Source organism: Mytilus californianus, unplaced genomic scaffold (assembly GCF_021869535.1).
Source record: "Mytilus californianus isolate M0D057914Y unplaced genomic scaffold, xbMytCali1.0.p SCAF_9, whole genome shotgun sequence".
Classification (NCBI taxonomy): domain Eukaryota; kingdom Metazoa; phylum Mollusca; class Bivalvia; order Mytilida; family Mytilidae; genus Mytilus; species Mytilus californianus.
Genome location: NW_026262745.1, coordinates 72671422 through 72794541, shown reverse-complemented (window position 1 = coordinate 72794541; position 123120 = coordinate 72671422). Strand labels below are relative to the sequence as shown.

Here is a 123120-nt window from a genome sequence, read left to right as displayed (position 1 = left end):
AGGTAAAGGTTCTCTCTGTATCATGCATATTTTTCTTTTGTTCCTTGTAATATCCTTGCATTACAACAAAGAAAGTTCTAAAATTTTTGACAATTAAATGTCGATTTATGACAACGAGATGTTTATTCAAAGTTAACGTTTTATGTTGAAAATAAAGCTAAATGATTCGCAGCTACATTAAAGACGCAATTTTGTAAAAATGACGAAAAAGGGGGGTAGAAAGAAAATTGTCCATTCTGGCTTTACTGTGAATATTCCATGGTCGTACATGGGCAATAATTAAAAGGTCGTCCCATTTCTCATCATTTAACATAAGAATATGACCCCGTGACCCTACCTCTGTCACGTGACGTGCCGTTTTCGTGAGTTAAAACTGCCGTTTGTATTTGGCTCGAGCACAACCTTTTACGCTTCACCATTCTCTGTCAAATTTTAACAGTAAGTTAACCAACTACCAAGGTTACTTAAAAGTGCTGGGGGTTAGAATAGTTTTTTTGAATTGTTTATTTGGAATGAATTTTACATCTCTGATGGTCAAATTCCGTGATTTTGTCAACTTTGCTTACTTCGTACGACTCTCAGAGATAAAACTGGAGAAACCTCCAGCAAGTTTTAAGCTCGTATTTAAATGCAAAAAATAATTTTCTTCAGTTGATGGCTCTTGTTTTATATAAAAGGTTGTGCTAGGCCAAAATATAAAAAAAATTACGAAAATCCTGTTGTCAGCGATATTTTAAATCGCAACAAAGATTGCGATTTAGAACCGGTACCGGGGAAAGCGCGGGTTGTTTCCGCTTGTAGCGAGAGATACAATAATTCTTGTTTTTAACATAAAAGCCGGTGTTTTAACATTTATAAGATTATTTTTAACTTTGCGTGAGTGAATATCAGTACTTCCAGATATATACGATGTGTCCCCTTGAATTTGCATGGACCTTTACTACAATAAAGAGTGTTAGTGTTGTGAAAAGTCCAGTAGAGCTACCTTTTTTGTAGTTGGACGAAGTTACAGTATTTAAATCGATTCATGTCAATTATCTTATATGTGCATGACACTTAAATAACGGAAAGTAAAATTATAGAATATATTTATTATTGCAGAACTTTAAAACTCTCAGTCTATATGCCATGATGTTAAATACTTCAGTGTGATCAAGTGTGTCAATATGTAACTTTTCATTGCAAATGTCTTATAATCTTTAAACTTCACTCAAAAATTATGTTTACAAGTGTTAAGTGATAGGTCCTAAAAAAGGCTAACTGAGTTTCAAGTCTAAAGAGAACATGTAAATAATCACTAAATTGAACCTAGAAAATAAACTGACATGGGACCAGTTTTTATCCTGTGATAATACATCTCCAAACAATGAAAATTAAAAAAATATCCCAATGTTTTTCAATGCGTAAAATGCAGCAGTGCCAGTTTAGCAATTACAAAATCTCAAAAATTTCAGCAGTGATTTTCCTTCACCAAATATTTACAATCCCATTTTTACCAGTAATCAGTGATATGCAAGAATATTAAAAGAAACATCAATTTCTGAATTTTCAGTAATTCTATTTGTCAAATTGTTACAGCAAAAAATCAATATCTTAATTTTACAGAATGATTTTAGCCCACATCAAATTTGTATGTTTGCATAAAATTATTCTCGTCTAAAGTTCTGATCGCATTCCAAATATTCAACAATTTATTTATAAAATAATATATAACTACAAATTTATCGCCCCAAATTTATGACAAAGCATGAATTAAACCCTCTTCAAACATGTTCTAAATCATTGTTTATTTTTAATATCAAATAATCAATCATGCTTGATACTGATGTATACTCAGCTTAGTATCATTGTGAGTAAAACCTAGTGAATAGGATAATGCACTACTGTATACTTTGAAAAGTGTTTCAGGAAGTCTTTATCATGTTTATGTGCATGATGTTTTTCATTTTATTTTCTTAATTGAGTTCTGTTTTTACATGTTAATTGAAACATAAATGTTTGGTTTAGGTGATCAATGATATATTTTTTCTTAGTTTTGAAATAAAAGATAACCCGTTCTTCTGCAAAAAATATTGCATTTTTTCAATGAAATCAAGCAAGCATGGTCCTATAATTTTGTGTTTCAGCGATAAGTTAAGATATGAGCTAAGAAGTATCTCAATAATAAAAGAACTTTATAATTTACATGTAAAAAATTATCATACAAATGAATAATTCCACCTGCTATTTCTTATTTTATTCTGCATATTATCTTTTGAACATTTTCCACTATTCAAACAGCCATGACAGCATTTAAATAATAACATGAAGTCAACAATGAACATTAACAGTTATCTTAAAATATAAACATTTCAAACTTAATGTCTAGCTGATGCTTTTTCTGTTCTTTACAGTTTTTTTTAATGCATTTAGAGACTAAGGATACATCATGAACCCTTATATTTTAGTAATATATTGTAACTTTGTATTCAATCACTGTTCATGATGTGTCATTGACATCAAAGGGTGTCCTGAAAAAATTATTTCCCTTGCACAACTTCTTTAATTTTAGATCCCAAAAATTGCACATTCTATCTACACTGGTCTGTTATTAAGGAATGATTTTCTGAGTATTATCAGTTAAATTGTCTTATTTAACTACAATGTACAATTTAAGGCTCAACAGTACCAGTTATTTTTGTTGTTGGGATCCTGTACGAGTTAAATATAAGGAGATTGTGGTATGATAGGCTATTTCTTGATTCATGCCCTTCACCGGAAATCAATTACACATGCACTTATGACTTCATTTACCATAAAGAAGGCGAGCATGTACCCCTGCACTATTAAAAGTCTGAAGCAATTTCAGGATCATCATTCTGCAGGGTAGTTTAGAAATAATCAATGTTCTGTAAGTACGTATCTCAGTTCCCTATACGGCTGAAGGGAGTTGACAATTTAATTAGATTTTTATTTCCCAAATATTTTGTGAAGTATAGCATAAATGTTTTTCACCCGTTTGCGCAACATGTGTTTGAAGTGACAATGCCTATATTTTTTGTCAGGTGGTGATTGAAGTCACATGACGGATACAACTAACTAACTAACAACTGTATCTTTGGACCGGCATATTGCCAGTGAGAGAACTAACCCCAGGCTTAAAATGAAGTGGTAATAAGCAATTATAGGACTTCATACAGTCTTAAACAAGTAAAACTGTGAACTACTGCTCACTGATGATACCCCCGCCGAAATATTTAGGTAAACAGGAAGTTGTTGAGTGATGAATCTGAAAACGCATCCCACAGTGTAACTTACTTATATAAACCCTGAAACCAAATTTCAGAAATCCTTGTCAAGTTGTTCCTGAGAAAAATGTGACGAAAATTTTCAACTTGGCTATCATGTGTAAAATAATACAAGTGTTCGGTAAACAGGAAGTTGTTGGGTGATGAATCTGAAAACGCATCACACGATGTAACTTACTTATATAAACCCTGAAACCAAATTTCAGAAATCCTTGTCAAGTAGTTCTTGAGAAAAATGCGACGAAAATATTCATGGGACGGACGGATGGACTGACGGAAGGACAGACAGAGGTAAAACAGTATTACCCCCCCCCCCTTTTTTTAAAGCGGGAGTATAATAAGTGTTGACAGTATAAGTAAAACAGTCAATTCCAGATAGTAATGCTTATAAGTACATGCTTATACATCAGCAACCTCCAGTGGAGCTGTTCATTTCGGTTTCATTTTTTTCTTTTCATGAAAACTTCATTTACTTTCTGCCATGTTCTTAATGCCGAGATATTTTGACCTACCCAGCAACTGTGAAGTGCTACAATTTTAATGAACATAACACATAAACAGTTACCAGCCAGGTAATGCCATGCGTTACTGCTGCCTGATTTTCTACGAAGCTATATAAAAATATGAATATCCTATTCATGTTGAATTAAAATGCAAGTTTACATCAATAAAGGCCATTATGTTCCAAAATAAATTACATAATGAATATATACCACAAAAGTGGACAAACTATAATATCTTGCTTAAATAATTAGTACCTTTTAATATGTTGGTAGTCACCCAGATCCGCCTTAAAATATATAATGTACATGCATACACATGTTACATTATATGTTATTCAGGTCTCAGTCAGGGTATATGATGTAATGTTCACAGCTTAGAGTTTATATCCCCTGAGCCGAAGGTGAAGGGGATATAATATAAGCCTTAAGCCGGGAATGTCACAGTATATACCCTGTATGAGACCTGAATTACATATATATTTAATACGGATTACCCGTCTTAATGTTTTTTTTTCCTGTGCAGGTATTTGTTAAACATTCATAATGCAGCATGTATATTCATTACATGTTTATTGTTTTCTTAATATTTTGAGTAATTAATTTAAATGCACCTTTTTAACTTGAAATATTTTTTTCCGCCAAGAAAATGTTTTCAATAAAGTTTTTAGATTTCATGTTTTGTATTTGAATGTGTGTGTGGCTTCTTTTTATATAACACATACATTATAAAACCCAACCTAATATGTTCCGCATATGTGAAGGATTTTATAATTTACTTTTATACCTTAACATAATTTTATCGTGTACATGTATGTAATTATTTATAATACCACTTTAAAACATTAAATTTTAGTAATTGAAGTGTAAATTACGTGATTTTGTATTGTATTAAAATGTATAATTGACGGATGCACATCATTATTTTCCCTCTGTGAGCCTCTAACATTCTTTAGTGTTCTGTTTAGCTTTTGACTACGTCACATAGTAACAAGTGATATTGTGACTTTTTGAGGTTCTAATTGGGGATAAAAACGCCGTACAGATGTATATACCACGGCAGTTTCCTGAATATATACTGACATCTCTGTGTTGTTATCCAATCACATAACCGACACATTTGTAATCCATAATATACATGTATGTATAAAACTGAAAGCTGATGTGTCCACATCATGCACGTAGTTATGTTAATTAAGCTTACATATGAATTTTAACATATATATTTCTCGTGTGCCTTCCTTTCTGGTATGCAACTTCTGGTCAGTGGACGTAGTAAAAATGTAAACAGTTATACTTAAAGCACTGGAGCTCTTATTCAAATAGTGACACCATGACATGGATATCAGAAATATGTCCATCTATCTTAGATGACAGAAATGTTAAAGTATATATATAAGAATTATTCAAATTCAAATAGTTACAAGTATGAAAAGCAAATATGTCCATAGGGTATAAATGTTATTTAAGGTGACTACAGATCTAGAGGGTTCAGGAATCTATCAGCATGTATCTCAAATATCAATATTATTATTCGAACTATGGTGCCTGTGTAACATATTTAACAAACATGACAAAGCGGACTACAGTGTTTACAAATTTGTTGTAGGAAAGTGTAATTTCATTTAGGAAAAATGACATGTATCTCAAATATTATTCTTATTACTTGGACTACGGTACACTGGTGCAACATTTTGACTAAGCTGACCATGTAGTGTTTACAAATCTGTTGTAGTAAAAAGTCCAAGTAAAAATTACATGCAACTCAAATATCATTATCATTCAAGGCTACGGTACAGGTTTAACATGTTTACAAATCTATCAAGGAAAGCGTCCAAGTAAAAAATACATGTATCTCAAATATTATTATTACTTGGTCACTATGGTATAGGGTGATAACTAAGCTGATCACGTAGTGTTTATAAATCTGTTGACGAAAAGTAGTAAAGTTAAAAATACATGTATCTGAAATAGATCATTAATATTCAGGGCAACGTACAGGTTTAACATGTTAACTAAACTGATCATGGAGTGTTACAAATTTGTTGTAGGAAAGTGCCATGATAAAAATACATGTACCTCAAATATTGTGATTTTAATATTTGGACTATGCCTGTAGTTACGTAGGAAGGTATCAGGTCCGTTCGCCATGATTACATGTTCGCTTTGGGCTTAGGTCTGTTCTCACTACTTTTATCAACAAATGTTAATATCAAGGGTATTAAAGTTTTATAAACTTATTCAGGTATTTATTTGATACAAAATCTCGAAATACATGAAAACACATGGAAATATTAAAACGTTGATGACTTTCTTATATCATTAATTATTCATATTAACAATTCTCACTGATTGTTGTACATGTAATAATGGTCTTTAATGGATTAATGATAAAAACAACATTCAATTTTGATAAAGTAGTCAGCTTGGAATTAATAAGTAAAAACAATAATGTACCAATTGTAAAACATGAAAAGTATTTATAAGTTCATTTACTTATTATGATTAACGAGACTGCATAAATTAACATGATTAAGAGACTAGAATTATAAAAGTTGTTAACAAATATCAATAAAGATAAATGCATTGTATTCTGGCATTCTACTATACAAATGAAAGGAAAATTATTATTTGGTTGCAGCAATACAAAAATTTTCGGCGATTTTTCAACAAACTTTAACATACTCTGTTCAAGTAATAAACATTATGCAAATAAACAACACTAAAAAAAAATAGAGATCAAGTCGAATGGACCCTGGACGAACAGGAATCAGGGCGACCAGACCCGGATTCGCCTTTGGTACAGGTGCGTGTGTTATCTGATTTTGTGAGAAGCCTTTGTGCTTTTGCATAACTTTGATCATAATATAAATATGAATGGCAGAATAGGCTTGGCCACACATGCAGCATGATGGTTTGCATATCTGAACCAAATCTGATTTGAATATATCACTTTCTCTGCATGAAGCCATTGAAGGGGGATAATTTCCTCATCTTGCAAATAATGTGTCCCCCCCCCCCCCTTTGTGAGCTTTTTCTTCATTTGACGATTTGTAAAGAAAATGCGACACAACTACAACATTTCATCGACTCAAATGAAAAAATAATAGCATACCTATATGCAAATAACTTTTTCTTAACCGAAAGAATGCATAAATGAGAATAATAGATGTCTGAGACTGGCGGTGGCACAATATCACCAGGTGGAGGCCTGAGTTTGGCAGTTAACTCCATTTAAACGTACCATGTAGATTTCTTGTGATGTTGTGAGGTTAATTCTTACTAAATATCTAACTAAAATAACAACAATTCCACATTTCTGTCCATATTTCCTCATTTGTCGTCACATTACTTCAAATTCTGAAATACACTGGTTATCGTTCTGAATCTTCAATTTTGTTAAGATTAACACAGGCACCATTTGATGTCTTGTTTGGTTTATGTTTTCGAACAATTTCCATTATATTTACTGTCAGACAAAATAAACGCAAGGAGAAGATATTATGTCAAATGAAGTAAATGTAAATAAAAAAATGTTTTTTGGGGTTAATTTAATGTATACAAATTTTACTTACATCTAGTTTTCTGTTTAAACTTCGACACGTGATATGTAACCAGAAAGAAAACAAATACAGTTGGTTATAAAAGTTTTTCTAAAACAAGCGAAATAAAACAGCTTGATCTCAAATAGAGACGAAGAATACCAAAGGGACATTCAAACTCATAAGTCGAAAATAAACGGACAATATTATGGAAAAAAAAAAAACAAACAAAAAACGACAAACAACGATACTCAAGACACAACAAAGAAAATCAAAGACTGAGCAACACGAACCCTACTAAAATTGAATCGCTGTTCAAAAGTCATAAGTCGATTAAGAGAAACAAATTCAGGAAACGAACTAAAACAAGGAAAACACATCAACAAAAACACCAAACTGCAACAAAAACAAACGCCAACATACATAAAACCGGTACGGATGCAACACAAAGTGTTAAAGATCGTATGCTGCCTTTTAATATCATAAATGCCTTCATCCAAGTTATTTGGTCATTTTTAGTTAGTTACATATAGAGATCCGTTTTCAGTCACTCAATATCTTATGCTTTTAATATTGAGATGTGAAGGTATCGGTATCATGCACTGAGGAGCGGCAGATATGTCATGATTAACATGTTATACCTATTGTACTACAAGGGTCGCAGTGCCAAAGAAGGACAAGAAAACCACCGTTATCATCAAAATTGGTAAAATCAACAGTACAGCTGTAGTCGTACGCACAGTCATGGATATCTGTTTATATCACCACGGTAGGTAGGTTTACTTGTAAATTCATTATATAAAAGGACCGTTCCCCTTTTGTATTCGTTTCCTGTTATTCATAAAAAAAAAAACCTTCAAATTTTCTAGAATGTGGACAGTATTGTTGGGTCAACCAGGTAAAGATGATTTGCATTTTCACTTTTTATCTAATTATTTCGACATTTTGCAAAATCTAATGTCAGAACCAGAAACTTGATATTAACAATATATAAATAGAACACATTAAAGGTACAATGGTTATGATTTGGAATACAATAAAGAAAAATGTCCTCTACATTACTGGCGCTCTTATCAACTCGGTCGGAACTTGAAGATTATTGTCACGAAAAAACCTAATCTGTGCGTTGCGCCTCTGTAAGGTGCACCACAAAACGGTGTATTTTGGGATTTGCTATATACACAGGTCATAATCACACCTGAGCTTCGTTATTGTACAAAGACTAAAACATTATATTCAATCATTGACCAATACATATATCTACAAGTAGTTTCCGGTTGTAGAACGAAAACCAGGACGAATTCAAACTGAAATATTTTTAAAAGCTATGAAAACTGTGCACCTTTATATAATTTATACCTACCATATGATCAGCATGACTTTATCAAATGACGATACGAATATCAAAAATCCTGGCTGAGAATAAAGCATAGTTACTTTAATTCAGTCGCAGGTGTTATAACGAAAATGATGTAACAACATATCCGTAAACATGTGCAATTCTGAATTGAGTTTAAATTGGTATTGGTTTCATTTAATTATCATCACAGAAAAAACAGCTAATATTCTTTTTAATATTACAAAATATCGATCAGTACACATCCAACATCCAATGGATTTGGCGAAATGATGTCATTAACAGACAAAAAAAACATGAACTTGAACAATGCCAAATTTAGATATCAGCGAATCATAGATCAATGAATGTGCATATGTTTATAACAATAATATTTAGATAAGTTGTAATTTACTGATACCCAAATCGTTATTTATACCTATAAAATTATAATTCATGTCTATGAGTCTAACCGGAACGTATCTTATTTTCGGTCCGAGGTAAAACAAGATATCCGTAAACATGTTCAATTCCTTTTGAAATGATTTTTATACGATATTGGCTTCATATAAGTATCATCACAGAAATTACAGCTTTTACATCTGAATTATAAAATCAACATTATGACATTCGTATTTTTTTTTAAATCTAGCCATCGTTTACTGTGGATTAAAAAAATACTAGCAATAAAAGGATAAACATAAAGAACTAAAACATATGGATTGATTAATGACGTGAACCAAAGATTTTTTAGATAACTGACCTGGTGAACGTAATATCAGCTGTCTATATGTTTATATATTTTGATAAAGAAAATAATGCATTCCAATTTCGCATAGAACTTACAATGTGTTTTATCTGTATACATGTACATTGTAGACGTCAGAAAATATTTACCTGTTAAACTTAAATTCGTCTTGATCATGTCACTATAAAGTACATTCGTTTGGTAATATCAGGACTCCTTTACTTAGAAGACTATTATGAAAATTATGAAAATAATGTATTCACGTTGTTCATGATGTCTGTAAAAGGCCGTTTTATATTCCAAGTGTGTATACCTTTTATATTATATTCATTTGAAGAACTGTTCGTCTTCAGAGTTCACTTAAACATATCAACTTCGATCAAATTATTTGGATGGACTTCCTGTATGATTACTGTACTAAATTTTCACAAGAGACATCCGATATTTGGACACCAAATTATTGCGTACATAATCATGGCATTATTTAACATATTTGCCTTAAGATGGTTAGCATGTATCTATAATCAGAGAAGTTTACTTAATATATTTGCAAATATTGTAGTTTATGTATTATGGACTGAGTTTTGGAATTGTTTCGATAACTCATTGAGAAATGTTATCGTTGACCTTAGACGAAAGTGGATAAAAATATACAAAATGTTTCTTCAATCGTTTCTTTGGCTTATTATTTTTTCTGTGTTAGGATATTGCATTCGTGATGTTTATAATCCTCTTAAACATTCAACCTTCAGGAGTTTACTTTTTAATTATGTTAATGTACATGATGCCAATATACCAAGGCCAAAGTTTGTTGTTGATTTTAACCAAACAAAGAGTGATGATGAGAGGTTTAATATTCGATATGACACTGATGGGATTCAAAGCTTATTTCAAAATAGCGAGAAATTACCAATATGTAAACGTTTATTTAAACGATACATCGGTGAAGATGTGAAAATTGAATGCGAATTGCCTAAGGTATTTGATAAAATTGTAAATTATAAAACAAAATGGACACACAATGGCAAAGAATTGGCAAATTCACACAAAAGGAAAATATTTTCAAATCACGAAACTTACATCATTGAAACTCTAAGCATTTTTCTAATCGACAAAGACGATTTTGGAAAATACAAGCTTTGGGTCTCTGGTATTCCCCCTGACAACAATGGACGAGAATACAACAAAATCAATTACATGGTAGCATTAATGCTTTTGTCCCAAATAACCGATAATACAAGATATATCAACGTTCCTGTTGGAAATGGATTATTGTTATTTACCCATATACATTGTTTTTTTGAAACCGAGGTATTAGATTTGGAGTATAAAATCGATAGCACACTCATAGGTTCATTGGATAAAAATTCTGAAAGATTGTTTAGTGGATGCAGTCTATTTTCCTTCTTGTTTTTACAAACAGCAATATCACTTTTAGAGCGAAATTACGATATTAACAAGCCTGTTGTAGTAAAGAGGTCAGATGAAGTAATAAGCGTCAGTGCTGTTCTTTGCACTACTGAACTATCTTTTGGCAAACATTCAATTTATATTACAAGGGAATTCTATAATGAAACAACGAAAACGAAACAAAATTTCACAACGCCATTACGACCCACTTTCACTGTCCTACCAGATGAATCATATAATATTTATAATAAAAGCTACGAACAATACAACGAATTTGAAGACGTTAAAAAGTCCGATATTCTAGATGAGGCTAAAATTTTGTTATTTAGACAAATGTTAGAAATAACACTGTTAGTCTTGATTGCATTTACCCTTTTAAGAATTTGTAAATATGTAATTTGTCAATTTGACAAGCACGTGATTTTAAGAATTAGTAAGTATATTATTTTCCTAGCAGACTTTGAAGCAGAAAGTTCGAGCGATGCGTGTCTTGGCAATATTGCAAATGAAAACGCTTACGTCTTTTATTATGAATATGATGTTTTGATATTATCAACCGAAAACGACAATAGGTTTATCACTGAAAATTTAAATATCACCGGTCTTGAAGACAGGGGCTACACGGTATGCTTTCCTGAACGTGATTTTAATGCTGGTATTTCTAGGTTTCAGCTTTTTTCAAAAGCTATCCAAAACAGTCACACTATAATAGTAGTTTGTTCTAAAGACTTTTTGGAAGATTGTATTTTGAATAATATAGTTTTTGGTGATTTTATTATGTCAAAATCTGCAGACGACAAAATTGATAACAAAAATATACTTCTTATCAAAAAGGATGAGTGTAATATTTCAACAGTATTAAAGAGAAAATATGATTTCTTAGATACTGTAGAAATATTCTCAAGAAACAGTTGCATCAGAAAGCAAGTATGCGCCTGGGTGGAAACTAGAGTCTATCGACATAAATCTAGTATAAAACATTGGATTCTGTCTATATTTATTATATTCATGCAGTGTATAATAATTATGAATGCGATAGCATGTTTACGTCTAAAAAATGTTGCAAATCTCTCTGAATCGCCACTGCTTTTAGCCTTTATATCGTACGCGTCCTATTCTAACTTCGTCGGTATTTGTTTTTCAACATCCACCATTATATGGTATGTACGGCAAATAGGATTGATACATGTTGAAAGGCAACGTCTCAAACATAAAATGTTGGCACTGAAGCAATTAAATTGTAATAAAAAGTATTGTTAACAATCAATGTACTGTTGAAAAGTACTCGCAAAACGTTTTCATAGCCTAAATGGAATATGTGAATGTACTGTATTAAGCTAAAAGTATACTTGTAATTATATGTAATATGATGGTCGTTAACAAATAAAGATAAACACAGATATTTACATTATAACATTGCGTGCTGCCTTTATTTGAAATTTATTTCATCTACTACGCTTTTGAAATATGCTTTGTAGCGTATTCATTTGAAAATTAATGCGTATGTGTGTATAATACATCTTTAAAACAAATCATAGTTTAGTTCAATCATACCTAGATTAATATTTCAATAAATTGATCCGTTATCTTTAGTGGGAATCTAGAAACCTAAGTTAACATTTGTCTTGCACCGCTCTCAAGTTAATACGCTCAGTATACGTTGTGATTGTATGAAATTGTATTGCAATTGAATTTTTCCATCGGTTAGAAAGTCCGGCATTGATTTCAGATCTTCAATATTCTCCGATAAATTTGTTTCTACAATTTATCTAAATTTTTGCTGATACAGAAATTGATATATTATTAAACAACACGTCTGCTGTTCACTATTTTATGTTTCACTGTAAACTCTAAGGCTCCTTTTGGTTGTTAGAAGATGCATTATTTGCCCTGCTGACAACATGTATGCATTGGGCAAACATTGCAAAAAGACTACTTTGTAATATTTTAACATTCACTTATCAAGTTTTTGAACTGTTACCATGGTCATAATATGTGTCAGTTATTTTGTTGTATCATGATTTAAATGTCATATATAATGTAAAGCGTGTTATATATAATATATGTACATTTATTGAATCCGTCAAAGATTTTGCAAATATCTTTGTTAGATTATGTCATGTTTGTGTTGACTCCACTATGTATAGCTAGCTATAACAATGGAATATTACATTTTTTTTCGACTGGAATAAATGTACAAATTGACACTGTTTTTCTATTATATTTTATACCAAACAATAATCCATATCTCTTATAACACTTGTCATTATATTCCCGCTATACTATATATACAAATAACGCAAAGAATATCATTTAAGAAATTTGTTATTGACATGTTAACAAAAACATGATCACAGCAAAATCAAAAGGTCTTTCCACGAAGAGGTGAAAGGCCTATCTAGATTACTTAACATACAAAGTGTGATTGCCAGAAAACCGTTTTCCAAAAAAAATTACTTGTAATTTGTTTATCAGAAAAGTTTTTTTATCTGCATAGCGTAAGATATTTAAATCTTTCTGGGACCACCCTCTTGGAAAACGTTTTCTTGGTTTAACTATCTTCTGACGTAATCAAAATTGTTCATAATCATCGTATTTACTATCATCAAATTTAGAACTTTTCTAAGCTTAACAAGTTTCTCCGCAACATCTCCCCCACCCCTTTTCTCCCTCAATAAAAATTGTTGTCGTCTATTTATTTTGAACTACATTATTGAAAAACAAAGACACAGACACGTGTTTCTGACGTACAGAAACAGGATTGAAATTCGTGTCATTAAATATATAAAAATATCTAGAGTACCACTTGAAATTGCCAGAAAAATAATAACCAGTATGCTAGATACACATAAATTATTACCATAAACTTTGTATTAAACCATTGCCTGTAATATGTGTACCTGAAAATGTATTATCTAATAAGGGTTATACTTTTGGAATTTGTATTGTACTCCCTCCCAATTTAACTTCACGATTCCCTGTACAGTCATTACTCTGATTTTTAAACCCGCCATTCTTAATACAAAACAGTTTACATTTTAAATTTTGGAGTCATATGATATTTTAGTTTTAGACAAAAAGAACAAGATGTGGTATCACCAAAGACCAAAAGTTGTTTTTTTATAATCTGAAGCTTAGATCATTTAGTATGTTTTTACATTATTAATGATAAAACGGCAAAGCCCTTTTCATCTGATGTTTGCAGTTTTTCTTATGTTTTCTACATTGTGTGTGTGTCCGTCCAAAGCCATTAGCCTGTAATTCAGTGATTGTCGTTTGTGGTTGTATATTGTATATGTGTTCGTTATACTGTGCATAAAACAGGCCGTTATTTTTTCACTCATCTGAAATATTTCATCCACGAAATGTATGATATAGTCTGAAGGTGTCTTTTCTATTATAACACACATTTTCAACATCATTGATCGTAAATATTTGCCTTTTTTACTTACAAATAAAGAGCACAGAACAATGGCGTAGGTTCACAGAACCCAAATATATCAGCAGCACAAGGCAATTTTGTCTTATTAATCTGCTTTACACTTGCATGTAAAATACCTCGAGAGGTAAGTATAAAGTATAAGTGAATATTTTCTGAACGGAAACTTTGTTTTATGCCGTTCTGATACAATGTAAAATACACCAGCACTGAATCATTACCCATTGGCACCAATCAGGTCCAAATTACTAAATTACAGAACATTTTCTCGCAGGACAACCAGAACGTTTGATATCTATCAAGTTATAGGTTGGAGATTGTAAAGCCCAAAATTTAACATATTTTCTATAAGTGTATATACCTATATAGATTTGTCTTTTCAAAACAATATGTCTTTCTTTTGACGAAACAACCCCGGTCGATTTCATGTTTCAATGAAATGTACTTTAAGGCATAAAATAAAGACATATTCAAGGTCATTATTTACCTTAATTACAAGGCAAACTTGCAGTTTGTTAAGACATTTAAATGTTACAGTAATTCATTTGAGAATAAGTCTTGTTGACGATTTCAATTTTCCTGTTCAACTTTAATTTTTTTTTAAAAACTTGACATGATAAATGGAAAACAATTCAAATGAGAAAACGATAATTATATATAAACAAATATGCATTTTAGCAACAAACGACAATCACTGATTTACAGGCTCCTGATTTCTGACAATGTGATGGGGTTAAATATATTTGCGGAAGGCAAAGCTTTCCCTTACCCGAGACAGTGGTGTAACAGCATAACATAAGTACACAGTACAAAAATCAATTTGAAAGGGCTAAACTCATCATATCGACACAAAGCACACAAAATCATCTAACAAAAAGACTTAAATTACATGTACCGATATGAGATTATTCGCAGTTACTGTTAAAACTTGTTCAAAGACAAATCAGCGACTTTCAGTAACTGAAAGCTGGTTCAAAGCCAATACCAAATAATAAAAAAGTTGGACATCAAGATTTACAATTTAGAAAAATGTTTGTTTTTTAATATGATGCGTCCGATGAGCTTTTCTGTATTTGTCTTCATCGGGAATTCTCTAACCCCAAAAAAAATTAAATTACAAAGGATGTATAAATATTTGAAAACGTGTACCTTACAGCTCTTTTCATAATGCTAGCAAGTTAACACTACAGAAGTCTAAAAGTCTGAAAAGACCAGTTTTTGTCTTCATTTGCATAAACTTTTACTCGACATTCTCCAAAAGTATGACTTGTGTCTTGATTTTTCTTGACAAATTCTCATTTATATTAAATTTGTATGAAATTTACTCGACATATTCTCGACATTCTGAATATGGTCTTAAAATTTCTTGACAAATTCTTGACATTTGAATACTGTCTTGAAATTTCTCGATATATTCTCGACATTCTTATTTTTTCTCAGTATGGCTTGACATATTCTGAACATTTTGAATCGTGTCTTAAATTTACTTGACAGTTCTGAGTTTTACAAATCATGTCCAATATTCATGATTTAACTTTAATCTTTATTTCTCTTTATATGATATACTGTTGTTTTAAGTTACACTTCTTTACAACAAAAATAAAAGTTGGGCATGTAAAATAATTGAAAATTTGGGTATATAAATATTTTTACAAATGCAAATATGGCTATGAAATCTAAAGTATAAAATAATTCAAATGTGGGTGTGTTGATATAAAACAATTTCAATGTGGGTTTTTAAATAATTACAAATTTTGATTCCTAAATCTTATAAATTAAATGATTCAAACCAATCATACTGTAGACATATTTCATTCTACATTCATAATATTCAATGTTGATATGGTAAATAATTATTATACCAAAATGTGGTTTATATAAATAGCAAACTATGATGATATACAAATCATTCATTTAACAGACGAAAAATTTGTGTAATGTCATCTGTTGGAATATATTAGTATTACAATGTACACATGGACAGGATGTTCCCCATAAAATTAAGGTATTCCACACCACAGAGTACACGCAACTGTCAAATAGAAGTTATTGCTTTACCTGTAATCAGCCATATAACTTATCAGTTGACCGACCATGCCACTACAATTTAAAAAGTTTGTTGATAGATGAAAATGAAAATCATCATTTTGATGAAAAAAAATTGAATTGAAATGGATTTTCTTCATCAAAATTATGAAGTTAATTATTTTAACATAAAAACAAATTGAATAATTCCCAAAGATTAAAAGAAAATTATTATCTACTCCAGGAATAATAAAAAAAATGTATTTATAATGGGTCCCATCAATGATTTCTATAGAAATCATCGGTCTTATGAAATGGTTCTCAAACAGACATGTATAATATAGATCTAAACATTTTTTTCTTTTCAGGAAGGAGTTATCACCAATATTTATTTTTGATAAAAAATTATAAAATTCAACACTCAAATTTGAATAAAAAATGTTTTTGGGTTGTTCTAAAAAATGAATAAGGTTTTTGAATCAAGATGGGAACAAATTCTTTGACCTAAAAGAAATCCCTCCCCCTCTTTTTTTAGCCACACAAACCCAAAAGATGAATTGTGGGGTCCAAAAGAGATACAAGACACCTATTTTAGAAAAGCAAATTTGACTGGCAGTTTTGCGAACGGCAAAAATCTAAATGCTGTTTGTCAATACCTTCGACTTATATTCCAAGTGAAAACAATTACTTAAATGTTTAATAAAAATAAATCAAAATTAAACTACATGGGGGATAATTCAGGGTATTCCAACTTAGTTGCACCAAAAGGGTATCTTACTATACCAAATTAATCCTTGATTCTTCAAAGTTTAGTTCAGCCATAATAAAAAGGAGTATATAACAGCAATAGAATATCATAAACAGTGCAGAATAAGTCTGTTCACATTTCAGGCGAAATTTATACTGTTAAGATAGTGTCAAGACATATTTAAGACTGTCAAGAATGTGTCGAGTCATATTCAGACATTATTTAGAATGTCAAGAACATGACGAGACATATTCAGACATTATTAAGAATGTCAAGAATATGTCAAGACAGATCGAGACACATTAAAGACAGTCAAGAATTGGTCGAGACGCATCCAGACTCTTATCAGATGATACAGGAAGTGTCGAGAAATTTTAAGACAATGTTCATACTGTCAAGACACTTGTCAAGAAAAATCAAGAACCTAATTAGACAAATTCATACTATGTCAAGAATTTTTAAAAATTATTCAGACAAATTAAGAATATCGAGTAAAACAAAAACTGGTCTTTTCAGACTTTTTGACTTTTGTAGTGTAAAGGTTTGTTTGGCTTGCTTGCTTTGTTTGTATAAATGTTTGCTCAAGCATTGTAATTAAGATTGACATCTGAAAACAATATAAAAAGGCGGATTTAAACTTGTATACATTATATTTAAATTTGATTGGACATTATCAAATAATCAAATTTACCTTACACATGTTTAACTCCGCCTACTTATATTGTTTGCAGATGTCAATCTTAATTACAATGATTGAGCAAACATTTATACAAACAAAGCAAGCAAGTCAACCAAACCTTTAAACTTGCTAGCATTACGAAAAGAGCTGTAAATAAAGAGCCAAATCCATCTTAGTTCAACTCTTCTGATGGAATTGGAATCCATGTTTCCTAATGATCTTTGAAATTTATCTCCGTAGAATTTAGGAAAAGTATACTATCAATCCTATAGATACCAATTCAATGAGTACTGATATGAGAATACCATCGGAGACTCCATTAACGACATATTGCTAAACAATAAAATACTTTTTTTTATAATTTAGTGCGTCCAAAGTTTGTGGAATAACTTTCATCAGGGAAGGTAGCACCCAAAAATCTAAAAGCCAAGGGTGTAAAAAATAAAACATGAAGATCTATAAAACTAAATGAAAACTTAAATCATTAGCCAAATCCACAAGAGGTCAGCTCTGTGTGATTTATTAAAACCTTACTTTCTTAATGATGTTGAATTTTTTTAGCGGAGAGTTGAGGAATGTAAAGCATGCAAGTACCGAAGCACTGTATAATGAGCTGATAATGTCGCATAAGGTTAAACAGTCCACCTGCAGCAGTATTGACTCAGTGCTACAAAAATTGAAATATCCTTTTAAAAAATGTGTTCCGATTAAGACGCTTTTTTTCCTTTTTTTTTTTCCTTCTTTTACCTTTAAAATGAACGCTAAAACCTAAAATATAACATACCTAGAAATAAGACGATGTCGTATGAGTGCCAATGAGACAACTTTCCATCCGAGTCACAATGTGTAAAAGTAAACAATTATAGGTCAAAGTACGGCCTTCCACATCGGAGCCTTGGCTCACACCGAACAACAAGCTATAAAGGGCCCGAAATGACTAATGTAAAACAATTCGAACAGGAAAACCAACGGTCTAATCTATATAAAACACGGGAAACGAGAAACACTTATGAACCACATCAACAAACGACAACCACTGAACAACAGGTTCCTGACTTAGGACAGGTGCAAACAAATGCAGCGGGTTTAAACGTTTTAAAAGGCGCCAGCCTTCACCCTAACCTGGAACAGTAGTGTAACATTACAACATAGAAAGTAACACTATAAGATATCAATTGAAACGGCTTAACTCAATCAAAAAGACATATTAACAAAAACAAGTAAACATAAACTGAACGAATAAAATCTATGACACAATATAAATACAATATAAATAAAAAAAAAGGGAGGAGATGTAAAACAATGTCAAAAAGACAACTGTAGCCTTGGACCAAATGGCGTTAAATAAAATAACGTACACAGGTAATTTAAATATAATAATTTTGTAGTTAGTACTGAAATATTTTTTACCAAATAAATAAATTTGTTGTTCATAGTACGAGAACAAAAGTGAAAATTTATCGTCATACTAAGTACTTATCAAAGGTGGTACATATAGTAGGATGTATTACTACTTGAAATGTGGGTGCTTTTTTCAAACAGATGTTGTCCAGTTATTAATTAATCCTCTTAATTAAAAATAAAAAACATGGTCATAATTGAACAATTATTACATGACCATTTTCAGAAATTCAACATCTCTTCTCGTACATTTTGCTGCTGAGTACTAGCAACCACGTGAATAACATATTGGTGAATCGAAAACACTTAAAAACTTAAAATTTCGATAATGCAATTCAAAATCATATTCATTGGTCAATAACAAATACTTTAAGATTTGCAACGGATTTGACGTCCATCACCAATCTTTGTATTGAGAAGAATAATACAATCACCAGTAGAAGTTTTGAAATTTATTAATACAAATATAAATGTTAAATGTGAAATATAGTATTTGATAATGAATACGTTGTAATTTATCAAAATAGAAGGAACTGATAAATTAATGTATGCTATAACGACTCGTTTAGAATGATTATGTAGCTTTTTTCGTATCTTTGTCTTCTTTTTTCTCGTCCACGTTATCTAATGATATCTTCACTTCTTCTTTTTTCTTTTTTTCTGCATCTGAAAAAAAGTTAGGTATCTAAGATAAAAAAATATTTCGGAAGTAAGTGTTTTGTGATAAAATTACTGAACGAAAAACTATTAATTCTAAATAGTTGTTAACATCATATTGCATTTTGAATAGACCTGTATTGGTCAATATCATTAACGGTACAAATTGTTCTGCACCAGATGCGCATTTCGACAATACATGTCTCGTCAGTGATGCTCAGCGAGGCAAAATATTTGAAAATCAAAAGCTTATTTATGAAATTTAGAGCTTTTTCAAAACCAAACTAGAGATTCTAAAGAGCCTCTGTCGCTCATCTTGGTCTATGTGCATATTCAACAAAGGACACTCTCCAACATTGTAGACGAGAATAGAATTTATGACAATAATCTGTTTTGTTGATCTTGTATTGCTGATCATTTAGTCTCTTTAGTTTTTCTCTATCTTCTTTACTTTTTACTCAAAACACAAAACAGGGTAAAAAAATCCTCATTTTTTTATCTTGCTGATCACTCTTGCAATTTAAAGTTTCTCTTTATCTATTATAGTTTTCAGGATAATAGGTAATAATGTCAAAAATGGTACAATTTGTCATTTGAGGGCAATAACTCCTATAAGAAGTTGTCTGACAGTTTTGACGTATAAGGACAATTGGTAAAGCTCAACATTCTGAACATGTTTGCTTCTGTCAGATTTTTTCTATTCATACATGTAACGGTTTTCAAAATTATAGACAAAACTTGCATTTTACCCTATGTTCTATTTTTAGCCATGGCGGCCATCTTGGTTGGCGGACAGGGTCACCGGACAATTTTTTTATAAACTAGATACCCCTATGATGATTGTGGCTAAGTTTGGTTAAATTTGGCCTAGTAGTTTCAGAGGAGAAGATTTTTGTAAAAGTTAAAAGACAATAGAAAATCGTCATTAAAGGGCAATAACTCCATTAAGGAGTTGTCGGACGATTTCCTTCATTCCGTCTTCATTGTAGATCTTGTCTTGCTGATTATTTTTTGCAAAATTAAGTTTCTATCTATCTTTTAAAATTTTGAAGATAAAAGCAAAAACGCAAAAAAAATGGTAAAAATCGTCATCAAAGGGCAATAACTCTAATAAGGAGTCGACTGATGATTTCGACCATGTTGATTTATTTGTATAACTTGACTTGCTGATCATTCTTGCATTTTAAAGTTTCTCTTTATCTGTTATAGTTTTCAGGATAGTAGGCAAAAATAAAAAAAGAAACGGTAAAATTTGTCATTTAAGGGCAATAACTCCTATAAGAAGTCGTCTGACAGTTTTGACGTATAGGACAATAGGTAGTGCTCATTATTTTGAACATTTTGCTTTAGTCAGATTTTCTCTATTCATAATGGTTCTCAAAATAATAGACAAAACATTTTACCCGATGTTCTATTTTTAGCCATCTTTTTTGGGAGGCAGGGTCACGTGACACAGTTTTTAAACTAGATACCCCAATGATGACTGTTACCAAGTTTGGTCAAATTTGGCCCAATAGTTTCAGAGAAGATTTTTGTAAAAGTTAACAGACGACGACGGACGACAGACGACGAACAACGGACGCCAAGTGATGAGAAAAGTTCACTTGGCCCATTAGGCCAAAATAATCCTTTATTTACTTTTATAAAATAAATTTCCGTCATAGGTGTCATATACAAATTGTACGGTAACTCACCTGTTTTCTTGTGTCTTAAAACTGAAAATAAAAAAAAAAGATTAAAAAATCAACAATCAGAAATACTTTAATTGCTGCAACTTTATTAACATGACAGTTCTGCATCAAACTAAAGTTTCTACTGAAACAGAACAATGCACATTTCTAACTCTTATAGGTTTCAAATTAAGACATTTTTTAATATTCTTGAGTAGAGTAATTGATTTATATGCATACAAATGTGTGTGTGTGTCAACCTTATATTGTTCTTTATAGTATGGTACATAGACTATAACTGTTTAGTGTCTTTAAATATCAGCTGTATGTGTACGAGGTTGAGAAACAGGTGTAATGCGAGCTTCAGCAAGCTATTACTCCTGTTTCGAGCCGAGTACAAATACAGCTGATATTTAAAGACACTAAACAGTTATTGTCTTTATCCTGCAGTTAGTATTGTATATTATTTTTGCTTTGAAAGAAAGAAAAACTCACATTTATTGCATTTAGTTTCGATTTAAACTCCTTTGAGGTCCACGCAGTAATATTAAAATCACACAATTAGCTGAAGACGGGTTCGCAGAAAAGAATCTCGAATGGTCAACAATACCACATCGCTCAAAGTAAATAATTATTTATTATAACATAACAACTAATTTCAACAGTCAAAATTAATTACAAAACGTCCGATTTAAAACAAAAGTGTATGCTTTGTCCTACGCTTCAGAATTTTGAACAGAACTTGACATTCACTGAACATGCTGAAATTGACATTGCTGCATGGTTGATTTTGTGTATTACACATGTACACATTCAAGTTTTGAACTTGATGATTGGCGCCGTAGAAAATGGAGTTAATCCTGCTGTTCGTGTTTTTTCTGTTAGCAGAAAATGGGTTTAATTCAGATTGCTCTAAAGAAATGCTTGAAAACAAACAGAACGTAAATTAATCTATGGTTCGCATAAGGTCAAGCAATACGTCTTTGGAATGCGACTGCAATACACATTCTGAGGTAACGCAGGCTCATACAACACTCGTCAACAGCAATACACAAACGTAGTCCGGCAGTGGGTGGAGCTTTAAAGCGATATCTGTATAGTATACAGATACAGCCTAGTGATATCTGTTGGACTGTAAACGTATAATAAGACACCCAATTGGAGGATAAAATTAAACATTTAAATTCCCTTTTGCTACTTGATATCAAGTGTGATTTTAACGGTACCTTTTAAATGGCGATTTGTATGTAAAACGATACAATTTCATGTGACTTATTTCATTTACCCTTTATATATTATAAAACAAAAAATTAACAAAAGTACTGCTCTAATCTCACAAAATGGTTTAACCTTTTCCTCTAAACAACCATTAAGTAATAACCTCCTTCCTCCCTGACAATTGGTTTTAAAAAAAGATCAAAGTGTATTCGGATGACTACATGTACTGTTCGATGCCAAGTCAGGAACCTCAATATTTGCAGTTGTGTTTGTTTTAATATCTTAAAAAGCGATGATGGCCGATTTTGGGAAGATTCTTCATATTTACATGTTTGACAAAATGTGTCATGTTTGAAAACATTTCAACACAATTTGTTTTAGTCACGAAAATTAACATAATGTTTTAAATATGTGTAGTGTACGTTCTATATCATAAGTATACTTGTCGTTTATACCCAGAGTAAAAATTGAAGAAATAAATAAGGAATGTGTCCATGGGACACAGATGCCCCCGCTTGTATATATACGGAAAATTCAACAATTTTTCAATTTACAAAGGGACATAACCTAAGAACGATGAAAGTGAAGCCACCCACATTCAAACTTGATCTGTGTTTGGTGGTGATATGCATTGTGTTTTAAGTTTCATAACATTTAGTTGAGGAAAACAGCAGTTAAAATGCGGAAACGGCAAATTTGCCTAATTTTCCATTTATAAAAGGACATAACTCGAGAACGGTGAAAGTGACTCCACCTAACTTCAAATTCAATCTGTGTTTGGTGGTAATATACAATGTGTATAAGTTTCATAACCTTGGGTTGAGGGAAACTTAAGTTAAGAACGGACACTAATTTGAGGACGTACGGACGGACAGACGTACAGACGGACAACGGTAAAAAAGAGTGCCCCCTCCGCTGCCATATTTTGTATAAATGTGTTACCGAACTAGCTCTATTAAATAAGCTTTACAAAATCTTATCAAGAAAAGCTGAGAGCATGTAAACTTTTATGAAAAGCTTCTACTTGTTGTACTAACATATTGGTGGTATTGGTGTAGGTTTCATTACAGTTCCACTAGTTGGATCTGAAAATATAACATATACACATTTACTGCCTGAACTTAAAAGAAAATAAAAATGTAAACTTATTACAAAGTAAATGGTCATTGTTTTTAACTTAAAATTCCGTCTTTTTAATTTTTCATAATCTCTGCATGGTGAACTAGTAATACTAAAATGACTAACGACAAACGAAACACACATGCCTATGCATTTAGATGGTTCATGGTTTATGCAAAACATGGTTATTGTGGTTTCTTGAAAACAATTAAATATATTTCCAATGAAAAACATTACGATCAGTAGTTTCCTCTTCAGAAATAATTCCATATTTTCGGAGAAAAAAAATCGTGTTTAAAGAATTCTGATTGCAAGCAGTATACCAAAATGGCTACACAATAGCTCAAAAAAATAATTGCAAGAACTCAAAAGTGAAAGTTGGTCTTCACAAGTCATTATGGTTGCCACTGAATAGTGTAAATTTATGATACGTGTTTAATGTTCACGATGTGCGTTTCTTAAATGTTCTATATCTCGTCGTATGAGTATCATAATGATGTAGCTTAAATTTTTCTACATGTTGGAAATTTGAATATTAACTTAAAATGCGGAATATCATCACTATTTGACTAAGTTATAGAAATTTATGTAGAAATCAAATTTGTTGACTTGAAACGAATCTCTTTGTTCACTTGAACTTTGAATAAACTCGCATCTTTAATAATTGACCCCCCCCCCCCCCCCCCCCCCCCCCCGCCCTTTATTTTAGATAAAACACTACAGTACAACAAGAACTATTTTTAGAAATTATAAACTATTCTAATATGACGTGCTTCTTTGGCTTTGTAAACAACACCGTGATAAAATTCTCGATATATCTATACTTAGCGCAGACTCAGAGATATACATAATAATGGATGTTACAATATACCTCCCTCGTAAATCCACATGTATTGGAACCTATTTGCAAACGCTATGCAGATTTTAATATTTTAAAAATTGCTATTGAAAAAAGACTACAGAACTTTTATTCTTATCCGGATGCATAACAAAAAGAATTAATGCACAAGAGCTCGGAGAAATCTACAAAATCAAAATATAATAAAATTCCGCGAAAGTCCATTAATGCTTTTGGCGCATTTAAGTCATTTCAAAACATGACGTCATACAAATGAAAATGCTAAAGCTAAAGGTTTTTCCGTTACCGTGAATCATCGAAATTCGTATAATATTACATTAAAATGGATTTTTGAGGTAGGTGTTGTTTTATTTTCTATTTTATTGCATTATTTGCACATTTACTGATTTCAGCAAGTCAACATGGCGACTCCTTAGTTACGAAATGTCAACTTTGGATTTGACGGTAGCTTACGAGAAAAACATGTAAATTAAAAATGGCAAATGTTGGGTTTGAGAATTAAGAGAAATTAAGCACATTTTTTCTAGCGGTTGTTTACGAAATATTTCATGCAAGCTACAGATTTATTAGAATGTTTTAGCTTTATCTAACAGGGAGTAAAATAGAACAGCCACACACACGGCATACCCACCCTCGCTTCAGTTTTTTAATGACCGTATTTGTCCTATAAGAATCGAAATAATTCATGAAAGCCATAGATTTGTTGGAAATTTACACATGGCCTCAGGCCATGTGTAAATTTCCAACAAATCTATGGCTTTCATGAATTATTTCTTAATTTTTCTATTGGAGATATACTATGGATTTGGGAATTCAGTGATATTCCTTTACTGTATGCTTGATTTGCTGAGAATAGTGTCTTTTTCATCATTTTACGATTCAAACAGTATAAGAAATCAAAAATTGCAAACAATTAAAAAACAGGTTATCAAAATGTTAAGATCTATTTTAACCTCCAGTTTGTGCATAGCTTTCCTTAGTGGCTGTTTTCTTCTTTCTTCTGTACAAGTATTGTACAAAGCATATTGCAAATCCACTGCATAGTAGTATTAAACCGATTAGTCCAAATATTAAACCTAATGCTAATGATACCCTGAAAAAAAGAGGAATTAAGTGTTTGAATGAAGAAGTCTTGCAAGGGGTACATCCCCCTTTTTTATCGGAAAAATATCCTTTTTGGTATAAATTCGTAAAAACCAAATTTGTTTTACCATAATGGACACGTTCTTTCCTCAAACCATTGATCCTTCTGTGAAACAGCAATCAAACCTATTTTGCTGTACTGCAGGAAATCAATTTAATGACTGATTTATTTATTACTGGTGTTTATCGCCACTTTCAGCACTCTTTACAATATCTTGCCAGTCAGTTTTTGTTGGCGCGGGAAGTCGGATCACGGAGAGAACCTCTGACCCTCGATATAAAGATACGAGATAAATGATCCCCGTCTTCATAAATATTTTCAATTTTTTAAAATATTCAATAAATTTCAAGGCTAACTTTTCAAGTATTATTATCTTACTATATTGTTCATTAAAAAAAAACAATTTTCTTTCTTAAAGTGTCACATTGTTTTTCATCCATGTAGCAAATAAATCTGGAAAATGAAGTCGATGAAATATACTTGTTGTCATAAATAAACAAAATACTAGACTAATATAGTATAATTAAACCAAACACCACTGTCCCAGGTTAGGGGGAAGGTTGGACGCTCACAAACATGTTTAACCCCGCCACATTCTTTATGTGCGTGTCCCAAGTCAGGAGCCTGTAGCTTAGTGGTTGTCGTTGGTTCATGTTTGTCATATTTGTTTTTCGTAAACTGTTCTGTTATTAATCTAATAGGCCGTTCGTTTTCTCAATTAAAATGTTTCATATTTTTCATGTCGGTGCCTTTTATAGCCGACCATACGGTATTGGTTTTTCTAATTGTTGAAGGCCGTACGGTTGGTTGCCTATAATTTCTCACATCCACTTCAATTGAACTTTGGTGGTCAGTTCTTTCATTGACAAATATGCCACATCTCCTTATTTTTATATTGGTACATCATTAAGATATTCGATCGATTTAATTTTAAACCCCCGAATTGACTCTTGTAATTTGTACTTGTTAACACAGCATCCGTTTCCACAACAGCCATGCTCACAGGACTGGGCGTAAGCATCGACGGGACAGTAGGATGCAGCATCAGCCCCTGGAATAACAAATATATTATAACAGATTAGCCCCTAGAATAACAAAAATATTATAATGTAAGAATTGATTCAAAATGGAAGCAGAATCGGTTCAACTCTTTTGTGATTTATATAATACAAAAACTAGAAATATATCAAATAAGATGAATCCATATACATAATACAATGTATCTGGTTCAAATTAAAATATACATATATAATTCTTATATGATTTGCATATTAGAGAACACGTTGATATGATTGGTTGAGAGGACTTCCGGTAGTTGTTCTTGACGTTGTTTATTTTTCGATAGACGACGTTGACCGAACTTCTTTTCGTAACCAATGTAAACAAGATGGCGGCGATAATGACACAATCCGGATCGACGTTAACACAATTTATTTTCAATTCGCGTAAATAGGTCTAAATAGTTAAATAAAATAATAAACACAAAACATTCGTTTGAATGATAATAAGAGTTTTTGTAGTTTATTTTTTATCAGATTGCAAATTTCATGGAGTACATATTTTTGCGTTAACCAACAAATATATTTATGCGCCAGGCCTATTCAATGACACAACTTTACAATTTACGTGTGATAGAGGTTATGAGTGTGGAAAAATAAATTCCTTGTCTCCAATTTTAAAGAATTATAAGGATTAAACGTCTTTTTAAAGGAATTTTTTGGTGTATAAACTGTACCAAGTCACTCACAAACATACTTTTTTATTTGTTTGTGAGTGAATTGGTCGAGTTTATACACCAATAAATTCCTTTAAAAAGGCGTTTAATCCTATAATATATCTACGATATAAAAATTTGATTGACACCTATAAGCACTGCCGCGGAACTGATGAACCAGATTCTATCAAATTTAAAGACGTATACACTGACTATCAGTTAATTTAATGCTTTTCAACAATCGACGTGTTTAAATTACTTTATAGAGAATTGTTGATATATCTCTTACGTAATGTTAGTATGTACTTGAGGGTCTGGTGGGTCTGACAGAATAGAGGACAATGGACCCGAAAAAATATTGAACCCAAATGGGCAAATAGAAAATATTGGAGTGCTACAATATAAAGAAAAGAGAATGATGGGTCATAAAAAAGAATTCTGAAACATTGCTTTTAACATTATTACAGAATTCAGGACCCCTCCCCAACCATACCCTCATACTTTACTTAATTTGTACTTTAAGACTGAAATTCCCTATTGTTTGTTGTCTGTTGGAAGAAAGACAACTTTTTGTATAAAGTATAACATAGGATCCTTAGTTATTTACTCCTAAGGTTTAATTATGGTATGTTATCATGTCGCTTGACGTGTGTGTTTATATTCATTTTTTTTCAAAATCTTCTTCCCCCTCCAGAAAATCGAGTCGTGGTCCCCTTAAATATGTATTCACATTTTCCCAACAACAGGGGGAAAATCGACGTATTAATTGTTTGTTAATTACGTAACCTCCAATGATACATTTTGTAAGCATGTTCAATAAACGAGGAAAGACTTTGCATAAAGTAAATGAAATGGCTTAACATCCAGTGACATACGAATGTGTATTTCTATAATATAACTGTAATGGAATTTTCATTTAAACGCGATATAAAAAAAGAACCCCATCAAAAAAGGGCTGTGCGGGAACCATTTTCTCCTTAAGATACACTGGAACGGGTCGCTATGAACGGAAGAGAACAAAACGGGGATCTGCTTTCCCTTCAACGATATTTGTAGGGACATGCGACCTATGAGTCTGTTTAAGAATTTGGTATTTCTAGAAATTTGAAAGTATTTGATAAAGAAATTTAACAATCGTGCCTCTTCGTTTATAGATCCCGCTATTCCTTAATGTAGCTTCTCCCTCAGCCCTTTATTTACTAGGAGTGTTGTTTCATGTTAGAGTTATGCATTAGCTAAAGCTTGGGCTAGGTAAGGGTTTGTTTAAATTTTTGTTTAAGTGTTAAAACTAGGACTCGTGTTAGGGTTAGTTATGGGTAAAGTTAGTTTTAGGGGAGGGGTAAAAATCCCAAATGGTTAGGGTCCCTAAAGTAAATAAGGCCCCTCATCCAGTCCCTTTCAAACCCAAAACAACCCAATACAATCAATTTCCCGAATCAATGTTTTGTTTATATGTTTTGTTTTTATTTTTTGTTAAGTTATGGGGAAGTAGTATTGTTCATTGATATTACATTTTGCTATATTTTTTTACTTCTTCGTTTTTTCTAGTACACTGAGTCGTAGCAAGAAAGTGAAATAACAACATCTGAGATCGTATTGAATGCACTGGTCTATGCCCATCCCATTCTTTGATTTTCGGGTGAAAAGTGGTCAACTGACCACACGCTTCCTGTTCATGCACGCCTCTATATATAAAAAAATATAACCAAAAGCAAAATTACCATTCGTGTGACAATGTACACTATACTTGTTCTGATAAGAAATGCAATAAAAGGCCTCGGCACAAAAAAAAAATGTGAAACAATTCAAACGACGTGCAACCACTGAATTACAGGCTCCTGACTTGGGACAGGCGCCTACAGACTGACGCGCGGTTAAACATGTTTGTTAGCGCTCAATCCTTCCTTAACCTGGGACAGTGGTGTACCAGCACAATATAAGAACAAACTGTAAAAATCAGTTGAAAAGTGTGTATTATTTCAAATTAGACAATTAAAAAGTTGTTAGAGCTTAAAGACTTAATGTCCTTGTTTAATTGTAAATTATGTTATGCATCTTTTGTTAATCCACTAACGGATATAAAAAGGGTGAGGGTAAACTCCGCCTGTCCAAAGTGAGGAACTTCGTCAGCGTTTGTCTTAACAAAAATGTATGTCATACGTGTACTAAATAACTGTTCACGATCTTTAAGTGTTTATAGACACCAGTTTAAAATATATGTACTGTTAATGTTGACCTCCTTTTATTCATATTGTTTATTGTACATGACGCGTACTAATCAGTTGTTCAGTACGACCAGTAACTACATTCTATGATATACATGTATCAACAATCTACAAAAAGGGGGCAGAAGGGAAAGGGGAAAGGTGGGGACCATGGGCCCGGGACCCCCTTATGGAGCTGTATAATTATATGGTTAATGCAAAGACAGATGTCCCACTCCAATCGTGGATTAGTTTGGGGAACCACTTTTTCAAAATCCGGGATCTGCATCTGGAAAAAGGTGAAAACGGGGAGGGGGTGGGGGTTTTCGTGAATGAACAAACGAAAGCTTCACGGCAGCGGTCAATGGCATTCAATATACATGTCATGCTTTTTTTCGGAAGTGATGCACATTTTAAGTCGTATATCTTGATTTTGGATGTTTGTCAATGCTACACAAGAGTACTAAGGTTTATTTAAATGTATAGTATATATACGTGTGTGGTACAAGCATCATTAGGATAATTGTAAAGGGACATAATTGTTTGTTGATGATTGAAGATGCCCTCCCCCTTTTTCTCTGAATATGTTGTTAAGGTAAACATATTGTATTTCGGACTTCCGGGTTCGTTTTTACTTACCTGTAATAAAAGAATTTATGAATATAAGTCCAATTCCAAAAATATTCGACAATAAATTTGAATAAAGTTCCATCTTCGAGTAAACAAGGTTAAATTTTTCTACATATTTGTTTGGCTAAAATATGTCAAAAATAAGTTTGTCATTTAAAATACATGCAATTATATAGATCGACCGTGTGTATACACTTTAACAATCAAAAATGTATTTAAAGTGCATAACATTTTTCCGATAATTGAACAAAAACACCATTCAATATCCTTAAAGTTTAAATACCTAGTTAATAGTGAGAATGAACAAAGTATATTTACACATGCACGCTTATTGCAAAAATGTACAATACTCTTGGTTCAATTCTATTCAGATTGTTGGCGATATTTAATAAAAAGAAAAATAATAAAATGTAATGAAACTAATCAGTACTACATGTACATGTACATAAAAGTTAGAAAAAAGGAAACACTTTTTTTGGAAACATTAATTTTGCTTATGACATGTATTTTTTTCTATAATTTTTATGAAAGGGGGAAGCAAAATATTGGAGTATTTTATTGGTGTTGCTGAAGTTTATTTAAAACATCAATGATATGCATCATTGTCATTTTGCTTAGTTTTTTTTTTTGTTACCTATTCTGACATCGGACTCGGACTTCTTTAAAACTGAGTTTTACTGTGAGTGTGTTTGTTTATTCTCATTGGCTAGAGGTACTGGGGAGGGTTGAGATCTCACAAAACACGTTAAACCCCGCCGCATTTTTGCGCCTGTCCCAAGTCTCTGGCCTTTGTTAGTTGTATGTATTTTTTAATTTTAGTTCATTTATATGTTTTGGAGTTTAGTGTGACGTCCATTTTCATTGAACTAGTACACATTTTTGTTAAGGGGCCAGCTGAAGCCCGTCTCCAAATGCGAGATTTTCTCGTTGTGTTGAAGACCCATTGGTGGCCTTTGCTCTTTGGTCGGTTGTTGTCTCTTTGACACATTCCCTATTTCCATTTTCAATCTTATACAAAAAAATATGGATTGCAACTCTAGTTATGACGCCGATTGATTGCAAGATCATTTGTATCTAACGTATGCAACGAGATAAGATTAATTGATTGCTGTTTTTCTTCACGTCCAGTGGCAAATATTTCTTGCATACGCATGACGAAACAAGATTAAAAGCACAAATTAATCCTTATGATGAAATTAGACTTGTATGCGTGTATTAGCTGTGATTTTTTTCTAAATAAGTACATAACTGCATTATCTGCAATTAGTTGTCGAGAAACAGTCTTGTAGTGTTGTCGTCAAAGTTGTAATTACAGTGTAAAAATATAAAAAAAATAAAGGTTTTGTTCTAACTTGTATTTTAATGAAAGAAAATGTTGTTCTGTTATGATGGTCGAAAATTGTGTATCAAAAAAAAAAAATAAAGCCAACCCCAACAACCTTCCACCCAACTCACTCCAAAAGATGACTTGTCGTTGCCGCGTTCAAAAATTATTTGTCTGAAATTTAGAAAAATTACCAAAATCGAGGCTTGTAGCGTACACGAATAATTTTGTGTTTTCCAAGAATATAAGGCATAAGTACATGTATTTTTATTTTTGAGTGATGCACAAAAAGTAACTATTTTTATAAATATACAATATTTTAAATTAATGATGTCAGTTGATTTTTCATGAAGTGAATTATCAATTGATTAATGGAAGGAAAAAAGAAAATCAGGAAATATCATCAACGTTATATTGAGTTTTTTTGTGTGTAAATCCAGTGTCAAATATTTCATGCAATTTCAAGGACGAGAACAAATTAGCAATTACTAAAAAAAAAGATATGTCTTGCAATAGCAGTCGTTTGGGTTGGGATGCCACTGAATAAGTAGAGACCGAAATTTAGCCTTGCAAAATATAAAAGACAGTACTGCGATGTAATTGCATATGCCGTTTAAGTGGTGACGCTGGACGTCAAACTCCCAATTGATGTCGACAACTCTTCAAAAACAGCCCTGTCATTTCTTTATTAAAATGCAATAGTCGTAAAAATATCCATATGAAATATCCCGGAAACGTCTATTGCGATTGTGAAATGTAAATGAAAGTCACTGTTCCTTGAGAACCGGCAAGTAGCATTTGAATGCGTTATGATACATTACTATTTTACCATTTTGTAAAATTTTTCTTTAGGAAACATATGATAAAAGTGACTATTTACTGAACTGTTCCCCTGGGGAAAGTTGTAATGAGGAACACATATAGTCAGTTGATTAGATGTGTATACGGATTCAATAAAATGACTCTTTACCTTCTGAGTTATTTTTTCTGCATTTTGTCTTTTAGCTTTATGTTCTAACGTTCATCTCTTCTTATCATTGGAATGAGTAGCTAAATACGTCTACGGTGTCATTTTTATACTTCTTGTATTGTAAAATATATTTCACATGATTATGGCCAGATGCGAAGTGACATGTAAATGCAACACAATATCTGTGTAACTATGCAGGCATTTAAATGATATCATCTTATCATTCAACACACAATTTGTTTAAAATGCATACTAATAAACAATCGCTATTTACAAACATGGATACCTTTAACATTGAATGCAATAATGTACATAAACGACGAGATTGATATTTGTAAAAATGAGTACACGTAATGGACTAAATTATCTTAAACTAGCCGTAATTCTTGGAATTTCTAGAGGTTAGTATACACCTATGGTCTGACATAATCTTTTAATTAAGTAACCTTGTCAAATAATTTCATAATTAACACATACTATAGTCATTATACAGATATTATGTCATTGTATTATTGTGTGGAGTTACATGTGCATGAAATGACATGCCATAATCGGGAAAATGATTTATAATAAATTATCAGAAAAGAAGAAATATGGTTCTAATTTACGAATCAATATCTGAATTACTACGATAGAACATTGAAGCAAGAGAGCAATATTTTTATTGCTGTTTTTCATCTCAAAGTCCATAGTGAGGCTTTTCAAACTATGGCAAGTAGTCGCACACCATTGTAAATGCAAAACAGTTCCTAGCACTTGCTTAAGATGAATTTTGTAATGAGGCAGATAGCATTTAAAACATACATAGTATATAATTCGGGGTAATAACGACAAATTATAATAAACATCAAGCTGCTAGCATGTTTCGCACTTTGTATTCCATGTGCCTTTAATAACTTGCCACACGGTATGAGTTTTACTCATTGTTGAAGACAATACGATGACTTGTAGCTGCATCTTTGTACTTTGATCTTTGGTTGAACGCTGTATTATTTGCAATCATACCATTTTTTTTATCTTTTTAATTAAAATTGAAAATGGAAATGCGGAATGCGTCAAAGAGACAACAACTCAAACAAAGAGCATAAAACAGCCCAAGGCTACCAATGGGTCTTCAACACAGCGATAAAATCCCGCACCGAGAGGCGGGTTTCAGCTGGCCCCTAAACAAAAATGTGTACTTGTTCAGTGAAAATGGACGTGGCACTAAAATCCGAAACATATGAATGAACTAAAAAAACATACACGACTAACAATGGCATGAGGCTCCTGGCATGGGACAGGCACAAAAATGCGGCGGGGTTAAACATGTTTTGTGAGATCTCAACCCTCCCCCTATACCTCTAGCCAATGTAGAATAAACAAACACACAGTAATACGCTCAGTAAATTTCAGTTAAAAAGAAGTCCGAGTCCGATGTCAGAATAGGTAACAGAAGAAAATAAGCAAAATGACAATGATACATAAATTAACAAAGGACTACTAGCAGTTACTGACATGCCAGTTCCAGACCTCAATTAAAATGATTGAAAGATTATGTCTTCATCATATGAAAATCAAGAACAATTCCTCCCATAGACACTATGAGCGAATCAATATTAATTCCAAAATATGCCATCTTCAATGACCTGACAACAGTATCGTTACTGTATCCCTTCCGAACAAGTCTGTTTAAAGGTTTGGTTAGCTTTTGAGGTGAATGACGACATGTTTGTGCTTTGTATAGAATATTACCATTAAAGATTGGAAGTGAGATACCTGAACGTATAAGATGTCTGCGTGTTGATTTATATTTACGAATGACGTCCTTGTACCGATGATAAAATTTAGTAAATATTTTGACTAGTTTGTGATATCGAAAACCCTGGTGTAATAATTTTTCAGTAATACAGAGATTTCTTTCGATAAAATCAAATACATTGTTACATACATGAGCGAATCGAACAAGTTGAGATATATAAACACCACAAGATGGTGTCAAGGGAACGTCACCATCTTAAAATGAATAAAAATTAACAATAGGACATGAAAAATCATCTCTTTTATCGTAAATTTTGGTATAAAGGTTCCCGTTAAAGATATAGATATCAAGATCCAGGAAAGGGCAGTGTTCTTAATTAGTATTAGCTTTATAGGATAAATCTCTTTAGTGTACATACTGACGTCGTCATTATTGAGAGCCAATATATCATCCAAATATCTAAAAGTGTTATTTAATTTTTGTTTCAGATGTTGTTTCGATGGGTCTTTGCTGATTTTAGTCATAAATTGTAACTCATAACAAAAGTAGTGCACAGTTAGTCCCCATTGGAATCCCGATAAGTTGACGATATACTTAATCTCCATAGCGAACAAAAATGTTATCTAGTAAAAATTCAAGTGCAGTTATCGTATCAAAGCAGGTCCAATTGACATAGTTCTTTTGTTTGTTGTTATACTAAAAAATGACCTAAAAGAGTTTGAACATATGTATTCGCATTCTGACTTTTGAAATGCCCATTTAATTAGATGTGTGATTTTTTTCTTAATAAGATTATGAGGCAAAGTGGTATATAGGGTAGAAAAATAAAAACTTTGAACAAATTCGAAATCACTAATAAAACATGCAATTTGTCAAGTACTTCCAACGAATTTTTGACACTCCAAAAGTAATCAATTCCACTATTTTCAAAGGCCTTATTTGAACAATTTATTACCAGGTTTTTGATTGTACCAAGTGTACTAGTAAGTAGAATAGACAGTTTAGTAGTGGAACAATGGCCTGAAGACGAAATAAATCTATATACTTGTAATGTGTTTTGTGCAGCTTCGGAAGCCAGTGCATAGTTGGGACATTCATTGTATTTTGTTCTGCTTTTAAAGAGGTAGTTAAAAGTTTATGTTTGTAACAGATGTCTTTTTCCGAAAATGGAGTCAGTTGGAATGTTGGTGAATTCGTGATTTCCTTTTGCAGAACCTCAATGTAAAATTTACGTCAAACAATAATGATATTATTGGCAGCCTTATCAGCCGGGACAAAAACAAATATCTTAGCGAGTTCTAACTGTATACATAATCATGATAATATACATGTATATAAAAGAAAAAGAAATCAATATCAACAGTTTGACTATAACATGACAAATCAAGATATCTGTCAGAGAAACTTGGTAGGAAATAATGAATGAACTGGTCAAATCATTCGGATAAATCTTACACCTACCTTATTGTTAACCTGTAGAAAATATAGTCTAGACCTTTTAACGAAGTCACGGTACCTACATTCCCGGATTTTCTCCTCATCCATGACATTGTTTCCATGTACAAACCATTCAATTCTATTAATTTCATCTATTTGATTACCTTGTCTGTGCATTAAATGTTGATTAACTGAATAATGCATATCATTCAGCGGCAAATATTACATAGATATTCAATTCAGGATGATCACCTGCAAACTGAGGTTATATAGCTGTACCCCTATTTTTGACATTTTTAGCTATTGTGTCTGTTTGTTTTGTCCACGCATCGTTGTCAATATAATGCAATTTGATGCGACTGTCATACAAGTGAGAGGTTTAGCTAGCTATAAAACCAGATTCAATCCATCAATTTCTACATAAGAAAATGCCTGTACCAAGTCAGGAATATGACAGTTGTTATCCATTCGTTCGATGTGTTTCAGCTTTTGATTTTGCCATTTGATTAGGGAATTTCCTTTTTGAATTTTCCTCGGAGTTCAGTATTTTTGTGATTTTACTTTTACCCATACCACCACGCTTGCTCAGAAAACTTCAGACCATTTCAATACATACATTTATCACCTTAATGGGACAAATTTGCGGACTCCGCGCCTATAAGTCTCATTCATGCATTGTACATGTGGGCTTAAACCAAAAATTTTGTTAGTTCCCGCCCAAGCACGTGGCGTCAATGTGTTAGAGCAAAGTAGTATATAATATTTGCCATGAATATGATATTGTTTTGAATGTGCAAGAAATGTTTACGGTTGGGTGTTAAAAATCCAAATATTATCATTTTATTTGAGGTCTTGAGCTGGCATGTCAGACAGAAACTGCTAGTAGGTCTTTGTTAATTTATGTTGTCTATATGATCATTGTTGTTTTACTTAGTGTCGCGATCGTCTGCTACTTATTCTAACTTCAAACTCTGACTTCTTTTAAACTGGGCTTTACTGTGCGTATTGCTGTGTTAATGTTTATTACACGTTAGTTTGGGGTATAAGGGAGGATTGAGATTTCGATTAACTAGTACTAAAAGATGCCCGAGAAATCGCGGTACAATTGGGCAAGTGTTGAAAAAAGAGTGTCAAGGGTGCCTGTGTTTACACATAAAAAGGGGGAAGGGGTCCGGACGTCGGGTGCCTGTGTTTACACATAAAAAGGGGGGAGGATTACTTCGAAACGTTCAATGCCCATTTCATTTTTGGACAGTTCTGCACCAGAGTAAAAAGGGTGAATGTCGCTTAATTTAGCCAAATGGTGCACTTACAATACAATACAGGATCCTTATGGGCTCTCGCTGTGTTGCATACCCATTGATGTCTGTGTTCTGCTGTTTGGTCGGGTTGTTGTCTCTTTGACACATTCCCCGTTTCTATTCTCTGTTCTATAGTCAATAAATCAATCATAGTTTTCATTTCAGAAGTGACTACTGCTGAATATTGCACACGGTTTTGCGAATATGGCTGTTGTGGAAACAGTTGCTGTCCAGACAAGTAAATGTACACGTATATAGATAGTTTCATATGTCATATAATAGCAATATCTTAACAGTCGAATATAAAATGAAAACACCATGGCAAAAAAACAGATGAAAAAATCGGTAGGTCACATTCGGGGAAAAAGAGTTCATAAGTTCATAGTAAGCAATATATAGCTTAAAAACTCGAATATACAAAATAAACCAACAACCAACAGCAATGTCAATTCTCCCCATTTTTATTGTGGCCCATCATTCTCTATCCTGTAAACCTCATCCAGACTCTCTTTATGATGCTTTATAAGTGTCCTTCCTCCTGGCAGAGCACACTTGAACGTTGGATTTAATATGATTCCGCTTTGAAGCCATGTTTTACAACTTTCTGACTCTTCTGTGTTTAATAAACACGTGGTAATGTTTATCTGTTTGAAAATTGTATTTCGATTGGATAAAATACCATTATTTGACATCAGGAATGTAAAGTGAGTGTCAGTATTATACATCCGGGTCTTCAGATATTTTCACAGCATTGCTTGTTATGCAAATCAAATAATTCTTTTCAAATTCATGCCGTGTATCCTTCTTTTTGTTACATGGTAATGTATGTCAATTTAGGAAAACACATGTAGTCCATATACTTTTATCTAATGATGGCTGTTGCTGAGATCTAAACCAACAGGTTTTTTTTTAAATGGAGTCTTTTCAATGTAGAATTTATAATATATCAATTTTATGAAAACAGATATATGTATATGTATGTGAAGTTAGCAGCCGGTTCGTTATTCGATATTCGATATTCAACATCCAACCGGCTGCTAGCAGTCGGTTCGATATTCAAATTAAGTTGAAAATCATAGAAAATTCAAATATTTGAAAACATTCAAAGCATGATTTTTAGAGTTAAGAGGAGTGAAGAGATACGTAGGAAATCGTTTAATGTCCCCTTAAGCTGTCGTAAATTCTTGTTGTCCTCGAATATGTACCCTTATGTAAGTTGCATATTTTTTTATGTAATATAGATTTCTATGAATAAAACGACATCAAAGATGTAATTTTATATAAAATATATAAAACAAAAACAAAAACAAAAACCGATCACTCTAGAAACATTTAAAAATATAAATAGAAATATTTAAGGAAAGCCCCCCAAAAAAAGAAATGTATAGCGAAAACCTACCGGAGACCGCTGAAATGACGATGAGACCCCTCCCCTGGTCTTTCAATGTTCATATAAATCGAGGAAATCATAGAATCTGTATATATAAAGATTGTATCAAAAGGATTTCCCATAATAATATCATCCTCAATATCTACGGAGGGCTTAGATTGTCACTTTTCAGCTAAAAATTGTCAAAATTTCAGGACAAAGGGCACAGGGCAATGGTGAGAGCTCCCTGATCTCTCAATCTGCCTAATATCAAGCAGACAGTTATTTAATAGGTAGATAAAAACGTGACTAAAATGAATGTGGGTAGACTTCTTGTCGTCTATGTTTACGGAGGGCCCAAAGTGCCAGTTTGATATTCAAAATATATAGCGAAAACCTACCGGAGACCGCTGAAATGACGATGAGACCCCCTGGTCTTTCAATGTTCATATAAATCGAGGAAATCATAGACTCTGTATATATAAAGGTTGTATCAAAAGGATTTCCCAGAATAATGTCGTCCTCGATATCTACGGAGGGCTTAGATTGTCACTTTTCAGCTAAAAATTGTCAAAATTTCAGGACAAAGGGCACAGGGCAATGGTGAAAGCTCCCTGATCTCTCAATCTGAAAAGTGACAATCTAAGCCCTCCGTAGATATCGAAGATGACATCATTCTGGGAAATGCTTCTGATAAAACCTTTATATATATACAGAGTCTTTGATTTAGTTGAATTTTATGGACATTGAAAGTCTTAGACCAGGGGGGTCTCACCCTCATTTAATCGGTCTCAGGTAGGTTTTCACTATATAATTTGAATATCAAACTGGCACTTTGGGCCCTCCGTAAATATGGAAGACAGGGAGTTTACCCAAATTCCTTTTAGTCACGTTTGTATCAACCTATTAACTAAATGTCTGCATAATATTAGAAAGATTGAGGGATCAGGGAGCTCTCACTATTGCCCTGTGCCCTTTGTCCTGAAATTTTAACAATTTTTAGCTGAAAAGTGACAATCTAAGCCCTCTGTAGATATCCGTATTTCTTTTTTTGGCTTTCCATAAATATTTCTATTTATATTTCTAAATTTTTCTAGAGTTATCGGTTTTTCATTTTGTTTTTAGAAATACCATATATAAAATTACATCTTTGAAGTCGTTTTATTGATAAAAATCTATTGTACATAAAGACAAATATGCAACTTACAAAAGGGTTTATTCGAGAATTTACGACAGCTTGAAGGAGTCGCTAAACGATTTCCTACGTAATTTATTAGTCCTCTTAACTATGAAAATCATACTATTAATGTTATCAAGTATTTTTTTTTTTTTTTATGATTTTCAACTAAATTTGAATACCGAACCGACTGTTAGCAGCCGGTTGGATATTGAATATCGAATATCGAATAACGAACCGGCTTCTAACTTCACATACATTATATGTAGATGTGTATAATGTATATGATATGCAGATCCGTGCGATTTTTTTTTTTTTTTTTTTTTTTTTTTTAAATTGTTAACATTAAAAATTAGAGAAAAATTGGAAGAGACCAAGTGGACATTCAAAACTAACAAGTTGAAGTAAAAATGACAACGACATGACAAAAAAAAAAGAAGAAACGACAAACAGACAAATTAAACAAGTCCGCAAAATGATTCATTGAACAATAGAGACTGACCAACCGCATCAAAAATTGAAAAGCTAAAATTTTAACTAAAAAATGAATATTTTTGGATTTTTTTTTCGTACATCTACGATAGTTTGGGCTGAAAAGAATGTAAACTTCTATACAAACAAAGTGTAGGACAAATGTAGTAAAAATGATAAATTTTGAATTGATTTAATAGAAGTGTATTTGAGAAGCCAGCTTTTTTCAAAAACCATTTTGATTAAAGGTGCCATTTGGGAAATTTGTAATCGTTTCTAAGGAACAACTCCGAGAAGTTACAAATTTAAATGTGATGGAAAATTTGAAAATGTGATTAGCGAACAGTCCCCCTTAGAGTCTGGATCAATTCTAATTCAACTGTTTACTCTTAAATTCGATAATTGTATTCCTTTAACATGGTTTTTTTTATCATTGTAGGCGTGCTATTGCTGTGGGGTCCATCTTTGGTGGACTAGCATTCATCTTCTTAATTGTTGTGTTATGTATAATTTGCATGGGGTATGTAAAAAAGAAGTCAAGGAAGGACAGAATGAAGATATCTCACGCGGAACAGGAGGCACAGACAATAAATACACTTAATGAAACAAGAACAATCAACATGGAGAGTAGTACCTGTACAGTAATTATCAATTTGAAAAATAGAAAGAAAGCCGTAGTAAAAGTGAATAGTGATAGAATGTCAATATTGACAGAAGAAGATGTTGATGTTCAAACGAAGGTATTGGGAGACAAACGTAAGTTTTATTATATTTGTAGCATTACCCGTCATATGTTTTTTTTTCCATGTTTCCTCCAAAAAATTTGAGTCTTTTTCATATTTAATTTTACTGTATACACATGATATTTCGACAATGAAACCTGCACCCATAAACAATTAAAAACAAATTAGGACCCCTTTTTGAAAATATAAAATTTGAATACCACGGTCAGTTCAAGGAACTATTAAGTTCAAATATAAACAAGCATATATGAGAGAAAAGACAGCTGGTTGCACGAACCAAAATTGAATTGAGACAAGAGCAAGTGGCGCGTGCAGAACATGAAAAACAGTAAAAATATACAGTGGCAAATATCTGACACATGTTAAATCAATGCCAGAGTATGTTGAGACAGGTAGACACTGTTGATTCAATCCATATCAGGCATGGGGTAATGCAAATTTGTAATTGTAATGCAATGCATTACATTTTTCCAAGTAATTGCATGTAATGTGTAATGCAGCAATTTAAGCATTACATGTAATTGTAATTTAATGCATTACTTTAGCAAAAAGTTGTGTAATTTCATGAATTACATTGCATTACATGGCATTACTTTTTTCACATACTATATATCTTTAACAGATTGTTGCAGAATTAACTAAAGCAGAATTTAAGATTTCTTTATTAAATAGGAACTTATCATTTGAATATTCATATTGATTTTCTATTTCTATTTATTTTTCATCCTTTACATAAATCACTAGAGGGAATTTGGAGATTAAGCCTTGCCCCAGGTAGAACTTGAAAAGAATTGGTTTAAATACTAGAATGACCAAATTACAATTCTAAATGAATAACACAACACTGTATATCAGATTCAGTTCTTTTTTTTTTATTTCATTTTATTTCATTTTATTTCATACAGTTTCCTGCATAAAAAGATATTTGAAAAATATTACTGTATCCCATTGTTGTCAAAAGATTAATGAATACCTTGTCATTATTAAATAAAAGATAATTGAACATTGTCATAAAACACTAATTAGTTTGTTTTTCAATCAATTTTTTCACCATTTTGACACTTACTCATACATTAATGCATTAAGCTCTATGTTTATTATATAATTAGGAAAGAAATTCTCAGTAAATATTTTGATTGAAATTAAAAAAAAAACAAATGCATATTTATAAAAATATAAAAGTAAAGTTAACATTAACATTTTGTTAAAATAAGTATTCAACTTCATCTCTGTAATTTCTTTTTAGAGAAAACACAGAGATGTATATATACCTTGAAACATAGAATGTGCATGAAGGATAAAACCTTCGAAACCCTTATGATGTTAAAATGTAAAAGTCGTATTGAATAGACTTTTAAATGTATACTTAAATTCAAAACATGGAACAGTTACTGCAGAATCTTTTGTGGCTTCATGTTGCTTTTCAAAATGTTTGATTTTTCTTTTCACTTGATAATAAAATTTACAAATTTAATGTGTAATTCAATGCATTACTTTGCAAAAGTCATGAATTGTAATTTAATGCATTACTTTGATAAATGCATGTAATTGTAATTGTAATTTAATGCATGGTTTTGTCAAAGTAATTGTAATATAATGCATTACATTGCAATGTAATTCGCCCCATGTCTGATCCATATACAGTGGAGATCACTTCTAACCCTCTCATTAAATCTGTCAGAATCTGTCAGGAGAACTGTTCTAGGACAGTATGTAGAACTGTCATCCCGAGTTCTAGCTAGAACAGTTCTAACCTAGAACTGATTTGGTCAGTTCTACCTTGAACTGATTTAGACAGTTCTACCTAGAACAGATCCTGACAGTTCTACCCTAGAGCAGTTTTAGACAGTTCTACCTAGAACTGACCAAATCTTTGGTCAGTTCTACGACTAGAACAGTTCTACGGATAGAACAGTTCTACGACTAGAAAAGTTCTACGATTAGAACTGATTTGGTCAGTTCTACGGCTAGAATTGATTTAGTCAGTTCTATCCATAGAACAGTTTTAAGAACTCTATGTCTTAAATATAAATAAGTCAAAAGAATATAATATATATTAAAAAATTGCAGTGACGTCATTTAGAATTGTTCTACAATCCTGACAGGTACGGTCAGTTCTACGGCTAGAACAGTTTTAGACAGTTCTGTTGACAACTCTACGGTTAGAACTGATTTAGTCAGTTCTGCTGACAGTTCTACGGTTAGAACTGATTTGGTCAGTTCTGCTGACAGTTCTTCGACTAGAACTGATTTGGTCAGTTCTACCTAGAACTGATTCTGACAGTTCTACTTAGAACAGTTCTAGGGTAGAACTGTTCTAGGTAGAACTGTTCTAGGACAGTTTGGAACAGTTCTATGACAGATTATTCTGACAGTTCTAATGAGAAGTTAGAAGTGATCACCACTGTACTTTTGAAGTATATACATTCACTACAGTACCTGTTTGTGAACTGTTATTATTATGCTACTCAAAGAAGGTTTTGCAACACTTCCATTGCGGTTAATGAGGACCAAATTTTGAAGTCTGATATCTTTGTTGAAATGCTGAGACTGATCTGAAATTAACAGCATTTCTGTTTTAAAAGATGACGAATTGATTACCGAATACAATAAAAAAAGTATTACAAAAGATAAGGGGGGGTGTTAAATAATGTGTCCCTCCCAATTGCTTTTTTATGTTTTGGTAAGGTAAATTATTCATATGAAATCAATAATGCCATCAGTTTCAGCACCTCGTCAATCGTTTGCATTGTTTGCATTTTTTTAAATAGACTACATGTATGTGCAAAAAATTGTTAGATTGTGACTTTCAATTTTGCCCCCTTCCTTCAAGTTTGCAAACAGTGTAGAAGAGGGGCAAACATACCAAAGGGACCTTCAAATTCATAAGTCAAAAATAAATGACAACGCCATGGCTTAAAAAGAAAAAAGACAAACAGACAAGCAACAGTACACAAAACACATAGAAAACCAAAGACTGAACAACACGAACCCCACCAAAAACTGGTGGTGATCTCAGGTTCTCCATAACGGTCAACCAACTCGTGATTGCGTCAGTAAAATTTACGAAGGGATGACTTCAGCTTCACCACTTGAAACTCTTGGTTTAATAGCTTCCTTGTGAGCAGCAACCCTCTATCAAGGAAATCATGATAGGAAATACAAGCCCTGGAATATGTCCAGAATTTGACCAACATAACTGTAGTACTTTTGAATACACAAATGATTGAAGATTTAAAAAGCACAAATTTGAAAGATAACTCGATATTTTGTTTTACTTTTAAATTATTTTCATTCAGAAGTTGTGTTGCTAACATTTTTGGAGTAGTAAATGGTATGACTTACATGAACATGTATAACTTTTGCGGCATTATTATGTTAATGCCAGATCTTTCATTGTGACTGTTTCCCTTTTTAAACTGGCTTTTTCTAGACTCGGGAAAGATTAAGATAAAATTGAGAATGGAAATGGGGAATGTGTCAAAAAGACAACAACCCGACCAAACAGCAGAAAACAGCCCAAGGCCACCAATGGGTCTTCAACACAGCGAGAAAATCCCGCACCCAAATAACATATAAAAGCTCTAAAATTTAAAAAAAAATACAATAACAAAGGCCAGAGGCTCCTGACGTAGGACAGGCGCAAGAATGCGGCAGGGTTAAACATGTTTTGTGAGATCTCAACCCTCCCCTCATACCTGTAGCCAATGTAGAGCTTACAGTATTGTATAGACGTCTGTCTATAATTGTTAAATCTCGTTTGTTTACCTCATAGAAAAGTTGTCTTTTTATTAATTTTGTGCCTTTGGATTTTCTTCTGATTGACTGCTTGTTTGTTGTCTGCTTTACGTTCAGTGGCAAACATTACATGCATGATCAGGACGATTTATCTCATCGACTTGACGTTCAGTGGCAAATATTACATGCATGATCAGGACGATTTATCTCATCGACTTGACGTAGGTGGAAAATATTACATGCATGTTCAGGACGATTTATCTAATCGACTTGACGTTCAGCGGCAAATAGTACATGCATGGTCAGGACGATTTTCTCATCATGATGACGTTCAGTGGCAAAAGTAACATGCATGATCAGAACGATTTATCGCGTCGACATGACGTTCAGTGATAAATACTACATGCATGATCAGGATGATTTATCTCATCGACTTGACGTAGGTGGACAATATTACATGAATAATCAGGACGATTTATCTCATCGACTTGACGTTCAGTGAGCAAATATTACATGCATGATCAAGAAGATTTGTCTCATTGACTTTACGTTCAGTGGCTAAAATTACATGCATGACCGAGACGATGTATCTCATCGACTTGACGTTCAGTGTCAAATATAGCATTCATGATCAAGACAATTTATCTCATGGACTTGACGTTCAGTTGCAAATATTACATGCATGATCAGGAAGATTTATCTCGTCGACTTGACGTTCAGTGGCAAATATTACATGCATCATCAGGACAATTTATCTCATCGACTTGACGTTCAGTTGCAAATATTACATGCATGATCAGGACGATTTATCTCATCGACTTGACGTTCAGTGGCAAATATTACATTCATGATCAGGACGATTTTTCTATATCAACAGAATAAGTCAATATCATAGGCTTGACAAGCATCACGTTATTAATCAACAGAGGACAGTTCACAATGGGAAAGTTAAAATCCTCACGTTTGTCATAAATATGAGTTTTGATTTGTCCAATTCTGCCAGTCTTGTTATGAATTAAAGTTATAGTAACTGTAGTTTACTAAGGTTAAATCTCATAAATAGATTAAGGATGTTCGCTCCACTGTTTGAAATTAACAAGCTTTTTAAAAGACTGTTATACATTGATAGTATATAAATAATGGAACTTAGAAAGCAGAAAAAATGAAAGGTTTGTGTTCTTGTTTTTGAGATATAAGCAATTGAAAATTTGGCGGGAAATGATTCTCTCTAGACTTTTCATACATTTAACATTGGCATCTTTTTTCTTTCAAAAACTATGAAAAATTTACAAAGATTTTTTGTGATTTCAAAAATGGCTTTTTAAACTATATGTAATAAAATGAGGAAAAGAAAATTTGGGGTTAGCGGGCAAAATTTTTATTGGCACCACATGGATAAAACTAGAGGATTCCGAATATCTGACATAATGTCAAAATTAAGAGTAGCGAACATCCTTAGGAAGACAAATCTAGGTGACAAAAAAAAACTTGGGGAAAAGGAGTGTAAAGGGGGTGTCCTCCTGTTATATGTGCAACTCCTCTTTCTCTCCTTATGGCCGATTCACACTCAGTCAAAATGTAACAATCGGATATTGGACACAGTCGTTAAAGTGAGAGATAAGACGACTATTCTGCTATTATGTAGTTGACCTGTTTTGCTTTTATATTTAACTGCAACGAGCCTCTGAAAGAATTCGTTTTAGGTGTAAACATGTGAATATTTAACAAATGATGAGTTTGTTTTTAAAAGTGCTCTTCACTTCTTATAGAAACATTGCAAGAGTGTAACGAAATGTTCGTGTGTGCATGTATTGTACACGAAATGTGCGTGTGTGCATGTATTGTAAACGTATAAACTATAAAGGAGGAGATGTGCTAAGCTTTTTTTTTGTAAAACATGAAGTGTTGTTTTTGCAGAAAACGATTGCGCGCACACACACCTTTATCCCCGTCACATTCTGTATGTGTCTGTCCCAATTCAGGAGCATGTTATTCATCATTGTTCATTGATTGTTGATGGTTGTAGTCTTATATAATTATTGTTTTTCGTTTATTATGTTGTCTTAAATGCGGCCGTTAGTTGTTTCACATTTGGTCATGTGACCTTTCATACCTTGTTAAACGGTGTTGGATTTTCCCATGGTTGAAGGCCGTACATTGACCTATAATTGCTTAAATCAATGTCATTCGGACTCTTTGGATAGTTGTCTCACTGACAATCATACCACGTCTCCTTAATATATAGAATAGGTAAATGCGAATGTTTAACCGTAACCTCTTTCAAATATTATGAATATTTACGGCGATTTAGCGATCGATAAGAACATTTTTTCTGAAGAAAAAAATCATTTTGACACAGATTAATCTTGATCAAATATTAATTGATATTCAATTCGCTCTTAATATGCGGGTTAAAAAGGGGGGATGCGAATTGAATATGTTTTTTTAACTAAGCGTGTAGAAAAAAACTTTTGATGATATCATACTGTAACTGCATGAGTTTACACACTTTTCTCTGTTCTGTAGTATACACCTGAACTTAAAAATGCAAACAATATCAAACTGTATTTAAACGAATTTCAACTTTCCGGGAAAATTAATATGAAATAATACTTGTAAAGGTAAATCCAGAAAAGCGCTTTGGACGCATGAAATTTGTAACGTGTTGTTTTCATTTTTTACAGCACTGGGTCGATACCTCTGTTGGTAGACCATCAGTCCCCGAGGGTGTCATCGATCAGCTCAGTAGTCGGTATTTCGGTACTGACATGATTTATAACAAACATTTTTAAAATTGTCTGTTAATAAATTTTGAAATTTTAAGAAGACAAAGTTGACAATAGATGGATTTGGCAATTTTTTAGGATTTTTTTGGTCATATAGCTCTTCAACTGTTTCGGTTCTTATACATCCTTGGTTTTCAGATATTCGGATTTGGGCGTTCCTGATGGAGGTAAACCCAGAAAGGTGCCTCGGACGCATGAAATTTATAACGTGTTGTTTTCATTCTTTGTAACGATACAATTGTTCCCACATATATTTATTAGTTATGCACATTAAGATATAAAAATGTATACAAATACCGAACAGCAATGTAAATATAAAAAGAGGAAACTGACAAAACAAAACCATTTTGCAACGCTCGTCTATATCATTCAGCGGAACTCATGGAATACAACTATCTTATTCTTGACTTGTTACAGATAATTCCGAAAAAAATGGTGGGTTGAACATGGTTTTACAGGTAGCTAAACCTGCCAATGTATGAAAGTTGACTAGGGCTACTTAATTCTTCGTTTTAATATATAAGTAGAACTTAATTTCACAAATTAAATATTAAATGATTGAGAAAAAATGAATAAACTAAATCTATAATTATTAATTTTCCAGCTTTGACACCACAACCATTACGTAAGTATACTTTCTCGAATTAGGTTGGTGTCGGGAAGGGGGAGAGTTATATTAAAGGTATTTAAAGCAACAGTTTCAGGTCCCAGACTTTATTCAATAAATATACTGGTTATAGTCATCAATTTCATTACGAGAATGATGAGGGTATTTTTAGACGCGTTTCTATACAAATGTGCTTATCTTTTTGGTTTCACATTTGCAGTGGGTTGCAAGTATGACTTGCGGTACTGTGTTTTACAATTGGTCGTAAATTTTTATCATTTAACCACTAAATAAATTGTTCCATCAAAAATAAAACGCCGCAACTCAATGAAAAATACATTTATTTTCACCTCTTCCAAAAACAGTAGAATGCTAAAATATATCATAAAAAAAGACAAGCTAGAAATAAAAATGTCTATATTTTCATTTCAAGAGAACTCCTTTTATGAAAAATTAATAATAAACCCCTTGGTATTTTAATGTATATACACACATATGTAGGTCTTTAAATTTAATTTACCCGATTGTTTATACTTTAATTAACTTAAACATGGAACCATTGTTTTTGTTTCTTTCGCTTACAGAGAATTTTCTACCCAAAAATTAACTTTAAAAATGTTTCTCCGTACACATGAACATTTTCTACCGTCACTGTATCATATATTGAATCATCTTGTGTTCTTTTGCAGCTGCAGCATTATTGAGAAAAGCTGAGGTTGCGAAGGGAGGTGAATAAAAGACGGCAAAATATTGCAAGAAACTCTGGAAAAAGCTCATCCAAGAACTTATCATCTTTCCGTTATAAAGTCATAAACCATAAAAGTTAGATAAAACCTACACACGTATGATGTTGTCAACTATCATTTGGTCATCTGTAAAAGGATATGAACGGATTGGCAGTCTGAGCATCGTATACAAGAATTTATGAACTCAAGTATCACAGATGCATTTATCCAATTGTACAGATATTGAATCTAATGTACATTTACACGTATGAACTACATTTGTCTTTTTTTATTGATATTTATTACCTAGTATATTATTCATAATTTCAAGTAAATTATTTTAAATATTCTTCCAGTCTGCTATGACGTAGTTTTGAAATGAATAATTGTATGTTGTCACTATATTCGTGTATGTGTTATCTTAATTCAAATTTAATATAATATATTGTACCGTGTTGTGTTGAGAGGGCTTCCATCAACATAACCTGTTGCTGATTTAAATCCAATGTATTTTAATAAAATATTGTTTAAACTATATATTACTCTCAGTATACTTATCTTTACTTGGTTTATAATAGTGTCTACATAAATATATTTTTCTTTAACTTTCTGTAATAGCTAGTATGCAGAAATCTGATTTTGTAGCTATAGTGTATGATAGTGTATTTTACCACAGTGTATGATAATATTTTACCACAGAACAATATTTTTGAGTACAGTGGAATATAAAAAAGTAGCTTGATGAGGTTCCGATTTGTCAAGGTGCTGATTTGTCTTGATACTGAACTGTCTTTCTTGGGTGCCGAAATGTTTTTGTCGCAGTGCCAAAGTGTCTAGAATTCGTCCATGTTATTCCGCAGTCCGCGGACTAAGGAAATGAGAGGGAAAAACACCCATTCTTCTCACTCTGAGATCATCAGTCTATGTTCTTTGTTCTTTGTTTTAAATTATACAAACACAATCAATCGTTTTAAATTATACAAACATTTCAGAAAAATAAAGTGCGATATGAACAAATTTCAGACATGGCTGAATAAAATTCTGTTTTACTCCCATTTCCACTGATCGCAGACTGCGGATTAAACCTCTTGTTGTCGCTAATTAAATATGGTTGCATTCATATCCATGCCAGGAAATACAGAAACTGGACGTCATATATCCAATTTTGACGGCATTCGACATATGACGTCACGCCCTGATGATATTAAATTGGAGACCTATTGAAGAAAAACATTTTACTCTACATTCTTCGGTGTTTTATTTGAAAGAGATGTGGTAATGAAAGTGCCTGCATAAATTAAATATATGGGCACATGTGTCCCTCTGGTGGTATCCGACATTGTCGTCTTCTGAAATTTCAAGCGGATAACAACTGAGGAGTTCTGAAAACAGTCTAAATATGTTCCGAAAGGGGTGTGATACGGGGTATGCGATACGGGTTAAGCTATGAGATGGGGATATGCGATACAGAATAGATGATACAGACTGGAGAAAAGAACCTTTATTAAATATACAAAATGTCTGTATTTAGTACTAAATAAATGATAAATATATATATCGTGGATAGGATGTTATTTTTTGTGTAATTTTGTCTGTTTGAAGTTGTGCTAAAATAAAGTAACGATCTAGACTAAACTTCTATGTCATTTGGTCTCTTGTGGAGAGTTGTCTCATTGGCAATCATACCACATCTACTTGGTTTTTTAAACTTTTACGTTCTTAACTTAATAAATATTAGACAGCTTAGTAAGTGTGCAATGTATATTTTCACACATTGTAAATTTAATACCTTCGAATTGAAGGTCTACAATATTGGCCTCATAATGCATTGTCCATATAGCGTGGAATAAAGTTGCATGCAATAATGATAAATAGGAAAACTTCATAACCGACCGAAATAGCACCTACCATGACATTGCTTTTAATCATATTCACGTGTGAATGTGTAGGGCGATACTCCATGGAAAAAAATTGTTGTGCAAGGTGTATGAGTGGGACAATATTAGAAATATATGAATACAAATACATGTGAGAGAGTGGGAGGGAGGGAGAGAAATTCCGACATTAAAAAATTTATCACCAACATCTATATATGCAGCATTGAATAACATTTAAATTTAACTTAACGGAACTAGTTGGTGGTGTTGGTTTATTGATATTGATAAATGGTTTATTGGCATGGATCAATGCTAGTTGGTTGTGTTGATTTATTGGCATGGATCAATGCAAGTTGGTGGTGTTGGTTTATTGGAATTGATCAATGCAAGTTGGTTGTGTTGGTTTATTGGTGTTGATCAATGCTAGTTGGTGGTGTTGGTTTATTATCATTGATCAATGCTAGTTGGTTGTGTTGGTTTATTGGCATGGATCAATGCAAGTTGGTGGTGTTGGTTTATTGGAATTGATCAATGCAAGTTGGTTGTGTTGGTTTATTGGTGTTGATCAATGCTAGTTGGTGGTGTTGGTTTATTATCATTGATCAATGCTAGTTGGTTGTGTTGGTTTATTGGTATTGATCAATGCTAGTTGGTGGTGTTGGTTTATTGGTATTGATCAATGCTAGTTGGTTGTGTTGGTTTATTGGTGTTGATCAATGTTAGTTGGTGGTGTTGGTTTATTATCATTGATCAATGTTAGTTGGTTGTGTTGGTTTATTGGTATTGATCAATGCTAGTTGGTGGTGTTGGTTTATTGGTTTTGATCAATGCTAGTTGGTTGTGTTGGTTTATTGGTATTGATCAATGCTAGTTGGTTGTGTTGGTTTATTGGCATTGATCAATGCTAGTTGGTGGTGTTGGTTTATTGGCATAGATCAATGCTAGTTGGTTGTGTTGGTTTATTGGCATGGATCAATGCAAGTTGGTGGTGTTGGTTTATTGGAATTGATCAATGCAAGTTGGTTGTGTTGGTTTATTGGTGTTGATCAATGCTAGTTGGTGGTGTTGGTTTATTATCATTGATCAATGTTAGTTGGTTGTGTTGGTTTATTGGTATTGATCAATGCTACTTGGTGGTGTTGGTTTATTGGTATTGATCAATGCTAGGTGGTTGTGTGGGTTTATTGGTATTGATCAATGCTAGTTGGTTGTGTGGGTTTATTGGTATTGATCAATCCTAGTTGGTTGTGTGGGTTTATTGGTATTGATCAATCCTAGTTGGTTGTGTGGGTTTATTGGTATTGATCAATCCTAGTTGGTTGTGTGGGTTTATTGGTATTGATCAATGCTAGTTGGTTGTGTGGGTTTTTTGGTATTGATCAATGCTAGTTGGTTGTGTGGGTTTATTGGTATTGATCAATGCTAGTTGGTTGTGTGGGTTTATTGGTATTGATCAATCCTAGTTGGTTGTGTGGGTTTATTGGTATTGATCAATGCTAGTTGGTTGTGTGGGTTTATTGGTATTGATCAATGCTAGTTGGTTGTGTTGGTTTATTGGCATGGATCAATGCAAGTTGGTGGTGTTGGTTTATTGGAATTGATCAATGCAAGTTGGTTGTGTTGGTTTATTGGTGTTGATCAATGCTAGTTGCTGGTGTTGGTTTATTATCATTGATCAATGCTAGTTGATTGTGTTGGTTTATTGGTATTGATCAATGCTAGTTGGTGGTGTTGGTTTATTGGTATTGATCAATGCTAGTTGGTTGTGTTGGTTTATTGGTATTGATCAATGCTAGTTGGTTGTGTTGGTTTATTGGCATTGATCAATGCTAGTTGGTGGTGTTGGTTGATTGGTATAGATCAGCGCTAGTTGGTGGTGTTGGTTTATTGGCATTGATCAATGATTGTTAGTGGTGTTGCTTTATTGTTTTTTATCAATGCTAGTTGGTTGTGTTGGTTTATTGGTATTGATCAATGCTAGTTGGTTGTGTTGGTCTATTAGTATTGATCAATGCTAGTTGGTGGTGTTGGTCTATTAGTATTGATCAATGCTAGTTGGTTGTGTTGGTTTATTGGCATTGATCAATCCTAGTTGGTTGTGTTGGTTTATTGGAATTGATCAATGCTAGTTGGTTATGTTGGTTTATTGGCATTGATCAATCCTAGTTGGTTGTGTTATTTTATTGGAATTGATCAATGCTAGTTGGTTATGTTGGTTTATTGGGATTGATCAATGCTAGTTGGTTGTGTTGGTTTATTGGTATTGATCAATGCTAGTTGGTTGTGTGGGTTTATTGGAATTGATCAATGCTAGTTGGTGGTGTTGGTTTATTGGAATTGATCAATGCTAGTTGGTTATGTTGGTTTATTGGGATTGATCAATGCTAGTTGGTTGTGTTGGTTTATTGGTATTGATCAATGCTAGTTGGTGGTGTTGGTTTATTGGAATTGATCAATGCTAGTTGGTTATGTTGGTTTATTGGCATTGAGCTAGTTGGTTGTGTTGGTTTTTTGGTATTGATCAATGCTAGTTGGTCGTGTTGGTTTATTGGTATTGATCAATGATAGTTGGTGATGTTGGTTTATTGGGATTGATCACCAAATAAAGTTGAGTCTCTCACGGTTTTTGTTTTCTTATACATTGTACATGTATGTGCTAGCAAATATAATCTTAAGCACAACATGTGACTGCACAGTAAATTTATCATCAGACTACACAATTTAAGACCATACACACGACTATCATATCAAGTAATCAAGTACAGTTATTGAACCTTGCAGACAGATAAGAAATCTATTCCTCGTGTACATTTATTTACATTCACATTTCGTTCGTCTGCCATCGAGTGGCCACGTTCTAGGACATTTCTTGACATGTTGTTTGCAGGTATTGTTCTGACAGTTCTTCATCAGGGTATGTTCTTTTTGAAAATATAGACAATTAACGTATCTGTTAGAATAGTTTTAACTCCTACATGTCAGGTTTTTGGCTTGACATGCGTGTTGATTAAATCAAAATGTCATATCAAAGTGTGCCCTACAAATCAAACATGGTGGAAGTCTTCTGTGACATACGCATATATTGAAATTGTTTGGATTCGTGGTAAATGTTCATTATTTTTTATAGCTTTTTTGCAATACTATGAGGTAAAAAAAAGTTTGTTTGAAAATTTGGTATAAGATTAATTAAATTGTTCACTAGAGTGAACATTGTGTTCATGATATCCTGCAGGAACACAAAAATATGGTGTTGACCCAGAAAAAAATATTCCCCTTAAGGATGTTCGCTACTCTGTTTCAAAATAACAAGATTTTTAAAGACTGTTATAAATTGATAGTATATAAATAAAGGAACTGAAAAAGCAGAAAAAATGTAGGGTCCGTGTGCTTGTTTTAGAGATATAAGCCATTGAAACTTTGGCGGGTAATAATTCTCTCTAGACTTTCTTACATTTAACATTGGCACCCTTTTTCTTTCAAAAATTATGAAAAAATAACAAGGATTTTATAGGATTTTCAAATATGGCTTTTTAAACTATTAGTAATAGAATTATAAAAAGAAAAGAAGGGGTTAGCGGGGAAAATTTTTTAATGACACTACATGGATATAAACCAGAGGATTCCAAATATCTGGCAAAAATTCAAAAACAATCCTTAAATGTCACATTGTTAAGTGCATTTGACAGATCAATGCCTAAGCTTTACGCCGTTTAAAATATACATTGTATAACAAATTGTAGTGTCGGCTCTTGTGGTCTATAATCAGGGTCAATATTGATACTCTTTCAGACCAACCTTAATGCGTTTCCAAAAAACTTTAAATGCATGTAGTTCATTTTCACGTAAAATTCAAACTTATGTAATTCAATAACGATTTAAAGAATATCCTTGAGGTCTCAAATAATCATCCGTTACCGTTATTTCTGGAAACTAAGTCAGAATTTAACGTGACTCGTCAAAATCAGCCGATTTCTTAATCGTCATAAAGAAAAAAAAGGTACATTTTATCGTCATGCACCATCAATTATCGTTAACGTCATTCGGCAAGATTTTTTTTTATCGTTATTCCTCATGAAGGTACCCCCATTGGTATATTTGTTCTGACTGGGCCTGAATTGGTGGTTTTACACCTAAAGGTATAGAATCTAATTATTTAAGGAAAAACGCCTAGTGGAATATTTCAAATTTGCCTGGAGGGAATTGTACGAGACAAATGTTATAATAAATATATAACTGATAAGAAAAGGTTTAATTGCATATATAGGGTGCATTTCTTTCTAACCAAAATTTTGTAAACGTTGTGTGCCGTTTGTTATCGTTTGCTAAACGCTACAAAAGTAGAAACAAATACAGCGTTTAATCAGTGTTTACTGACCCTGTTTAAACTTTCAATAATACATGCAAATGTTGTTGGTAAACAGACTTATTACAACAGTTGAAACAAACACATCGTTTAATCAGGCTGAAGTTAGAAACAAATGTAGCGTTTGTACTACATTGTGTAACAAACGATGAACGACAAACTGTAGACGCAGTTTTAGCGAGTGCATAGTTTGTCAAAGTTTAGGTAAACTTTGAAAAAGTATGTTAGAAACAAATGATCAAAACATGTGCGCGCTTAGCCGTTTGTATCGTTTGTGTTAGAAAGAAATGCACTCATAATCTAAGAATTCTTACCTCTTAAATAACAGTTCAAAACTGGGAGATAAATTTGGAATAAGACTTGCTACACATTAGACCTACTTATATGTTTCATTTTTTTATTTTCTCGTCGCGATATAGCCTTTTTCTGCTGATGCGGCGTAAAGGAATCACCAGTCAATCAATTTTATTTTCTATATCTAAATTCGGTACACAAATTTTTTCTGAATATGGTATACAAAATTGTTGATCCAAGAAAAATGAAAATAAGGAGATGTCTGGTCTTTCAATTCCAATAAACCTTTTGTTACACACATATTCATTAAGAACAAAATAGTTTACAATAACAGGTCAATGTTTAAAAGGGACAACTATTTAATATTCCTGGAATGGGGAGGTGGCGGGGCAGTCAACTTTTAAAAATGACATCTTAGTCTTAGATGCATGACTTTATATCATTAGTTGTTATTGGCTTTGAACTAGCTGTCAGTAACTGCGAGTGCTCTCAGATCTGTACTTAGTGTCTTTCTGTTGTGGGGATGTATAAATACCCAGCTGCCTCGTCCACTCTGTGTTTTTGTTAGATGTATTTCTGTTTTGTATCGATCTGATGAGTTAAGCCTTTTCAACTAATTTTTATAGTTTGTTCTTATGTTGTACTGTTTCACCACTGTATCAGGTATGGGTAGGGTTGGCGCGTCTTCAAACTAGTTTAACCCCGCCACATTCTGTATGTGCCTGTCCCAAGTCAGGAGCCTGTAATTCAGTGGTTGTCGTTTGTTGCTGTAGATCATATTTGTTTTTCGTTCATTATTTTGTACATAAATCAGGCCGTTGCATGAATGAGCAACATGTAATAATCAATTTTAATTTCGTCTTATTTTTGGAAATTAACTAAAAACTAAAGGATAATTTATTTGAAAATGTTTTACCTTCTCATTTTATGTCTCTTACCAAGGTACACACAGTAAAAGAAATGCTAAACCCCTTTTTCATTGAACATGTGAAAAATATTGGCTCCTTTATAAAACAGTCATTAGAGCTGAGGGCAGAAGTCTGACTTTTTTCCATGTGTTTATTTCTTATAGAATTGTAATTTTTTGCTATATTATGTTTGTTTTTGTTTTTTGTCACAAACTAATTATGTTTATATGACAATAAAGTTATTAATATTATAATAGACATAGTTTTCTCGTTTGAATTGTTTTACATTTGTCATTTCGGGGCCTTTTATAGCTAGCTATGCGGTATGGATTTTACTCATTGTTGAAGGCCGTACGGTGACCTATAATTGTTAATTTCTGTGTCATTTGGTCTCTTGTGGAGAGTTGTTTTATTGGAAATCATACCACCTTCATATTTTTATATATGACATTGCAACTTGCAAAAAAGAATTATCTTTCAAAAAGCAGATTGAAAATAAATATTATATTACACAAAATATCTACGATAAGGTATAATAAAAGGACGGCATTATAAGTATATCAAGTACTTTTAGCATCCTCTGGGTATCTTTCAAGCTGGGCTTTCATGATTCGCTTTTATTCATATATTACGTTTTTCAGCTTTTAAAGGTTTGTTGTGCAAAGGCAGATAACGGATAGGTGCTGTTGAGGATGTTCGCTCCTCTTGTTTTTGAATTTTTGCCAGATATTCGGAATCCTCTGGTTTTATCCATATAGTGTCATTAGAAAAGTTTGCCCGCTTAACCCTACTTTTCTTTTAATATTTTTATTACATATAGTTTTAAAACTTGAGCCATATCTGAAAATCTTATAAAATCCTTGTTATTTTTTCATAGTTTTTGAAATAAAAAAAAGTGCTAATGTTAAATGTATGAAAAATCTAGAGAGAATTATTTCCCGCCAAATATTCAATGGCTTATATCTTGAAAACAAGCACACGGACCCTTCATTTTTTTCTGCTTTTCTAGTTCCTTTATTCATATACTTTTAATTTATAACAGTCTTTTAAAAATCTTGTTATTTTGAAACAGAGTAGCGAACATCTTTAAACTTATTTATAACGTGTCTAGATATAAAACTACTCAGATGTAAACATTAAGCCTCATTTAGTATAGACATTTTGTCTGTTTTTGAAGACCGTTTTTATTTTGACCACTAGATATCGTTTAACATAGTTATTGTTCAATTGAGGTGCATTTACACCTTTAAACGTCCAATCTGATTAAAATACAGATTATGTATCCACGGTTTTGCTTACAAGAATCTGAAAACACTCCATTCGGCTAACTCATTATTGTGCATAAACCAATTTTAAGGTGTGTGCATGTATCATTAGGACAAAACCAGAAGATCCCGAAAGGTTTTTTAAACAGAAAGTAGAACGAAACGTATTCAGATCCTTGAAAGCAGGTGTGGATCCAGGATTTTGAAAATGAAGGGGACCTTGGCAAACCAACATTTGGAGTGTTACTTATAAACAAGTTTATGCATTTATCATAATATGGCCCCTGGTCCCCTCTTAAATCCGCCTCTTGAAAGAGTTTTAATCAGATCGATATACCCAATATATTTGTTTTCATTTCATTTACTTTTCAGTACTTGCCGATTATACTGACCCTCAATGTGGTGGAAAACAAGCAATTGTCCACTTATTTGAGTGGAAATTTTCTGACATTGCAAATGAATGTGAAAGATATCTTGGAAAGAAAGGATTTTGTGGTGTGCAGGTATATGGAATATCTATAATACTAAAATAACGAGGTCCAATTTGTTAGCCTCAGTTGACAATGTTTTCTCGGGGTAACAATCTGCTCTATCACCCTCTCAGCTATGTGTTATTTATATAATGTCGTTTATGGAATACATAAATCACACATATATCGTTTATTGAATGTATCGTTAGTTAATTTTCTCCAAACTTGTATACCGTGAATTCATTATTATTCGTTGGATACCATTTTTTTTTTTTATTTCATTGATACAGAGGAAACCATGAATTTAAATGTTTAATGAGTTACAAATTTTCTATAGGAAATATGAAGACTTTTACAAAACGACCAAATCAAATATCCACGAAAAGGCAAATATTCCGCATTCCGCAATCCAGGAAAACAGGTACCAACAGAAATAAATAAATCCACAGTAGATGATCTCCCATCCAGACCCTCTACTTTGCATGAATGAACAACATGTAATAATCAATTTTAATTTCGTCTTATTTTTGGAAATTAACAAAAAACTAAAGGATAATTTATTTGAAAATGTTTTACCTTCTCATTTTATGTCTCTTACCAAGGTACACACAGTAAAAGAAATGCTAAACCCCTTTTTCATCGAACATGTGAAAAATATTGGCTCCTTTATAAAACAGTCATTAGAGCTGAGGGCAGAAGTCTGACTTTTTTCCATGTGTTTATTTCTTATAGAATTGTAATTTTTTGCTATATTATGTTTGTTTTTGTTTTTTGTCACAAACTAATTATGTTTATATGACAATAAAGTTATTAATATTATAATAGACATAATTCGAACGCATAGTATATAGTACTGTTCACGTTCTTTAGAGCTTGGCCTTTATTTCAACAGAGATATGTCTCGCAAAACGTCTGGATATCATTGAGATTTGTAAACTTTGAAAGTACTAAAAGCTTACTTTATTTCAGACCTCTCCTGTAAATGAGTATACCGTAATTACGAAAGAATACATACGACCTTGGTGGGAACGTTATCAGCCAGTCAGCTACAAAGTAGCATCACGAAGTGGAAACGAGGCTGAATTTAAAGATATGGTTGATAGATGTAAAAATGTAGGTGTAAGGTATGCGAAATAGATTTTTACATATGTGCATGCCCGTGTGTATTAACGTTTCGATTAATGACAAATCTTTAGTACAAATTACTTCAGACACGAGTTTTCCTTTAGGTTTCTTTACGTTGCTGCGGCATTGTCGTTTTATCCATTTATGTTTTTCATTCTCTATTGGGTCTCGTCTGCTGAACTTCACGTAATGAAAATTTAAAGCATAAAAATACTTGTTCAAAATGTTGGCTAGAAAATTTGGTGTTGGTGTCAAATTATTCAATATTTTTTTTCAATTTTTTAAACTTTAATTGATTTAAGAACTTGTATTGTGTAGACTCTCATCCATAGTGGAGGACCAAATGTTTCACTCTGGACATTTTATGTGTATGTGTGTCGTAGACTCTCTCACAGATGGATACTATTACGTCGACAACCGATAACGCGTGTGACTTAGCATAATAAGACATTCTAGACGCGGTGTCATAGGTACCTATTTATTTTGAACTGCATTTCATAAAAAAAAAAACAAAAATGCAATTTAGTCATATTAAAAGATAATAGAAATAAATCTGTCACAGTCTAAACAAGACATGTGTCTCAAACTTGTTCATTTATGTATTTCCAGGATATACGTCGATGTTGTTATAAACCACATGGCGGGGCTAGGTAGAACTGGGAAGGGTACAGGCGGATCATCATTTGATTCAAGCAACTACGATTTCCCTGGTGTCCCATTTTCCCGCCAACATTTCAATGATAAAGATAAATGTCCATCTCATGATGGAATGGTAAACAACTATGGCGATCCTAACAATGTCCGAAACTGTTTTCTGGTCGGATTGACGGACCTCGACCAGAGACAGGAATACGTACGTAATAAGATAGCAGGCTTCTTCAATCACCTAATTGATCTCGGGGTAGCTGGTTTTAGAGTAGACGCGGCCAAACATATGTGGCCTGGAGATATTTTAGCAATTCAGAAACTTACAAAAGATCTTCCTGAAGGGGGAAAGCCCTTCTTTTACCATGAAGTTATAGACCAAAATGACGGTGCAATCAAAGTCAATGAATATTATCCAAATGGTCGTGTCACAGAATTTAGATTCTGTCAAAAAATTGCACAAGGAGCACGTAACTTTGGAGAATTAGGCGGCGTCTACGATCCAGGATGGGGCATGGCTGATTCTGCCCATGCTTTCGTTTTTGTTGACAACCATGACAACCAAAGAGGTCATGGAGGTGGTGGAAATAGAGTCACACATAAAACTCCACGTGATTACAAAATAGCGGTTGCTTTCATGTTAGCAAATGACTATGGATTTCCTCGAATAATGAGTAGCTATTACTTTGGAGATGATTCGTCACAAGGACCACCCCACAACTCGGATTATAGTATAAAGGATGTCACAATAGAAAATAACGGAATGTGTGGTAACGGTTGGGTATGTGAGCACCGATGGAATCCGATTGGAAACATGGTTGCTTTCCGAAATGCTGTTACCGGAACATCGAAAGTTCATTGGAGAGACCAAAATGATCAAGTGTCTTTTGCAAGGGGGAACAAAGGATTTTTTGCTATGGCCAAACAGGGACATATGGACGAGACCTTACAAACTGGACTCCCTGCTGGAGAATATTGCAATCTCATAACTGACTGCAAAAAGAAGATAACAGTCGACGGAAGCGGAAATGCTCATATTGTTATTGACAATAGTGAAGAGCCAATACTTGCATTCATCGTTGGTATGTTTGATTAATTTATGTCTCGATTATTCTTACCATTTAGGTAAGTAAAATGATGATGCCAAAAGTTACACTGATGCCAAGTAAAATAATAAGACAAAACCAAAAAGTTAAGTTTCTGTCTTTAAAAGGCAGCAAGTTATCTTCTATCTTTTTTGTTTATTTTAAGGATTGTTTAGCTTCAGTTTAAGGATTGTTTAGCTTCAGTTTAAGGACAAGTTTTTGTTTTCAAAACTTTCAAAAAGTGCCAAAAAAAATTAAAGATGGTCAAATATGAAATCAGGGTAAATCAGAAAATAACATTGTTTAGATGAAGTAGATATCAAAGGTAAAAAAAAATCCATGAAGATATACAAGATTAAAGTGATTACAAAATGGCGTTGCTTTCATGTTAGAAAATGACTTATACTTAGTGTATGGTGTCAAAACAAATTTTAGAAATAAAGTGATTGGAATTTATCTACACACCTGATGAAAAGCATAGAATCGAGATTGGTAAAATATATAAAAAAAATAAGCAATTCATGAAAGTTCGAAATTGAATGAAGAATCGGGAAAATATATATATAAAGGACTTTGTTACCAATGAAAAATAACTACTCTGCAGTTCTCGCTATGCCTACAATCACTTTAGAACAGGCGTTGTGAGAATCACCAAGTAGTTAAATTGCCATCATGCTAAAAAAGAAATATACGATTCTCGCAAATTTGAATCCGATTATTAAATGAAGAAAATCGAATATGCAACAATAACCTCTGGGAGCTCATCAGGTAGCACCTGTCTCATATTAGTTTATTGCTATTATATTTTCCTGCATCATATTTTGCCAGGTGGACCATCCACACCTTCTAATAATGGAGTTCATTCTGGTACGTCAAATACTAACAGTTCCGGTTCCGGAAGCGGTACCGGCACTGGAAGTGGCACCGGAACAGGAAGCGGAAGTGGAATAGTTTCTCCAACAAATGGACCAGTTCCGAAAGGATTTCAAAGAACCATAATTCTTTTCGAGGGACGAACATCTCCTGGACAGGACTTGTTTATAAGAGGCGGAATAGATGAAGGTCATAGGCAAGGTGAGTCAGATATAAATGTAACAAGCCAAGTAAAGATTACGAAAAAAAAAATATTTAAGAAATATTACTCCAGAGCCATTACACAGAACCGATCTATGTTACTGAAATTAGACATTATTGATCGTCTGTCTCGAGACTTTTCTTTAACATATGAAGTGGTGTACTGTTCCTATGTTTTTCCTATGGAAAAATGATATGAAGATCTAACATTCATTTACCAAACCAAAATAAGAACAAAATACGAATTAAGGATGTTCGCTACTCTGTTTCAAAATAATAAGCTTTTTAAAAGACTGTTATAAATTGATAGTATATAAATAAAGGAACTGAAAAAGCAGATAAAAATGAAGGGTGCGTGCGCTTGTTTTCGATATATAAGCCATTGAAAATTTGGCGGGAAAACAATCTAGATTTTTCATATATTTAACATTGGCACCTTTTTTCTGTCTAAAAGTATGAAAAAATAACAAGGATTTAATAAGATTTTCAAAGATAGTATTTTAAATTATATTTAATCAAATTATGAAAAGAAAAGTAGGGGTTAGTAGGCAAAAATTTGTAATGGCACTATATGGATAAAACCAGAGGATTCCGAATATCTGGCAAAAATTCAAAAACAAGAGGAGCGAACATCCTTAAATTCACCTGTGCGGTCATATTTTTAATTCTAATGAAGCACAAATGAGAATTAATTTAATTAAAGTACAACATAGCTAGGTCTTATACCTGATTTTTGGAACAAGCATTGTCCAGCGAAAACTACAATACTTTTTTTGAAAGGGTGTCCGTGGACTATTCGTTTGAAATGTTTGTTAACCTCTATGTAATGTGGTCTATGGTGGAGAGTTGTCTCATTGGCAATCGAACCACATCTTTTTATGTTTTATTTTAACCAAGTTTGGTCCCTTTTACACCATTTATCTTAAAAACCATACAAAAATACTTAACAGTGTTTTAAAGGGACTAGCCATAATTACAATTCCCGACTGCATTTTTTTTAAATAACAAGAATCCAAATGTGAACATCGTTATTTTAAGTCATGAGAACTCGTGATATATATAATATTTTTTTTAGAGAATTGCACTTTATGAACATTTTAATAGGATCGGTTTGAGATACTAATGAAGGTAAGGCCAGAAAAGCTCTTCGGACGCACGGATCAATAAAGTATAATGTTCGTTTATGAATTTATAATTTAAAATGCACCTTGTGTTTTGGGATGATACATTTTGCACCTTGAAGTAGAGTTTGCATATTCATGTTCTTTGAATATCTTATAAATGTGGAATTTCTAGAATACTGTCCTCGTTCATCATATGAATCAACTTGAACCTTTAAGAACAAAAGGTATGCATTCATTTAATACATCAAGAAATGCCTGAAAGTACTGAATAGCCATAAACTTTATGAGAATATTATACACTAAAGTAACATCCAGAAAGATAAATAAAATTGCTACCTTTCTACAATTACAAAGAATGAAGTTTTGATGTAAATTTCTTAATTTTTTGTTGTCAAAATTATTATTCAACATGGAAAATGACTAAAGGTAGGTTTACAACAGAAGTTAAGTTTTAAAATATCGCGATAACACTGGCCCTGAAATAATTAAACAAATGCTCATTTTTTCTAATGTTGCAGGATGCCAACATACAGCTTCCTCTAGCGCATGTGCAATACCAATAAAAAGTCATGATTTAGGATCCAGCGACCACTTTGCAAAGTATAATGCCTGGCGACAAGGTGACTCTTACCTAGACTGGTACGGAGCAGAACCAGGACAAGGAGATTATCATGGTCAAACTCCACAAGGAACACCAGCTGTTTGGACTACAAACCAACCTGGAAAACCCGGATATAATGAACTTAACTCGTAATTATAAACTGTTTGATTTGGGTATTGTTATTGCTTAAGATATTCGACTTTTTAAAGGGTGGGTTGGGATGTTAATACTATTACTATATATTAACGTATCATTCGAGTATTCCGATTTCCAAAACAACATTTTTAAATTGAATATACGAACTCGACACTTAACCTTGCATGATGAGTTACAAATTGTCATATGAAATGAGTTAACTTGGATCAAAGACAACTCTTTAACAAAAATGTTTATTTGGGTAATAAATATTTTTAAGCGTGTATGAGAAACAGAATTAACACCATTTATGTTATCTAGAATTTTTGAATATAGTTATGAAAATGCATGTTTGACACAAACGTACCGGTGATCCAAAAAAGGTGTGTCCCTTAACCTAGATCTTCCTTCTGAAACAAAACTATATAACGACGTACGATATATATGCTTTAAATATTTTTTAGATACGGAGAACATTTCTGGTTAGTAGATATTGAAATGGACTGCGACAAAACTGAAAATGGATGGTTCGAGGTAAAAGCCGTTATTAATAATAACTGGGAGAGCAATGTTCCCGGAAGCTCTTGTCACTATGGAAACGTTCCATATAGAAGCCAGAACCACTGGGCAAGATGTGGAATGAAAAACGTGCTTCATTTTAGTGCAGTCAACTGTGAAATATCTGAAATACCAACAAGTTAATAAACATAATAAATATCAAATTATCAGTGTTTTCCTTAATGTGCTATTTTCAAAACCAAGAACATTATACTAGTAGGCTTTGAGAATCAAGTTCCAAAGTACAATGATAGCTGAAAGCAGTACAAAAAATCTGAGGACAGGCCTCAGGTGTCAAACGTTTTAAACAAAAATGAGGAGATGTGGTATGATTGCTCACGAGACATATATCAAACAGATTTAACACGAAGTTGTAGTACGCAATTGTAGGCAACCGTTGGCCTTCAACAATGAGCAAAACCAATATCGTATAGTCGGCTATAAAAGGTTCGACATGAAAAATGTGAAACAATTCAAACAAAAATTAAAGGCCTTATTTATAATAACAGAATGATTTACGAAAAACAAATATGGCAGATATGAACCAACGAAACCAATGTACCACAGACTCCTGACTTATGAGAAGCACATACATAAAGTGGTTGGGTTAAAAATGTTTGTGAGCGCTTACTCCTCCCCAAACCTTAGACAGTGGTGTTATTACACAAGATAAGAACAAACCTTTAATTAAGATCACCTCAATTTTAGATAAATGTACTGGGATTAATTCACTATCAGTGTCACTTACTGGAACGTCCATTATAATAGATTAACCAAAGAGGGTCTGGATGGGGTTTACAGAATAGAGAATAATAGACAAAAAGTGCAAAATAATGGGCAAAACATAAAGAATAGAGAAAAATAGGCACACAAATAAAGAATAGAGAATAATGGGCAAATTGAATAGAGAATATAGAAAAATGGTCTAAACAATAAAGAATAAAAAAAATGATGCCATCAAATCTTAAGTGGCATTTCTCAAAAAGAAGAACTAGCTACACCGAGAATTAACCACACGTATAACATCTTAAACAGGTAGTGATTTCAGGCGTATACAGGTCCTTCTACACTTGAGACACCCTTCGTGTAAAACTTCCCGACTAAAGTTTGTCATCGGAGTAACGCGTTCAATCCTCAGCTGGGTCAAACCAAAGACTTTAAAATTGGTATGTGCTGCCTGCTTCATTGCTAAACACGCGGTATTAAGGAGTAAGAACAACTATTGGTCGGCTCGGAGTTAGTATCATATGTCTGGGTATGGTATGTGTTTAACTTACCTTGAGAACAAGCATGTAGGAATATGCCTCAGAGTGTCGGTCAAGTACAAAGCATTGTTCATATTCATTTTGCATTAACATGTTCTCGTCCTGATCATTCATTGAAAGTGGCGGATCCAGAAATTTTCATAACTGACTGCCTAAGAAGGGACCAGTCATGCTTCAGTGATTCCCTATAAAATCAACCAAATTTTTCCCACAAAAGGCGGGCGGACCTTTGCAACAACTCTTTGAGGGGTCCGTAGGTGACATGTTGCAAGGCTAAATTTCTGTCCCTATCAAATATACCCTCATTTCCCGTGGCAGTCTAAATTTCCCCGACCTAATCCTTGACGCTCTATTACAGAGCCTACCTATTGTTTTTATTGTTAATTTGTTCTCGTCCTGAATATGCATGAAATATTTGCCACTGGACGTTAAGCAACCAACAATCAATCAATCAATCGCTAGAAGAGACTTAAAAAAAAATAAAAAACAAAAGGACGCCATATAAAAACATCTACAAATCACTCTATATCTTTTGTAGCTGCGGAACCGAAGCTCTTAGGTCCTTGTGATATTTTTTGACTATCATCGAAATCGCGGGAGATACTACGCAATCTAGACATATCAAATGTCATGACACATGTGCATATAACAAACAAACAAAAAAATCGAACATCGATTACAAAAGTAAAGCATACAACAATACGGTAATTCGTCTAAAACCGAAAGTAAATAATAATAAGTGCTCTGGCAGGACAAACTTATCCTAGGTACCATGCCACACTGCGATACTGCTTTATCAGTGGTCAAACGCAGTGATGAGTCAAAAATAGTAAGGGATAACATTGGGTCAAACAACATACAAAAACGTGCAGAAGTATGATTAGAAAGAAATGGTTAGTATATGTAAATGAGACAGCAACCTGGCGACAAAATTTATAGGCAGTGCAACATGAAAACACCTTTTCTCATCAAAACAGGAAATTATATTAGGTGCGCAGAAAGGGTAAGACAGTCCTATTTCTCCTGAATAGACAGTGGTTCTACTAACCAAGTCAAGTTTAATAAGTATATATATTCTTATTCGATAGAGGATACAATTGACATGTGTAAACCAACATGGAGCACTTATGAAAATATGTCCGTTTTGTTTACACATTGATTTACAAACAAATCATTGTTACAACCTTCCTTATTCATGTTATTGTTTTAAAACGTAATGGAATATACCATAAATGGAAAGTAAGTACTAAATCATTTCGGCTGTGAAGAGATGTTAATATAAAAAAGAAGATGTGTATGATTGCCAATGAGACAACTCTCCACAAGAGACCAAATGACACAGAAATTAACAACTATAGGTCACCGTACGGCCTTCAACAATGATCAAAGTCCATACCGCACAGTCAACTATAAAAGGCCCCGAAATAACAATGTAAAACAATTCAAACGAGAAAACTAACGGCCTAATTTATGTACAAAAAATGAACAAAAAACAAATATGTAACACATAAACAAACGACAACCACTGAATTACAGGCTCCTCACTTGGGACAGGCACATACATACAGAATGTGGCGGGGTTAAACATGTTAGCGGGATCCCAACCCTCCCCCTAACCTGGGACAGTGGTGTAACAGTACAACATAAGAACGAACTATAAAAATCAGTTGAAAGAGGCTTAACTCATCAGATGGATAAAAGTACAAATACTACAAATACAAGTGGACGTGGCCGGGTAATTGTAATTAGCATGTTATGAAAATCATTATATATCATCCTTGTTTTGCCTTCTTGTTACTATTTAACACTGGCATTCAAGGACTTTATTGCCGCCATATATATAAAAATAGGAAGATGTGGCTTAATTGCCAATGAGACAACACACCACCAGAAACCAAATGACATAGAAGTTAACAAATATAGATAGAAGTTAGCAACTATAGGTCAACGTAGGGCCATCAACAATGAACAAAACCCATACTGCATAGTCCCGAAATGACAAATATAAAACAACTAAAATGAGAAAACCAATGGTCTAATTTATGTGAAACTGAAAAAATGTCAACCAACGAATTACAGGTTCCTGGCTGCGGTCAGGTACATACAGAATATGGCGGGGTTAAACATGTCTGTGGCCTAATCTGGGACAATGTTGTAATAGCACAACATATGAACAAACTTAAAATCAGTTGAAAAGTGCTTAACTCATTAGATCTATACAAAGAAGAAAAACAAGTAACAAAAACACAGACCAGACGTGGCAGGGTATTTATACATCCCCACAACAAAAAAAAGACACGAAGTACAGATCTGAGAGTATTCGCAGCTACTGGCAACAAGTTATAAGGCAATAACAAGTAATAAGAAAATTATGTATTTAAGACTAAAATATCAATCAGTCCTTTTTTAATATATCAACAACTTGTTTTTTATATCAATAACCTTATTTAGCTGATACGGCATATAAGAGATCATCAATCAATTAATGTAAAGACTCTACTTATTCCATGCAAGTTAGTTTTACTTTTCGTAACTAAAAACGGAATCCCCAAACGTTTCACACTTAGATATCGTCTGACAGTTTAGTTTACAACGACCTATATATTCAAATCATTTGACTCTATTAATCACTGATAAAGCAATAGGCCTGTCTTGCTGTCTTGTGACCGATACATTATCAGGTCACAGTGGGAATTTTACCTGCAGACGACAGTAGACAATGTTTACCTTTGGAATTATAGTAGTGATATATTTGCACATAGGTAATTGATATTTCCTTTGATGTTTAAACTGATAAACGTTTGACCAAGAAGATAAGTTTAGCAAATTTGATGGATTTCTTTTTATTCAAGTTCTAAAAAAGCGAGTAAAACATGTGTAGTAATTTAGGTTTAAGTCCTTGTTGGAACTATACAATAACTAGAGGCTGCCTTATCATTATATGTTTTATTGATTTATTTGACAAATGTAGTGTTAGAGTAGAACTGAAGATCTGTAAAATTTTATTCAACTTTTATAGATCATGTAGATTAGGGATTGCCTCATAGGTCTCAAGGTAGCGGGCTCGTCTCGATTGTGAGAAGTTGTACGCTCGGTTTCGAACCCCAGCCGGGTCAAACAAAAACAAAATGAAAATTGTAATTTGATGCTTCTCCTCTAAGTACGTGACATTCAGCAGTAATAATAAAGACTGGTCGGCTCAGAGTCAGAATATTGTGTCTGCCAGGGTAAGGTGACACGTCTGACAGCGGACTAGTACCTTATGAACAAGAACATAAAAATTTCCGGCTCAGCGTGTCGGTCCAGTAAATTGCAGAGTTTATTATATTCATAAAACATATTGATGTTCTCGTCCTTAAAATGCATTTAATTTGCCACTGGACGTTAAACAGCCATCCATTCATCCGTCATTATCATGATATCGTCATGAATATGTATTTAATTAATTTGCCACTGGACGTTACACAGTCATCCATCGTCATCATATTGACTAGGAACAATTAAGAGCTTGACACATTGTGTAGACATCTGCCTATTATTGAAGGCTTTGTGTAGCCTCTAGCTGTCTTTTGGTTATTTTAGTCGTTGAGTTGTTGTCTCGTTGACATTTATCCCACATTATTAAATGTATTCGTATTTCACTTGTCTTTAACAATGGATTGTTTATTATAAATGTGGCACCAATTTTCGTGGATTTTTTCGTGGGTGAAAGTAAATATGAAAATAAGAAGATTTGGTATGATTGCCAATGAGACAACTCTCTACCAGAGACCAAATGACATAGAAGTTAACAAATATAAGTTTCCGTACGGCCTTCAACATTGAACAAACCCATACCGCAACACAAATTTAGATGTTTAACGACATATAAATTTTCTTTAGGAGTGTAAGAAAAGTTTGACAAAACCACAAATTTAAATATCCACGAAAAAAAGAGTTTACACTTAATTCACAAAAAATGGTATCCATGAAAGAAAATGAATACATTTTCTAATTTTATTCCTTCGCACAGCTACCACCAAAACGCAAGTTGAATATGGAGATCCTCATTGTGATGGAAAACAGGTAATAGTTGAGTTGTTTGAATGGCGGTTTGCTGACATTGCTGATGAATGTGAACGATTCTTAGGCGATAAAGACTTTTGCGGTGTTCAGGTACGTTTTATATGAGTGTTTTTTATCTTGTTTTATTGTAATATTAATAGATAAATTAGGAATTATATGGGAAGTCTTGACAGGTCTTCTAACTTTTCATATGTTCATCCTAAATATACCCGTATGTTGAAGGGGAGAAAAGACATGCGCAAACAAATAATTATTTTCCTCTTTTTAGAACAATAATAATGAAAAGACTTTCAATGAAATAATATTAAATTGCAAGTTTTGTTTACTCGTACTTTTAACCCTTGCAGACCCTAGTTTTCTTGATATTGAAATCCGTTAAAAAAGTCTTTAAAAAAATTCGAATCGCTTCTAACGAAATAAGTAAAAGATATCGAGAGTACATGCAGAAACCAGAATTCGAAGAAAAACAGACGATATAATGACCAAAAAAGGAAAATCGACGAATATATAAATCCATTAAAAATAAGAGGAAAAACAGATGGAGCAAAACGAACCCAACTAACAACCTCATATGAAGAAAAAAAATTAACAGAATGCATTACGTAAGTGCAAATAATTAAAAGAAATGTTTTACCTAATATATAAAATATATGCATTATATATAGCACATATTGAACAGGAATTGCTTACCCTTCCGGAGCACATGAGTTCAACCCTTGTTTTTTTTTAGAATTCGTGGTGCTCAATCTTATGTGTTCTACGTAGTGTTTTGTTGACTATTTCGTCATTTTTTCGATTTTTTTTCCATGACGTTGTCAATTTTACTTCGACTTATGAGTTTTGAATGTTCACTTAGTATCTTTCGTTTATTTTTTTAAAACAAATGATTAATTCATTTCAGGTTTCACCGGTCACCGAACATGTGGCTATTTTTGACCGGCCTTGGTATGAGAGATACCAACCAGTCAGTTATAAAATCGAATCGAGGAGTGGAAACGAAACAGAATTCAAAGATATGGTTGACCGTTGTAAAAATGTAGGAATCAGGTACATCTTATTTGAATAAAACCACGTGTTAAAAATTGCATGCGCATAACATGTATTTCTGCAACATCCGTCATCTGTTGCACCCGTGACCCACCATTTATTAACGTATCATTAGTATAAGTATTACTGCTTTTTCTAACTTGATTGTGTAAACACCTTTGTAAATTTGACCAATCGAATGACAGAAACAATTCTTCAAATTCACAAATTGTCATTTTAATCGCATGTCCGCTTGAAAATACAGGCTTCGTGATGTTTGTACGTCCGCCCGTACTTATTTTAGTCCATATATACTAAAAAATTGCTTCGAACCGGTCCATTATTTTATCTAAACTTATAACATTGTGTTGCACAACCTATCGTGACTAGCTTGGTGTTCATAGCTTTGTAAATTTATAAATATCGGAGTGTTAGTTTACATTATAAAAAAAGGATATATAACGTTATAATTCAAAATAGGAAGTTTTAAGGCTTATTCAAAAACTTATTAAAGCAAAAATATCAAATTATCTTGTATGCAATTGATTATCTAGTGAATATACTCTTCCATCATGTCTATGTGACGTATTGTATGCGGTCAGTTGCAATGTTTGAAATATGTGTTTTTATGTAAATAAAATTGAGAATGGAAATAGGGAATGTGTCAAAGAGACAATAAAGACCATTTAAATTTTCCTGACAGGTTTTGTACACTATGTCCTTTAAGTCTTGTGGAGAAAAAAGTAAAATAACAAAAATATCGAACTCCAAGGAAAATTCATTAAGGAGGTTACTCCTTAAACATGTATCGTACTCATGGAATAAGATATCATACGAGTATTATATTATTTTCTAAAGCTGTTATTTACATATACTCAACAACTAAATAACGCAACACATCTTCCCATCTACAGTAGTTTCAGAATTTCGTGTTTTTGCTAAATATTGGTTATAAAATATATAGTGTATTTTAATCATATTGACCTTGACATTAGTCCACATATTTACAGAGAAATTTTAGTTATTAGGAATTTCATCCAAAACAGTGAAAAATCAAAAGTCTGAGATTTTGATAAATAATTTCAAACTAAATTGGTCATTAAAATAAAAGTCATTAAAAAACAAATATGACAGTCATTTTCCTAATTTGCTAGTGAAAAAAAAACAAACCAAAAAACTTGCGATTTCAGTTTTCACTAATTTGGAAACATTTTCGTTCTTTTTACAGAATTAGACCAGTACAATTTTTAATCATTTCAATCACTTTTTTAAAAAGTAATATGCAATAGTAATGTTCATTCCAAAGACATTAATGGCATTGGTGCGTTTATTCAATTGTATAGTATATCATTGTAACACTTATGATTTACTTTCAAATTGACTTTTGCTTTCAATTTCAATAAACTACTTGGAAAAGGTTCTGGGGTATTTATTTGTTTGTATTATTTTTCTTATAATCTTCATAATTTTAATGTTTTTGTTTGTTTGTTTGTTTGTTTGATTCTATTTATTAACAGATTTTATATTTTGCAACTCGTGGTCATAAATTATATCAATAATTGTAATGAACGACAAAACAATTAATTGATTGATGGGTAAAGATGTTTATCATATTTTAAATTAGAATTTGAGCGACACTGATAGATAATGTTGATTATTGCAAGACAGTCAATATTATTATCAATATAACTTTGTAGAATCTACGTCGACGTCGTTTTAAACCATATGACTGAACCCAACTTACATGGTAAAGGCATTGCAGGTTCAACTTTCAACTCAACAACTCTTGACTTTCCTGCTGTACCATACAACAGATCGCATTTCAATGCTCCAAGCAAGTGTCCATCACGGGATGGAAAGATCCACAGTTATAACCAACCTGATGAAATCCGAAATTGTTATTTAGACAAATTACCAGACTTAGATCAAAGTCAACCATTTGTTCGCAGTAAGATTGTTCATTTGCTGGATCACTTGATAGATTTAGGAGTGTCCGGGTTCAGAGTTGATCGCGCTAAGTTTATGCATCCGGAAGACATTTTAGCCATAGAGAAACTTACAAGAAATCTCACAGATGGCGGAAAGCCTTTCTTTTTCAATCACGTAGAAGATTACAACCAGGATTCAATCAAAAGTAGCGAGTACTATCAGAATGGACGCGTCACAGAGTTTCAATATTGTAGAAAACTGGCTGCAGGAATTAATAATTTCACATTATTAAATGACCTTAAAGGTCCTTCATCAGGAATGGCTGACTCACCACATGCCCTTGTTTTCGTTGATAACCATGACAACCAAAGATCCGATATAAGTAATGTTTTAACTCATAGAACACCGCGTGAGTATAAAATGGCAAATGCATTCATGTTGGCGAATGATTATGGATTCACTCGAATAATGAGTAGCTATTATTTTGGCGACGATACACAATTAAGTCCACCACAATATACGAATAATAGTATGAAAGATCCCATTACATCTATTAAACAACAAGGTACATGCGGACATGGTTGGGTATGTGAGCACAGATGGCCTTCAATAGCTAACATGGTAGTTTTCCGCAATGCTGTAGAAGGAACGGGGAAAAGACATTGGAGAAACCAAAACAATCAACTGTCATTTGCACGTGGTACAAAAGGATTTTTCGCCATGGCCAAAAACGGTAAAATGAACGAAACTTTAGATATAGGACTTCCGGCAGGAGAGTACTGTGACCTTATTACTGATTGTAGAAAAACAGTAACTGTGACTAAAAATGGATATGCACGAATTGAGATTGACAGCGCTGATAGACCAATACTAGCGTTTATTGTAGGTATGTCTATTTCAAAAGTATTAAAAAGACAATATTTATAACAGTTACATTTTTGTACTATACATAGTAACAAGTTGCTTTTAGTCCGTGGACTACGTTAATGTAAAAATTAGAAAAAAACATGTTTCTAACTATTGAAATTATCTCTTATTATTGGTTATCAATTGAATATGTACATGTACATGTGTATACTGAGTCTTCTGTAAAAAAAGAAATCACAGAGAGCCAAGTTCTATTTTTAAGATATATTTACCACATATTTCGAACCATACAGATATGCTTGAAAAGTCTATTTTGCATGTTTGTTATTATTTATATTATTTTTATAATTATCATCTCCCCTTTACCAAAAAAAAAAAAAATGAGACTGAAATAAACAAAATGTAAAAAAAGGAATTCCATACTAAGGGGACTTTTAAACACCATAAGTCGAGTAAGAACGGACTACACCTTGTTCAAAATGAAAATTGACGAAACAAAAAAATGTTACAATACACAGAAAACTAATATTTAAACAAAATTGGAAGTGAACGAAGGTGCTCCAGAAAGTGATTTCTTCGAATATTAAAGATGCATTATATATACCCCCTACTACATGAATCAGTGTTTCCCTCGTAATGCGATTTCAATTAATATCAAATGAAAATGTCACCGTCTAATCGATCAATGGACCGGAAGTTGGGCAATATGTATTTTCATGTTATATTATTATAATTGTATATGAAAACTTTGCAATAACTACAAAATGTGAAGTTTTATGCATTTGACACAGCCGAAAAGTTCATGACCTTCATAGTGTGTCGAAGCAAAGAAAATATACAAGTTACATGTATGTTAAATAAAAGTGATAGAATTTATCGGATGGTATGTGTACGGGTAATGCGATGGAAACAACAGTTTTAATTTGTTTTTAAAGCTAGTCAGGTCACGCGTATTAAATTCTGGCGCATTATAACGCTGTATGACGTCTGTTATAGGTAAGACCCCGTCATGTTTGTTCAGGTTAGGTCTACCACTTTTGACATTAACTGCGATAATGAATATACGGAGGACTCCAACACGGTAATAGTCACATCAAAGCATTAAGATGTTTCATAATTGAATTGATATATTGAACTACTGTATATTGAGTTTAAAAATTTTGTACTTTATTTTTGTAGATGGTCCACTTGCAAATCCAGAAACGCATTTTGGATTGCATAAAGGAAATGTAATAGGCAATGTTATAAGCGGAGGCAGTCTCAGTAGAAGTACAACTCAAAGAGAAACAACGACGGTACCAGTCTTATCGACTGTTGCAGCTAATATTTCTACTACAGAAGCAGAGATTGATACAACGTCACGTGTTATGACAATGAGCTCTCCCACAACTACTGCTAGAGAAACTACCACTACCATGATATCTAGTTCTGCGACTACAGTGCGAACTTCTACTTCTTCACCAAAGTGTGATGACACTAGGAGGACTGTTATTTTCTTTCAAGAGTACACTGTGTCTGGACAATACTTGTTCATTCGAGGTGGTATAGATGATCGTCACAGATCAGGTATTTCGCATAGAAGTATCTTTTTGAACAGTCAATCAATAACAAATATTAATTTTGGTTTTTATCATAAGGGGACAACCATTTGATTTTTTTATGAGGGAAAGAATAATTTTGAAAATGAATATCCTGGCTTGGACCCCGGAAATACACAAGCACGCTTAGCAAGAGATCTAACATAATGTTCAATCCGCAACACAATCACCCTGTGGTATACTCCCTTTATGTCGACACACGGCTATACAAATATGTGGAAGGGGTTTTAATTTTTGTATTATTTATTTTATTAGGCAAGTTTTCTAATTTCGCTGCATTTGTTCCCAATAACTCCATATTCCTTGTATTGTAAATGTAGTTCCTCATTATTCTATATTTTATAAGCGTTTGGCAAAAGGAGAAGGTCCGTTTAGGGCTCGTTTTGACCTAATATTCGAAGTACGTCTTATGAAAAATTTTTGACATTTTTTAAACACGTAAGTGTCTACTTCAGTCGATTCAATTAGTGTATGTAAAAGATTTGGACTGATTTGGTCATTAAAGACTCCCAAATAGAGGCTTTAATACGAAAATCTATCAAATATGCCATAAAACGTCACTTTTCAAATGGTTTTTGTCTAAAATGAAAGTGGCCGCATTCGTGTTCAGTCTCAACCTTTATATATGTTATGTATTATCATCAAATACAACATATATTTAAATATTAAGAATGAACACAAATGCGGCCACTTCCATTTTAGACAAAAACCACCTTAAAATTAGCACGGATGCTAAAATTGTGAAGATTTTAGTAATATTGCATGAATTTATGATGTTATTACCCTATGCATGTGCATTGTATTGTCAAAATAAGCCCAGATTAATGGAACAGAATATTCTTCTTTCCAATAAAAATCTTAAAGTTTACATTTTAACAAATTTGTAAAATTGCTATATTTTGTGGCCAAAAAGGGGTCTTACCTTTGTCCACTCTTTCTTTTTTACTCTATTTTTTAAACCTATTATAGACAGTCTCAATAGAATAAAAATCAAAGAGAGGATTTCTTTCATAGGATCGCTACCTAGTATACACAAATGACGTATGTATGCAGCAGTTAAACTAAGCAGCAACCTTACCGAAACAGAGATATTTTATTCGCAGTTATATCTTGCATAAGACATGCTTAGGCATTACACCATTTTAGTTAAAGCAGTTGCTAACATCTGAATATGAATTAACTCAAAATTGCTGATTTTGACAGCTTGCAGTTTTTTTGTTCCATAAATGCAAGACGTTTGAAGACTCAAATGAATTAAAGTTAAATGAATATTAAAAGCTGACAAACTTATTTTTCTTATGTTGTGCTGTTACACCACTATCCTAGCTTCCACAAAGACGTTTAAATCTCCCGCTCTCTGTCTGGGAATGTCCCGAGTCAGGAACCTGTGAATAAGACTGTGTGTTTTTCATTTGTTTCTGTATATCGTATTTGTTTTTCGTTTCTTGGTCTTTGTTTTTATCGTTTGAAATGTTTTACATTTTGTCATGTTGTGGCCTTTTATAGTTTCTTATGCGGTATGAGATTTTTGTTAACGCATATAAACGTTTTATTCCTAAATATTTCCTGATACAATTACCTTAGTTGTCCAGGTAAAAGGTATGGGTATGGGATTTTCTCATTGTTGAAGGCCGTACGGTGACCTGTAGCTGCCAACATCTACGTCATTTGGTGTATGATTGATAGTTGCCTAATTTGCAACCATGTCAGATCTTCTTTTTTTTAATTAAACTTCGTGTAACTAGAGGCTCTCAATAGCTTGTGTCGCTTAACTGGATCTTCAACAATGGCCACTTTTGGTAAGAAATCAACACGAAAGGGCAATAATAAAGTTAATTTCAGTCATGTTGACATATTTGTAGATATCTTGTCATATGCAAATTTTTGCAGTTGAAAGTTTCTACCTATCTTTGTAACTATTATACCTTTCAAGATAATAGGCCAAAACTCCAAAATAATGTTAAAATCATCTTTAAATTGCGAGTTGACTAAAGATTACAGACATATTGCTTATTTGTAGATCTGGTCTTGTTGGTCATTTTGGCTCTTTCAAGTTTTTATCTTATATTATTTAAGATATTAGCAAAGACGATTAAAAATACCCAATGGTAAAAAATCATTTTTAAAGAGTAATAACTCAAAACACTAAGTCCTATAAGAAGTCGTCTGGCAGTTTTGACGTTAATGGATCTCATCATTCTGAACATTTCTACGTACGACGGGCGACGACGACGGACGACGGATGCCAAGTGATAAGAAAAGCTCACTTGGCCTTTCGGCCAGGTCAGCTAGAACTCAGAATTTTTATAGGCAAAACAAGTGACCTTCTCTATTATACAGGAATAGTTATCCTTTTTTATTGAAAATTATTTTATAGGTTGCAAAGATAATCCTGTTGCATCAATCAGTAATTGTTCAATACCAATACAAAGCCACGATCTTGGATCAAGCGGGCATTATGACGCGTATAATGCATGGCGAAAAGGAGACAAATTCTTGGATTGGTATGGACCTGAGCCAGGTCAAGGTAGCTTCCAAGGAAACGGCGCCCGAGGAACGCCTGCTGTCTGGACCACTAACAACCCAAATGATGGTAGATACAACAAACTTAATAAGTGAGCTTTATTTATAAAAACTGTCTTAATGGAAGCATTTTCGCCTTGAGTGCGGGAGATGATCGGTTCGATCTCGTAACGATGTTAAATGTTTATTTGCGACAAATAGGAATAAGAGAAAAAACTGGTCGGTTCGGACTCATACACTGTATCCAGGTAATATAACAAAACGAAAAGTTATTTTTTCGACCTAATCCGAAAAAAAAAACCTATGCATAGGTTGGGTCCAGTTGTTTTTAATGCAAACAAAACATATGTTATTTCTTTTAATATATATGTAAGAGTAAATGCTATGACCAGCCTCAAATCTGTGTCCTTCCCTCAAACATGAGTTCCATCCGAAATTGCGCCATAGACTTCACAAATCCATATCCTTTCCTTTCTCAAATATATTACTTTTCAACAAGTCAAGTCCTGTCATATTTGAACATTACAAACCATGCATTTTATGTTTAAGCTTTATTGTATTCAGATTTGGTGAACATTATTGGTTTGTGGACATTGATATGGATTGCTGCAAGACCATAAATGGTTGGTTCGAAGTAAAAGCTTATATGGGCTATCATGATAATGGAAACTGGGAAGGTAACATATTTCAAGGATATAATCCTTGCAACGGAACCGAACGAACACCGTACGAAAACGTTAATCACTGGGCTAAATGTGGAATGATGAACGTCTTTCATTTCAATCAAAAGGCATGTCAAACATATTCATTAAATTGATCTTTTAAGAAATTTCTTATTTTATTCTGAAAGAGTTTAGTCTTGGAACAGCTGCTATGGAACAAGGTAAATTTGTGTATTTATATTGTTACGGCCAGAAATCACCTTTAAATAGTAGCCAACAAAAGACACAAATCAATAATAAAATTTAACAAGATTTATTATACACAAGTTTACAAGAAGTATTACACAAATAGAAATGTCAACTTAACAGTCGAAATATATGAACGATCTTTTGTCTTTTCTTTATCCGGAATTCTTCTTTTCACTGTTGCGGGAATCCAAACAGAATAATTATTATGTCTAATAAGTCACAATCTAGTATGATGTAGTAAACGTAAATAAAAGTGTCAATCCAACTGAGAGAACTTCTGAGAATACCAGTTTATTGATGTTTAATCTGAGAGTCTAACTTAAGTGTCTGTATATATATAGTTGTCAGGGAAACTTCTAGAATACTGTAGAAAGGTAACTCCTAGAAAACTAAAGAACGGAAACTTCTAGAACATTGTTAGAAGATTAAATTACGCATCTTTTATTATGACATTCTTGAATCGTTATGTAAGTCATATGAAAAGGTCTAATCATTCCATCAGTCGCTATGATTGTTCCAGTGATTTCTAAACTTCTCAATATAATATTTTTTTGTAAACAACTATACATGTTATACATGTTATAAGGCCACACAAAACAAATTAGGCCAACAAAATAAACATGATAGTCACAATATCAGGACACCTCCCCCTCTAAAAAATGTGTGAGTGTAACAAGAACTTAAAGGCCAACTTAATAAACATGATAGTCACAATATCATGAAACCTCCCCCCTCTAAAAAAGGGTTGAGTGTAACAAGAACTTTTCATGAACAATATATACAAAAATACATAGTATGTATACAGTGTTTTAATAAGATCTAGATAAAGCATCTGTTATTACATTATCTTTACCTTTAATATGTTTTACAATAACATCATATTCCTGTAACAATAAACTCCACCTGGTCAACCTCTGGTTCTTGTCTATCGTTTTATGTATGAAGGTGAGAGGATTATTATCAGTATACAAAAGAAAAGGATGCATAGTGGGATTTAAATATACATCAAATTGTTTAAGTGCAGACAACAGTGCAAAACACTGTTTTTCAATCGTTGAATATTTTTTCTGATATTTATCTAATTTCTTAGAAAAATATGATATAGGTTTCTCAACATTATCATCTGTTTCTTGATCTAAAACGGCTCCAACTCCTACATCACTTAAACAACGGCAAGTCTGAATTATTTTTCAAAGTGTGGAGTGCTCAGAACTGGACTATTAATTAAAAGTGATTTGCTATTTTCAAAAGCGTTTTGACAATTATCACTCAAGATGAATTTAGAATCTTTCCGTACAAGATGAGTCAATGGTTGAACAACAGTAGCAAAATTTGAACAAAATTTTTTGTAAAATCCAATCATGCCTAAATATCTCATAAGTTGTTTTTTTATTTATAGGAAGAGGACATTTGGTAATTGCATTCACTTTAGCCATAATAGGTTTCATTTGACCTTGGCCAACTGTATGCCCTAAATAATCAACAGTGGCCTGACAAAATTGACTTTCAACAAGATTAACGGTAAAATTTGATTGTGACAATCTATCAAACGTATCATATAAATGTGTTAAAAGATCTTTCCAGCTATCAATACATACAATAAGATCATCAATATAAGCATAACAACAGTCTAAATCTTTGAAACGTAGCTGGAGCATGACAGTATATTGAAATAAGCTGTCTGGTGTGACAAAAGCTGATATTTCACGAGCTCTCTGTGTCAATGGTACTTGCCAGTAACCTTTCAATAAATCAAATTTGCTCACAAATTATGCTTGCCCAATATTATCAATGCAGTCGTTTATCCTTGGAATCGGATAGGAATCAGATTTTGAAACTGAATTTACTTTTCTGAAATCAGTTACGAAACGAAAGGTTTTATTTGGTTTTGGCACAAGAAGACAAGGAGAGCTCCATTCACTGTTACTCGGATCAATAACATCATTGTCAAGCATATATTTGATTTCTTGTCTCATAAATTCAAATTTGAGTGGATTGACCCGGTAAGGATGTTGTTTAATTGGAGAAGCATCACCTACATTGACACCATGACAAACAGCAGTGGTTTTGTTTGGCACATTTGGAAAAAAAAAATTTAAAAGAAAATACCAACGTTTTCAATTTTTCTCTGCGATCGGAAGTCATATGTGCAAGTTTTGAGTCTACATTTGATAAAATTTCTGAATTTTTAAATCTTACTGTCTCTTCCATAGTCTTAGAATCAAAAGGTGGTTCAATTATATCTGGTTTGTCATGTTCCTTCTCCAATTTAACCATGGCTAAAGTGGCAACTGGTTTACTCTCACCTTCATTAGTACGCTCAAAATATGGTTTTAGCATATTAATATGACACACCCTATTTTGTTTGCGCCGACCTGGTGTTTTGACAATATAATTCAAATCATTAATTTTACTCTCTATGGTATAAGGACCACAGTATTAAGCCTGTAAAGGATGTCCAGGGACTGGCAAAAATATAAGTACTATGTCACCAGGCTCAAAAACTCTGTCTCTGGCATCTTTATCATATCATATTTTCATCTTATTCTGAACAGTTTTTAAGTTTTTCTGAGCAATTTGACAAGCAGTACACATTTTTTCTTTAAATCTGGATACATAGTCTAGAAGATTCAAGTCAGTGTGTTCAGTAAGCCATTTTTCCTTAACCAATTTCAAAGGTCCCCTTACAGTATGACCAAATACCAATTCAAAGGGACTAAAACCAAGGGATTCTTGAACAGCCTCTCGGACCGCAAAAAGTAGAAAGTGAACACCATCATCCCAACCCTGTCAAATTGAACACAAAATGTTCTAAGCATGTTCTTCAATGTTTAATGAAAACGTTCTAAGGCACCTTGAGATTCTGGATGATAAGCACTTGACCTATACTGAGCAATCCATAACTGGTAAACGCCTTGCATGAAATTTGAACCCTGGTCGGATTGTATAGACTTAGTAAATCCTACTAACGTAGAAAATTTGATAAGAGTCTTGACAATAGTTGGTGTTTTGATATTCCTTAACGGAATAGTCTCAAGAAAGTGAGTGGATATACACATGATCGTCAATAAATACGCATTTCCAATCTTGGTCTTCGGTAAAGGTCCAACGCAATCAATGAGTACTCGGCTGAAAGGTTCCTCAAAGGCTGGAATTGGCAGAAATGGTGCTGGTAGTATTTTTTGGTTGGGCTTACTAACAATCTGGCATATATGGCATGATTTGCAGTATTCTGCGACATCATTTCTAAGTCTGGGCCAGTAGAAATGCTGCAAAATCTTAAGGGAAGTCTTCCTTATACCTAAGTGTCCAGCCAAGGGGTGTCATGGGCAAGACCAATAATTTCTTGCTTATAAACTTTAGGCACCACCACTTGGTATACCACTCTCCATTCCTCCTCTGGGATAGCATCAGGGGGCCTCCACTTCCTCATTAAAATGCCGTCTTGATGGTAATAGCATTCGGCCACTTTGTCTGCTTCCTCCTGTGGTTGAGCCCTTTTGCGGAGCTGTAGAACCTCAGAGTCTTTATTTTGTTCTTCAACAAATTTCCTTCGGTCTAATGAATGGCTGTTCACGTCAGGCCATGGCATAATTACATTCTTGTTAGTACTAGGTGGTCTTACTATGACCCTCTCTGATCTACCGGGACCTTCAATGTCGACAGGGAAAGTGTCAAAAAGGTCCATGTAATCAAACTAGTCTTCTTGCAAATCCTCATTTTGCTGTTTTCTTCCATCGTCCTAGTAACAACACAAGCTGGATACAGTTCAGCATCATCTTCCGGTGATATAACATCCACAACCGGTATAACTAGACTGACTCTTATTCTGTGCAACATGCTTACTATCAGTACGCTCAGTACTTTGATTTTTGTAATTTCCACTCGAAGTATTAAAAGTTTGACCTTTGAAACTTCTTTTATGTGAAAGGGTATAATTATCGGAAATAACAGCTGCACCTTGTAATGTCTTAACAGTTTTGTCATCTAAATGAACACACTGCTTGAACTCTTCTAATAACATCAATTTTCTTAAGTTATCAAAATGTTTTTCTTTTTTCTTTGACGTAAGCCATTTATCAAATAGATCTTCTTTTTCCCTAGCAAATTAAACATAGGTTTGTGAATCAAACTTTTTATAAGACCTAAATTTATGTCTATATGCTTCTGGCACTAGCTCATAAGCTTTCAAACCTTCCTGTTTTACCGTATCATAATCAGAACTATTTTCTGATAAAAGTGCTGAGTAAATTTCAGCGGCCTTGCTCTCAAAAACACTTTGCAGCATTGTAGTCCAAAAAGAATTCGACCATTTCAAATTTTGAGCAATTTTCTCAAACTGTGGAAAAAATTTATCAACTGTTTTTTTCACAAAATTTGGGAACCAAACGTATATATTTTGCTGCATCAAACTGTTTTGATTTTGACTGTACATAAGTGTTGCTTTCTACTTTGACCATTTCAATTTTTATTTTCTCCATCTCTAACCTTTCCCTCATTTCAAGGTCTGCCTGTTTTAATTTAAATTCATCTTTTTCTTTTTCCAATTGTTTTATTTTAACTTCGTTTTCCAATTCTTTTTCCAAATGTTTTAATTTAGATTCATGTTCTAATTCAAGCTGTTTAATTTGAAAGCATCAACATTTTCTACCTTAAGTTCAAGAGCCTCTTCACCTAAAATTTCTGCGTCAACTAATTTGTCTATTTCCAAATGTTTTATAATTTGTTTTCTCATAGATCCTCTAAAATTAATTTTTAGATGTTTAGCAAACAACACTGATTCCTTTTTCTTTAAGTTATCAAACCCTTCCAGGTCTGGCGTTTTCAAAAATTTACCAGCATTAAATGCCATTTTGTAGAATTTTATTGGCTAATTCTAATTCTATAAATACAGAAAAATTTAATCTGATATTAACGTTATCCCGGAAGAGCCTCCAATTTCTGTCACGGCCAGAAATCGCCTTTCAATTGTAGCCAACAAAAGACACAAATCAATAATAAAACTTAAGAAGATTTATTATACAGAAGTTTACAAGAAGTATTACACAAATAGAAATGTCAACTTAACTGTCAAAATATGTGTCCGATCTTTTGTCTTTTTTTTATCCGGAATTCTTCTCTTCACTGTTGCGGGAACCCAAACAGAATAATTATTAAGTCTAATAAGTCACAATCTAGTATGATGAAGTTAACGTAAATAAAAGTGTCAATCCAACTGAGAGAACTTCTGAGAATACCAGTTTATTGATGTTTAATCTGAGAGTCTAACTTTAGTGTCTGTATATATATATAGTTGTCAGGGAAACCTGTAAAACACTATAGAAAGGAAACTCCTAGAAAACAATAGAACGGAATTTCTAGAATAGTGTAAGAAGTTTAAATTACGCTTCTTTTATTATGATCATTCTTGAATCGTTACGTAAGTCAAAAAGAAAGTTCTAATCATTCCATCAGTCTTTATGATTGTTCCAATGATTTCTAAACTTCTCAATATAATATTATTTTGTAAACAACTATACATGTTATACATGTTATAAGGCCAAACAAAACAAATTAGGCCAATTAAATAAACATGATAGTCACAATATCATAACAATATCGTCCAGCAACTGTCAAGCCCTAAAAAGTGTCTGATTAAATCTTCGGTTTCAAGCATGATTTATGAAGCTCCATCTATGGTTTCCTATGTCATATTTGTATTTCCGATCATGTATTGATGTTTGTATGACATATATTACATATCATTTTTTTTTGGTCATTTCGTCTAATATATGTTCCTTTATAAGGTAGACTACAAAAAGTCTGCATTTATAAATCTAATCTAGACATAACAAAAGACAATAACATGTATATTATAGTTTTGCATAAAAGAACATCAATGTTTGATAAAAACTTTTGAAAAAATATCCCTAAGCAACGTTCAAACAAAAAACATATTGATCAGTTTAACCAATTTCAATGTTTGATTTCAAGTTATAGTTATCAGTTAATAAAGCCACAGAAACGCATACAATACAAGACCAATCAGAAACAATGCATTTTTTTAGGAGTTAAAAAGTAGAATAGCAAAAATAACGAACTCCAAGGAAAATTCAAAACGGAAAGTTCCTTAACCAAATGTCAAATTCAATAGCTGAAACAAACTAAACGAATGGAAAACAACTGTCGTATTCCTGACTTGGTACAGGTATTTCCTTATGTAGAAAATGGTGAAATAAACATGGTTTTATAGCTAGCCAAACCTCGCACTTGTATGACAGATAAAATTGAGAATGGAAATAGGGAAAATGTCAAAGAGACAACAACCCAAACAAAGAGCAGACAACAGCCGAAAGCCACCAATGGGTCTTCAATGCAGAGAGAATGCATCAATTCCATTTTATTTACAACAATGTGTGAGCAAAAACAAACAGACATTATAGGTAAAAATGTCAAAACTTGGGGTAGAACAGTCAACATTGTATTTTAATCTTAATCACTATAAAAACAAACAACTATGTCAACGAAGAAAAACAAAATGGCATGTACACACTCTTTAGGCAAAGCACATACGCACAAAATAAAGAAAAGCATACAAAAAATGACCATAACACAATAACACAATAGCGGGGTGTATAAATACCGAGCCACGCCAAAAAGATGTTTTCAAACATTGGAATAAACAGAAAAGGTTCAAAATATACAAAGACAAATAACAAAAAGAAACACTTTAACATGTACGAGCCTTTTGAGCACGCCGGACGTGCGTTTTGTCTACGTAAGACTCACTAGTGACGCTCGAATCAAAACAGTTGGAAGTCCAAATCAAATACGTAGCTAAAGAGATTTGAATTCTAAAATTCCGAAAATTTGTGCAAAATACCACAAAAAATGGTAGGGACATTCTACTTTTTAAATTTTTCACTTCTAACTTGGCATGTCTGACTTCCATCTTGGCGATTTCCAAATATATATTTCCCATTTCCAAGTTGACATATCTCACTTCCAAATTGTCATTTCTCATTTCCAAGTTGACATTTCTCAGTTCCAAGTTGACATTTTTCAAGTCCAAGGTGACTTATAACAGTCTATTTTCAGATAAGTAGTACGTGCTTTGGTACTGACATGATTCATAACATACATATATATATATACACTTCTTTGAATTGCCAGTTTGCAAATTTAGAAATTATTAAAGAACCAACCAGTTTTCAATTCATACAAAGTTGACCTTAAATTGATTTGTCTATTCCTTTAGGCTCCGTTTGATCAAATAACTCCTTAACAATGTTATTAAATAAACATGCTTGGATAAAATTTTGTTATGGTTATGAGCGTTAGTGATGAATGTTAATCCAGAAAAGCGGATACAACAAACTAAAGATTTTTTTTTTCATGTGGACATTTCTCAGTTTAAAGTGGACATTAGTCAGTTTCAAGTTGATATTTGTCAATTCCAAGTTGGTATTTGTCAGTTCCAAGTTAGTTTTTGTCAGTTCCAAGTTAATATTTGTCAGTTCCAAATTGACATTATTCAGTATCAAGTTGATATTAGTCAGTTCCATGTTGATATTAGTCAGTTCCAAGTTAATATTAGTCATTTCCAAGTTAACATTTGTCAGTTCCATGTTGACATTATTCAATTCCAAGTTGATATAAGTCAGTTCCAAATTGATATTGGTAAGTTCCAAGTTGATATTAGTAAGTTCCAAGTTTATATTATTCAGTTCCAAGTTGACTTTAGTCAGTTCCAAGTTGACATTAGTCAGTTCCAAGTTGACATTAGTCAGTTCCAGGTTGATATTAGTCAATTTCCAAGTTGACATTAGTCTGTTGCAGGTTAAGAAGGTTGCCAATGACACCTATCGATTATAGATCAAATTACAAAGATGTGATCAATAAAAGATCGCAGTAAGCACACGGCCATTAACAGTTGGATATTTCATACTGTATAGTAGGTTACTAAAGGTCGAGGTGACAAAGTATGGCATAACGCAAAAGAGAAATCCAACAACCTGACATAATACAACAGCAATAAACAAAAAAAAGTTATTATCGCAAGCATCAAATGAAAATAAAAACTTTGGTACGTCAGAAAATCATGAAAATCTCTTGCGAATTTACCTTTATCAAGATCGCTAAACAGAACACAAAAGCTATGAATGTATAAGTACCTATCACGTCAACAGCTATATGTTTAAAATAAACGGAAAAGAAAAGCCCAATGCGAATACGGTCAACTTTTTCTAGAAGTTGGGAAAAAACCTCCTGAATGATACCAGGCGTACAATTTTGTACGACAGACGTGTGTTTTGTGTATAATTACACCTTATGTAACAATGCAGTATTTTGCTTGCATGAGAGAAATGATATTTTTCACAAATTTTCTATATATTGAGATTTTCTTTTCTCTGCCGGGGTATTTGCTAGCAAATACCATGGCAGATGGGAAATATCATGTCTAAAAATAGCCCCATGGACTATTTCTATTCTAATAGGAAAAAAATTATGGTTATTCTTTATATACTGCAACTCCTACAACCGTTCCAAATAAATTATTTAGGGTAAAAACCAATATTTTTAAATTTGGAGCGAGCGACGTAAAAATTCCGCGAATATGTACTTTAATGACGTCATAGATAAAACTCTACGGAAACGCATTGTCAACATCATTAATAAGGCGATATACAGTTAGTGACTGTACACCAGAAATGATTATACGGTCAATGCAATTTGACTGCGCAAATAGCACATCTGCAGTATATACAAAAATTATAAAGGTAAGCAGAAACCCCCTAGGATACATTATACCTGATTACAATAAAAATTCTGAGGTCAAGATGGATACAAAGAACATTCGGTGGAATATAAAACATTTTTAAAGGATATGGTGAGATAAGGGTCTTAATTTGTCTAACTTTTATGTCTCTCAACAAATGCTCAAGTTTGAACATTTAATATAAAATTGAATTCATTCCTTGTTTAAAGTTTAAATTATGTAAAATAAAAAAATCGAATAATGAGTAGTTTTTACCCATGACGTCACAATAAAGGCAGTTGTCTGATCCCCAAAAAGACACTTCTACATGTTTTCGTGAAAAAAACCACAATCTTAGTCATATTTACATTGCTTTTGGACCCGCAAAACTTAAGCAATGCAAGAACCGATTAAATGCTTGTCTGTATCGTATTAACTACAGCAAAAAAAAAAAAAAGTGTGGCTATTAACATCAAACCTAAGCCATCAAGGAAAGAAACACTCTTGGAAGAATATACAATGGGTGAAGCTTCTATGCCTAGAGTCGAATCAGCTATGCATTTAGGAATACTCAGAACCAACTTTATGAAACAAAATATTAATGCAAATATCGAGTAGAATATAAAACAATCAAAGAGAAGTGCTTATGCTTTACTCGGCAGTGTCTTCCATGGAAAAAATGGACTGAATATGGAAACAATAATACACCTGTATAAAATCTACATCTTACCAGTGTTATTATATGACATAGATCTGTTAACACCACGATCTTTTAATCTGGAGAAATTGGAAAATTTCAAAAGAAAATACTAAAGCAACTAATGTCAGTACCAGCTAACACACCAGATCCAGCAATCAACATCTTGACAGGAATACATGTATTACCAGTTAAGGCACAAATGCACATAAAGGTTATGACCCTCTACATAAATGTATGTACCCAACCCGATAAAAACCTAGAAAAGCTGGTTTATTGAAGTAAAAACAATCTTGCTAAAATACGATCTAGGGAATGCAATTGAGTGGCTAGATATTCAGATGAAAAAGGAAGAACTATTAAGTAAACTATAAAAGGAATCAATACCTATTGGAATGAGCGAATAACATCCCTAGCTAAGTTCTATAACCGTCTTCGATACCTTAACAGTGATATATTCATGCCAGGGAAAATACATCCAATCTTGCGTATTAAGCACCAATCTCCAAGAGATAGCAAGCGAGTACCTACCAAGATTAAAATGTTAACTGGTACTTAAATACTTCAACCACTAAGATATAAGATATACAAGGAAGTGATTGAAGATCAGTGTATAGCTTGCGACTGGAAAGAAGAGACATTAGAACATTTGCTTATACAATTTGAAGCTTGGAATTAATTGCGAGATCCAATACTACAAACAATTGAGAACCTCTTAATCACAAATGGGGAATTGCGTGAAGAAGAAATTACAAGTGAAATGACAATGCAAGTATTAATGGACATTATGAGAATACAAAAGAGATATAGAATCACATCCGACCTGATGTCTAAAATAGAATTTCAAGCAAGAAGACTAGTGTTCCTCATACACAATGCACGATATCAACTGTTGATGAAAGACCAATCAAGGAAATAGGATGCCTAGGCTGGGAATGGGTGCAAGGATGGGTGGATGGGAGGGGCAGCAATAAGTAATTAAATAAAAAAAATAAATAATTAATCAATCAAATAAATAATTAATAATGTACTTCAATATATTATCGAAAGCATTAATTCTTCTATTAACTCTTATAGTTAACAGTAAATATATTTTTTTGCGAAGTAGCTGTAAAAATATACAGGAGAATTTTTCTCATCTTTATACATGTACTAAATTTAATATCAGAGGCCTAAAACACTTAAACTTTCTCCATTTGGCCTACGTTTTCATGCCTAAATCAAAAGTCCGTAAGATCTGTCTCTTCGTGAGTGGTTATATTATAACATTCTTGTGAAGCTAGCCAATCAAAAAATTAATTAAGGAGGTACCAAGTGAAATAGAACCCATGAGACATGTACAGAATATTAATGGTAACCATAAAAAAGCTACAATAACAATTATAAATTAAACGTTGGATAAACAATAAATTATCACAAGAGTACAGTGATTAGGGAGATCACGTATAAATCCCGATGTAAAAAGTGTATATAATATCTTTAGTTTTGATTTTGATTTTGATTACGTTTTATATTTTTGGTGGTGGAACTGTTCGACATACAAAAGTATGGTTACCCTAGTAAGGGTGTAAATATCAAGAGAAGAAGAAGTTAATCATATTAATGAACAAACCCTTTCATTTGATTGTTATCCCTTCGTGTTTGCATTTGTTCAATAATTCCAACTAACAAACATGGTTGAGAATATGCAAATTTTGTCATTTTTGTAGACATTATTAGTATTTTGTAAAGTCTTCGTAAAGATTTATAATATTGAAAAGAAATTAAATTTTAAACTTTGTTCTTACTTAACTGATATGTTTAACCTGAAACCATCTAATTTTTGAAGACCGAAAAGAACACACCTTCTCCTTTATAAACGGATAATTTAAGCAGCAACCAACAACTTCTGGATAACAAGTTCCCGAATTTGACAGGCACATCAAGAACTGGGTTGGGTTAAACATGCTTGCGAGCGCTCAGCCCTCCATCTGGAACAGTGCTGTAAAACACAACATAACAATGATGAAGGAATGATATTTTCAATGCCAGAACATAAGTCTTGACAGGGTGTAGGACTTAAAATGTTGATATCAATATATGTTTACCTATATGTTACACTGATGAAAATATAATCAATGTTAGTACTGTTTAAGACTATTCAAAGATCTTACGCTAATGTTGGATTCAAAAAACTTCTAAGGACCAAAATATTTATAATTTTCGTATCGTATATAACTCTTTGGCCGAGTTAGCGATGTTCGAATTGATATCTAGATAAACCTTAGTTAACCAGTATTGTCAGTTTTAATAACAAAAGCTTGAGGAATTACACAATATAACACTTTGGAAGGAAACAGTTCCTCACTAAGAAGGTTCAATTTAATGGAGTTTGATTTTTGGTGTTTCTGTATTGACCATGTTTCCATTTTTGACAGTTTGTCTAAAATCTTAATCATGATACACATGTTGTGCGGTTTCATCTTCGTATTAACCGAGATATATAAACATCCTTAATCTGATCACGATTTTAGCATACTTGTACCATGTTTACCGCAAGGTACATTGAACCGTTCACTCGAATAAAATCTATTCATCAAATATGACACGATTGCGACAGTGAACGATTACTTCTTGCAAATTACAATTTATGGCCTGACAGAATGTTCAAAAATATATATCATATTAGAATTTTGTTAGTTTTTGATATTTTGTTTTTGATCATTTTCCCCCCTTATATTTATATTTCTTGGATTTTTATTTAATTCTTATTTACGTTTTGATTTATATTTGTTTCAGGGAGGATAAATGGTGACAAAGAATGAAACTTGACTTGCAAGAATGCTAGTGTTGTAGATTATTGCATTAGTAATGTGAATTGTATAAATAGATTTTGTACTTTGAAAGTAGTAGATTTTTCAAAATTATTTTTCTGATGTACATTATCCATTATCTATTAGTCTGTATGCAACAAATGTAGACAGATGTGAAGTACCTGAATATATAGAAGAAAGAGTAGAAAGGATAAGAAAGCGGGACAGTGATAAATTGATAGAATTTCAATAAAATATAAACCAAAGTAAAATAAAAGATCTTTTGTATAATTTGACAGAACCAAGGGTAGATGTTAATGTTAACATATATGATGAGAAATTATGTGAAATTTTTATAAAAAGTGCCAAAACTGCATTTGGCATTTATCATAGTAAAAACGGGAAAACACGTCAGAAATCGTTTATAAATAATCCCTGGTTTAACCGAGAATGTAAAGTTGCGAGACAAAATTATCGTATACATTTTTAAACATTGATCAATCGAACCCCAGTTTATCCTTTTATTTTGTATTATGGTAAAAAAAAAGAGTTAAAACATATACTAGTAGATAAGATTTCGACTATACAACATGTTACTGGGATAGACACGAGGTCGGGAAAAGTCATGACAAATCGTATATAATTTGCATCCATACTATAAATCTTTAACTTAAGAAAAAAAAAAATTACATATGCTTTAGTTTGTTTCCAAATATACCTGTCTATGTCACCTAAGTTGTGCTCGATCAAAGATCCTAAACATATCAAAAACTTAAGAAACACCACTTCTACATGTATATTGTGTTTAACATCAAAACATGCATAGACTAACTTGTCCTTCCTCGTTCATAAGGTAATAAAATGTCAGCCATATCAAAATGTATATACTATAAATAATAAAAACTTACTCACAAAAAAAAAACAAACAAACAAAAAACTACCTTATATACATGATATCAGATATATATCTGCTTAAAAGTCGTTCTTTATAAAGGGAGTGCAATAATTTAAATAAGTTTGAATTAACAAACAAATCTTCAGATGAAAGAACCCAAACAAATTTTATCTTATCAGATAACTTTGAAAAAAATTTGAATTTAGAATTCAAATCAAACAGATGTTGAGATCTTGTATCTTTCAGAACAGGACATTTTAAAAGAAAATGTAGTTCATCTTCCACTGCGTTCATACATAGCTTTCACTTTCAGCTTTTATATCAATATACCACACTCTTTCAATTTCAAGGTCATGGTAGCTAGTTCGAAATTGTGTAATTAATTGCCTGTCTTTTCTTTAATTTATTTATAAATAGTAAAAAAAAAAAATATTTTTAAATCTTCTGGAAGTTTTTAATTTATTGCCAGACTGTATAATGGTACTTTTCCCCGAATTGCTTCCTAAACTAGCTATCTAAATTTCTATAAATATTATTGTTAGGGATTTTTTTACGTTTTAAATATATGGTTTTGTTTAAAGTTTGACTGGTTTACTCATAGATAGTCTAAATCTAGGAATTAAAATATATGTCTAATGTTGCCCATCAAAGATTCCTGGTTAAATTTTTTCATAGAATGGGATAGATGTATGGTCTACAATAGGATAATATTTGAAGGTTCAATTTCTTTCATAAGATGAATCCAATATTTTATCTTATTCATAATTATATAATTACATTACATGTATGTTTCATTATAATACGTTATTTTAAATAGCTAACAGCCAGCAATCTCGCGTCATTCTAAAATTAACCTTCGTTTCAAAATAAAATGTAACATTCATGAAGACCCGAGCTTCTACAATAAAGTGCACAGGTAAATAAAAGAAAAACTTGATAGAAATCGTGTTTTCCTAATCCTAGCAAAACAAATGTAATTATAAGTATTCCTTCTTTTACTAATTTTATTGGGTTGTAAAAGCGTTCATACAAAACGTGCTTCGGTCAACGCTTTTAAACCCCAATAAATTTACAAAAAGAAGCATTCAATTCATGACTAAAAAAAATTGTAGGGAGTGAGCCTAGTTTCCTCTACATGCCATATTTGATGCTTTTATGTTAACTCAAAGTGAAAATCAAAGCTTAGTATAGATTTTCTCTAGTACAAGATAATCAATTTCTTTTAATATAAGATTGTTCATAAGATTTTGTTTCTTATATGGCATTTAACCCAAAATTTCAGATCCATATACTAAGATGGTCGGATTGTATTATTATGACACTCATTCTCGGGATATATGGTCCAATACTTGATCCACAGTCCCTGTTGATATTTTTAGCCTTATCGGCTTTGAAATGTCTCCAGACTATGTTATTTGGAACTCCAATGCGCTATTTAACCAAAACAAAAACAATTACTACGACAAAGAATATCAAAATTACTCCAGTCTCACTAAAAAACGTGTTATTTTGAGTAAAACGTGGTATTTGAATATATTTGGAGCAATTAATTGTTACTGTTATTTGTCTAAACTGTTGTATTTTATCAACATATGGATTCAAGAACAAATTATAAACTTTTTTACCAAGATTTATTACTACTAATAGAATCTTAAATACCTCTAGAATAGTTTTGGAGGACAAAATTTAATCAACAACTCTTACTATAAGAGTTTTTTGCTAAGATATTTAATAAAACATGACGGTAACGTATCTGTTATTTGGAAAAGAAGTAACCCATAGTTTTGACCATCGATATTATTTTTACCTTGTCTTGCTCCTATATTTGATTTAAAGAGCTTTGTTCTGTGTTGGTCTTTTTTTACACAGGTTTCTGTGTTTCTATACAATACATTTTTTAATGTCATCGCACTTTGTTCAAACACCTATACATTTAAGTTTATAAAAAAGGCGAAGAAGTGAAACTGACTCAAATGCATTCTTAAACTTTGTCGATTTTTTTTTTCACAAATTTTTGAATGTTAGTATGTAACTCAAACATATGGTTTATTGTGTCCTTTAGTTAAAACAATTTGCTCACTTCTTATTTTATCTCTATTTCTAAAAAAAAATTCTCAAACTGTTATTAAGAATTAGATTAAATAACTTGCCTATGTTATCTGCAATAGTTAAGCCCCTGTAGTTTTCTGGATCATGTTTTGAGCCAGCCTTGACCCCATAATTTTGGGTAAATACTACTTGAAAATACTAAATTAAAGAGTTTTTGGATTAAAGGGACACAGACAGCTTGGCTTTTGTTTTTTAATAATTTCATTCGACATCATACTAAATCCACTTGAATTCTTAAGACCTTTTATTGCCTTTTCTATTTCCTCAGGTGTTATCAAGTAATCAAGTTCATTAAATACATTATTATTTTGAAATGATCAAAGTTTCTTCTTAATTATATCGTCACTGCATTGTGCACTCTTATTCAATTTTTCAAAGTAGTCTTGCCATTCAGATGGGTTGATATTATTCTCAGAGTTGTTTTGACTATTATTTGAGATATTTTGAATTTCATCTAATAGTTGCCAAAAGGCTTTAGGATTTTGATCATATAAATAATCAAGTTTATTCATGATATCTTGTTTAAATTTTCTTATTTTTGCACGTCTTTGCTTTCGATATGACTTGAATGAACTATACAACAGAGTCAAAATGACAAAAGGACATGGATTTAAGCATCTATTAAGCATACTCAACTTGTGATGCTTGAATAAGGATTTGCAGTATGGTAAAGTAATACAGAGAATTTAGTTTCAAAAGGCGTAGTAATTATACCGTCTGTATAAAATATTGGTTTGCTTTGGAGCTGTTTAGATCAACAAAGTCGTCTAAGTTCAAAACTAGTGATATACAAAACCATAACTAATGAGCATACAGAAACTGCAACTTCTTTTTCTTAAACACATTTTGATAAAGCACATTTGATAATTTTATTCAAAATCTTTCCAAAATCTCTAAGTGGGCATAATTCCAGCGAATGTTTTGTTTAATCACTAAGATTGTTAATCCTTCAGCCACCGATATTGTGGTCCGAAAATCGGGATCACTACCTTTGTGATAAAAACCTTATGTGCCATTTTAGGCGTTTGTTAAATTGCTGTTTCGAAAACCAACAAACAGGAGGTCACAAACCCAACTTTCTAGAATGTAAATAACAAGTAAACTTTACAGGTTAGATTGCGATATATGTAAAAGCCCTGTTCATTGATAATTTTCTGTGTTTTCTATGTATTGTGGGCGATTTTGTCTTATGTACATTTACTTCATATCCTTTCATTTTCTAACGTTGTTTTGGGTAGCCTTGCCGCCGATTGTTAGTGAATTATATATGTGTCTACAACATTTGCAGCGTTTGTTACCAAATAAACAGCATTCTCTACAAGAAATACACTCCAGACCACACCAGTGGATTCCTCAGACTATTTTACTGCATAAAAGCCATCATTTTGTATAGGCTTGGATATTTTTCAATGTTCAATGCTAACAATTGACGCTGTTTTTTTTTAATTGATAATTGGTAAGTAAGAACAGATTGGGTTCTTAAGTTTTCTGTTATATTCGTATCCAAGCAGTATGCTTCTTGTGATAATCTCCTCTTTCTAAAAATCTTTCTCATATTCTAGTGTTAATACGTCCGTCAGTTTTCGTGTTGACTCACTTATTAAAAAAATAAAGAGATGTTGTTTGATTGTCAATGAGACAACTATCCACCAAAGTTTAAAAGAAGTGGATGTAAGCAGTTATAGGCAAACGTACGGCCTTCAACAATGACAAAAAGCCAAAAACCCATTTCGTGTAGTCGGCTATAGAAGGCAAAGATATGAATATATGAAACAATTCAATTGAGAAAACTAACTGTCTAATGTATAACAAAACAATTTACGAAAAACAAATATAACAGACATGAACTAACAAAAACCACTGAAACACAGGCTTCTGACTTGGGACATATCCTTATTTTTATAAATTTTATTTTTTGTCGAAATCGTATTTTTACATAATTCATATATGAAAACGTTAATGGAGCTTAAAACATCAAATTGGCTAGGTATGTATACATCCCATCATTGTGTTATTGTGCTATGGTCATTTTTGTATTCTTGTCTTTCATTTTTGCGTATGTACTTTGTCTATAGAGTGTCTATATGAGGGTATGGATGGGGGTCTTTCATTTCTGTATTGTTCAAGATTTTCACTCATTATATTTTATCTTTAAAAATAATGGCTATCCTGTAGAAACTTGGTAACTGTATTCTGTTCTTTTCTGTAATCAGTATATTGTTACCCACTTCTTTAATATTTGCAGTTATTCTTTATATTTTAGCACCCCATTGTTCTCTATTCTTCATTTTTTTGCCCATTTTTCTCTATTCTTTAGTTTTTTTGCCTAATATTCTCTATTCTGTAAACCCAAAACACATCCTCCTATATGCCATTTTGTTTGTCCTAGCTGTTTCTTTTATATGGATTAAGATTATAACACAATATCGACTGCTGTACCCCAATTTTTGACATTTTTACCTATTATGTCTGTTTGTTCTGCTCACACATTGTTGTCAACATAATTGAATTCTATATGACTGTCATACAAGTGAGACCTAGGTTTATCTAGCTATGGTTAAATTCACCATTTTCTACATAAGGAAATGCGTGTACCAAGGCAGGAATATGACAGTTGTTAATCATTCGTTTGATGTGCTTGAGCTTTTGATTTTACCATTTTGTTAAAGGATTTTCCGATTGAATTTTCCTCGGAGTTCGGTATTTTTGTTATTTTACTTCTTTACATCATTCGATTATGCAGTTGTTCGTCAGAAACCAGTACGTGTCAACGGAATTTTTCTTTTAATATTCTAACTCGTTATAATGACTTACCTAACTCGTTATGACGACTTAATAACTCGTTATAACAAGTTATCTGTCTCGTTATACTATACCCCGTTATATATTTCCTTCATTTGTTATCGCTTGTGCTTTGATCTAATGATTTCTAATGTTCGACTAAGTGCAGAAAAATGATGATTAGAAGTTGGAAGATGAACAATTGCAAACATAACATTGATATATAGTGGTTGTCGTTGGTTCATGTCTGTCATATTTGTATTTAGTAAATTGTTTTGTTAAAAATTAGGCCGTTAGTTTTCGCAATTGAATTGTTTCTTATTTTTCATATCTGGGCCTGTTATAGCCGGTATACAGTATGAGTTCTCATTGTTTAAGGGCGTACGGTTGTCTATAGTTGCAAACATCCACTTCATTTGAACTTTGGTGGATAGTTGTCTCAATGGAAATCATATCACATCTCCTTATTTTTACATAACATTGAAGATGACATACAGTTTTTACTTACATGTCCTAAATGCATTAAAAGCGCAATCAATTTCTAGATAATGTATGACTTTGAGACTACCATATTTAAAGGCATTTACTGGTAAATCTAAATTTGTTCAGAAGCGTATGTGGACCTCATCTTATTTACTTAAAAATGCTAGCACCAACTAAACTAAGCTTTGTATCGATCTGATGAGTTAAGCCCTTTTCAACTGATTTTTATAGTTTGTTCATATGTTGTACTGTTACACCACTGTCATAGGTTATCTTTTTGTATGAAAAATAAGAGAGTGTGAAAAAAGGGCCACATATCTTTAATGCTTGGAAAATAATTTCAAACTAGTACAAGAGACCCTAAAAAGTTACTATCGTAAAGCTGTTTACGATATAAGCACTGATATAGATATTTTATATTTTCCTTTTATTACAATATCAGAAATTAAGAAAAATCTTTTGCTTCTGTTTTATATCTAATTTGCATCAATGGACACTCTCTTCATTGTGGACTAGAATAGAATTCATAACCAAAATATTGTGGTGATCTTGTGTTGCTGATAATTTTTTTCTGTTTACAGTTTCTCTCTTTCTTGTTTAGTTTATGCCCAAAACACAAAAAAAAAGGTTAAACAATCGTCATGTAAGGGCAATCACTCTTATAAAGAGTCTATCAACGATTTCATCAAAATCTTAATTTGTTTATCAGCTTTGCAATTTACACTGTATTTATCTATTAAGGTTTCTAAGATGATTGATAACAATCGTCCTTAAAGAGCAATAACTCCAATAAGGAGTCGACTGACGATTTAGGATATTACGCTTAATAGTAGATCTAGTCTAACTGAATATGTTCGCCTCTTTTAAGTTTGTATCTATCCGTTATAGCTTTAAAGATGGAAAAAAATCAAACAAAATATAGTAAAAATCGTCAATAAAGTTCAATAACCATGAGTAGGTTAAACGTTATGGACTATCTGTTTCACAGATGACGACAGATATGTTCCAATAATCGTAACTACAATCCCATCCGCTTTTCCCCGAATGGTACCTGCCGATTAAGACTTCTCTCTGGGTTTGTACTTACATGAGCAACACGACAGGGCCACATGTGGAGCAGGCACTAGAGCACCTGAAATCACCACCGGTTTTTGGTGGGGTTTATGTTGCTCAGTCTTTGGTTTGTATGTTGTGTTTTGTGTACTGTTGTTTGTCTTTTGGTCTTTTTTCTTTTTTTGCGATGGCGTTGTCAGTTTAATTTCGACGTATGCGTTTGAATGTCCCTTTGGTATCTTTCGCCTCTCTTTTACAACGACGTTTGTTTACATTTTACACAACATGAACAGGACATTCCTTTTATAGGTATTAACTGCGTACCATTTGTATAAAACCGGTTTAGGAAATCCTGACAATTGTACGTAAACAAACTTATTTTCGCGGATACTTTTTTTCATTTCGCGTTTAGCCCTTACTAGCTGTTTTCGCGGCGATTTAATTTCGCGATTTTCAAATTTGCTTGATGTAGTTAAATGAAGAAAGATCCAAGTTTGACAAATTCGCGACGATTTATATTTGCGTTATTTTCCTACTCGCGAAAGACACGAAAATAAATCGCTCGCGAAAATTAGTTGGTTTACAGTAGTACTTCAAGGTATTGAGTGACAGACGAACAAACAAACACAATTATTGCTTAAGGGGACCATAGATTAGAATTCAGTGGCATTTGTTAAACACCTGTTCCTTTTATTCATTACGGTAATTGCGTTATTATACAGTTCTTAAAACATACAACCCGTCTGCAGTACAATCCGACTATGTATGGTTTCTCACTGGTTCATCATTTGGTTACTTTTATTCCCAGACACATGATGATGCTTGCAGGTGGAGTGGAAGGTGGAGTTGGGGGTTGGGAATATCTAAAATGAACATGATCACAGTTCTAGTTTGAATAGAGAGGAAATGATATACATACCATATTAACATATTTATGTTATGCTGTACTTCAGCTTATAATATTGATGACGAATAGCACCATAGTATCATATGTTTCACACGGAATATCAGACAATCATAAAACGTGTCACAATACATTTTTTCCATAATTATGCAGTATCATCATTAAAAAAAGACAAGTTATAAAATACCAGAACCACTGAAAAATATATAAACAGCAGTGAACGGGAAAGGACTGACAGAAACTCCTTGGTTTGTATAGCCATTCGACGAAGACGTGATAACAATAAAGTTCCCAACGCACTTCGGACAAGATTGGGACGAAGTCAGAAAAAGTTTAACTGTCGTTAAACGTGTTGATCGAAAAGGGAACTGTTAGAACGGATTTCGACGAATAAGGAACGAAGTAGAACTAGTAAACAATCTGATGTAAACAGACTATAGACGGACTTGGACTATATGGAAACGGTGTCCTCAGAAAGCGAAAGGAAATTGTTATCGCATCTGAACTGAATATAAACGGGATAAAGACAAGATGGAGGTATCGAGAACTGTTTAAATACTAACTTTGGTCGCATTATAGATATTGTCAGACCAAAGTTATACGTTTTTGCCCGACCACAACTCGTTTTACGTATTTTCAAGGACGGGTTCGAACCTTTTGAGAACTAGTTTGGTGTAACTAAATCTTTACGAACCAGAACATTAATACGTAAACAATAAAAAGTGTGTGTATCATAATTTATATCAGTGTACAAAGGTACACTACTTTGGAAAACATAAATTCGCGTTTTATCACCATTTAAGACTCATAAGACTATTTAACAAATTAATTAACTGTCGAAAACTTTCATAAGCAAACATGACAACTATACCCAACAAGAGGCAAGGGAAAACAAATGAGATCAACACTTTCTGAATTGTCTAACCTGCCTCCGATATATTTAATCCTGTAAGTTTTATTCTTTTGTGTGTGTTGTCGATATTTGCAGTTCCTAGTCGTGAATTCATTACTTGATTGTATTGATGAATACATACATCATCCTTGAAACGCCTGGTCTCACCTTATTCAAAGTTTGTGAAAGTTTTACACACGGCTGTTTGTTAAAATAATGTAGTTAAGTGACGATTTAGAGTGATAATGTAGACACTTGTATGTTTGATTTAAGAGATTGATTGTAGTTTCTGTTTCAATCCTTTCATTTAGGTGTTGTTTCATTGGTGCATGCTCAGCAGTAAGCTATAAATCATATCCCTTATATAATATACATCATATTTTATCATCATCGTACATAAACCTGGAATAAAAAGAGTCAGGGTATAACGGGAATGGACATTTCATGGCCTTAAAAAATTAAACAATGCAAACTAAAGGATTCTGATTTATTATCTTTCACATCATTCATCATAAAATTCGTCAGTTGCAATTTAACGATAGCCACATACACTTTCATGTACAAGTTTTCTGAAAAACAGAAGTTGTTAAAGTTTAGAATATTTCAAAATATACAGTATTACAAATTAATCAAATTAGAATTGAAAATTACAACAATTTGCCATAGTTTTTCAGTTTCTCTACTACACCTTTCACACTTAAACGTGTTTGAAATAAGCGAATTTCTATTTGACCTGTTATCATTTCACTAATTCACAAAGCAAATGCTTATGTCAGGAATAGATTCAATTGTAAATGTTAAGTTAGATTTCTTAGATTTGGAAATAAATATCCTTCAAAAGCGTTCTTCTTTTAAGGATATAAAGTATAGCAAGATTTTCTTCCACATATTTTACCCCTTGATTAAAGTTTAACTATAGATCAAAGCTTGAGACTCTTTAGAAACAAAATTTCAGTAAGATATCACAACTTAATTCAATATGTGTTACAATGTTGCTTCCTTTTTTAATAATTTTTAATCAGCAAGCAGGCAAAACTTGATTCTAATAAGTATGCGAATGAGTATGTTACAGTAGGATACAAAATTATAATTATTTCAAAAGCATCATCAAACTAACCTTAGTTAATAAGCAAACAAATTCATGTTTGATATCACAATTTGTCCACATATTGAGAACTGTGCCGTTGCTGAATTTTTGAATTATACATTTCTTATCATTTGTTGAAAAACCTTGAAACACAAACGAAAAAATCTTTATTTACAATGAATGAGTAACTATGTGAAAAACAACATAATAAGTTGAAAATTAGAAACAAATGAACAAAAAAACCAAACCTATCAATCAGAGAACATGACTTTCTAATGGGTAAACGAAACATGCATCGCAATTCTGAACTGAATGGTACAATGATGATGGCGTTACCTGACATATCGATACACAACTGTGAAATCAAACAAGCAGACATTTCATAGCTGTTAACCGTTCACCAAAAAAAAAAGAAAAAAAGAAAGAAATAGAATTAGCTGTTCTTTATGTCATAAGTCTATAGTTGGTGTGTCCGGGTGGTTTCTCTTAATTGAATTTCAACAATGTTGATGCCAAAATTGTAAAGGTACTTGCAAGAGCATGGAAAATTAACCAAAATGGACTTTAACTCAAAATCAAATCTGTCTAATGTAAATTTGTTTGAATGAGTTTGAACTGTAGGTTCTTATTAAAATCTAAATAAATCAACGATGAATCAATGCTCTTTAACTTTCTTGTCCTTCCAACTTTTTTGCATTCGAGTGCCAATCACAAGGACAAGTTTTTGAAGACAAAACACGCATGCAGCTGACGTTCAAAATTATAAATCTACTTCTTTGATACGCCTTTCCCTCGTTGTACGTTTATTTTGTAATCTGAAGTACCTTCTTCGTAGTTTTTTTTTTTTTTGGGGGGGGGGGGGGGGGGTTGTTTAGTTATTTGGTGTTAATGACAGTTCTTCGATTTTCTCAGATATAATTTATTCTTTGGCCCTCTTGGCTCTGGACGATTTAGGACTTTATTTTCGTAAAATCAACCGTTGAAGACCATATGTTAACCCTTTCATGCCTTCTGTTTTTTTTTCTTTTGTTTTTATCTTTGTTGGATAACTGTCAAATGGACATTTATTTCCAATCTTATTTATTAGAATTACATAAACACTAAGCTTTACCTTTTCGAATTGTTTTTCATCATATTGAAGTATATTTTGATTAACCCATCATTAACACCAAGAAATACATTTTATTAACGAAATGATTTTTTACTTAATTATGTTTAAAGCTGATAATTACCTGAAACAGGAATAGCACCAGTCCATAGATCGAGGCTCTTTGCTGTATGAAGAATTAAATTGTTAGCGTCTTCAAGTCAGACAGAAAAAAAATCCAGTTTAAGTACACAGAACCCGGAAAAATAACTAAAACGCTTGAAATCTACGGATATATAGTTTATTGGTGGGTCTTCAAGTTTGTGGACGGAGTAAAACTGTTTTTGAGTATAAAATGCAAATAGCACTTTCTTTATTTTGTGCGTACAAAGCATTTGTCTTGAATGTTAATCCATCAGGAATGCTAAAACTCAATCATTTGACAGACAAGGATGTATAACACATAACCACGTGAAGAGCTTGATAACCGAAGTGGACCTAAATAATTATCAAATTTATCGCAGGTTATGGTTGCCTTTTTTAACCTTAGATTCCTTATACATTTTGAATTTAACAACGGAGAATTCAAGAATAAAAATTTCAAAATCAAGTCAGAACCGAATAACTAACTCCTGATCTGATGATACTCTCGGGATTACAGTCCACCACCAGTGGTATCGATCCAGCGCTCACAATTTAAATTCAATTAACTCTTTATTAATGTTGCACGTCCCAAGCTGTTTTCTGGATTACCATCACCAGGAAAGTATTTTAGAATTTCAATAGTACTTGATGGTAAACATTTATAAAACAAATATATTAAAAAGACATGTTTTTTTGCCGCATTGACTTAAATATATATCTAAAATCTCTATTTGTACCTTAGGACTGTTACTCGTAGATTTCCGAATGGTGATTGGCTCATTTACACTATCCGTGGTTTAATTGAAACATTTTAATTATCCTAGATATGCATCGTTTGATCAATTGAGGAGACTTCTTCTGCCTAATGAAATTAGGTTCAAAGTCTTTGGAGTATTCAATTAAGTTTTGATTGAGAATTAGCCAAAGTCGTAAAAAATACCTGGTATTAGTCATGTTAGTTACTGGTTGTTATTTTTTATTGACAAATAAAGGCAACAGTAGTATACCGCTGTTCAATACTTATATATCGGTTAAGCGAAAACAAATCCAGGTTACTAATAAACCGAGGTAAACACATCAACTATAAGAGGGAAACAACGGAACAACAGAAACACTGAACTGCAACCAAAAAAAAAAACCGCCAGCAACATAGAAACGGACTATTTGATAACAACTGCCAAATTTCTGACTTGGTACAGGACATTATAAGAAAAAAATGGTGGATTGAACCTGGTTTTATGTCTAGCCAAACCTCCCGTTTATATAAAAATGTTAAAAGTACAGCTAAAATGACAACATTACGTGACAGGAATTCAGTACAAATACACGCAAGAACACTCGGGACAGAGAAACACTTAGATAAATAACATAATAGTACATTACAACATGTAAACCACAGAATAACAACGGACACCTCCCATGAATCCACGACAGTACACCAAGACACCACAAACGAATCATAAACAGTGCATCACACGAATGTATCACCGCCACAAAAAGTAACGTATTTTTTGTGACGTTTATATTATCAGAGGTAAATTTCTAAAAATAGAATAGATTTGTACATAGCAGACCAGACGACGTAGATGGTAAACTGCAATATAAGACGTGGTAAAAATGTAGTTAATTAGTTTAGATAACATTTACGGAGTGTCATTTGTAATCTTTCCTCCTCATAACTCAGTTGGAGCAGTTAAAATTGGAGTAATAAAATTGTCTACCTTAATAAGATAACACTTAAAATTCAAAGCCTGGCCTTCTTGAGGCAGATATGTTTAGTGGATAACATTTAAAAGACCAAATTATTACATTTAGTCAAAGTGTGTCTGAAATAATAGAATATTACTGTATGTGTACTTTTTCGCGGTATATCTATTTCCACGAATATACGCGAATACAAATGCAGCTTAAATGGACGAAAAAACCTTTAAATAATTGTCTTCCGAATTTCCAACTGTACATAAACGTTTACCTTATTTCCCTTCACATCTCCTCGTTTGAACTTTGAAACTGTTAAAACAACACCAGTGATCCGGACAGAAAATCAATTAAGGACACAAGGTTATAATGACCCAAGCCAAATCTGACAATTTTATTGTGAAACTACAACTTAATCTGAAAATTTTGTTTATTTAGCAGACGACTGTTTCGTCTATGGAATAATCTTTATTTATCTTTTTAATAATTTCACTTACTTGTTCTTTAGTAGTTTATTTTTTTGTTTAACAAAAAGTTCAAGATCAAATTTATCAAATTTTTAAAAGATTTTACTCAATTTTAACATAAAAGCTATTTACCTTGTAAAATTGAAAGTCATGTTTACTTAATACAGAAAGATATTTATCAATGTTTTGATATTTTCGGCAATACCGCGACATTAAATATACGCGAATTCATCGGCAATACCGATTTCGCAAAAGTAAATACTGGCGAAAAATTGTACAAATACAGTAATCAATTTACGGCAAACAATATATGCTTTGTGCAATATTTAAAAGATGAAATTTATGCATACCTATATCAGTTAAATGGTGAACAGGTAAAAGAAAGTTCAGTCGTTGCAGTATCAAGTACTGACAACTTGCATATAGATTCAGGTATATATAAACTCATCATAGTATGGTGGTGTAGACAATATATGACAAAATTGATTTCACCCTTTACCGAATGTAGTTTTTTTCGTGCTATGTAATGAATTAAAGTTATGATGAAAACTACAGGTCGTTGCGCTCACGACAAAAGAAACATATTTAGTCACCTGTGAAACAGAATTTTCATATCGGGGAACAAACTCGTGATGGCGTCCCTTCAATTTTCTAAGGATAACTCCCCCTTCCCAAATTGGAATCCTATGTTCAACAGCTTCCTTGTTATTATTTACTCTCTTTCATTGAAGTCATGATGGGAAACACAAACTTCTTAATATTGTATCAATTGGAAGATGTTTACTGCATATGCAAACAAAGCTTGAATGTTGCTACATAGATTTAGAAAGGTTACGATTGACAAGCTGAAATCATCTCTGTTGTCGTAAAGTTTTGTTCTCAACCGACTATCATTGTCAATATCAAGATGTAAGTCAAGATATAAAGAAGATTCAATTCTACGAAGTTCAACCGTCATTCCTAAATCATAAGGCATTTTGATTGGTTTCTCACAACAGAAAAAAATTAGAACACATTATTTTCTACTAACTTACCGATATTGAATTGCGTTCTGACCTCATTAGCTTCTGCTTCACTATTTGTCCTCCAAAGGTTGGCTCCTGTTGTCCCAATGCAGAACGTCTAAAATTTAGAAACATGCCTCGGATTGATGCAGTATCTACATTTTTAACATACTTTTCTTATAAATACAAAAATGTTACGTTTGTTTTTTTCTTTAACATGGGAAAAATATAATTAACAATAACGCAGATTTTACTTATGTCAGTACTGCGAGTTTTGACAATTATACTGTCAAGTTAAGTAATATGTTTCGAAGTTTTTTTTGTTTCTGTTGTTGCTTGGTTTTCTCATTAACGTACATATCTTATTACCGTTTAATTACCTCTGCAGTTACTAAACCAGCGTGACGCCTGTATCATGAAAATTGATGACAGGAAAACTGGACTTTGGTCAAATGACACGCAAAAGTATGTTCTTACTATGTAAATACTTCACCAATAACTTACATCAAACATGTCTAGTAAATAAACTCATCATATAAACAACATGATTACAAATATTGTACGTCAGATGCGCCTTTTGTCTACAAATATCTAACTAGTGACGCTGAAATCCAAAAAAATCAAAAGACAAAAAATTAACGAAAATTAATAGCATTTAGGACCCAAAGTTCCGAACGGTTGTACCAAATTCAGTTAAGGTAATCTATTTTTGGGGTAGAACATCGATAACATTAAAGTTGTATAAACGGTTTCATTATAATGATGACAAAATAATTGAGAATTCATGTCTACACAGAAGTGCTGAATACTGGTCTTGTGATACCCTCGGGGAAGAAACCTCTACCAGCATAGACAATAACTGGAGGTCTGTTCCGAAAACCTCAACGAATATATTATGTGTGTATGCTTATGTAAGTCCATACTAAACATCCCCTTTAGTAGACACAATCACCAATTTAAAACAAAAGTGATTGTTCCAGTGATAACATTTCTACTACACGTCTTCCGACTTCATCGAGAATAAACAAAATTTTTCAGACAAAACCTGTTATTTGATAGACATCTACAGATATATATATCAACCGAAACAATTGTTTCCGGTTTTCCTCGCTGTCAATGTATTAAAGGATGTAGCCAGGTGAAACTAAAAAATCGGAATTTAAAATTGATACAATAAATCTGAAGAGCATTAGGAACAAAATAAGCTAGCTGTCAGTAACTGCGTGTACTCTCAGATCTGTATTGTCTTTTTGTTGAGGGGACGTATAAGTACCCTGCCACGTCCACTCTGTATTTTTTTTATTTGGTATCGATCTGATGAGTTAAGCCCTTTTCAACCGATTTTTATAGTTTGTACATATTTTGTACTGTTACACCACTGTCCTAGGTAAGAGGAGTGTTGGGCTCCCGCTAACATGTTTTACCCCGCCACATTCTGTATGTGCCTGTCCCAAGTCATGAGCCTGCAATTCAGTAGTTGTCGTTTGTTCTGTATATCATATTCGGTTTTCGTTCATTATTTTGTACATAAATCAGACCGTTAGTTTTCTCGTTTGAATTGTTTTACATTTGTCATATTCGGGACTTTTATAACTGAATATGCGGTATGGATTTTGCTAATTGTTGAAGGCCGTGCGGTTACCTATAGTTGGTAATTTCTGTGTCATTTGGTCTCTTGTGGAGATTCGTCTCACTGGTAATCATACCACATCTTCTTCTCTATATATAAAAATATTGATAGAATATGGAACTCCTTTTCGATATATTTAATTTTTTTTAATGGCGGGAAAATGCTGACTATGATTTTTACCTTATATTAAGCATTAACAGTATTTGGGTCTCAAATCGGAAGAAAAAAATCTAGAATCTGCTTAAATTTTGGTAAATGGCCTTTTATGAGCTATTAAAGTCTTATATGAAAAGAAAAGTGGGTGATATGGGACAAAATCCTGTATCGTGGTAAAAAACCCAAGGAGTCTGAACATCTGACAAAAATTCCTAGACCTGACCTTACTACATCCAAAAGACTATATTGACCTCTAAGGTTATATATATTATATAGACATGAGAGGTAAAATTTGAATCCCATAATAACAAGCTGCCTGTCAACAATTTATATCTAAGAAATTATTCTATTATGCATCTTGAGCGGAAGCGAGGTGTAAAATGTTGACAAATATAATGCCTAACCATATTAAAATGAGCATAGAGCATGGCATGATAGAATTATTTCGATTCTTATCGGAAATTTTGTTCTTCGAAGCGGGTCTATAACACACGTTCGAAAGGCAGCCATTATGATTTTATAAAGCCAAGACGATATAGAAAATCAACCGTTTCACGATAAAAAATGAACAGATACATGTAAACTTACTTAAAGAATGATTTTTGTTAATTTCCCAGCAAGATACACCATCAAAACTGACAATTTTTTCTCCGGCGTTGCAATTTCAATTGTGACGTCAATCATGTGTAGCCCATGTTTTATTGCAATTAGAACATGGCTTTGTTTCAAAGGCGAAAGAAGAACGTCAAATAAGAATTTTTATTTTTGGCAATACCTTTTATTCTTAGCATTTTTGTCCTTCGAGCTATCATTTTAATGGTCTGTAATGCTAAAGTAAATCTCTGTTTGTTAATTTGTTGCAACAGGGTCTAGGTTTTGAGTGTGTGTTCTGAGAGACAAATAGGTTGTTATCACTTTGAAAAAGTTTCATTTTGAATGTACAATTTGTTTTAGGAATCGTCTGCATAAATTTTACAAATATCTTTGTATTTATAAATAGAAGCAACTATTATTGGATTTGTTTTTCAATGTATTGCCAAGTATGGCCTATAGGTTTCAAACCTGGTTTCATTATTCCATTTTGAAAGGTAAAATTCCATAAAGTAAAAACTTTTCATGATAATGACTGCGTCATTAATGCATAAAGATTCCCGAACTTATTTCAATATTACAAACTATTAAAGTACAGTATTTTTTACCGAAACATTAATGTTCAGAAGAGGTGCTTGGGAGGACAAAAAGTTGAGGGAAAATAAACTTTTCGATTTCCTGGGCGTGCGAATTGTCAGTCTGTTTTATATGTAATTACTCAAAAAGAGTTGTTTATAGTTAAACATTTGTGAAATTTAATGCCAATATAGAGGTGGAAAAACAGCCACATTGAATCCACGAAGAATAACAAAGGCTTATACGTTTAGACAAAAATAATTGTTGACTCAGAAAGCATCATTTCCTCTTTCATTTCTCCCGGTGATATATATCTAAGTTTAGTTTTTTTTATATTTAAGTTACTCTAGATATTAACAAATCAAAATGAAGGATACGTTATTAGATTAGGAATAATCAAATGTGATACGACACAAAACATACTCACCACAGCCTCATACCAGGTTCTCTCATCCCCTTCATTGATGTAGTAACAATTTGGACTAGCAGTTTGGTTATCTAACAATGCATATTCAGCAGGGCACATTGTTGGAACACATGGTGCTGTTCATATGACATAATATGAGGTAATTATTCAAATAAATTTAAACTGATGACACAAACAAACAAATTAAGATAAAATGTACGGTATCTCTATGATGAAAAGTCAATAGACACTCAATGCAAACCTGATTGATGTTAGATATAAAAAAAAAACAACAATTTACTTATATTATCGTAGGATATAATATTTAGTTTTTCTATAGTAAGTATTATTGGTACATAAGTTATGACAAACTTATTGCTATTCGTATAGCAAAATACAGGATTGCAGACTTAATAAAACATACACGATATACCTTCAATTGATTTTTTTAAAAATATCAACGTTAAAATATTAATGTGTCAAATTTTGTCTCGTTGTTTCAGTTCTGTATTTTTAACTTAAACGCGAAATAAAGTATCCGGAGAAATAAATTAATTTACAGTATATCGTATTATATTTATCAATGTAGTTCGATCTTTGGCAGATATTGTAAATAAAACTTTGCATAATTCATGTAAGCTTTTGATTTTATATAAATATAGCTACTGACCATTACTAGTATTGTTATGACTTTTTCTGTCAAATCTTTTATTAATGTCAAGCAATTAAACGCACATTAGATACTACGGTACAGTATTTAACACTAAGCTAATTTTAAGAAAACTTCTGAACTGATTCATATAATGTAATATGTAAAGTGGTCTGATCATGCAATCACATGATTTGAACTATTTGAACTAAAAATTGATAAGCAAACATAGACGAAGAATTTGCACACACAAATAACAATGTGGATACATACCGGGCATGTATTTAGGTTCGCTTCGTCTTCGTCTTACAATTTCTAAAACATAGACAATATATCGTATTGTATTCTGTTCATTAATATCGGCAAATATATATAAAAGATCTTCTTATGATTTATATAAGCTTTTAAGATCAGATTGTAGATACAAAACATAGCTAAAAGCTGAGCTCGAATCTTTGTCTGTCAAGTCCTTAAAAGACTCAAGTAAATAAAACATGTTTGATTTAATGTTCTAATGCTTTACATCAACCTTATTCTAAGAAAACATTGAACTGATTCATTTTATGTTTTGAATATATAATGAAATCAAAATGAAATTTCAATCAGTTACAAGTTTTCATAAGTGTTATGATTGAACGCAATCAAAATCACACTGAATCTAGACTTTAAAGGATTTAAAAGTCTTACTTCCTATATATAACTGGAAGCAATTATACCAACAGAATAATACTAGTCAGAAAAAATATATTAAATGTTATATTTTTTGAAAATTAGGGTCCAAATGTACTCACTACTACAGAAAACCAGCATATTTTGAGTTCTTCCTCTCAAGAAAACAACCAAAGCGGAAACACCCTTAACATGTTTCCTTACATTTCATGAGAACAGTTAACTGAAACACAGTATTTTAGTAAATACAGATGAGTGCAGTCCTAACCTGTACAAAAGTTAACTTAGAGCAGACTTTTTGACTGCTTTCCAAGTTAACTTGAGATATTTTAAGGAGACAAGCAAGTTAACTTCGTCGTTAGTAGACCAGACATAGGTCTGCTTTTTTAGGACTGCTGTAGACCAAACCTGTGGACAAGTCTGCTACGGATCAGTCCTGAGGACAGGTCTGCCCCAGACCAGATCTGTGGGCAAGTCTGCTACTGACCAGACCTCAGGACAGGTCTGCTTATGACATATTACCGTGTTTAAGACTTTTCATATTAGACCTGGGCTTTCATTATGCAAACAATAATCGTATTGCTCTTCTTTACCAGTATAGCAAATTACTATACTCGTTAGTGACTCTGTATACATATTATACTCATTAAAAAATTTCTAATATACATGTAATAATGGCTATACAATTTCACACTTGTTGATCGACAAATATACATGCAGCTATCATAAAAGAAAGGACGTTTTTTTTTCTAAATTGGAAGGCGGATAGAAAGGTTACCCAACACATCGGAAAAATATTTGTATATGATGGGATATAAACATCATTGTTCACGTTGCTTCGTTCCGCATTTTTTACAATCTCTTTCCAAATTACTCTATGCATTACCTCGATTATTCATCGTTATTCACCTTGTTTGCCTTAGATTTACGATTCTGCTTTTTGACAAAATGTTCAAACGAAAATTGTACAGTGTCCGGATATATAAGGTGTTGTATAGTTATGAACCATCTCGTCAATTTCGGCAGATTCATCTTTACCGATTATAAATGATATCTGGGACGTCCGAAAAAATATACTCGTTCTGAACATGAATGCAATATTTGCCCCTGGACGTTTAGCTGCCAACAAAATCAATCAACCAACATAATATTGTAACAGTCAGTCAGTATAGTATTCCCAGATGAGAACTTCTCATATGATACTTTTCATTTTATAGTACAAATATAATCAGTCATGTCAGTGTTGGATGATTCGGTCAACAGTTTTGTTATACAAACCATCCTGAACTACTTACTTTAGTGACGGTTAAATATTATGGCCATTGTGTACCAATGTTGCTGTCATTTGTTTTATACAATCCATACCGAGTTAACAAATTGATGATTTCTGATCCGACTATTAAATGCGAATGATCATGAATATTATGGTCAGTCAGTAAACGATTCCCAGATGATGCCACCTCATACATGTCATACTTTTATCATGTTTATCATAAAGTACGAATATAGACAGTTTTGGTTGATGCGGTCAAATATTTTTGTTATACGAGCCACTTTGAGATATTAAAAGTACTGATTGTTTGTGACTCGACAATATTTTGAATGAAAAGAGGACATGCTGACACTCTAAATTGATGTGGACAAATATTTGTGATCATTGTGTTCCAATATTGCTGTCATTTGTATTATACAATCCATTCTGACATAAAAAAAAAATACTGATTTATTATGCAGCCATTTAAATTTACATAATAAAGTGCAAATATGGTCAGTTTTAGTTGATGCGGTCAAATAATTTTGTTATGTGAGCCAGCCTGAGGTATCAAAGCTACTGAATATTTGTGGAGAGTCAATATTTTGAATAAAAAAAGGACATACTGGCACTCTAAATTTATGCGGACAAAATTTTGTAGTCATTGTGTTCCAATATTGCTGTCATTTGTATAATACAATCAATCCGGCCATAAAAAAAAATTACTCAAATATTATGCGGCCATATAAATTTTAATAATAAATTGCAAATATGGTCAGTTTTGGTTGATGCAGTCAAATATATTTGTTATACGAGCCAGGCTGAGGTATAAAAACTACTGAATTTTTGTTACGAGTCAATATTTTGAATAAAAGGAGGACATTCTGGCACTCTTAATTGATGCTGACAAAATTTTAAAGTCATTTTGTTCCAATATTGATGTCATTTGTATTATACAATCCAACTTGACATAAAAAAAAAATACCGATTTATTATGCGGCCATATATATTTAAATAATAAAGTGCAAATATGGTCGGTTTTAGTTGTTATACGAGCCATCCTTAGGTATCAAAAGTTCTAAGTTTTTGTTACAAGTCAATATTTTTAAATACAAAGAGGACATGCTAGCACTTTAAATTGATGCGGACAAAATTTTGTAGTCATTGTGTTCCAATATTGCTGTCATTTGTATTATACAATCCATCTTGACATAGAAAAAAAATAATAATTTATTATTCGGCCATATAAATTTACATAATAAAGTGCAAATATGGTCAGTTTTGGTTGATGCGGTCCATTAATTTTGTTAAACGAGCCAGCCTGAGATATCAAAACTACTGAATTTTTGTTATGAGTCAATATTTTAAATAAAAGGAGGACATACTGGCACTCTAAATTGATGCGGACAAAACTTTTGTAGTCATTGCGTTCATTTGTATTATACAATCTATTCTGACATAAAAAAAAAATAATGATTTATTATGCGGCTATATAAATTTACATAATAAAGTGCAAATATGTTCAGTGTTTGTTGACGCGGTCAAATAATTTTGTTATACGAGCCAGCCGGAGGTATCAGATAAAGGCAACAGTACTATACCGGTGTTCAAAAGTCATAAATCGATTAAAAGAAAACAAATCCGGGTTACAAACTAAACCCGAGGGAAAAACATCAACTATTAAAGGAAAACAAAGGAGCAACACGAACACTAATGTGCAACAAAAACAAACGCCAACATACATAGAAACGAACTATTTGATAACAACTGCTATATTCATGACTTGGTACAGGACATTCAAAAAACAAATGGTGGGTTGAATCTGGTTTTATGGCTTTTCAAAGCTCCCGCTTATTAAAACTACTGAATTTTTGTAACGAGTCAATATTTGGAATAAAAAGAGGACATGCTGGCACTCTAAATTGATGTGGACAAATTTGTGTAGGCATTGTGTTCCAATATTGCTGTCATTTGTATCATACAATCGATTCTGACATACAAAAAAAATGAAATTACTTATTTATTAAGCGGCTATATAAATTTACATAATAAAGTGCAAATATGGTCAGTTGTGGTTGATGCGGTCAAATAATTTTGTTATAAGAGCCAGTCTGAGATATGAAAACTGCTGATTTTTGGTAATGGATCAATTATTTGAATAAAAAGAGGACATGATGGCACTGTTAATTGGTGCAGAAAAAGAAACATTAGTAATGAGGACACTCTGAATTATAGCCGACCATAAACAGGATAAATATTTGTAACTGTACACCAATATTGCTTTCATTTATCATGATTATTTTATACAATCTAAATACTATGCGTTTTCGCCATTGGATATCGATTTCATCTGATAACCAAGTTTACAAGATTAATACTACATTTTAAAACAGACCAGGACTTATAATATTTTATATAAAATACATGTATATACGACTTACAGAATTTGATATTTATTGAAATATACTGTAAACCAATTAATTTTCGCGAGCGATTTATTTTCGCGACTTTCGCGAGGGAAAATATAACGCGAATATAAATCGTCGCGAATATGTAAAACTTGGATCTTTCCTTATTTAGATATATATATAACTGCATCACACAAATTTGAATATCGCGAAATTAAATTGCCGCGAAATGGCCTAGTAAGAGCTAAACGCGAAATAAAGTATTCGCGAAAATAAGATGGTTTACAGTATATTCAATGCACGTTAGCAGTGTAACCAATATCGTTTTCAATTGATAAAAAGGCAGATCACGCAGAAAGTTGTATAACAAGCAAAGTTTTAAGAGTACTTTATTTTTAAATGTATTTAGTCTAATTTGTTTATATCAAGAAACAAAGACATTTAAAAATATTTTATTAAAAATTAATGTAGAGCTGTCCTGGTTACAAGTTAACTTAGTGTTGAGCAGACCAGCCAAAAGTTAACTTGAGATCAGGTCTGCTTTGATCGGAGTTGCCAAAATTAAAGCTAATTTATTGCAGGATTGGTTTCGAAGTTGACTTATAATAGTAGCGGACCTGTATCAAAGTTAACTTTTTCGGCAGTCATAAAAACAGTCCTAGGACCAAGTCCGCTTTTCAGGGTAACTTGATTGTGGTCCTAGGACTGGTCAGAACAGTCCTAAATCCTATCACAGTTTAACTTTGACCAGTCAAAATGACTGGTTAGCCAGTTAACTTGCTGTACAGATTAGGACTGCACCCATCTGTATGTAAAGTCGTCAGACAATCGGAACAAATTTAACTAATGAGAGTGTATATCACACCTGCAGAACATGTTTCTGAAAGATGTAAACGTTGTTATCATTTTCTTCTAAATATTCTTTACTTTATTTATTTCATTTTTCATATAAGAAATTTAACTTCATAATCATAATTGTCTTTACCTCTATGAAAGCCTCTCTGTGCCATCACATTATCACAGACATAGGTAATTACAGCAAGATAGATAACCGCTGGAAATGTTATATTCATGCCTTGACTAATTGGTTGTTGTTGTACAAAAATGGTTCATACCTGTATTTCTATGAATTATGACGATGTAGCTGATTTTATACCTCCAACTCGTCTAGACACGTAACATTTGCTGTCTCATTTCTGTTAAAAAATTAACAAGTACTTTTACAAAAACATATTCAAAACAAGCACAGGTGGTGTTTTTATATATAAAAAAAATCCCATCTTACTTGTAAACAAAATCGATTGCAGGCAATGCATCTGAAGATAGTGTTTACAGATTAACAATTAGAAAAATGACAGAAATACAATCGTACATGTTTCAAAAACATCTTTACATAAGTTCTGTGACTATATAAATATTACAATTTGTAATAGCCGATGTAGAATTTGAATAATATTCTTCATTGTTGAAAATATATAATTATAAATCAAAAGGATGAAACATATCAATCCGAATGATTAATGACCGTCTAATGTTCATCGCAATATGATATCATGTACACATGATCTGAAAACACAACTTTTTCAACAAGTTTGTACATATGCTTTCACAAATGCTAACAGTCAACAGGATGATAGATTACAATTTAAATTCAAATTAAATTGAGAGTACAAGCGACCAGTCTTTGTTCTCCATAGACATTGAATGGTATGTGCTTAATGATGAAGAGGAAATATGTTCATACAAATTAGGGATAATACAAAATTTAAATAAGAAGCATTCATATTGCCTTCAAATAGTTGAAAAATGGTTGGAAATAGATTTTCACCCCGGAAAAACAAATGTTCAAATTGCATGTACATATACAATATATGTACATTGTCGGATAATTTACAATTTATTTGTACGAGGTTTAGAAACAGGACGAAAAGCGAGGCTCGCCGAGCTTTTCTCCTGTTTCGTAGCGAGTACAAATACATTGAATAAATCAGACAATGTACATATATTGTTTTTATACTGCATTATACACCCGGTACATGAGCGTTTGTTGTTTAAATCAAAATCATTTTTCAAAGAAATCGACATAGTTGAAACGCGGTCCGCGAAGAGGTCCCAAAATGAACTGTTACCCAGAAAGAAATATCCATATTACTGCTTGCTCCACATGGAGGCGGGTAACAGGAGATTTTATTTGCGTACCATTTATTTGTACAATAGTTGGCTGATTGCAGGATAAAGCTATTTCAATGGCATTTGATTCACAAAGAGTACCAATATTTCTTGAAAATTATGCATATTTATTTGATACTCATAAAGCAAATAAAACATCTTTTTATAAATACTAATTTTTATGAGTAGTAGTTTCAAGCGAACCCCAACAAAAAAATTGTACACTGTAGATTACATTAAGTTTGTCTGTGAATCTAATGTCTTCCTTTTTTTCTTTAATCTGGTGTCGTCTTATATAGACACACATAATTTGGCTCGTAAATGCAGTGCATGTAAACTCATGCTGAGAACGAACATGCAAAAAGTTATGGTTTACCATAAAACACCGGTTGTTTGCAGTACCTATGAGGACAATGGGACCGCTACAAAACTTCAAAAAAAGGGGATTAGTATAGCTATATTTTGTTTTTCGATCTAAGAAGGTTGTCAAAATTGTTTTAGTATCCACATCTGATTCACACTGCATCTAGAATAGAGAGTTTCACAATAACTTTGAAGTCCGTCAATGATTGCTGATAAAATTGATGTTAAAAATTTAGATAGAGGTTTCATGGAGAACTTGGAAAACACAGCAATATAACTTTGTTTGTAAGGACACTTATGTAATTTACGTATCCAATACAGTACAGGAAGAAACAGTTCCTCGGCTTTTGTTGAAATTCCAAAGCAAAGTAGATTAGATCTATGCTTATCCAGAATTGCCGACTTGCTATGTGTCGTTGCGGTGTATGTTGAGTTTCAAAGTGAAATTGGTAATAAACTTATTCATTTATCAAGCAGTTTGTGTGATGTGATTTACAAAAAAACGATGTTTTTTGGGGGTTTTATCTGCGGGGATAACGACATATTTTTCATTGAGGTAGGACAGGTGATTAGCAACACAAAAGATTGACGTACCATTTGTATTTATAGAACCTTTCATTTTTTTTTAATTCCGATTTGTATTAACGACCTTTACAACAAACAAATTATCTTTTTTGTCGGAAAAAAGGTAAAGAAAGAGGTGAACTCAAAGGAACAATCAAAGTACCTTAGCAAAAAGAAACTAATAAACTGTGGAAAAAAAAAACCCAAAAGGACACCAAAAAAAAACACAATTATGTCGACAACCGTCGTGTTGCATATGGTAAGTGATCATTTGATGATTTAACAATCGATGAAAAGCTAATGGGAATGTGACTGCGATAATCGAAACATAAACTATTCTTGGTCATCTCTGACACAAATATTCCATAATCCGTAGAACTTTAGCAGCATGACTTCAACTTTATCGGTAGAAATCATTGTCTCAATGGACTCCTTGTAAGCAGTTTACTCTGTCAATGAAATCATTATAAACAATGCAGGTTTTGACATCATATCAAGTGATTATTCCATATGCAGGTGCTGCTGGAAAGTAGCTACATAAAAATGAAAGAGCTGACATTGTCTCTTTTGTCGTAATCTTTTGTTCTAAACCATCGATTATAAACAATAGTCCTTCATTGTAAATGTTTAAATCTAAATCAAGACATAATAGCAAATTTAACTGTATCGGCAATATCAAGATGGTTTCAGACGAAATCAGACCAAACATAAAAAATAACATTCAAATTTGTCAAACTGTGTTCAGATTCGTGCAGGGTGCCAGATCGATGCATAGGAGTTATGCCCTTTTTAGTTGGTGATACATTTTAAATTAAACAATGTTTATTTATATTAGAATTAAACATAACTTTCGAATACTTAAAGAAAGAATTTTCTGTTGATTATATATATGTCTGTTGTTCTTAAATTACATTTTATTGATTAAATCTATTTCTTTTTTTACTTTTTATGTTTTATTGAATAGTTAATAAACTTGTCGTCTATAAATGATTCTGGTTTTAATTTTTCTAATTTAAGTTAGTTTATTTATTTATTTTCATATTAATAGACAAAAAAAAATGTTTATTATCCTGTTGCCATGGTTACGATTCCTCTTGGATTTTGGCTACAATTGGTTTTTTTTAAATAGAAAAATTAGCATTTTCAGGCAGTTATTATGCACAAATTTCAATTTCGATGATTAATGAAACATTTGTTCATTTAAATATAACATTAAATTAGTTAGATAAAAGATAAAACATAACTCTAATAAAAAAGGGAGAAGGTGGCAACACTCATTAAAATAACCGAGTTTCATTGTATTCAAAAAGGCAAATTATAGGACTTTTGCATGAACTCATTAAATACTTTTGCATCCAAACCCTGAAGTTATGAAGGTTAACTAACACTGTTGTCTAGTAATAAAGATTTAGGATTCAGGTTAATAGGGTGGTTGCTAAGATAACCTAAAACATGTAAAAGTGAAATTGTTGTTATTTTGTAAAATAATTTTGACCTTGTTTTTAAAATATATTATAAATTATGACAGATAAAGAATGAAAATCAATTGAAAAAAAACCTTAAGTTTGATGCAAAGGTATAAGTTATTGTTGACCTTGACCTTCGACCTTCAGTCTTTTTTATTAGATTTTGACAGAAATGGTAACAAATATACCAATACCTTGAATGAAAAAAATGTTTAGAACGATTATTGCTTTTATTTGGTAACAAGGCTAAACGCTAGAGGTCATGTCAAAAGTTCTTAGCAATGACCCTTACTTGATATAAATCTACCCAGCAACCAAACATATTTAGGTTCAGACTAATATGAACTGTTATATAGATCCTTATTGAAAAGTGAGGGGTCAATATCGTTACCAAAATACTTAAGTAGCCATTCTCATAGTTGAAAACTCTCTAGAAGTCATCAATATGTTGATCCCTTGTGATAAAATTCCAAAACTTTGAAACTAAATATGATTCTTTCTTTCAATCAGAATGTCAAATTCCTTTTTTAAGGACAGAAATAATTTACTGGCATCATTTTTCTCGCGTGTATTTCAGGTAATCATCAGCCACGTTGTCGCATGTTCTGACTCAACACATCGTAGATATTTTGTGTGAGTATTTAGTGTTCATGAAACTTTATATCATTCGAAATAAGTACCAAAGCTGATTTCTCAGGCATATATATAGGTCTACAACAAGGGGTTTAGTGGTGGATATTGACCCCTCACCTTTTAATAAGGATCTATATAACAGTTCATATTAGTCTTAATCCAAATATGAATGATTGCTATGTAATTTTATATCAAGTAGAAAAGATTTGTTTTAAATTTTGTCATCAACATTGCAAAAATTGATGGTTGCTTGGCTTATGCTTAAGTAGCCATTCTCATATCGTGGAACATGCCTAGCAACAATAATGTTTGTGTAATGCTGATGACAAAAATTTAAAACAAATCTTTCTGGTCATGATTCAAAAATCTTTCCCTTAAACTTACCTGGCTCTTAAGAGCTCAATGATGTTATACAAACACTGGGTGTTCTTCATTGTCATCATTTTGTTCCTTTGTCCGTATAAAATATTTCCCTTTAAAACTGCATCATCAAACGTTATATAAAATCAAACAGTAAATAATAATGCGTAGTAGTCGAGCGACATTTGCCATTAAACTTAATTTTTAAAGCACCAACCTAACATACGGCTAAATCTGATATCATTCGAAAGTTCAAGAACGGACAATTTCTTATTTTACAAAAGTCAACATTTCTGTCTTCTAAATAATAAAATTCTGTATGGAAATATGATAAATTTTCAGGACAGAGACAATTTGTCAAATGTCAAACGCACTTTAAAATATAAATAACGTATTTTTAATAAATAGTGCCTTTTCCTAAAATTCCGATGAAAAGGATAAAATTAGTGAAAACTAAAATATTTGTCTGTGATTCAATTGTTAATCACCATAAAACCAAATAACATGTTTAATTTAGTGCTAAGGAATTTCGAAGTTTATGACATGATCAAATTACTGCAATCACGCTTCTTGCCAATTACACAGCCAATCATAACAACCCATACAGTTGCCAAAAAAACCACCATCTGCAAAAAATAGCTTTTTAGCTGTTCTATTTTTAAAAAAAATTATGTAGTCAATTTTAGGTTGAAGAAACACATTTAAAAAATTGTTTAAAGAAAATAAGGGGAATTTATGGAGCTAAACTTTGATATTTCAATATGTAGCTTAATTGGCACCCTATTAAAAACTCTACTGTCTTTTCTTGTTATTTTGTTTGTAATTTCATAATTATCATTAAAACAAATAAAGGATTTTATATAAAGATATTTAGCTAGCCCCAAAAAACTAAATACATAAATAGATGATTACATAGAAAAATAATTAATGAAAAGTTGAATTTCAAATATTTCTCTTGTACAAATTGTAAAATATGACAGTTGTTATCCATTCGTTTGATGTGTTTGAACTTTTGATTTTGCCATTTGATTGGGAACTTTCCTTTTTGAATTTTCCTCGGAGTTCAGTATTTTTGTGATTTTACTTTTTTTTTGTATTCTTGGTTGCTTCAACTGCATCGTGCATTGACGAAAAAAGTAAAAAAACTATTATTTTCTAGACACTGAAAATGTTCGTTGTGCTTGTCTGAAGTAGGAAACCATATAAAACTACGTAATTTATTTAAACAATGTTGCAATTACATGCAGTTGTATGTTGTATTTTGCTAAACCTTTTGGAATTTTGGGTCCTCAATGTTCATCAATTTGTACTTCATTTCGCCTTTTGAACTTTTTCAACTCGAGCGTCACTAATGTGTCTTTTGTAGACAAAACGCGAGTCTTGCGTGCAATATTTAAGCCTGGTATCTATGATGAGTTTTTTTACAATCACTTGATCGATCCCACTGCTGCATGACGTTTCCTCACCAATTGTATCACCAGCCCAGTAGTCAGCACTTCAGTGTTGACATGAACTTCCACTTATATGGTCATAATTATAAATAAACTCATTGTTTAAAACCCATTTATTTTTTTGAAATACTACGGATTTTCTTCCCCAAGAAAAGATACCTTGAGATGTATTTGGCAAAACCTTTCGGAATTTTGGGTCCTCGATGCTCTTCAACTTCGTGCTTTATTTGCACATTTCAACTTTTACATATTCGATTGTCACTGATGAGTCTTTTGTAGACAAAACGCACGTCACGCGTACAACATTTTAAGCCTAGGATAAATGATGGTTTTATTTACATCAACTTACAGTCTATATGTTTTGATTTGAAAATTCTAGCAATGTGCAATAATTATAGAAAGATTAGACATCCTAAATAGTTGAATTATTACATATAAAATAAAAAGCTATAAAGAAAGAAATTACTGTGTCACACCAACAACTCAATCAATCATCACCAAGAATGTTTTATAAAAGTAGGCAACGTTTGACAAAACATATTAAGCACTTTCCATATTTCTGCGTTAAGCCCTCTGTTGTTGACCTGGCAAGGATGTTTTGGCGAATTTCACACTTTATTTTCATACTAGAGAAGGACGAGGTTAATTCTATCTGCGTTATATTTCTAATCACAAACGTCGCGTAAACAAATGTGTTATCAAAACCAATTGGTTTGAAGTAATGTCTTTTCCAAAACTAAATTATAAAGAAACCCCTAAAACGTTATACAAACAATAACATGAATGAGTAGCTTCGAGGTTTGTTTTTACATTTCAATGCTTTGCATGCCTTAATCTGTTCGTTTGGTTTTCTAATGGTGCAATGTTCTCATAACGGCAATAAGTGTCTGATATTAGTTGACATAAAATAAAAAAAAAACAAAAAACCATGCCATATGGTATGTATACAAATGTGAGAAAAACAAACGTTAAAAATGAAATAACTTTAAAGTAGAACTGTAATGGTGAATTTGAATTGCTTGCTGTTGTACTCTATTTGAATGTGTTTTTCATTAATAAAATAACTTCATGTACAAACTCTATATGTGCACTTCAAAACTGTGAACTTCACTCAAATTTACCAAGCGATGTATACGTAGAACGAGTATTGCTCATTTCAATGTTTTTTTAGACAAACGGATGGACATATGAATGAAAAGGAGAAAAATGAGCGTAGGGACAAGAAGATTCCTACATGTCCGATAAACACACATTTGACACCATGACCAACGCCATAAAAGTAAGACAGACAAACCATAATCCCCAAAACACTACACCGAAATGTATGAACACTACCTCTAACCTGTGGTGATTGAAATTGCTTAGAAAGGGTATCCAATATTCCATGATATCAATTTCATTCATATTTGATAAAACAACTTATATAGTATGTAATAATGTGCTAACATAAAAAAAAAATGCCGGGTTTGTGATTGTTCAGCACGCGGTGCAAACGGTATTCATTCGAATAATGAACGAGAATAAACTTCTCAACATGTCTTCCACTTTCGACATCGAAAGATAATATTTTTACTTTATATACCTTGTATATTCCTTAATCAGTTTTGTTATCCCTTTTTTTCAATATGCTAAATTATTTTCTCCTGGTATTGACAACAATCGATGTTTTATCTATTCAATGAAAAGTGAGATGATCCCTTTTTGCAGATGATGGTATTTATGGTAACTACAGAAGCTTCATTGACTCCTGACCATTATTATATCAATTGCAGTTTAAAATGACGAAAAAAATTCTTTCACCTATAAATGATAACTCTATTTCATTTTTGACTTTAACATGTTGATAGCTCAAGAAATAGTTTGCTTTTAGCGCAATTTTATCACTTTGAAGGATTTTTAAAGAATTGCAATTTTCTGTAAATACTGCGCAGTTAACATTTCAATTTACAATTGATTTGGGACTAAGGTATTCTGTTCTATTATGTTCATATGATTTTTAGAGAAAAAAAATATCACACAAGAACCAGCAAAAGGCATTTTGTTTTATTCTTGCGAAATTTAGGAATGTTCATTCTTGAACTTTAACCTTGATTTACCAAATATTGCACCGTACGAATTATTGACGACCGGGCAAAGCAAAAAGTACAGACAATAAGCTTTCGCATGATATATAATATAGCCGTATATAATGTGTGTGCATTGAAGTCTTGACTAAGCGTCTTTTTGAAAAATATCACTCGTCTATAGCATATATCATGTAAAAACCCATAATCTGTTGCCACCTGATAAAAAATATTGCAGGTACAGGTAAAAATAGAACACTGTAGATTATTTTCAAATTACCAACTATTGACTCCGGAGTTTATATTTGTAAACAAATAAACAACTCCTGAACTTCGGTCAAGTAAGAGCAACTTAAAGAAGTAAAACCAAGCTTACAATCGGTACAATTTGAGGGGAAAATTAACTGTTTTATGTTTCTATATACGACAAAATCATCGGAAAACAATAACTTTCCCC

General features: G+C 32.5%; 5 protein-coding genes across 7 annotated transcripts; 3 read left to right on the top strand and 2 right to left on the bottom strand.

Moving 5' to 3' along the window:
* Window positions 1-19554: 19554 nt before the first annotated feature.
* Window positions 19555-30560, bottom strand: LOC127714620 (uncharacterized). The gene is made up of 6 exons (XM_052220692.1): window positions 30340-30560; window positions 26746-26833; window positions 25592-25731; window positions 23698-23745; window positions 21467-21487; window positions 19555-19781 (listed from the first exon to the last, which is right to left on the bottom strand). Exons 1-6 carry the CDS (start codon window positions 30410-30412, stop codon window positions 19690-19692), a joined length of 462 nt encoding a protein of 153 aa, XP_052076652.1. The 5' UTR covers window positions 30413-30560; the 3' UTR covers window positions 19555-19689.
* Window positions 30561-32859: 2299 nt separating this feature from the next.
* On the top strand, window positions 32860-50354 carry LOC127714618 (uncharacterized). Of its 3 annotated transcripts, none has more exons than XR_007987822.1 (5): window positions 32860-33025; window positions 37269-37347; window positions 40560-40876; window positions 47992-48012; window positions 48684-50354. XR_007987822.1 is itself a non-coding variant. In XM_052220690.1 (5 exons), the coding sequence occupies exons 1-5, from the start codon at window positions 32965-32967 to the stop codon at window positions 48728-48730; spliced, it is 519 nt and encodes a 172-aa protein (XP_052076650.1). In that variant the 5' UTR covers window positions 32861-32964; the 3' UTR covers window positions 48731-50354. The 3 variants fall into 3 exon arrangements, 2 of the variants coding, with proteins under 2 accessions (XP_052076650.1, XP_052076649.1); XM_052220690.1 differs by having other exon boundaries at window positions 32861-33025; window positions 37269-37341; XM_052220689.1 differs by having other exon boundaries at window positions 32862-33025; window positions 37257-37341.
* Window positions 50355-55888: 5534 nt separating this feature from the next.
* LOC127713984 (alpha-amylase-like) lies at window positions 55889-64387 on the top strand. The gene is made up of 7 exons (XM_052219935.1): window positions 55889-55916; window positions 57799-57929; window positions 58866-59020; window positions 59631-60748; window positions 61580-61825; window positions 63468-63699; window positions 64150-64387. Exons 1-7 carry the CDS (start codon window positions 55889-55891, stop codon window positions 64385-64387), a joined length of 2148 nt encoding a protein of 715 aa, XP_052075895.1.
* A 2353-nt stretch (window positions 64388-66740) lies between these two features.
* Window positions 66741-78333, top strand: LOC127713983 (alpha-amylase-like). The gene is made up of 7 exons (XM_052219934.1): window positions 66741-66747; window positions 69521-69663; window positions 70475-70620; window positions 72297-73414; window positions 74575-74961; window positions 77371-77608; window positions 78081-78333. The coding sequence occupies exons 1-7, from the start codon at window positions 66741-66743 to the stop codon at window positions 78331-78333; spliced, it is 2292 nt and encodes a 763-aa protein (XP_052075894.1).
* Window positions 78334-100242: 21909 nt separating this feature from the next.
* On the bottom strand, window positions 100243-114703 carry LOC127714619 (uncharacterized). Its single transcript, XM_052220691.1, has 7 exons — window positions 114580-114703; window positions 109539-109580; window positions 108638-108753; window positions 105288-105375; window positions 102090-102131; window positions 100888-101000; window positions 100243-100339 (listed from the first exon to the last, which is right to left on the bottom strand). Exons 1-7 carry the CDS (start codon window positions 114665-114667, stop codon window positions 100325-100327), a joined length of 504 nt encoding a protein of 167 aa, XP_052076651.1. The 5' UTR covers window positions 114668-114703; the 3' UTR covers window positions 100243-100324.
* Between the last annotated feature and the right edge of the window lie 8417 nt (window positions 114704-123120).

Excerpts from the sequence above, each read along its gene's own strand:
- LOC127713983 (XM_052219934.1), top strand. Across the intron at positions 73,415-74,574 it reads AATACTAGCGTTTATTGTAG|ATGGTCCACTTGCAAATCCA; the intron begins GTATGTCTATTT and ends TTATTTTTGTAG. Across the intron at positions 77,609-78,080 it reads AGATACAACAAACTTAATAA|ATTTGGTGAACATTATTGGT; the intron begins GTGAGCTTTATT and ends TATTGTATTCAG.
- LOC127714618 (XM_052220689.1), top strand. The coding sequence starts at position 32,965 with ATGAGTACACGTAATGGACTAAATTATCTTAAACTAGCCGTAATTCTT. Across the intron at positions 37,342-40,559 it reads AACAGTTGCTGTCCAGACAA|GCGTGCTATTGCTGTGGGGT; the intron begins GTAAATGTACAC and ends TTATCATTGTAG. Across the intron at positions 40,877-47,991 it reads GAAGGTATTGGGAGACAAAC|CTTTGACACCACAACCATTA; the intron begins GTAAGTTTTATT and ends TTAATTTTCCAG.
- LOC127714619 (XM_052220691.1), bottom strand. The coding sequence starts at position 114,667 with ATGAATATAACATTTCCAGCGGTTATCTATCTTGCTGTAATTACCTAT. Across the intron at positions 109,581-114,579 it reads ACAGAGAGGCTTTCATAGAG|AAATTGTAAGACGAAGACGA; the intron begins GTAAAGACAATT and ends TCTATGTTTTAG. Across the intron at positions 101,001-102,089 it reads TGGTGCTATTCCTGTTTCAG|GTTTTTCAACAAATGATAAG; the intron begins GTAATTATCAGC and ends TTGTGTTTCAAG.
- LOC127714620 (XM_052220692.1), bottom strand. The coding sequence starts at position 30,412 with ATGGAACTTTATTCAAATTTATTGTCGAATATTTTTGGAATTGGACTT. Across the intron at positions 26,834-30,339 it reads CATAAATTCTTTTATTACAG|GGGCTGATGCTGCATCCTAC; the intron begins GTAAGTAAAAAC and ends TTGTTATTCCAG. Across the intron at positions 21,488-23,697 it reads TACACCAATACCACCAATAT|TTTTAAGACACAAGAAAACA; the intron begins GTTAGTACAACA and ends TTTTATTTTCAG.
- LOC127713984 (XM_052219935.1), top strand. The coding sequence starts at position 55,889 with ATGTTGTACTGTTTCACCACTGTATCAG. Across the intron at positions 60,749-61,579 it reads AATACTTGCATTCATCGTTG|GTGGACCATCCACACCTTCT; the intron begins GTATGTTTGATT and ends ATATTTTGCCAG. Across the intron at positions 61,826-63,467 it reads AGATGAAGGTCATAGGCAAG|GATGCCAACATACAGCTTCC; the intron begins GTGAGTCAGATA and ends CTAATGTTGCAG.